This window comes from Engraulis encrasicolus, chromosome 21, assembly GCF_034702125.1.
Source record: "Engraulis encrasicolus isolate BLACKSEA-1 chromosome 21, IST_EnEncr_1.0, whole genome shotgun sequence".
Taxonomy (NCBI): Eukaryota; Metazoa; Chordata; class Actinopteri; order Clupeiformes; family Engraulidae; genus Engraulis; species Engraulis encrasicolus.
This window is the reverse complement of record NC_085877.1, coordinates 4,421,046-4,564,782: the sequence shown is the minus strand read 5'-3', so window position 1 is coordinate 4,564,782 and position 143,737 is coordinate 4,421,046. Positions and strand designations below refer to the sequence as shown.

Genomic DNA, 143,737 nt, shown 5'->3' with positions numbered 1-143,737 from the left:
GCAGAGCCCAAGGACGAGCTCTTCTGGTGGGACATCACCAAATGTGACAAGGCGAGCTTAGGACTTCCATGCCCGGGCAGCTGAAGCCTGGATGTAGATTCCACATCTGCCGTGACAAGTGGTGACACAGACAGTCCCGATGCACTTCCAGGGTCCAGTTTACCGCAGAGGGACTTATCACCTTCGAAGCGCGCTGGGGTAGAGCAACTGAGATTCGGCTGAGAAGATGAAAACACTCGGTCTAAAACCTGTTTCTTCTTCCGTTTAAACATCCACAAACCGGATTCTTTTTTGCTTTCCCCACTGCGTCGGAGTTTTGGACTCAGAAAAGGTTTTGGAAAATGTTTCCATATTTTGCGATGAGAGGACGACGATGCTCCTTCTTGGTCTTTAGCGGTGTCATCCTTAGATTTCCCCTCCATAGTCCCCGAGCAGCAGCCCGCCAGTCTGAGGCGTGCAGAGTAGTGACTGTCGCCGCCGCCGCTGTGGGTTGTGTACCGCACGCGCTCTGATCGATTCCCAAAGCCAGTTTGGGTCGAGACGGAGGCGGGTTAGACCGTGTGATCGTTCTCAATGGACACCGTTTACATTTTACGGCATGCACGTCTCACATGCATTCAGTTTCACTGGTGTGTAGCGGAAGAGGCTGCGGTATTTCGAAAGATTTCCTACTTGCATCAAAAGTGTAGCCTACTGTGAAGAATCATATGATCACGCGTTGCTGGCAATGAAAGTGGCCGGCCGGTTGGAAGTTGAACGCAAGGACAATGTTTCTCCAGTCACCGTCTTTCTGTTATAATAATAATATCCATCCCTGGAGAAAATTGGATCAATGTGTGTTGCGCATATCATTACCAACAGCAGCAGGAGGCTGCCGCTTCACTATCTCACGTGCGTTAACAGCCCTAAAAAGCTCACATTAATATCGTCCCTCCCACCTCTCGGGCATCTAGAACTTTTTGTGAAATCACTGGACGTTCAACTCGTTTTGCATTTTATATCTGCAGTGCCTGTAGGTCTTGTGGTCACGGTCTTCAATGTGCATTTTATCTGCTGTGGTGGCACCAGCTTTTTATAAAACTGTTCCCTAATCTCTGCACTGTGCCACCAGCATCCTCAGAATAATCTTGAATGCCATAATGATAATAATACAACACTAATAATCATAATCTCTCAGCATCTCATCAGTTCTCCCCAGCAACACTAAGTAGTAATAAGTAGTTTCGTAGTTAGTAATAAGTTGTCATAGTTAAGTAAGCTAGTTAATAAGTAGTTAATGTGAACTATAAGTAATAATAGTCCTACTGTTATACAGTAGATACACACTAACCTCCTTTACATGATACATTTAATTCAGAACTACCAGCTAAATTTAATTCTGAATAAAGCTTAATTCCACTTTGAAACATCATGTAAAAAATCAGAATCGGAATCAAATGAAAGGGCAAAGTAAACCCAACGGAACTATTTAATTCTGAACTATTGATTGAGAATTTAAAATATGTAAACATGGCCACTGACTGAGATCAAGGCACACATTTCAGTGTTTTATGTGAACTAATGTATATTTGAGCCCAGGAGCAATCAAAAGTAGACAGGAAGGGGTTTCTGATTATGCCAAAATATGTTAACACACCATCCACTAAATCAGTGGTTCTCAACCTATTTTTAACAAGCCCCCTTGACCTATTCATAAGCCTGCCAACGCCGTCAGTATTAAAAAAGTCAAATAGACTAATTCACACACACACACACACACACACACACACACACACACACACACACACACACACACACACACACACACACACACACACACACACACACACACACACACACACACACACACACACACACACACACACACACACACAGTGGCAATTGAGACCTAGGGCTCCCTTATGCCCCCTGGGGGGCTGTTGAGCCCCTGTTGAGAAACACTACACTAAATGCTCATAGTAGAGTAGAGTAGAGTAGAGTAACTTTATTGATCCCCAGGGGGGAATGTAGGTATCCAGTAGCTTACATAAATACACAAATACACAAAAGCCCACATGGACATTTCAAGACAAAAATAAACACAGGAATAGTCATCAGGGTGGGGAAAATAAAATAAAATAATAGAGATAATAAATGTAGAAAAGGTAATTGTGCAAAAAGACATTCTGTGAGTTGGGATAGACCAATGCAGAAAAACATACTCAGTTAAGGTAGTTAAGGTAGACAACAAGTGTTGATGGATACATCTATGATATAGTATAGTATCTAGAAGTAGGCAGTGTACAGAGTATGATAGGGGTTAAACATTCTTACAATGTCACAGTAAAGTACAGGTAAGTGTATTAGGCAAGCACACACACACACACACACACACACACACACACACACACACACACACACACACACACACACACACACACACACACACACACACACACACACACACACTAGTCAGGACTGGACTGGTAATATGGCATACAGGGCATTTTCCCAGAGGGCTGCCTTTTTTGTTGTTATGTGTTTTTGTTTTTTTTTTCCTTTAAAGATCATCCCAGCCTACCAGAGGCCAATGGACTGTCCCATTGCTCCATCTTTCACATAAATAATGGACTGAGCTAATCATAGTATTGTAGAAAAACAGGGGGGCTATGTGAGGGGCCAGCCTATGCCAATAATGCCCGGGTCAATAGTCTGCCTGAAGCGAAGAGGCAGGAGAGTTGCTACGACTCAGCATCCGACGTGGGCCTCTGCCGGGATACTAAACGCCATGACCGCAAAGAGCCAGGCTCATATGACAGTCAAAGCACATACACAAGCCAAATGATGGTCACTCCATCAGCATCACACTGCCTTTCCCTTAGGGCAGCAGACCCCATGCAGTTCACACACACTGGGGGTGTCCATTACACAATTCCTGTCACACTTCTCCCATCAGTGGTGCTCCATATACCACATCTGCAGTAGGGCCTGAGTGTCAGCCATCACTGGGGTCCCTTGCACTAGGGTCGCCTATCCCCGGGGTACTCATATTGCTCACACAGGGGACACTCCTCTGATGGCTTCACTGTAAGCTGATCCACTTCTGACACCAGTTTTATCAAGTGGGAGTGCAATTCCTCCTGCCCAGCTTGAAACCCGGCCCACCGGGTTCAAAAAGAGTGCTCTGACTGCTACTCTTAAGAGCCAGGCTCGTTGATGTGACACTGAAATCATATCCACGAAGAAAATGAAATCTAGAAAGATCAAATGAAAATGACTGAAAAAACATGCACATCCCTGTTTCTGGAATAAAGTCCCACAACAAAGTCATTTAAAGTCATGCATAGCATATCATCACTGTCAAGCAGACACCTCGTAACTCCACTATATTTTTTTAATCATTCTTTATTCATTGTAAAATATTAATTAGTACTACTGTTCAGTCTTCATGAGTATACTGTGTGTGATACATTATTTAATAACCAACTTTAATGTTGAAATGCTTATTCATTTACAAAAGAGTGAATTTGAATAAACAATTAAAACATGAAAAGTAGAGATACAAGGTCTCTGCTGAACAGCAACAACAGGCAGGTGTTGTGATTACTGGCTGGCAGCAACAAGTCAGAAATACCACCAGACAGATGAAAGACAGTGTGAAATTTTCTTTCTAATTCACACGTCTAATTCAGCAGCACTGTAATTGTGAACAAGAGAAACACTTCTCCATCTGCAGTGAGACCACCCCCCACCCCCTGACGCATTACCCCTTACCCTCCCTCTCCCCCTACCCAGTACCCACCCTGGCCTCCCGCCTCCACTCCTCTCCCCTACCCAACTCAATACACTGACTACACATCAGTGCAACGGGAATTAATCCAATTTCCCAATAGAGACTATTAAAATGCTCACTTGAGACACGGTTAGTTCGACTATGATTTGCACCATTTCTTAACAGGGGCACCTTTTCTTCAGGGAAATTTCATTCTCTCTCTCTCTCTCTCTCTCTTCACACTCGCTCGTGGCTCCACAGGGGAGGCGGGCAGTGACTGTGTCATTGAGATCACTTGTGCAGAGAACGGCATCCGGCCCGTCTGCAATGGAGGCCGACTTGGCATATCTGTGGCAATATACAATCAAGCAATACATTTTAATGAGCTTACCAACATCAGTCATTTCTAATACAACGGATATAAAGTACATACATTCATTTTTGTTTATCATGCTCAGGGCTGATCTAGCACAGAAAACATTTCCAGGCATTTCTGGCATAGACCAGCCCCTTATACATCTCGCTGCTTTTGTACCCTACGATATTATTATTAACCAATTTCACTGACTATGTTAAAGAAGACCTATGGGCTACCCCATCTGAATTGAGGGCCAGTCTCTAAGGGAAAACAGCATCGGCCCCTGAGGACTGTGTGGGCCCACCGGGAAAATGCCCTGTATGCCAGACTACCAGTCCACCCCTGATCATGCTAAATACAGCTAGTATGAACCAAACCATCAAGCCATTTCTGTGTGATGCTTAAGAAGTTATAGAACTGTATAATAGTATAAGTATTGTATGAACACTTATATGATGTATATGGAAGTACAGAGCAGATTTTTATTTGCAGGATTTATTACAGTGTCGCTGAGCAGGGCTGCAAAACAAACATACACAAAGATTAGCTTTGTATTGCATTGTAAAACACTATTTGGAGAGCTGGGCCTATGAGGTACACCTACACTAGTCTGTAATTATAAACAAACGTCTGTTCAGCTGTTCATATTCCATGACAAGCCACATGAAGCTGATGACAGGAGACACTACTTTGTCAATTAAGATGCTTGTATCAGTAAAGGCTTATTAAACCAGGAAGGGAAGTGTGTGCTTATCTGTAGAAGTGAGATACTGTGGGTCTCCACTTCCTTAATCTAGTTGTCAGGTTCACAAAAAGACACAACAAATACTTTGTGGTGTCTAGGTGACCAGAATAAACAAATCGACTGCAGGGTAGCCTACTCATTGGTCTCCAATCCTCAGCATTGAGTAAGTGTTTCTTTAATGATTTATGCAAAACTATATTAGCCTGGGTGGTCTGGACCATTTAACTTTTTAGACATTATGATGGTATGTTTATTGTTTTGCCTTTCATTGGTTTTCTTTTGTGTGCTGTTCTTTTTCCAGACAACTGATTTAAGATTTTGACGGTCTGAAGATTTCAGAGGGATATGTCATCTGACACAGCATTACAGCCATATCATCCAGACAAGTAAGTTCAAACCTACTATTCAAAAGAACAATGGCCTGACACGTCATGTCCACTTCAGTTTGAGCTCCGACCTTTCAATGAATTTATTGGCAGTCACATTACATTGCGGCTGAGAGAAGAAAGCCACAACCAAAGACAAAAATCAATCAGGCCTACCTTTTTGCGGATATCTTTAGGCTGTTCTAAATCACATTTTAATCACACTATAACTAGATTCTTTGAAGGGCAAGGGGATGTTTAAGAAGACTTTAGGAAAAGATTTGCTTGTTAAAGATTCCAGGAGCTTATTCAATTCTGTTTGTTCAAAAGGCAGTGCCTCAAGCAGTGTTCAACTCAGTGCCTCACCCAAATTATTTTGACTATAAGACCAAACTAATCAGTATAAAATGACTGATGTGGATGGAAAACGCTGCTAATAACACTAAATTTGAATTTATCATCCCAAACATCAGATTACCCATCTCTGGTTCTCACTACAAGAAACGACTTTATCAGTCAATGTCAACATTGCAGTTGATTTGAGATCAAAGAAAAAGAAAAATATTTCAAGTACAATGTGCCATAGCCATTGAGTCCTTGGCCATAGACTGAAAGGGAATGTTAGCCATAAATACTACCTAACAGTCTGTATAAGTGACTTATAGCAAAACCAATAATTTGGAAGCGTTTATTCACAAATGTATTTTTCTTTGCCAATAAGAACTTGATCATCAATGTAATCATATAGTAGGCCCTCAACTAGGCTTTATGTTTTAAGCAGAGATGTATAAAGTAGAAGTTATGGATGTTATTACAACTCTAGTAATAGTATAGTTTCTTAGTGTGTACTACTAATGTTGTAATTGCATCAGTAACATTTTGTACTTCTGCTTAAAACATCTCTTACAGTCATTAAGCACTACGTTACTATCAGTTGAACCCTAAAATAAAGTGTTACTTAGATCTGTATTACTCTGATTGGCATATCAGGTCGGACGTGCTGGAGGGTCGGCTGGTCCATCAGGAGCGGACGCTGTCTTCTCTGCTCCAGCAGGCTTTGCAGATCAAGGAGGAGGTGGTGGCCAGCCTGAGGTCCACCCAGGGCTCCCTGCTGGCAGAGTCCTCCTCCAGGAGACTGCTGGAGAGCCACATCCACACCATCACTCACATTGTCAAACAGCTGAGTGCTGACATCCAGGTACAGTGCAATTCACTTAATCAAGCCGTGATCATCAGCATTATAATGTTAGTTGGCCAGCTCGATTGGCTACACTGAAAGACATCCAAGACAATGACACCGCTGAGGATGGATGACAGCACTGATAACATTGGAAAGCCAGTCAGCATTAGTGTCCATCCATATTCATCTTTAAGAGCAAGCACTGTCATATTCATAGTATTCAGGTTGGGGAAAAGAATGGGATGAGGTGAATGTAAAATCAGATGACTACGTCTATAGTCTACCGTATGTAAATATCATGATGTGCATAATACTAATGTTTGAGGACTTTGTGTGGTAAGAAGGGCTGCTCGATTATGAGAAAAATCAATATCATGATTATTTCAGTCAATATTGATATCACAATTTTTTAGACATAATTTCTTTCAAAGACAAAATATTGTGCTAAAACCATTAACAATCTTCCCTCCCTTCAATAGTGTGAGTGGAGGGCCATAGAGAGACACACAGTGGTGTTCTGCATGAGTGTTGGGAAGGAAGTCTGTGCTCAAAATGGTTCAAGTAGAGGGGAATTTATTGCGCTTAGCGTATACTGCCTTTAGGCAGTATAGACTAATGACAAAAATAGTGTTTCAACTCGATATTATGAAATTTGATATTGTTTGACAGCAATATTGATCACGATTTAAATTTGATATATTGTACAGTCCTAGGTAAGATATCTTGTTTTCAGGCAATAGCTGGTTTACAAATGTGATTGTGACAGATGTATTAATATATTAAAAAAAATATTCATACATTTGGGATGACAGGCACACACCATATAGAAGAGAGGAAAGCCAAATGACCCTGATGGAGTCTGTGCTGCTGCTCGTTTGTACTGCTACTTTAAAAGAGTATGGCACTCCCACACACCTGGCTGCAGAATAATGTGCTTCTCAGTAAAACAGCTGTCTTCTGTCTTTTGTTAGGGCACAATGGTTGGAGCTTGAAGTACTTTGGTACAAAACAGGATAAAAATGTCAACACAGTGTCTTCACTGAATCTTTATTTGGACTTTGATGAAGACACACTGTGTCGAAACATTACTGCTGATTTGCATCAGATGGAAATGGCTGTAAGCCACAACCGGTGTCCTCTCGACTAGCCCTTTGTTGCCAGACTTAAAAGGCCTTTTTGCCGTGCCTTCTGTTATAAATCATTTTATGGGCCTTCAGAGAAGTATGCCTACTTTATTTCATATCAAATGAAAAAGACTTGTTTGTTTGTTGCCTTGTAGCCAAACCTACTTCATTACCAAAAGCAGTCAAGCCTGAAAAATGACCCTTGGCAATACTGCTCTTAAATTATTTGAAATGTCTTCCAATTGCAATTCTTGTTAAAGTATCTGTCAACGATATAGTAGCCTATATATGGTTTATGAAAATTGCTTACTGGGAGAATGGGGTATACTGTAAGTATATAGGCCTACAGGTAGAGCAGGATTGTTCTGTGCTCACATGCATAAAAACTCCTTAATGTTATGCAACAAATGGATCCCATGCCAGTGAGTCCATTTAGCCCGAAGGAAACACATTATTCAAGAGTTGGGGGCCGTAGAGTAAATGAAATCATTAAATCAACGCAGAGTCTCATAACGGGAGCAGCATTTTCAGCCTCAGCAGAATGCCGTCATCAGCCAGAGAGATGTCTCAAAGGCAGAGGAGTAGGCCTACGTTCATTAATTCATCAGTTGAAATCCACAAACCATTCACCTATTCCATTTGAAGTGTGCATAACAGTGCGCTGTTGAATGCAATTGGGCTTATTGAGTTTTAATGCCAATGGAAGCTAGAAATGCTAAATCAGCCTTCCATTATTACATAAAGGACCAAGGCTATAATGTAGCATGCATTATAAAGCTTAAATATATATTTTATTATATATTTTGTTCATTTTGTGCTTTATATATTGTGTTCATGAATACACACAGAGTTTTATCTTTGGTCATGTGTGCGTGTGTGTTGATCTATTGTGTTGTGCCAGGTGCTGGAGAGCCAGATCAGCCAGAGGGATGTGGTGACCACAGGCACCTCTCTCACCCTGCAGAGCATGGACCAGAAGAACCTGGCCGGCATTGGAGACCTCAGGGGCAGAGTGGCCAGGTGACGCCAATACTGGAAATAGTTGAATTCTCACAGGAAGGAAGGAAGGAAGGAAGGAAAGAAGGAAGGAAGGAAGGAAGGAAGGAAGGAAGGAAGGAAGGAAGGAAAGAAGGAAGGTTTTCAAAATATATATTTTTTTTTTTTTTGGGGGGGGGGGGTTCCAAGCCCTGTTAAGAGATGGAACTCATTGCAGACTACAGATGGATGGATGTATGGATATATGGATGTATGGATGGATGGAAAGATGGATGGATGATTGTATGGATGTATGGATGAATGGATGAATGGATGAATGGATGTATGTATGGATATAACACAACCATGCCTTCAGCTTGTTTGAATATCGAGATTAGTTCGTTATTGAGATTCTGGAACCCAATTGCAAATAAACATTGCAACAGGGATGTTTGTCTGGAGAACCTAATGAGAAGGACGTGACTGGTCCAAGATTAAGAGGCACTTCCTTTATCAATACAAAGAAATCTATTCTTCAGTAGAAATGGATGAATCACAAGGAAAATCTATACAATGAATCATTGTGGTGGCAGGATGTATTGGGAAGGGGTCCTCCAATCAGACCCGTCAATGACCTTACATTGATCATCAAGCAGCCTCTTTTCCCCATTTCTCCCCCCGCCACTGTCTCTTCATCACCCCCAGAGAATACGTGTGTGTGTGTGTGTGTGTGTGTGTGTGTGTGTGTGTGTGTGTGTGTGTGTGTGTGTGTGTGTGTGTGTGCAGTGAAGGACTGAACCAAGTAAAGACATAGTGCCATATACTTTGATGGTTTATTCATCTGTCATATCCTTTGTATTTTATTAATCATGTTACTGCTTGCACACACATACACAAGCATGCACGCACGTACGCACACACACTATGCACACACACACACACACACACACACACACACACACCTTGTTCCAGTTCTTATTTATGATTCTCATTCTCAGTGAATAAAACATTCAGTCATTTTCAATATCTAGGCAGAGCGTTTGGTCTGAAGTAATGTCCCCACAAATCTAGGTCCATATGATCATAAAATACACAAGCTGTCCATAGGTACTACTCTACATTCCTGAGCAATGTTTGACTTCGCTCCTGGTTGAATATTAATTAATGTGATTTCTAGGAAAGCAAACAAACACTTCAAAGAAATATTTAAACATAGCCTACAGCCTACCATCTAAATGAAAGCAAATACTCAACACTGCAGCCTAATAAGTGGGGAGTTGGTCTTGAGATCAGCGGTAGGCTACGCTGCTTCCATCCCTGTATCATTAAAATGTGGGTGGGGAGAAGTGAATAGCCCAAATCCTCTGTGATCTCGTCCAGCTGTAGAATATTCACTGTAACTCGCTGGATAATATTGACAGTTAAATGTCAGTTAATGCAATGTGAATGTTTGAAAAAATGCACAGTGGTGCTTAGAAGTTTTCTTGGCTTCATTTCATATCAATATAAATTGAGGAATTCATATATCTTGGTAAGGCTACTGACCATATAAAATCAAATACTATAAGTGTCTATAGCATTCACTGTGTCTACTTGCCATTGTTTCCTCAGAAGAACTACCACACACAGCATTCTATTTAATAAATGTGACAGTTTAGCCAATGCTGTGTGCCTGGAGCGTTTCAGTGTCAGTGGTCAGCTCATGGTCATCACGCACAGAGCTACTGCTGCTGCTGCTGCTGCTACTGCAGTGTGTGTCAGAGATTGTGTGTGGTTGGTTACACAACAAGAGCTAATCCCACTGCACTGCTCTGCGCTGTGTGTGTGCGCGCATGTGTGTGTGTGTGTGTACGTGTGTTTGTGCGTGCCGTCATGCCTCAGGTGTGACGCCAGCACCGGCAAGCTCTCGGAGGACGTGAGTGCCGGCTCGAAGGACATCCTGCGGCTGCAGCAGGACATGGCAGGGATGCGCTCTCAACTGGAGCTTGGCCTGAAGGACGTAGAGCTAAAGGTCAGACGAAGCAAACAAGTCCCCTCAGCCCCTCTGGACACTTCAAACATGCAGTGGCTGACTAAGTCACGGCTAAACTAAAAGGCCACCTGCCCTTTTATGCGGCAACAAAGAAATAACACACACAATTTTCTGTGACTAATAGTAGTGCGCCTAAATGAAACAATCTCCTTCCTGTTTCTGTACTACAGTATAATACACTTTCCAAAGAAGTTATCCATCATTGTTCCTCTGCCTGTTGAACTTTGTACATGTAAATCAATGGAACTACAGCAGGTACAATGACCAAAAAAACATTGATGCACACATGCAATATCCACAGATACAACGATTTAGGAATTTGGAATCCATTGCTCAACAGCGGACTGACAGAATCAATTCTCTCTCCCCTTGCGGAATTGTTTCACCCTCACGTTATGCTCAAGTAATTCAGGCCGCTGTCTGTCTGTGCCCTGTCCGGCTGGCAACTGATAAATCACACTGATAAGAATGCATTATGGGAAGTGTAGCAGGGCTTCCATGAAGGTAATTGGAAAGGGAAAGGAAGCTGGGTGGCGTGGGATAGACCAACCACTTAGCCAGACTTATAGGCTGTTAAATGAACATGATCATCATGAACACAGGACGAGGGAACCATAAGACAAATTTGCTTCAACCATTTGCTCACAAGCCCATTCCAATGAGCACAAACTATCATCACGTGCACCATCCAATTACTGAGATCACCTAAAAGTATGTTAGTGCTGAAACAGAAGGGAAGAAGAGGTTTTCATCTCTGAAGCTGAGATCTTCCCACCATCTGCAATCAAAGCACAATCAACATTGAAACGGAGTGGAATGCAATGTTACAATGAAGTCTGGGGTGTGTTTCTCCAAGCATAGTTGTTAGCCAGTTAGCAACTTGGGTAGTTGCCAATGGGAAATTGCATTGCAAAGTAGCAAACATAGTTAGCAGCTATGGCTTTGAGAAATGCACCCCTATATTGTGACATGTTCCTGTTGTTCCATGAGTCTACTATGTAGTGTGCTTTGTTTTGCATTGCAGAGGTTGTCTTGAAATGTGTTGTTTGATATTGCATTACAGTTTTTCCTTTCTGGTCCCCAGTTGTCTCAGGCGATGACGAAACTAGAGAGCATGCAAGCGGAGCAGCAAGTCATGCAGAAGAACACTAGCAGAGACCTCACCATGGAGATCCAGCGCCTGGAAGTGAAGTAGGTCAAACCTTATAAGCCAGTGAGGGTCGTAGCTCTTCCCTCTGGGGCCTACACACAAGCAAGTCTTCAAGGGCCTCCGTTATACCAGTGGCTGCTTCTCGATTCATTCCTCTGGTTGTTTCTGCCAGCATTGTGCCACATCATTGATGAGAAAACATATCATTATTACAAACAGTTTTTTATTCAATACATTGCATCATTCGTATGGGACTATCATTTGCTATCAGAATATTGAACGGGTTAAAGGATCAAAAAACTATACCGAGCTGCTTGACATTTAGCATGGGCCTACACTATGGATTTATCCATGGGAGGAGGGGCAGGAACTGAGGAATGAGGCAGGAGGAAATAACAGGAGGAAGGAATTGAGAAGTAGCCTACAGTATACGTATCTCTCCTGCATCAGGATTGCCAGGACGCCTCTAATACCACGGGGCCTCTGGGTAGTCAGTTCTGCTTTCTACATTCTAATGCCCTTCCATCCAATCATCTCCAATGGAGAGATAAGACCTCTGTCCAGCCACTACTGAGCAGTGAACATTCAGCTGGGGACCATAAAAAGAAATTGGATGTATGTAGGCCTACACTAATTAGTCTTGCAGTCTAACTAAATGCAGCCAAAGATATTACATTCTCCTTTCTTTCGTACATGTGGTATTGTATGGTTCAAAGACAACTCAAGACAATGCACACAGATTTGTGTTCCTCCTTCTGAATGAACATTAGAACTTTTTCCAATGCAGATCTAAAATACACGTGTCCACTTTACTTTTCTCCTCTTCTCTTCTCTTATTACAATTCCTCTTAAACACACAGGGGTAGGAGTGCAGACAGAAAATCAATATGAATTAATGGAGCTTGCAGCACTCATTTCTAAGATTTAAGGTAGTCTTGCACCTGTGGAATAATGTTTGCTTCATGGTTGCTATGTTTTTGTAGCTGTGTGTAACAGCAAACAGGTTTTCTTTCTCTGGGTATTATATGGCTTTGTATTGCACCATGTGCAAGACGATATACCGGTACATGCTATGCAAATCAATACTTACCATATAAATGTAATTTACTGTGTATGACTGAGATAGAAAATGGTGTCTGTGGAGGTGAGGGTGTAGGCTACGTTGAAGAGATACTGGATATATGTAACGAGACCTGTTTGATGGATGGACCTCATTTATGTATGCAAACCTGGCTGGAGCGAGCCATTAAGCCGCCGCTAGATAGGCGGCCTGTCTGGTTGGCATGATCCCTTTCATCTGCAGTCGGAACACGTCTCACTTCCTGAGTTTCCTTGCAGACACACGGGAGGGCAAAGGAGGAAAAGAGGAGGCACGGAGGGAGGGAAAGTGATGGCCCAGGCAAGAAAGGGAACAACAAGGAGGCATAAAGAGAGTGATGAAGTGAGACAGTCGAGAGTCGGCGGTGTCAAAGGAATTGTGATACTCGTGGTGATAGAGCCATGGGGGAGAAACAGCCATGCTGCTGTTTGGGGGCACCTGCTGTCTCATACAGACAAAAAAGACGCGAAGAACAGTAGCAGAAGCAGTTTACCGTCCCAAGCATGTGTGCATCTTGGCAAATTGGCCCAACAAAGACAAATTGGGGGAGCTGATTCATGTGACAGCTGAATTCTCACGGGTCCCAGCACAGAGATGAGGCCCACTGACTCTTGACTCTTTGGAGAGCGGGGAACAGATGGCTTTGCTCCACAGTTAAATGTCACACAGCAGACCTGCCAGTCCGGGCAAGGGGAGCATGACAAAGCAGAAAATAACAGACAAGTGTCTCAGTGTTAAGGCCCCTTTTTGCTGGCTTTGTGACTGCTGACAACAGAGGATCCATCTAGGTGAGGCCAGTGGAGATGTACACCTGGCAGATAAACCGCCGAGAATGCAACCAGTTGTTTTATTATGATATATTTTATTGTGTAGGCTATAACACTGAAAGCTATGGCCTACTCTTAACTCATTACAATAACATTCCACAGATGGCCATCCATCAAGCTACAGTCACAATGCCAAGTCTGCTGGCACTCACTGTTTCTAAGGCAGTGTTCACCTGTAAATGTGAATTAAAAAAAAGAGCACATTTCTTCGGGATTTTGTTAGGTATTGTCAGTTGTCACTTGTCATCTTATCCCTCCTTGTACTTGAAACACTCTGCGATAAGGATTTTAGTTTTTGATACTTGAGTGATGATTAGATGTGGTGTGTGTCTGCACCTGCATTCCTGAAGGCTTGTGCAGAGGGACACTGCTGTTTTGTATTGAGTCCACTGAGATGTAATTCTCCATTCTTGAGTGTTGGAGATCTTGGATTAGATGTGTTTAGATGTGTCCCGGGTATGAGGCCTTTTCCGTGTTTTTCAAATTCAGTGAAGATTTTTTTTTTGAGGGATGACTAGATGTGTTGTGTGTCAATTCTGTGTGTTCAGAGCATCTGAGGATGTGCGGGAGCTGCAGCAGGAGGTTTCCAGAATGAGGAAGTGGGCGGAGCATCAGCTGCAGATTACTACGCAGGCGCACACGCAAGGCAGCGAGCACCTGCGCTCGATCATCACAGACAAACTGGTAAAACCAAAGAAATAACACATACAAGATAATGAGGGTGACTGCAGGGGTGTTGAAAGGTTGAAGCAAGATTGTCCGTTAAAGGGCAATAAAATGATGCATACAGTTTTGCTGTGAAAGAGAAAGAGGGCCCCTAAAATCACCTTATCTTTTTCTACCAGCAGCGTTCCACAATGGATGTCTTTTTTCCATTCCCTTCGCACTTCTGACTTTGGAAACGTACAAAAGAACTACAGCCTTTTGCTAAATAAGGAGTTAAAATTGCAAGTAGAACAAATGCAATCAACTGATTAAAAAGCTGCAATTAATCGAACAGGTCTCTAGCTCTGTCTGTATGCTTAATCAGCAATATCCAGGCATACAGAGTTATAGCATGGTTTGTTATTCTGCTGTCTCATTCAATGGGAAGAATACATTCTTAGGCCACCATTACTTACGCCACACTGCATAATATAACAGTACACACACACACACGCACACACGCACGCGCACACACACACACACACACACAAACACACACACACACACACACACACACACACACACACACACACACACACACACACACACACACACACACACACACACACACACACACACACACACACACACACAGTACATATGCAATACACCATTTATCTAAGAAGGCTGAACAAGTGTGCAGTAAGGTAGCAGAATAGAGTGGAGTGGCTAGCTAGCATTTGTATGAGACCCAACAAACTTCTCCTTTTCTCCAAAGGGACCTCAATCAATAATTTTAGATCCAATGTCAATACGATCTTACTTATTCCTGAGACATAAGATGCGACTATTGCACAAGGTTTTTAATTGTTCCTCTGAGAGTCCTACTTGTTTGTCTTCGACTGATTTATATGTAACAACTGCTCATCGCCTCATTATTGCCAAAGAGCCCCTATTAGGAAGTCTATGATGTTGCTCTGACTGTCACTAATACTGAACATGTCGTCAGGGGGAGGGGGAGGTGAATATCTAATAATGTTTCTCATCCTCTGCCTTATTATTGCTCTGTCACTGATGACTACATCACCATCAGGGAGAGGAGGAGGCAGACAGCCCAACAAGTGTTTCAGCTTCAAAAAGAAATTGATTAATACCATTGAACAGAAATATTTTACACTATAATCCTTTCCTCTAAGAATCCAAGACATTTCCCAGACTCATTGATAGATAATGCTCCCCATATCTGCCTGACTATTGCCAACGTCTTCCTGTTATATAGTCTCTGCTATGATTGTCATTACTCATGAACGTGTAATCAAGGAGAGGTGAAGGGACAGTCCAGAAAGCTTTAACAAAAACTTTGAAAAGGAATATTGTACAATTTAATCATTTAATCTAAGAGTCAACCCCTAGACTGATTGATAACTCACAATGTATCTGGTGGCTTTTGCCAAAGTCACTCGGTCACTCTCAATGCCCTATCGCTAAAGAGCATTTTGTCATCAGGGGGAGGTGGAGGGAAGGTCCACCAAGCATCTCACCCTCCTCTCAGCTCGCCTGGAGGCTGTGGAGACTCATCTGGAGCAGCAGGCCTCTGAGGACCGTGTCGGCCAGTCGGAGACTAAACACAAGACTCGCCTGGCCGCCCTGGAGAGGAGCCTGAGGAAGGAGCTGGACCTCATCAAGACCGAGTACCGCTCAGGTCAGCTCATACACTACCCTCCCTCACTTCACATTCACTTCTCAGACATCTTGATGTTTAAGGTTCTACTGAATTCCGAATCCTACTCTGATAATCGAAAACCAAAACCAAGCCCTTCAACAACACCAATACAAAACAGAATCTTGGAGTCAGTAATTGTGAGCAATAACTTAAATGTTCTGCCGAATACTAAATCCACTGCATAGTATATGGCCGAATCCAACACCGAACCCTGAATCCTACTCCTATCACAGAAACCATAACCGAACCCGGTCAACAAGGGCGAATCCAAATCTTGGATTCGGTATATCTCTACTTATAATAACCGATGCTATTTTAGAGTTGGTAGAATAAAACCATGTCAAAAAGACAGCTATTAGGCACAGAACTTCACAATTGTCACTCACTTCCCAATCACTTTCATAGTACCTGTATACTTCTTAACTTGAGCTATTTTTGGGTGATGCGGTGAAATGAAAGAGGATGTAAAAAGACGAGCAAGAGCAGGTCATGCACTCACTTCCCTTCATATTTCACATCAAACTTCTATCTCTTCACACTCACCTCCACGTATTGTGTGCTGTTTGACTGGTAGGCTACACTCTAAGGACTGTGTCATTTTTTCAGACACGTGTATTGTGTTAAAATGGTTTTAACACATAATGTGTGGAATGTGACACAACATATTTGGTATTATTCAGTTAGAATAGCCTATCTGGCACATTTAGTGTTAAATTGTACATTCATTATTATGCATTTTTATTTTAAATTCACAATGTAGCCAAATATACTGACATTTACTCATCACAAACCAGGGATGTGGCTTGAATATGTCTCATAGACTTTTTTATTTCATTGATTCCTTGTTATTACACCATTTTTACCCCTTGCTTACACACAAAGGCAGATGACGTATCTAACAATGGATACAAAATGTGTTGTCCCGAGCACACATGGTTTGTGTCATTTCTGACACAGTACTTATAGAGTGTATGAAAGAGGGTGTAAAAAACACAGCTATTCGGTATGTGCAGCCGATATGCATACTTCACTAAATATTTAACTCCACAAACTTCCGTCACTTCACAGTCATTCTTCAAACTTCTTCACGTAAGCCATTTTGGGTTTTTGTGGAATGAAAGAGGAAATGACCATTAAGCACATGCAGCTGGATGTTGTCTAGTATGTACAGATGTCACATTGACAAAAACTAATGTCCGGGTGCGAGAGTGAAAGTGCCAGACAGAGACACACTGACAAACGGACAAATAGGCCATCAATGGGATGAGCCATAAAACAATCCTCTCTCCCAAGACAAATACACTTTTTGTACATCCTGAAAATGGCTGTTTGAATGGAATTTTATGAGGGGTTGAAGGGTTGAAAGGGAGGAATGTGATTGTGGGGGGGTGGGGCATAGTGCATTGCATTATTGATGAGTCACGAATTACATGACACTCTTATGGCACAAAACCAATTACCCCAAGTGCAGGAGAGTCTATAATTCAGAGGTTGCGCGCGCGCGCGCGTGTGTGTGTGTGTGTGTGTGTGTGTGTGTGTGTGTGTGTGTGTGTGTGTGTGTGTGTGCAGGCTGTTTGTATGCACATATGTGTGTATATGTCTGCGTGTGTGGAATCATATTAGTGTTTGTGTGTATATCTCGTGTGTGTGCGTGTGTGTGTGTGTTGTGTGTATATCTCGTGTGTGTGTGTGTGTGTGTGTGTGTGTGTGTGTATGTGTGTGTGTGCGCGCGCGTGTGTGTGTGTAATCATATTGGGTGTGTGTGTGTGTGTGTGTGTGTGAGAGTGAGCGTGTGTACTCAAGTGTTTCATATGTGTGTGTTTGTGTGTTGCCTGTGTACCATGTGTGGGTGTTGTGGATGACCAGGCTTCCAATCGATCCACGACTCCATCGACTCCCTCAAGCACATCGGAGACGCCAAGGCCGCGATGGACAAGGAGATGCTGCAGAGAGACATCAAACAAATCCGGAGGAAGATGGTGGGACTGAGTGATGCTTGAGAGAGCTCCACCACCGCATTCCATATCAGACCGTTAGACCCTCCAATCCATAACTGCTCCCTCTCGGCTCTAAAATATTTCTCTGTCAACGGCCATTGTTTCAAATTGTGACCAAAACAGTCACGCAATGCAGCTCCAGTGCACTCTACTGTGTGATAAAATGTATTCTCTGTGGATAAAAGATGAAAGTGATATGACCGTGGCCATAATGCCGTGCAGGAACTGGAGAGGAAGTGTGTGGCTTACTGATTGTGGACTTTGATGTTACTCAACATGGTGACTGAGGAAACCAGATCACATTCCTCTTTCTTTCTACAATATATTGCCGCACTCTAGCTACTGTGCAAGGTGGTATTCTTAAAGGTGCACTGTGTAGGATGGTGGCCAGAGTAGGTATTGCAACTATGCTGCTCAGTGAAACTTTGCAGCCTATTGCCAAATTGTATCTTTTCATGAATATTTACTAAATAATAAACTAATATTTACTAGTATTACTAAAGTACAGTAAGTTTTGTAGCTAGCAATGTCTGGACATTCAAAATGACGCACATGAAGATCCACCTTTTTTCATACATGTAAAGTACAATTTTACCAGTTATAATGAATACTACGAATTGGATGGTGGTGGTAAGTATTCGTGAAAAAGGTAACATTTGTAAATGGGCAGCATGAATTCTGGAAAGAAACTGCTAAAATATTACACAGTGCACCTTAACCTGACGTGATCTAAAAAAGAGGGAATGCAGTATCTCACAATGTCAACCGGAAAAAAACAACACATATTGATATACCATCCAGGGGTCCGTTTCTCGATTCTTGTCGTTGCTAACCGTCTTAAGACAGTCTTAAGGCCGTCTCACCATTTCCTTGGATTTAGTGGTGAGCGTCACTGTCGATAGAGAGTTGAGTCGCTCTTACGAAGGACGTTGCTACCGTCGTTAGCAAAGACGCTTTCGAGATACGGACCCCAGATCCACAGAATAAGTACCTGCTTTGACTTGGCATGCTTCATAGAAAAGCCATAGATGCTTTAAAGAAAATAAAAAAAACTGGGGAGCACCAAATATTGACTTATTACTACATCATTTTATTCTATATCAATGAAATGTATTGCTGCTTTAATTTCTGTTTCCCTTCACACCTGTTTCCTCAGGATAATCAATTTCATAAGATCTCAATGCCCTCCAGGCAGTTATGTAATCTTATGTAATTTCTCTAGCTCTGCTGGCTCTCCAGAAAGATTTTGAACTCAGTTTTAGAAATCATTTTGCATAACATGTCAACCAACCTACCCACCATTCGCCACACAAATAGACTTGCATGCACACATGCACAAACACATTGTACAAAGACATTGTACAATGTTACTGGGCACACTGTACTGCATTCAGAGAGGTTGGCAGCATTCCATATCCTGAGACATGAACGTCTCCCAGTGTGCTGCTGTGCTTGAAGCAACTGGCAGGAGTTACTGGAGCAGCACTGCCGTGCAACAGAATGTTTCAGATATCAAAGAAAAAAAAATGGAATCGAGCTCTGCAGAGAATTTAATTACGGAATGGGCTGGAGCTTTTACAGTTAGGCTAATGTAATCAAAAACCTACAGTAACTCTTGAGTTGGCCATGAAAAAGACACCAAGAAAAATGGTGTGTGTGTGTGTGTGTGTGTGTGTGTGTGTGTGTGTGTGTGTGTGTGTGTGTGTGTGTGTGTGTGTGTGTGTGTGTGTGTGTGTGCGTTTCACAGTGGGATCCAGTACTACTGTAGGAATCACTGAACCTTTAAGTTGCTAGTGATTTTGATTCTAGCAATGTCTCAGCCTGATACAGTTGTTGTGGGAGTATCTGCTCAGTCAGTCTGCACTTCCTTAACCAATCAGAGTATTGCACTTGCTCATTTACTGATTTCCTTATTCCCAGTTCCTAAATTCTACATCCTAGGTCACCAGTTGTGCTGCTACAATAAGAACAAAGCACAGTCCCCATTTACTAAGCTTACTATGCTTCAGCAACGTCTCTGAATCTTTGAGATTCAGTGGAAGAATCAATACTCAAGAAGAGTCTGCATAATCAACAGGGCAAGGGTAGAACTGGAGATGGCAGAGGTCCATGCAAACTGGTAGGGCTGCACTACGGAAAAAAATAACAATCATGATTATTTGAGTCAAAATGTATAAATCATTTATAAATTGTGATTATTCAACAGCAGTACACAACTGAATTTTGTGATGAATATTATTTAAAATCACATAATGAAATACAACCAAGAATGTAAACAATCATGATTAAATCGTCAGGGCCACGAATTTTAATCTGCAAGCCAAAAATTTCAATTTTCGATTAATTTCGATTAATTTGTGCAGCCGTACAAGCTGCTAATTATGAATGCTCAAGCAATGATGGCTGCAGCATGTGCTGCAAGGCCAACAGTACTCCATCCAGGGCCCTGCTGTGGGCAGCACAGGCCACCCACACAAACAACACCAACAATGCTGCAGTGAGCTTTCAATTGCTCATTTCCAAGTCATGTCACTAGCGCCATGTCCTCGTGTCTCTAAACTGACCTTGGGAAGACTGGGCACCATGATTTGAGTCATAGGCAGAATAAGTAGGAGCCACTTATTTTCCATGCACATGTATGGAGATTGCCCGGACCTACTCTATTGATGCATCATGGTGCATTCAAAGGAAATATTGGAAAAGCAGTGTGAAATCTACTGTAGATGGCACATGAAAGTAAAATAAATAAAGAGGTTTGTGGCATATGGTAAAAATCACCAATCAAAAACCCCTGCCAAACTTTTTGGTACATACAGTAATTGGCCTATAGGTTATCGTGCATTCTAATATGCCAATCTCATTTGTTCAGGCTGGCCTGGGCTTACACTTGGCTAATTGGTCGCATGAGACAGTGACATGTTTTTCCCTCAGAGCAAGTCCGCAGCCAGAAGCAAAAATGCATGATTTCCTCATATCAGTATTGCATAACTCATTATTACATACATCAATTTTCTGCTTTTCACCAGACACATGCTTGACTAAATGGAAAACCTACTGATCCCTTTTGACATATCCGCTTAGCCCTCTGTCAGCGCTGCGATGTAGTGTATATTTATCTCCTGGTTGGCCAAGATAATAACAGCCCACTCATCTCTGTTTAAACCTCATCCAGGTTAACCAGCTGCAGGCATGTTTACTTTCCAATAGCCTCCGAGTTGCCCGTAATATGTTTGTTTACAGTAGTTGTGTGTGGGCTTTTGTGTCTTGTGCGCATGCATGGATAAGCATGCGAGGTGCGTGCTTGTATGTCTGCCTGCTATGGCATTAGGTGTTGAAATTACAAACTTTCATAATGTGATTTTGTGCTTAGAAACAACTTTGGCTATTTTCACACAGCTTGCATCAGATATTACTGAAGCCAAAGTTAATTTCAGTAAACATCTGCAACACCTGGGAACAGGGAGGTGGGGATTAATGGGGGTGGTGGGTTGTGCGTGTGGAAGAGGGGGTGGACAGGGAGAGTTGATGAATGCAAATGAGCGGATGGCTGGGCGAAGAAGAGGCGATTTTATCACAAGAGATACCACTACAGATAGATCCAGAAGAAAGGGAAAGATAAGCAGGCGGCGCGTTGTATTGAACATCTTTCTTCTTTGAATGCTTGCCAGCAGAATATAGAGGCACCATTCCCAGAACAAGCCGTGCTAACTGCAACACAAAGTGTGCAGAGTTAATTCTACACTTACTTAATTCTACACGATGAGTGTTAAATTTGACTCTCCAGGTGTTGAATTAACACAGCGACATTCACTGTGCGAGTCGCGAGGGAAGAGCTTAACATGTGCTTGTGATGCAAGGACACAGCGAAGCGTGGCGGCATCATCATTAAGCTCATTTGTCATGTTTACAGATCATTTCTGTTGAGGGACTACCATGGCAGCATGGGTGTGCAAATATACAAGTATACTAGAGCCAGGACATCTTCAGACACACATGCACTGTATCCTTTAGTATAACCACCGCATGCCCATTTTTGATGTCTGACGAGGACTGGCAACTGGGCGTGAAGATCCCAGCATCAGAGAGTAAATACTCTGCCTTGTAAATTCTGTCTGCACTGCACATGTGCAAAACATGGGATTCCACTAGTTGATCTACCACTCTGATGGTTTGCGTGCAAGTAAAACTGTTTATTTACAGTGCACTAAAAAGTGAATAATGTGTTTGTGTTCAGCATATTCTGCCAATTATCTACCAGGTGCATGATCTGGACACAGGTTGAAAACACATAAACACACAAGGCTTACATATGTAGTGAGTGGGTGAGTCCGGTTGCTCCCAGCAGTGGCGGCCAGGTGTCACGTTGGATCAGGTGTCCTGATGTCTTCTGTCCCTCACGTCCAGCTGAAAGCCGGTCGCTGCACTGCAGGGAGAGAGCAGAGTCAGCACAGCCATGATGTGCCAGATCTATAGAGCCGAGCAGAGCCAAGCAGAGCAGAGGGGAGCCCAGTCAGCAACATGGCTGCAGCTCACTTCACACAACATCAAACACCCCTATACACAACAAGCATCCTCCAGCTCTCTGCCATGCAGTCCAAACACATGGGTTGGATTGACAAGTCGCTGCACATCGTATTTAATCCACTGTTATACATACACACATTTATTGACATATACATGCATTCTACTAATGGGCTGGCAGTCAGATACAGTTACAGTGTGTATACTGTATATTCAGTTGGCACACATTACATTAAGCCACATAGTGTACATTATTGCAGGGTGGGTTTGGAAGGCTAAGCTACCACTAATATATAGTGAATGACTCCAAGTCAAAGCGAACAGACAACCTGTAAAAATGTTGCTTATCACAGACATGCTGTGCAACTGTTGACCACACTACTTTCATGCACAGGTTTAGCTGAGTCTTAATACGTTTTTCACACACCAGGCAAGGATAAGCTGATTGATATTTACACGTCACATTTTTATCCCATTGCAATATGCATCTTGCAAAAAGAAAATGGCATCTGCCAGTCAAGAAACCATCTGGAAATAAACACTAATCAAAACACAAAACTCCTCATAGTAATTTTAATCCACCGAGTCCACATTGTCCTCATCATGACTACTTCATTTTCATTGTTCCTTCATCATTCAATCAGAAGGCGGGATCAGTGGTGGGCATGGAGCTGGAGACACTTACCTCAATAACCGAGAGCACAACACTGAGCAGACTAGACTCTATTATGGACAATCAGCATCACCCCCTTAACGCCACCTTCACTAACCAACTGAGTCTGTTCAGCCACAGACTCCGTGCTTTCACCTGCAGGACTGACAGACTAAGGAAGTCTTTTGTCCCATGGGCAATTCAGCTGTTTAACAACACACAGAAGGACACTAAGAAGAACATCATCATAGGGGACTGGACTGCCTGAGATGCCAGAGCCCAGCCCAGCCCAGCCCGGGAAACCTCTTGGTGTGTGTGTGTGTGTGTGTGTGTGTGTGTGTGTGTGTGTGTGTGTGTGTGTGTGTGCTGTCCAATAACTGCACTAAGGAACTTTTGACCCTTGACCACTGGATATACTTGTTTCTCCTGCTTACCACAAGCAAAGACTGTGATCTGTCGGAGCTGGCCCAGTTACTGGGGAACCTCTTTGTGTGTGTGTGTGTGTTTGTGTGTGTGTGGGTGTGGGTGTGTGTGTTTGTGTGTGTGTGTGTGTGTTTGCCTAATACACTTACCTGTACTTTACTGTGACATTGTAAGAATTTTCAACCCCTATCATACTCTGTACACTGCCTACTTCTACATACTATACTATAGCATAGATGTATCCATAAACACTTGTTCCAGGTCATGTTAAGATTGTCTCCCTTAAAGTGTTTATGAAACGAAAACAAACGGTCATTCCCATTAAAGACTTGTTTTTTCTGATAGCATCGATGAGACTTTGAACCCAATCATCCCGGAGGAACTTGTGAAAATGGCAACTCAAAGTGTGAATTCTGTGAAATTTGGTGTGACTAATGAGCTGGGCTGTGACATCAAAGAGGGGAGTCCCTGGTTTGCTAGTATGGTGATCTGAGAAAACACCACACATTTGATGGACCCACATCTTATAAAGGAACCAAAATTCTGATACAAACATCAGTGTGTCGAAAAACCACACATCCAACCTCATGAGAAAAAAAAACAGCAGCACAAATCTATTTCAGAGGCACTGATACATCTGCAGAAAGTGACATGTCTGACAGGCGAAGTGACGATTGTTGACATAGCCTGACAGTTCGTTTTGTTTATGGTTACGGTTGCTAAGGGCGCTTTGTCATGACCCAAAGATGACATGGCGTGTGTGTTTGTTGACAAATGGGGGCATTTTGATTCAATTGCGCGATATAGTGTGATTGAAATGCATGTAGGCTACATGCAAAAATATCATCAACTAGAGAAAAAACGGAGGTATTAGGCTGTTGGAAAAATACCATAGATAGCCTGAGTCCTCAGCATATTTTTAGCGTTTATCATTATTATTATTTTTTGTGCTCAAAGTCACAGGCGTCGCGTGTCCCTCAGCCTGACTCTGAGGACGAGGTGTGTCCAAACGTCAGCCACACGTGCACCACAATACTAAAAAACAAACAATCAAACGCTTCTAAGTAGGCCTACACTATGTGCATCTCTCCGTTTATTTCGCTAAGCAGTAAGCCCAGTCTGTGAGTTGGCTGTCCTCGACCGAGAGCACCACGCTGATGCGCGGATATCCTCCCAAAACCAATTTATTGACCAGTTGAATGGCAATCAACAAAAAAGTGCATATTCCGAGAGCATTCGCATCGGTTTGGCATGTAATGTGCATTACCCTTTCCTGAAAACAACATACAAAGCAGATGGACAAGGTAAAACGAGTAGCCTAAAGCAAAGCAGTGCACTCACCTGAGTGCAGTTACAGGGGCAGTTTCAGTCTGCACGCCAGCGATGTCAAATGTTGGAACTGCTTGAGGCAATAGCATTCCCTTCAGTCCAACCATGCCCACGATCTCCACATTTGTGGTGAAGCTTACTTCAAACCACACATTGGATCCACAGAGCCCTAGCTTGTTTTAGCCTTCTCCTTGTCGGCCACAGTTCCATCATTCTTCACAGAAGGGAACTTGTGCAAAGATATTCCTTCTGTCAAGTAGCCATTTTTGCAGCTGGCACCGTTCGGCCCTCCAGCAACACACTGGTTGACACTGCGCTTTGTTTTGGTACTAGCCGCCATTGATCTGAACAAGGTGGAATGAGGTGAACTCACCCCTTCTATGTCACGCATATCATTTGCATAAAATTTGCATGTCACCAAAAAAAGTAAACATAACACTTTTTGGGAACGTTTTAACATGACTTTTAGGACAAAATAGCACCCAGACAATATCCCATTTTATTCACAAGGCTTAGAACTTTCAGAATCTGTCCTGGAAATGGTCAAATTCCTTTACTTTGTTTTCGTTTCATAAACACTTTAACTGACAGAGTATGTTTTTTTTTCTGCAATGGTCTATCCCAACTCACAGAATGTCTTTTTGCACAATTAAATTTTCTACATTTATTATATCTACTATTTTATCTTATTTCCCCCGCCCTGATGACTATTCCTGTGTTATTTTTGTCTTGAAATGTCCATGTGGGCTTTTGTGTATTTGTGTATTTATGTAAGCTACTGGATACCTGAATTTCCCCCTGGGTATCAATAAAGTTACTCTACTCTACTCTACTCTACTCTACTCTACTCTACTCTACTCATTAACATTAGAAAATCACAGTGAAATATAAATGTTGATAAGTGTAATGTGAAAATGAAAGAGAGTGAGCGAGTGCAAATGTTTAAAATGCAAATTTTCATGCAACTCCCACCAGCAGCAGATAAGGATTGTGTAAAGGAAGACCGTGAGGTGAGGGATTACGGCTCCCCACAAAGAGGGCAAATGAAGGGATATAAAGACAAGTACAACTGGGGAAAACTGACTATAGGCATGTAGACATTGTGAACAGATCCCCCTCCTGAGGAACTGAGACCAGAAATTCACCAAGGCCAAGGACAGACGTTGTAGCTAGCACAAAGCCAGCTTTTATGGACACAGAAACGGAGCGAGATGCATTTGTGGAAAAGGGGAGAAAGGTAGAGCGAAACAGAGAGGAAGAGAGTGAGAGAACTAGAAAAAGGAAAAGTCACAGTGACTAACCTCAAACCAAACAATCTGGTAAAAAAAACCTTTCCTCATTCTTGAATACACCAATTCACTTCAAAAGCCTGTTCATCATTAACAGCAGAAACCATCATGATGCTGAATAGAGAGTTCAAGCTTGTGTCAAGTGTACTGTATGAGACTCTACACGACTCCCCAGCTTGTCTTTTGGAGTTTGTGCTGTATGCCATCAACCTGCTAGTTTCATACAATCCTGAAGAATAGCATCTGTTTATGACTATGGAATACCTACTGCAAAACATTTGGGCAGTCTTCTTTTTTCTTTTAAAGCTACGACACAGTGGAATACACTATCAGGTGAAAAAGAGCTGCCTCTCCAACGACTGAAATGTTAGCTGAAAAACAGTCAAACTGTAACCACTGATTTATGGTGCTGGCGGAATGTTTTTATTTTGAATGTTTTTATGCTGTCTGTGTGTGTGTGTGTGTGTGTGTGTGTGTGGGGGGGGGGGGAATTGGGTTGTAGGGGACACTCATGCGAGTGATTTGTTTATTGTATTTATGTGTAGGCCTATGTTCATGTGTTTTTGATGTTTTATGTCCTGCCAGGGACTGCAGATGTAAATTACCCTGAGGCTAATAAACATATGGTGCCTAATAAACTGAAACTGAAACTGAAACTGAATTGAATTGAATTGAATTGAACTGAACTGAATTGAGACAGACTGCTTACTCTGATAAGATCTAAAAAGATATGAGCCCATAACTGCAAGTAAACACCAGAACTGGACAAAAAGGCTGAACCATAGCCCATTCATTAACTGTGAGGTTGTGATAACAGAAAACATTGCATGTTTTTTTTCCATAACTGACCTCTACCACAATAGAGGTTGCTTGTCTCCTGTGGAATTGAGAAGACTGAAAAAACATCTGATTACTTAATTTACACAACAGCACCCTCTAGTGAGGGTATGCACAATAAAAGGTGAAACTCTTCAAGGACACTTGTTTTTAAAACCTTAATCAAGTTCAAACAAATAATAATCCATACCAGTGAGTTATTCGTTTAAAATTAAATGAATTGAATTAAATGAATGTGACACTGAGTGAAACTTGTTTATAGGCCTAATATCAGCACTCTTTCCCATCCTCCATGAGACATCATGATCATGGTATCTTTCCCCTGCAGAGCATGCTTGAAGCACCTGTGAGGCATAATGCAATTTCCTTGTGTGTACAGTGTGTTGTGTCCCAATGACAAATGGGAGTTTCCCTATGGGCCTTTCACTTTCAATTAGGACTGGGGTGTTTGGTCTCAATAGCTACAATTACAATATCATACACAGCCTAGCCGCAAAAAAAAAAATCACTAAAAGAAGGTCACCCATAATATATTGTTGGACCTATAGCTTTGATTACAGTGCACATTGGTGTTGAATTGTTCCAATAAACTTCTATGCCTGGATGGATGTGGGTAGTTGACGTGACGTGACAATTGGCTGCACGATTATGGAAAAAATCATAATCACGATTATTTTGATCAAAATTGCGATTTCGATTATAATCACGATTACACACACGCCCCCTCCCATTCCAGAGTAGCCTATAAAAAATAAATAAAGCCAAATTTAAAAAAAAATCTGTTTCTTAAAATTTCAGTAAAGTTATGTAGTGAATATGATAAAATATGCCATAGGCCTACAGTGGCAAGATCTTATTGGCTACTCAACAGGCCAACTGAGTGGCATCACACTGTATTTTCCCAAATCACTTGCAAAAACACAAGTAGGGCCTATTTCAGGAAGTGGGGGTAATCACTGTGTTTGATTTGTAATATGACATTGGCAGGGCAGGGTGAGTGAAGACCAGAACATGTGTGTACCTAGGCCACCAAGAAGCTGTGGTCTGCATGATATGTCTACACTCACAAAGCAAGGCAGCATAACCAACTTGATCAGCTTAACGTGTGTGCTGTCTATTGTATGATTCCCAGCTAATTTCAATTCTGGACTGGAGATAGTGCACCTGTGAGTAGGAGAGTTAGAAGGAGGTTTTCTCTGTGTTTTAACTAGGGAAAGAGAGAGTGAGTTGAGAGATCAAAGGGCTGTGCTGAAGAGCTGTCACTTTTGAATTTAATAATATGCATATGCTCTGGTCTGTAAAGTAATACTTCATGACTTAGCATGAAAACATAACCATTTAAATAAAACATAGCTTCATGATGTGTATTATTGCCTAGAGTTCTGTTAGGTTCTGCCAATTTGGACTGCAGTGCATTTGTCAAGCTAGCAAGCTAACACATTTGAGAATGTAGGAAGCAGAAGCAACTATGGCAGCTACAAATTGTGTTGAATTTCACTCATTGTAATTTAACTCACTGCACCAGTGTAACTTTACATTAGTTGTCCACCAAAACAGCTATAATATATACACGCAGGTTGGTGTTAATGAGAAGTGAGTAGGCTATAGCCACTCTAATTGTTGTAGACAACATTACTTACAAACCCCAACTCCGATGAAGTTGGGGCGTTTGGTAAACAGTGAATAAAATCAAAATGCTATCATTTTCAAAACATTCAATCTATTCATTAGATGGAGAATAGTGAAAAGACAACATATTAAGTGTTAAAACCGAGAAAAAATATTGTTTTGGGGGACATATGTATTCATTTCTAATTTGATAAATCCAACACGTCTCAAAAGAGTTGGGACGGGGATCAGTGAAATTTAGTAAACATCCAAATAAGATAAAACAACAAAGAAGAACATTTCAAAATGAATTGTACTGACGGACAATATACGTGTCCAGGTATAAGATCATCACAGAGAGGCTGAGTCACTCAGAATTAAAGATGCAAAGGGAATAATTACCATAGTTATTACATACATTTTTGAATTCCCTTTGATTTACCACGATTGAGTGTATATAAGACATATTTTTGTTAATAAAATCATTGTATAGGTTCATGACATCATGAAATATATATTGGCTGTAGTCTCACTCTAATTCCTGGAGTGCTAGAGCTATTGAAAATTGACCATATTAAGAATGCTTAATGTGTGCAAATGATACAGGGGTGTAACATTCTCCTAAGCACCTGAGCTCACTTGAAATAGACCCAGAAGACATGGGAAACAGTCCTTTGCTTACAGAAGTCAGCAGAAGTTGTAGAAGTCCATTCTTTTTGACAATAATAGAGCATTGCACATCCTGTGCTACAGTGAAAATGGACCATCCAACTTGTGTAAGTGCCAGAGGTGGAAGAAGTACTGAAGTTGTGTACTTAAGTAAAAGTAGAAGTACCCTGCGAAAAAATTACTCAAGTGAAAGTAAAAGTTGTTTACCAAAAACGTACTTAAGTAAAAGTCCTAAGTACTAACTTTTAAATGTACTTTTCAGTACAAAAGTACAAGTAGGCCTACACGCGCACTGGCTGTCTTTCTCCATGTCTACCTACTTGATACAATAGGAAAAATTGTCTGCAACGGTTTTCGGTTCCATTTGAACATGACTATGGAGTCCTGTTAATGTTTTTAAAAGTATATTTTCTATCTGGGTGTCAATTTGGAAGAGGGGCTTGGTCCCACCTCCCTGCCCGCAGCTGAGGCTACTGAAATATCCACGAAACACAACAGGAAAACCTAGGATAAATGTAACTAGTAACAAAGTCTTCTCCTAGAAATGTAAGGAGTAGAAAGTACAAGTAATTGTCAAAAAATGTACTTGAGTAAAAGTAAAAGTCTGCATTTTTATTTTTACTCAAGTAAGTACAAATTCCAGAAAAAACTACTTAAGTACAGTAACGAAGTAAAAATACTTAGTTACGTTCCACCTCTGGTAAGTGCTAGCTTCAAAAGTCAGCATCCATGATGGCATGCGGGTGCAGTAGTGCATTGGTTAAGATGTTCTCACTCCTCTGTACAGTAGGCCTACAGTACAGTGCTGAATGGTATAAATGGGTTTTAAACAGCATGAAAAGCCACTCATGCATTATATTTTGAAGGGAGATCTTCGATTACTGCCACATAGTAAGGTCAAATTGCATTCTCTACTATGTTTTAACAGTTTGGCTCCATCATAAGGACCAGCAGGTGATAAAATGGTGGGTGTTTGGTCAAGACCTGTCACACTGTAAGCACTACAGAAAGGAAAACATTGCAAAACATGACAAGGAATACACCCACCATTTAAGCTGGTGAAATCATGTCCAAGATAGGAATTAACACTGTTTTTTATATAAAATCATCTCATCGGCTAATGTATTTAACTGTTAAATGTTGTCTTTTGTTTTGTTTTTAGTCTTCCTCGACATTTGCTGCCATTTATTGTCCCGTCCCAACTCTTTTGAGACGTGTTGGATTTATCAAATTAGAAATGAGTACATATGTCCCCCAAAACAATATTTGTTCTCGGTTTTAACACTTAATATGTTGTCTTTTCACTATTCTCCATCTAATGAATAGATTGAATGTTTTGAAAATGATAGCATTTTGATTTTATTCACTGTTTGTTTACCAAACGTCCCAACTTCATCGGAGTTGGGGTTTGTAGCTTATTTCGTTTGTGTTAGCATGCTAACTAGCGATTTTTTTAGACCAGAATTAAAGCTATTTCTCTTGGTTTTCCATAATCACAAACAGTTGCTGGTCAAAGCACATAGTTTCAAAACACCTTCAGAGACTCCAGCATCATGCAATGGCTGGTTTAATGTTTGAATTCCTCATATATATCCACCATTAGGATGAAATAACTCCCCTCCACTGCCCAGCAGTGAGTGCACTGACACGGAGATTTCCGTCTCCGACTACCAGCCAGCCTGCCAAAATGCTGCCGCCCGCCCCTCTCAGTACTGTCTGCTTATTGGTTCACAGACTTATCCTCCACCCAGAGACAGTTGTCAACAATATTAGGCCTACTATTGGCTGAAATGTCTTTGTGATGAGAACGTGCGAGCAGTGCACAAGTCTGCAGGTGCGCGCAGCTTAGATGGGACACTGAAATCGCGATTTTCATGTTTTATGATCGTGGCCGCCAAAATCGCGATTTTGATTAAAATTCGATTAATTGTGCAGCCCTATGTCACAGGCTCTTATAAAATTAAGTTAATTAATGTTTTCAAAATTGCTAATGTTTTAAATGGTTAAACCTGTTTCTAAGTTGTGAAAAAGTAATGTGTAATAAATGCAGAGTTTAAAAAAGTATAGGCCTACTAAATTTTGAGTCAAATGTCATATTTGTCCTGTCCATATTTGACTGTCACAAGCCTGCAACCCCATATTGAAACTTTGAAAAAAATAAAATAAGCAAAACTCAGTCATTTGTCTAAACTCTGGCATATTTTTCAAAATCTCTATTGTAGCACGTGGCAATGCTTTTTATCACTGTTTTTCTGAGAGTGTATGGATTTATGAAACTTTTTCACATGCCGTCAATCGGCAATTAAAACGTGATTTTGTGTTGACTCAAGAGTTATCTGTATCTACCATTTCAATTTCCTTGATCTGAGACTGAGATCATTCAGAGTGACAAAGATGCAATAACAGCTAGAAATGAGTAAGGGGGCAAATACTTTTGCACAGCACTAGTTACCCTTTCCTTTGTCCAAGTGAGACAGGGTGGTATGCAGCAGGTTGGTGTCAAACGAGCTGGGCAGGGATGTAGATGTTACTGCACCAGCTCTTCTAAACATTTCATGTAACATTGTAACATAGGCTGCCTTGCACCAGAGTTCCTCCCCTAGAATCTAGAGGATGTGACAAATAATTTAGTGCAAGTTCTTGAATGTCAGGCACAAAAATAAAAATGAATTTTGAGAGTTTTAAGTTTCCCCGAGTCTCTCCGCACCGTGTCATCAGATTTCAAATGTTGAGTAACACTCTAGAAGTGCAACATATATTTCAGTATTTTCGAGCCTTATTAAAATGACAATTATTATTCCCGAAACCATTTTCTTGATACAGAGAGCATGTGTTGGTGTGTATAATTCGAGACTCTCCTCATTGCAAAATTGAGTAGGTTGTGTGTATTTATTCATGTTTTGTTAACATTTTGGACTGTTACCAACAAAATGCTATGGAAAGGTGACTTAACCCTTTCATGTACGAATTATTAAATCATAGAGGTGGATTTTTTTTCGATGTTTTTTCTAATCATCAAACAAAACAATAGGACTCGTATGAGTCCCTGGTTCTTTGAGTGAGATGAACGAGTCATCTCTATGGGAGTCACTCATTGGCTGACAACCTAGACGAAGAACGTAGTAAAATCACTCCAGAAAAGTGAAAGGCAGGGCCCACCCATTGCCTATATTACCCATAGCCGCGGGCACGAATATCATTCTTAATGTCGCACTCTCTTTGGCTGTCTCGAGCAGGGTGTAGTAGAATGATGACTTGTTCATCTCACTCAAAGAACCGGGGACTCATACGAGTCCTATTGTTGTTTTTCATCACTCGTCATCTCTATGGGAGCATGCAATCACTCCCGGAATCGTAACTGACCGACCAATGAGAAGGGCCTCCATAGGAGTCCTCTGAAAGGAAGGTGTCCTCATCACCCCAGGCTAGTGTTGCCCAATACCCTATGTCTCAGAGGCATGTCGGTCACGTCAAGCCTATAGAACCTGACAAAGGTACAGGGGCTGGCCCAGCCAGCAGCCCTACATACCCGCTCAAATGCAGCACCTCTAAAGAGGGCACATGAAGTAGTGACCGCGCGCGTAGAGTGCGCCCCCTGACCTGAGTAGGGGGAGCAAGCCCCTTAGACTCATATGCCAGCAGAATGGCTAGCACCAACCATTTGGAAAGCCTCTGCTTGGACAAAGCGAGACCCTTAGAAGGGTTAGCGAAGCACACAAACAGTTGCTCAGTCTTACAACGCAGTTGAGGAGACTTCCTCTGTGGGGGTGAAGCGGTCTGCCTGCCGATCCGCAGCTTGAGTCTAGGCGCCTGTGGACATATTCCTCTTGGTGTGGACGCCCGACCACAACGACTCATCCATCGCTGCTAGTGCCTGTTCCCCGAACAATCCAGAAAGGGAGAGAGGCATGTCCATGACTGCTGACTTTTCCAACTCCTGAAGGGTGGTGTGGCGGAGCCACAGTCCCCTCGCTCCAGCGACAGCCAGGTCCATGGTTCTCCCAGACACCTGTGCAGCCGCCACGTTGCATTGGAGGATCCAATCCGCTGCGGTGCGAAGCTCCTCCAAGATGTCGCCCGTCGGTTCTTCCTCAGCTAAGCACGCGGCCATGTGCGCGGCTGGCATGACATTAGCTTTCACGGCTCTAGCCATCTGGGAGGCTGAGCGGTAGCGTTTTTCCCACAGGGAGAGAGTCAGCCTGTCTGTCGTCGCTGGAGGGCTCGGCTGAACGAAGGCGGACCGCAGGCGTCCTGACTGGGGTGCGAAGTGTCGGGCGAAGCGTGCTTCCAAAGCAGGCATGCAATCCCTTCCCTGATCCGTGTTGGCGGTGTCCAGCATGGTGAATCCCGGTGTCGGTGCACGTGTCGAGCACGGCTTGTCCCACGACTTAGCCACTTGTTCCTCCACCTCTCTGAAGAGGGGGAGCACCCTCCTAGGTCCGGTGGGGCGTACGCCGCCCGTCGAGCCATCCTTAGACACAAAGTAGCGGTGGTGCGGGCCACAGCACATTCAACCGATGAGCAGCTCTTTCAGCGATGTCAAGGAATCCTCTGTACCGAGGGGGCAGCCCTCGCGGGCGGAAGGCCGTCGACTCATCAAGCGCAGGATCCTCACTGGGTTCCTCCACGGGTGCCTCTACTTCTGATTCCCCGTCGGTGACCTCCACGCCCGGATCGATGGGGGGCTGAGCCTCCTCCTGCGTGGCAGGGTCAGGCGATGATGAAGCGACCGAACTGCCGTCGTCGTCTTCCTCCTTTTCCACCGTAGACTCCTTTTCAGGCTCTGTGTCCTCACGTAAGACGCCATTAGCATGCACTTCAGGGCAGCTGGCGCTTTTCCAGCGTGGCAGAGCACATGCGCTGACACTTCTTACATTTAGTCCCGGATAGCGCCTCCTGGGCGTGCCGGTATCAGAGGCACACAACGCAGAGAAGGTGGGGGCCCCTCGACGAGATAGGGAATCCGCAGCCTGCGATGCAATCGCGTTGTTCCTCCTCTCCCGTCCTCTCGACTCCCGCGTTGGCCATGCTAGCTAAGGCGGAACCGTTAGCTAAATGGCAGGTTAGCACGTTAATCACGCTGGTTGGGTTTAGCCCTAGTGACTCACGTGGCTAACTCTTTCGACGAAATTCCACGGGAGGGTCGGTGAAGAAGTCTCCAAAGTGTCCAAAAAGTACTCGTAGGGCACTTTTGTCAACGTAGAAGCCCTTCATCGTGCTGAGCGTCCAGCGAAGTAGCACCTTCCCGGCACACTCCTATGTAGGACAGTTGAACTCAGCAGGTCGAGCAGTACACAGCCGAAGAGAGTGAAAGAAAGATGCTCGCGCCCGCGGCTATGCGTAATATAGGCAGTAGTCAGGCCCTGCCTTCTGCGCGAAATGTCCACCTTTCAGGAGTGATTTTACTACATTCTTCGTCCAGGTCGTCAGCCAATGAGTGACTCCCATAGTTATGACGAGTGACTCGAATGAAAAAGAACTTAAAGGGAAACTGTGCAGGAAATGGTCAAAAAGATGCTGCAACTATGCTGCTCATTGAAACTGGGTTGGCTATCGCCAAATTTGATATTTACATTAAAGTTTGCTAAGTAATGAACACATATTTTCTAGTATGGTCCAAGTAGAGTCATTTTTGCAGCTAAAAATGGCTATTTTTGGAAATTCAAAGTGTCGGACCATGGAGAAGATCCCCCTTTTCATGTATGAAAAGTGCAATTTTTCCAGTCATAATAAATAGGCTACTTAGAATTTGATGGTGGTGGTAAGTATTCATGAAAAAGATAACATTAGTGAATGGACAGCATGAATTCTGGAAATAAACAACAAAAAATCTCACACAGTGTCCCTTTAAGACATGCAAAAAAATAATTTTCTGAAAATTCCTAATTTTGACAGAGATATGCAAGTGTCCACTGTAGTGTAAACGGTGCACAAAAGGACTGGAAGTGCTCAATGGACTTTTGTATGCTATTTTGCACTGTGGATGCTGTAAGGGGTTAAGTTCTGCCATAAAGATGAGACGGTATCTAGCTCACTTGCATTAACCAACCAATCACTGCCCTAGTTCTCGGGTATACCAGCTTTCTCACATTATCACTTATGTTTGTACCTACAGTCAATGTCTGCACACTCATTCAAAAGCCTTCTGTCCATCTGTGCTCTTCTGCTGACTAGAGTACGCTGGTGTCCACGCCCCCACCTCCTCCCCATCAGCCTCCATTGCCTGTTGATCCCTGCCCCGTGATGAGGTGATGCAATGGGTCTCTGCTTCAGACGCAGTTCAGCATCTTCTCTCCAGCCTGGACACCACAAGTAATGCTGAGATCGTCTGCTCCAGTCATCGAGGTCCTGGGTTGATGGTTCTCTCTGTAGTCTTCTGTGGATGCCAGTTGGTCCCTGTCCTGTGAAGGGGGGTAGGCTCTCGCCCCCTGCCTCATCCATCGACAGGATATGTGCCCTCTACATCAGAATTATTCAAAGCAGGCGGGGGCCTGCACCAAAGAGAATCACTACTGCACTTTGGTGTTGTCAATAATTACCTTATATTTAATGTGGTCAATCGAGTCTTTCAAGGTAGAATTAAATGTTCCTTTTTAACTAAATCATATTTTTTTTCAGTTTTACCACACAATAAATAGTGAAACATCACAACTAGTGAAGATTTCATTGACTTTTTTGTTTTTGTTTAACTCCGGTGAAATTATTAATGGTTTTAAGCACTACCTGTTATAATGCAAGTCAATGATACGGCACTACATATGAACACATGTGTACAAGAAAATTATATTGTCAAATTGAGTAATGTGGTCATGAAGCAGTTGGGAAAATGTCAAAATAATGACTGATAAAAACAGTAGGCCTATTCAGATTTTACCTTATAACACTAGCCTATTTTTCACTCTGCACACGTATTCTATGTGGAAAAGGAAAAGTACATTGGGCCTATAAGGCATACGTATAATTAACAAAAATGTTTTTAGTATTACATAGGACATGTTTCCCTAGTAAAAAATCTATTTGGTCAACTTTTTTCAAAAAAAAGTTGCCATAGTCATTAAAATGCAAATAAGACCTTTGGTGCGTGGTGTCCACCACTGACACAGTATTGGACAGTAGTGGACAGTTACGTTTGAACACACAGAGCAAAATGTACTAAAGCAATCTTGATACAATTTGGCAACAGCATTCCTCTAGACTATATGTGCTTCTTCAGAAGATATTTTCTATATCTGCATATAATTTAACCATGACCAATATTCCAGAGGTGACAGTGTAGGCTACTTTCTATGTCCGCCGTCTTGGATTAAGGATCCTGTATCTCTCTAGGCCTACAGCTGTGGTTGTTGATGTTGAGATTATCACTATTATTCTATCGTGCAGTGGACTTAAACGATGCCCCCACGAGTGATTTGAAGTGCATTTGGAAAATCCCGTTTTTTATTGGAGTTTAATTACTTATTATTATTAAACTGTAGTCGACACTGTGCATGAAAGGGTTAAACAAGCATTAGCCTAACTTCACCTGGGCCTATGGCTAGGCCTATTTGGTTTGTTATTTTGTGCAACTATAGCCTAAATGGGGCAAACGCAACAAAATAAAATGCACACGATCGTTTTGTGTTTCCATATTTAAGGTATAATTATGAATGTTTCTAATAGGCCTAGTTTTATGGATGTTGGACAGTTTATCTGTTGCTCGCAAACGTTTACTGGCCTCAAAAGATTGCCGATGCAAAAAATTACCGACGAGAAGCAAACGATACATTCATGGTGCTCCGGGCGCGAAAAGTCCCATCGATGCCCAGCTAGGTGAATTCCAACATCTCAACTAGTGACCCAGCAGTGCAGCAAAGGGCATGCAAGCTACAAAGATTATTTTAGCAATACATGTATCCAACCACAGGGTGGAGCTAGAGATCCAAATTTTAATAGGCTCACGTTTTCAGTCACCTGCCATCAGAAACCTCTAGGAGCCTAAATTGTTGAGGCAAAATGATATAGGTCTATTCATATGCCTATTTTATATTTCATTTTCCCCACGTTAAAACAAGACGTGATTAACATTGTCTGAACGTTTCAAAGAGGAGATGGTCGATATCACAAATGAATGAGATTTTCCCCATAGGCCGCCTATGTCAGTTTATTCCTTGAGGCGCACCTTGTGACGCACTGGATATATTGTAGTCTAGATCTTTCTTTAATAGGTCATAACGATGGAAGGAGTGGATTTCACGACGTTTGATATTTTATTTTCGGTTAACCTCTAAAATAACCGACCTGATACACTGACTGCGATGTCATGTAATCGCAATTGAACACAGTAATAAGCTCAGCCCACCTCTTTATGAGCGTATGCGAGCGGGCCACGTGCTTTGTGCTCTGCCTCTGCTGTCTGACAAGACAGCTCGCTCGGCCATTCTGTATTCCATAAACAAACGTAGGCTAAATGCGTATGTAGAATCGTTCAAAAGCCGGAAGGGGGAGTCTGGAGACATGTGTTCAGACGTGAGCTTTGAATGCAAAACTTTGCCAGTCACGTACGTCGCACTCATCATGTGCTCAGGCTGTGTGGACACGGATTGAAAATAATCGAATGACCATTTATTCGATTTAGGGCCGCAGATTCACTTAACATTTGGCAATGCCCTCGTAAGGAGTTCTTTTCATTGCTGTCGCAAACACTTGGCGACTGAGCTTGGGGGTAGCTGGCTAGTGAGCTAGCTTTCAAACGTTAGCGGAGTACAACCAGGAATCAGCTCGTTTTTACGGACTTGGGGAAATGTTCTTTCGCGGGTCGAGGTAATAAACCGGAACTATTGACGTACACCGACCAGCTAATTATTTACAGCTCCTGGCAATCGGTGAGATAACGACAGGAGACGCCACCAGTGAGTACTATGTCATCTTTCATAGCGAGCTAGCTTGCTAGCTATGTATTTTGGTTATTTCTCAGGTGCTTTTTGAAGCCAGCTTCCCCTCCAAGGCAACGCCTTTCTGGCGCTGACTAGAAATGTTTTAGACATAACTTGATGACTTTGGATTCTGTGTTGTGTTCTTACGACAACCCGTCTCCCCGTTTTGACCCCTTTTTTAGTATTCCTTCGGCGTAACTATCAAACCACTCCAAGACCTAAATGTCGGATCATAGCTGGAATTCATCTGGTTCAGACGAGGATCAGGACCCTGAATTGGGACAGCCTGTTGAATTCGGTGGCGTCCTCAGCAAGGCAAGTAAACTGCGTGTTTATTATCCATGTCTCCAATCATGGAATACAGATTGGTTTACCACCACAACACTGTATTGTCTGTGTTCCCTTTTTGTTAACATTGACCTGTGAATGGAAGTATTATATACGTAGCTAAATTGTGCACACATTTCGTAAACAAACTCGAGAGGATAATCGAGTCAGGTGACGTGTGTTTTCCACCTCAAACTGGAGCTGCGTTTTCCTCGCGCAGCTCTCCGTTTTTAACCCCGTCATTTACATCGGCTTTTCGGCCTATGTTCGTATGTGAATCTGTACGTTTTGGAAATGACAGCAGCCTGTTAATGTTTCCATATTGAACTGCCATTGTCATGCCTGGCTATGACTTGGCTTGGCTTGGCTTGGCTACTGTTGTGAACACTGCTGGTGCTGCTCTAGTTGGATCCTTCTCAATTGACATCTGCGCATAATGTAATTATAGCCGATAATCTCATTAAAATGTTCTGTAAGGGGATGGTGGCATAAACTAAACACCAGCCTCGTTATGAATTGTTTTGGAGAAATGGCTTTGTTTATAGGGAATATTTTCCAAGCCCTGTCAAGGAACATGTTTATATGGTATTACATTATTGTATTACATGCTTGTTACTGAATGTCCATTTTTATTATAGACATTTCAAGGTAATACGGTCCCCCTGACTTATGAAGCTCTACCTGCACTGTGACTGTGTCCTCGCGTGGCCTTCTCTCAGTAAATAATGTGTTTGTCTGTGTGTTTGCAGTGGACCAACTACATTCATGGCTGGCAGGACCGGTGGGTGGTGCTGCGGAAGAACACCCTGAGCTACTATAAGTCGGAGCATGAGCGCGAGTTTGGCTGCCGCGGCTCCCTCTGCCTCAGCAAGGCAGTCATCACGGTAAGCAAAGTCCCACGGTCGGCGCTGGCTGGCACGCTGCTGCACTGTTGTCCCGTTGTACCGGCTTAAAGCTCCACTGAGTCTATTGGGTCAATTGGCAGCTGATTTGGAGCAGCTGCTGACCCTGTCCTATATCCCGAATCTTTCTGCATCTGTTTTTTTTTTTTGTTGTTGCCTACATCTGTTTGTTGTTCTGTGAAAAATCATTGGCATTATGGTTGAGGATTTGACATTCAGCACAGCCAAAATATGTAGAGTTCATTCACTTTGATCATGCTCACTTAGTTGACGCTACAAAGACGGTGCGATTTGTTGTTCTGCTGTGCACACGCTTGGATTTAATTTACTGTGAACATTAGTGACTGTCGTAGCAAAGAGACACGGCGCTCAGAATAGCACTTTTTTTGTACCACACTGTGAGCAGTAGCCATTTTCCTTGTTTTGTGTCCATCACAAAGGCTTGCTGAATTCAAGCCACAGAGTTAATTCACTTTGATCATGATCACTAGCTGATGCTCCCGACAAAAGGCCAACTTGTTATTCTACTTTGCACACGTGTGGCCATAATAGCAATGCGGAAAATAACTTAGAATACGTTTTGTTTCACCATACAATGAGCAGTGACCCTTTTTTTGTTGCTTTTGAGTCGAATTCAAAGGCTTCCTGGATTCCAGTCAAGGACTTCTTCTTCTGGAAGACTGCTTGCTTGCTGTCTTGGCTGTTGGAAAATCCTGTCTGTTACTCCTTAACCCCCCCACCCCGTGTAAACACTTCAAACAGAAACAACTGATTGCATAAGAACTGTAAATGCAGCACACCCATATAAACAGCCCTGTTGCAAGTTGATGAGTGGCAGAGCTTGTTTATATGCCTTATTGCTTTTCATGGGGGTTAGTGCTATTCAGTGGAGTGCAGTGGAGTCGGGTGGGGTGGACTGAGGGCCTGAGAAACGTCAGATATTTGGGCTGCCTGGGACACTCTTGAGAAGATGTCCACCACCAACCCCTCCAGCTGTTACCTGGGAGAAGTGTCGCAAGACCGTAAAGCCTCTCCTCCAAAGTTAATTGCCGACCTCAGACAAGAATGTGTAGACTTTGCCAGTGGTGTTTTTTTCCTCCTTTTTTCCATGTCCGTCTTCGGTTGGAATCTCTCAGGAATAAAGAGAGTGCTGTGCTTGCGCGACACGCCCATTTCATGTGCTGCCCGTGTGTGTGACTCAAGAGGAGACGAGTGTGGGAGAGAAGAAGGAGAGGGGCTTGGCTTTAGGGAGGGCACCGTTTGAACAAGCACGCAAGAGTGTCCTGTCATACTGAGCCTTCCCCATTTGCAAGGGAGTACAGTATGGTGTTGACTGAGCCAGCCAAACCAGCCACTCTGAACTATTGTTATAGGCATGTGCGCGTGTGTGCGTGAGGATATGGATGCATTGTGTGGCACGTCCAGCCCCCTATCCACAAAGCTTCACTGTAAAGTTCTTTTTTTCCCTCCCCTTCCTCATATTTGCTTTGCTTTTGTGAACACACCCACCCATCTGCACCGGCCGACCAGCCACTGTACAGGCACACATCTAAAGCTTATCAGTGTGCTAGCCAGCATTAAGACTCGACTCCCTCTGTTTGTAATTGTGTCAAAGGTAATTATGTTAAAGGGCCCCGCTGGAAGTCAAAGGACCACTGGGGGTTCAAGTCCACACAGCTGGCTATCTAGCTGGCCTATCCATCCCATCTATCAGCCTCGCTCCAACGTGTTATTATTACCCAAGAGCAAACGGGACAGGCTGACGTGCTCAAGTTGACTTAAGTACACGCTGCCTGTCCGTTGTTGCTGTAGAAGTGTGTGTGTGTGTGTGTGTGTGTGTTGTGTGCTTTTTGTGGGTTTATAGCAGGAGCCCTGACTACTTGGCTCTGACATGTTCAGGCTGACTTGAAGTGTGTTTTTGTGTGTCTGTGTCTGTGCGTTTATAGCAGTAGTCCTCCTGACTACTTACCCCTGACATGCTCAGGCTGACTTTAGTGTGTGTGTGTGTGTGTGTTGCAGTAGTTCTCCTGACTGCTTACCCCCAGCCATTTGCACTGTTGTGCGATGTGAATTAGTAATGGACCTAATCCTAAGACGCACACCAGTCACCACCAGCGTGGTGTTGTACGTCAGCCTTTAGTAACCTTCAGCTAAGCTAACTGTTTACCCTCAGCACATGCCAGATTAGCTGTATCTCTTGCGGTTCTTTATCTTGCGCCATAGCCGCGGAGGATGGTGCAAGCCGGCTGATGCAGTTCGCCCAGGCTCTCAAGTCCAAACAGGACATTCGAGAAAGAGACCATGTCTTCTCTCATTCCGTAGATAAGACCAGAAAAAAGGCTACATGTTGGCAGTGGCTTCCAACACGCACACACACCGGCACCAGGCTGCAATAGTGTTAATGGTTAGCTCAGTGACAGGATCCTGACATCCAGGTGCGAAGCTGTCGCATGGTGCACAAACCTGGTGCTCCAGCCAAAGAATCCATATATGACTGACTATCGTCAGTCGGCATACAAACGAGGCATTGTTACTCTGGCACCGACATTGTTCCTCTCCTGCCATTCTGTTTGTCTACAATGAAATCAGTGCTTCCTTAATCACTGACATGTCTGCATGGTTGTCGGATCACTTGTCATTGATTTCTTGCGTACGAACCCTTTTAACTGATGTTTCTGTACGCAGGCGAGCGGGAGTCCTTTAACAGACATGAAAGCACTTTAACTGCAGCCGTGTTAATTGTTAGCTCAGGTTAGTTCCAGCCCGCAGCTTTAACCTGCGTCTGCTGCTATGCGGAGGGTTTTACTGTGCTGCTCAGGTGAGGCGGTGCACCAGGCAGCGGCACTCACAGTGGAGTACTACTACTCAGCACAACACAGCAGCGAGAGGAGCAGTAAAAAATGAGGCTTTATCGAGCGTGTCCGAGGGAGATTGTGTGGCAGGCAGCGAGCGGCAGAGTGGTGCTGGGGCATCAGACACTAATGGGGTACTGCAGATCATCACGGCGTCCTTGGTGCTTTCCCAGAAAGCTGCTGCTCCATTCCTTTTACTCTCCGCAGAGGCAGAGGAAAGGACGTGTGTGTTGTGCCGAACCTCTCTCGCTCTCTCACTCTCTCGCTCTCTCGCTCTCTCCCTCTCCCCCTCTCTCCCTATTTTGTTGTTGAATCCACAAAGACCAACCCGGCCACTCCTTTTCCAGCTCCAAAGCACATTGTTGTAACCCCCATGATTCCAAAATAATAACCTTTTGTCTCTTCGCACAACCCCTCCTCGCCAAGATGACTCTTTGTGTAGATCAATAAACATTGAATTTATACTGACCAATGACCTTTTTTTGGCTATCAAATGCTATATAAGTGCGCCTAAGGGGAGGGAGATGTAATGTTGTAAGGAGACACCCGAATCAGCAGATGAATAATAAAGCCTGCGAGCAAGTTGGCACAACAAATAGGCAAATAATCGTTACATAAACGCTTTGCATTGAATAAGCACCCCAATGCAGGGTGTACTTCTTGTCTTGTATGATGTTACCCTGGTGGTTGTGGTATGAGTGGTTATGGGGTTTTTTTGTTGCTTGCTGCGTTAGCGGTTGCTCCTTTGTGTGATCTAAAATGATACTGTATAGATGATTGTGGCTGAAGTCCTGAATCTCAGTCTTGAATAGGGGTCGACCGATACAGGTTTTTTAATGGCCGATGCGATACCGATATTTTTTCCATCACCCTTGGCCGATACCCGATTTCCGATACCCGATACGGCCGATGCCGATATTGTTAAAAAGTGTTAAAAATGACAAAAATCAGTACTGTATCATTTTTGAGAAAATCCTATCCCATCACCTTTTCATCACACCATAACATGAATAACAGGAAAATAACTGTCATGTACAAAGCACACTGAGCAACTAGTTTTTCAAGCATCTGTAGCCTATACTGTATTATAGCCACCTAAAAAGGTATACATAAGGCATTAAAAATTCAAAGGACTGTGGGTTTAAATATTTATGCCTATTTTTTTCACTATATATGTACTTGATTTACTAGGGCCTTTCACAAAATAAATCAAATCAACTAAATAACAAACAAAAGTCCAAAATAACAAACCAAAGAAATGCAAACAAAACACATAGACAAGTAAAACCATTTTCTTTTTTTCATATTATAAGATACATTGAAAAGAATCCCACCAGTGAAAACACCCCTCTATTTTACTCAGATTGAAACATTCACTTGTTGATGAACGAGGAAGTGACAGCATGCCGGTGACCTGGTCTGTTAAATGTTACAGAACTGTTTTACACAGTATTTCTAACCAAATAAACTTCTATGAATTGAAATAGCCAGTTTGCAAGTGATGTTTGTTACTCATTAGAGATCGCTAAACAGATGGAAGTTGATAAATGAATGACGCTACGAAATGCGTGTTTTGAAACGCGGTGGAAATTTACACTGAAACATGCTGGAAGGCACTCGTTACAACGCAATTGCAAATGGGGGTGATAAATGACCGAACAATGAACCAGGGAAATAAAAACAGTAGTTTACCCTCGTTGGAAGAGCTGGTTGGTTGCTCAACGAGATGGCTGCATTATGCAGTCTGCATGCTGGTGAGTTATATGCTACAGACATGTTTTACAATATTTTAATTTAGCCAGTTTGCAAGTGATGTTTGCTACCTATTATGTCGCTAAAACAGATTGAAGTTGATAAATTAATGACGGTATGAAATGCGCGTTTTGAAAGGCGGTGAAAATTAGACGCTGAAACATATGCCGGTAGACACAGTTACAACGGTAGGTAAAGTATGGCAAATGGTGGTGATTATTGACTGAACAATGAACCAGGGAATTAAAATCAGTAGGCCTACAGAAAATGGATGGAGCTGAAACATTCTCCCTTTAGGCCTACACATGCCATGTCATTCAGTGTCCACATTAAAATAGGATGCATCTGAAAGTCTAAAACTTTGTGGCAGCCTGCAAGGCTGTTTACTTTACTCCATGAGTGGGGGAGGGGTGACGCAGCTGCGTGCATTGTGGCGGGTCTGCCAGCAACACAGAGCTGCCCGTCTGTAGTCAAAATCTCGGGGTGGGCGTATCGGCCGATGCCGATACACTTAATAAACGCAAATATCGGCCCGATATATCGGCCGGTCGATATATCGGTCGACCCTTAGTCTTGAACATGCAAAGCTTTTGGGCTGTTCTTGCAGAGTCTGGTGGAGCAGAATATTTTTCTTTTTGCACAAAGAGTCTGGAGACTCTCTGTAACGTTTTCTTTCTTGCTGGGTAGGACCTCTTTGAACTTCAAAAGCTATTACACCTGTCTTCAAACGATCATTCAACTGCTGAAACACAGAATAGAAGTCAACATCAAACTCGAAAGAATGGCTCAGTGAGGTATTGTATGTTATTGTCTTGCAGTACAGACAGATTCTATTTTGCGTTTTGTCCAAAACAAACTATCAGTCACAGCCTCATATTCAGGCTGATGAGAGAAAGAGTGTTCACTTTGGCCGAATGCCAACCCCTTTTGGCACCAATGATTGAACTGTAGTTGATTACCCAAACATGACAGTCAGGTATTGTTCAAAAACTTGAACTGGCCATTTCAAAGTCTTCCAAGATGTACATAGTGGAACATCACCATGTTTTTCCAATAATGGCAGATCTGAGGTCATATACAACATCTATTTCAATAAGGCCAAAGAAGAGCAGTTTTCCACTTCCATGAGCCCTGAGTGATGGCCTAGTGTTTGCTTCACGCTTAGATCAATTTGGTCAGTGAATAAAATGCTGCATCAGAATACATTTATACTGTAAGTGTGTGGATGTAACACTCTGTTAAGATTCTCTCATTCATCCCAGTGCATCTTAAGTCAAAAGGGTTTTGTCATGGACAACTGGACCTCTCAGCTGTTTAAATGTCAAGCTCTTTGCCATGGGCGTAGAGGGATGCTCTGTGTAAATTCATGTCACCATCACTGTAGTTTTAGCTCCTGTGTGTTGTGACTGAGTGGTATTGTGACATTGTGTAAGTCGCTCGCTCTCCCTCTCCCTCTCCCTCTCGCTCTCCCTCTCTCTCTCTCTCTCTCTCTCTCTCTCTCTCTCTCTCTCTCTCTCTCTCTCTCTCTCTCTCTCTCTCTCTCTCTCTCTCAAGGCTTTCAAAGGGCGCTGTGTTCTCCCGTTTTCTCATCCTGCTAATCCCAATCTTCTGTGTCTGGGGCCAAGTCAGTCATGTGAATGCTGCAAATCACCTGAGTTACAGGACGTTGAGTCAGCCCTGGAGTGGAAGGGAAGGGAAAGGAGTCACTCCCCTCGCCTGCCATGTGCAAAATCCCAGCGAGTGTTGCTAGGATTAGGTCAAGATGTGTAGCCCAGGGCCCCCCTGGGGTTCGCGAGGCAAAAGGCCAGGCCAGCCGAGGAATATAGAGACAGAGGCCGCCTTATGGAAAAACTCACGCTGCACAACTCATGTGACCCTCCACCGCATGTGTCTAATGAGACCCATTCGGCAGAACCAGAGGGGGCGTCAAGTCTTAAAACCCATTTCCTCAGAAAACGCTTGTAAGCGTTTCCTCAGATTGTGATGCGATATCCTGTATAGCCTTTATCCTTCCAGTGAATGAAGACGTCACTGGTCCTCGAAAGCAAAGTTCTTTTATTCACTGGTACGCAACTATTGAATGCATAATTTGACTTCATATTTCATGTATGTTATATGGGTATAGTCTTACTAATACTGAACTTGTGTACTTTCTTAAGCGGAAGCATGCGATTCAGTCACAAGAGGAAAGAGGGGTTACAAAGTCAATTTTCAGGGCTAATCTGGATTAAATGTGTACAGTATTTGCTGTAGGCTTTGTGTGGCCATTCAGATAGTCAACACGTTTTTAGACATCAGATTTGCATATTTTGCAGTCTTCTCTTAATTCTCTTGTTTTACATAACCACTGGAGAATAAAGTGGTTATCTTAATGTTTAAAATGGTCTGTGATCTGCTCTAATGTTACCTAAATACTGTTAGAACTTTGCCAAAGGCTCTTGATTGCAAATGGCGACATTAAGCAAGGTATTTGTGGCTTGTCGTCACAACAGAAAGCTTTACTCTTAAGAGAACAGCAGAGAGTCCCTGTTGGGTAAAAAATGTATGCAACATGGTTGATGGACTATCTAGGTTGCTTTTCAAGTCTGTTTGTATAACATTGTCCCAATATATATACAACTGCAGCACAGCGCAGCCCAAGGAAAATTGAGTGGATGTTTATGGGGGAAAGTATTGACTCTAAATAGTTTTTTTGGGCTCTGGAGGGACGGTGACAGGACCTTACCACTCAAAGTTGGAGACTGCAAACATGCACTTATAAGGAATATACGAACGCCAACTGCATGCAGAGCAGACTATCTCTTTTCCACGGAGATGAGTTTTCCCTGGAGATGTCCATGAAGTGTCCCTGAGATGGGGCATCTGTATGACGGATGGATTGGCCAACTGCAGTGCTTAACTGCCGCATACCCCCTGAGACACAGTGTCCTACACATTCACCTCTATCTCATAGGCTGTGTTTATGAGGGATCCTTCCTAATTATTGGCACAGAAATGAAGTATGAGCACGTATTAAAAGGCGTGTTATGCCTTGGTGGTGGTGATTGGGTTGCCTTGGAGATAGCTGTGACACCAGATTATTTTCAGGACTCTTGGTTAGTTTTTGGGCGCAACAAGTTTGGAGCATGTGTTGGTTACTAGATGTGAGGGCTGTGTCCTGCAGACTGCACCATGCTTCTTGTTGTGTGTATGTATGTTTGTGTAATTATTTCCACTGGAACAGCATTTGACCACATTCAATAAAGGATGTCCAATGTGTAGAATGGCAATTTGTTTTGCATTAGAGATGGTTTTATGACATATCTTTTCAGGACTCTGGTTTAGACATAGTTTCTGTTTACTCATCACATCTGGAAAGTGCATTGGGTCCTAGATATGCAAGGGCCTGTGTTTGTTTGAATGGCGTTGCAATTTTCAGAGTACTTCCTCATACTGTAGATCAGAGGTATTCAGTTAAATGTCAATGAGGTCCAGTTCTTCAAATTCCTCCCAGTAAAGGGGCAGAACTATACGTATGTATTATGGTTGCCGACTGTCAATGAAAAAAATGCGGGACACTTCATTTGAGCTGGGGTGTTCTCGGGGTCCTCCCCTAGAAAGTTTTGCATTTCTTAAATGTAATTTCCTGCCCCGTCCCGTGACCCGTTTCAGCTCGATACAGAACCCGTACTTTTATCTAAATTACGAAAAACGATTACGTATTTCAAGGGGCTTGTGGGGGGGACCAGAACCTTGCCGTCCGAGGGCCGCATCTGGCCATTTGAATAGCCTTGCTGTAGCTTATACCATGCCTTACACCTGGCCTTTTATTCGCTGTTTCTCTGCTTCACAACAGTTGTAGAAGCTTATTAAATGTTACTTACTAGTTGCTAATTTGATCTCTCTACTTGTTCTGAGGTCAGATGCAGAGTTGTTTTTCCAACCTGTCCTCCTTTGTTTTTAAATGCTCCAGTTGATGTCACAGTTGTGTGCTCTCGTCATTCCCCAGTGGACACATGTTTAATCACCTACCAGCTCTCTGTTAATATTTCTCAGTTTGCCCACCAAAGTTATTCTGCAGTGCCACTGTGTCTGTGAGGGGCAAGAAAGAACCCATGAAGGGTCGAGACATGCAGCCTTCACAGCAGCGCTCCACATGCAGAGTTAATGTTTTGTCACCACTGGACAAACGGGCGTGTGGCTCCTGGAATTGGAAATGAGATTTGGAATCACAAGGGGACTAACCTGGCTGAATGAGGAACAAAACAAGCCACAAAGGAGGCTTTTCACCAACAGACAAACAGACAGCGGTGATTAGTGAGGTGTTTATGATGTGTTGTTGATGTTGCCAGGCAGTTGAGGTTTGAGTGGGTTTTTGTTGTGTTTTTTTTAGCTGTCATCGTGCAATATATGAAAAAAATTACAACTTTTCATCATGGAAAGGATCTTGTGAAACACTCTGACGAAGTGTTCTGAAAAGGAGAACCAAGATCCTGTGACAGTTTACTGTTACGTATTTCGGTTCTTTTTCTTTGCCGTAGGAACTTACTTTTAAAGCAGGTGACAGCCCAGCTTTTGTGTAATAAAAATCAAAATCAGAAGTAAAGCTGTCCGTGGCCTGTTGATTTTCTGAAGAATGTACGACAGGAAATTAGTTTTTTTTTTTCCAACAACAAAAAAAACACGCTAGTGGTCTCTTGCCACAGACGTGGCATTGTTACAATAGTTTTGGATCGCTCTCTGCTGAAAAACTCGAGGCATCTTGGGTATGTAATGACTGGTCTTCGGCCCCCGCCCCACTTCCATTCCTGTGAAATTTCACACTGTAGTAGTAAGTAGGGGCAGACTCAATTTGTGCAAGATGGTGACCAGGGGGTTATTCAAAGAACACAATTAAGTGATAAACCCGGCTAAGTTTTGTCAGACAAGGCAACGGAATTGTGTGCGGAACAACAACACTGCATAGGTTTGAAGATTTGTTGTAATAAAGTGCTTGGCACTGTCCCCCCACAAATTAGGCCCCCATCCACTCAATTCAAGTGCTGTTTATCATAGAATATGCATTACCGCTAATTACATAAAGTGTTAAATCGGCTAATAAATAGCATGCAGGCATAATTGTAGTGGAGAAAATGCGACTGCAGGCTCTATTGTCAACTGATTTACCAATACCTCCAGATTAACTAAAGCTGTTTGTTATTCAACCACCCAGACATCTAAGAATATTGCAAGACCTCCCAAACTCTGGCTGTGCTTTGGCCAGTGCTGAGATCCTTTACTGTTGGATGAGTTTATGTGGGTACAGGCGTTACGGTTCCTCTTCACAGTCTGTTGGGCTTTCTCGGGCATAGTGACCTTGCCTGTGTTGGTGCGCAGTAAACTGCAACGCTTGTACTAGCATGACCTGACTTGCCATCAGTACACACACACACACACCCACACACCCACACACACACACCCTCACTCAGCAGCACCCTCCCAATCCCACATCCCCCATTCAAGTTCCAGATTTGTCTGCCAAACTGACTTGTGTTTTTTTCCCCCTTTTTGTTGGTTTTCTGTTTCAGCCTCATGAGTTTGACGAGTGCCGCTTTGACATCAGCGTGAACGACAGTTTGTGGTACCTGAGGGCCGAGGACCCCGAGCACAGGCAGCAGTGGATCGAGAGCATCGAGCTACACAAGGTAAAAAAAACAAAAAACAAAAAAACAACCCCGCCCTGCCCCAGAAGCACCCTGCTGGTGACCGGATGCACACTGAGGGAGACTGCACACTTCTTCCGATGCCAGTGATTTGTTGTTGCACTTGTTCAAACGTACAAAAAAGGCCCTCAGGCCAAAGCATTGTGAAAATGAATAACTGGCATCATAATAAGACTGAGGCCTCACTCGCGCCGCTCCTCAACTGCCACAAATTGGCCTAGGAGCTGTCTTGATGTGTGACTGTGGTGTAGGGCCAGGTGATTTATATTACATGATGTTCATGGAGTCTGTGTTTCCAAAGAGATGGGGGATTTAGACTACAAATTGGCCTGGGTGCTTGATGGCTGACCCCTAAGGAGCAGGACGTGCTTGAAATGCATGATGTGCTTGATGAGTCTCGGTTCAAAGACATGCTTGGTGTTTTTCCAACAGATGTGGACCATGTTTTTATTTATTGTGGCATTTGTGCTGGTGCTTTGCTGTTGTGTGGTGTGGCGTTACGGTCCTAGTTCTACCATCCCAGAATTGATGTGTCTTCAGCCTGCTCGGTCTCTCCTTGGCATTGCCAATTTAGTCATCCATTTATGGTGCAGCAGTGTCTGAGAAGGGAGAAGAAAGGAACTTGTGAAAGGTCAGGAGATGAAAGGTCTGACACAACTGTCCATCCGCATGCAGCGTGAGTCAGGCGTTGCCCTATCCTCCCTTTCTGAAGCTCCCCTTTGAACACGTGCTGTGTCTTGCTGTCTGACTTGTGACGTGGGTCCGTTTTTAAACCACGGTTGGGAGGTCGTGCGAGATTGCGTCAGTGTCTTGTGTTGTGCGTGTTGGCCTGTGGGGCAAAGTGTTGGAAAAGGTTTCTCAAGTCGGGAGGCTGAAACGTAACAAGATGCGTTTACGTTGAAGTCCAGTTTGTCTTAATGTTCTTCTCGCTGGCTAACGGTGCGTTGTAAGCTTTTTCGAGAAATTGACTGGCCCCGTTTCTGACCCCTGCCTGATGTCTTGTGACCGGCGTTAAAGAGGCTTCATTCTTTCCTCGTGTCCTTAGGCAGCACGGAAGAGCCTTGTGCCAGATGACTGAACTGAAGCCGTCTGCTCTGCTCCCCACCCCCCCCCACCCCCGCTCCGTGCCCCTGTCATCTAGCCTCGGCTGCTTGGTTGTGGGTTTTGTTGTGCAAAGGCCACAGAACACACATTATGTAACTTTTTTTTTCCCTCCCCCCCTCTTTTTCTCTCTGAAGCGTTCCAAATCTGAGAGGGTCACAAGAGTGTGTGAGAGGCAGCTGTGGCCTAATGGCTAGGAAGTTGATCTTTTGGATAAAAGTGTCAGCCAATTGTATATTATATTGTACTTTTAAAAACCCAGAAATGATGAGCTCTGATGCAGTTGATGTTTATCAGCCAGGTGTGATTTGTCAAAAATCCAGAAGAACTTTTTTTTTAAATTATTATTATAAGCAACATCTGTGTGGTTGCATTGAGACGGTGGGGTGGACATTCGCACCCTGGTTAGTACTCTGACGGCTAGCTTGCATTTCTAAACCAGCTGATCTTAACTAGCACGAATATGCTAATTAGTAACAGCAGTAACTTCCGTGGCCTTGAAAAGGGCATCACACCTTCACCTTCTGCATGGTGTTGGTAGTGGATGCAGGTTTGTTGCTGCATCTGTAGTAGATGGTGGTAATGTGTGTAGTGTAGTAGACATAATCTATTACCAATGACTCCTTCATAATCTATTACCAATGACTCCACCACTCCTTCATTCTACCCTCCAAATTACCCTGGTTACCAGTGCTCAACCCCGATGGGAGGTAGTTGGCTAGCTTACATTTTCTGAACCGGTTGATCTTAATTAGCACAAATCTGTCAGATACCATACATCTTCTGATTATTGACAACAGTATGTCACAATTTGTTGTACACCCTTGAAAAGGGCATCACCTCTTCACCTCTGATCTGATGGAAGTGGTCAGTGCAGGGCGGTGGTATCGGATGTGGGTTTGTTGCTGCATCTGATATAGTAAATGTAAGTGTGTAGTGTAGTAGTAGTGAGTGCAGTGTTGAAAGGTTGTGGGCGCTTGCTCCAGACCTCAGTACTGCAGTAGCTTGCGCTCTCTCGCTCTCTCGCTCTCTCGCTCTCTCTCCCTACTCCCCTGGTCCCTGGGAGATAAGGTTCTCAAGGGCAGCTTTATTAGCTGCCTGCCTGCACCACAAATCTGCGGCCCCATGGCCACACTAATCTGAGAAATGCAGGCCATTGTCGAGGCCATTGTACTTTATTTTTTTTTACTAGCTGTGTCCCACCATCAATTTCACTTTGACAACTTTTTAGTGTTCTGTGTGCTGTTTTTATTTTTTCAGCATTAAGCTTTTGACTGTCAATTTTTCATCGTGAAAATTGTGAAGCGTTCTACTGGCAGAACCGTGAAAATTGAGGCTACATGACTTTACACGCAGATTACTTGTCAACATGGCCGAGCTCCATGAGCGACTCTAGGTTGTAGTTTATCGTATGTCGGTACGTCGGTTTACACTGTGTACTCCTGAGCCGTTCTGCCTTGTTGCTACCAGCCGAGGGGTCCCTTGGCAGGAAAAATACAGAAGGCCTGAGCTAGAGGGGAAGATCAGTATGAAAAGCATGCTTGACACAACTTCCATTATGTAGTAAGCGTTGTGGTCCATGGAAGGACTGACTCACCTTGTATTCTTGCTCAGCGTATTGTCTTTGGTGTACCCCTTTTCTGACTCACATACTTGATACTGATTGGGTAGGCTGGCTTGACTTGACTCAGCTCTGGACACACACACACACACACACACGCGCGCGCAGATGTACACACAGCAGTATAGTACTAGTGTATAGGAAGATGTGTCACGTTTCCCTGTGTGTCAAGAGAGATGGAAGTACATTCAGGGTGTTGTCGAGCGGTGCTGTGCTGTTCTGTGGCACGCTGTGCTGACCTCACTTCCCGTTGATGGATGTGGCCTCTGGAATGTTCAGTTCACTCCCATCTCCCCCTGTTATGACGAATGGGTACAGTCAGAGATCTTCAACCTGGAGCTCCATGATTCTTTGGAGGGTCCACAGGTGTTCTCGTCCCCACCAGAATTCCTCCTCAACCCCAAAGTCCCTGTTATAAGCAAGTTGTTGCCAGAATGGCAATGACCAAGTCATAAAGTTTTTAGATGCGTCCCACGCATCTCTATAAGAGGCTTTGGTGTCCGTCCGTCCGTCCGTCCCTCCGTCCGTCCGTCCGCCCTCCCGTGATGTGTTTCCCTCCCGTGATGCGTTTCTGAATTGTGATTCCCTCCTGTGATTCCCTCTTGTGTCCACAAGGTGGCAGTCGCTCAGTTTTGGCCTGGAGCTCATGCGTGCAAACCAACCGTGCTCTTTGCCAGTGAGAAAAACATGGCGGCACTTCCTGTTGATTTTCACATGAAAGTTTTGCTTAATTTAAAGTCCCTAAGCGACTATAAATGTTGTGGCTTCCATATATTGATGTAAAAGTGCCCCACGAAGTAATGAAGCACAACAAAGTTACTCCACATTACCATTTGACCACTCGTTTTTCTATGCTAACAGGGTAGCTAATGTAGCATTGTAAATGATCCAGGGAGAAAGGGGGAAATGTTGTGATTTCAGTCCGCCTGAGGCAACGATTTTCGTGGGGAAGATGACCTGCATCTCGGTGGCATTGAACCACGCCCCCGTGCCTTATTTGGCTCGCTCAGCACGTGCGTCCTCAGTCCAATCGCAATGCTTTATGTTCCCCAGACGTTTAATCGCATTTAAGTGAAAGTGCCATGTATACACATCGCAAAATAACTCTTAATCCGATCTATTTAAATCGCATTTATTAAATCGGACTTAAAAACATCATGTACACGTAGCCAATGTCTCATTGATTAGTTTATGGAACTTACGGTTTGTCTGTTACGGTCCACGAAGACAATATCCACGTGAAAACGCAAACGCCTGCAAACCACTGTTTTGACAGAAATACAGTTCACCTGTCGCCTACTCTGTTTTCTTCCCAAAGCGGCATTTAAAAGTATTCCATGAAATCCAACATCAACGTCACTTCAAATAGGTGACAGCATCATGCTCACACATGAAATAACACTTCAGTGAGGGGGGGACATCACTGCTCTCATATTAAAGTGAAAAGAGAATTTCACATTTTAGTTTATTTAATGTAGGCCTATGCAAAATTGCAAATAGCCTATTCATTGAAATCTGTCCAGAAAGGGTTGTAATGTTTGCCTGTTTTTTATGTTTGTAATTAAAAAAAAAAAAAAAAAAAAAAAAAAAATTTGATTTAAAAAAAAAAATAGCCTAACAAAAATAGAGATTTTATGTTAAAAAAAAATGTGATATGGGATGGACCGATGGCCCCCCTAAGCTAAATTCGCCTTAGGTCCCCACATTGCTAAATGTAGTGTAAGGGATTATTTTGAAAAGACAGTAACATGTAATCAGCAATGCATTACAGTTTTTCAGTAAATTGCCCAACACTGTTGAAATCCTATGGTACTTTCAAATCCAGGCTTATACAGTACATGGTAGGCTTATTGATAAATTGCCTTGACAGGTTATGAGGAGGCCAAGGGGGCGTTTGGGCAAAAAAGGTTCAGAACGGGCATAGACGGACGCATCTGTTGTCCGCCTGTCGGACTTGTTTTGTAAACGAATTGTGAAGCATTCTACTGGCAGAACAGTGCAAATTGAGGCTACATGACACTGTGCGCAGATTACTTGTCAGCATGGCCGAGCTCCATGAGCAACTCTAGGTTGTAGTTTATCGTATGTCAGTTGGTTTACACTGTGTACTCCTCTGAGTCGTTCTGCCATGTTGCTACCAGCCGAGGGGTCCCTTGGCAGGAAAAATGCAGAAGGCCTGAGCTAGAGGGGAAGATCAGTATGAAAAGTATGCCTGACATTTCCCCGCCTGTTGGTGGATGAAACACAGGGTGTTGTCTGTCTGCTGGCGTGTGTTTGTGCTGTGCTGTGCTGCCTTGTCCTGCGTTGAGTAGCTTCCCGTTGATGGATCCCCCCTGTGGTATTTCCAGCTCACTCCCCCCACTACTGAGAGAGAAAGAGAGAGAGGGAGAGAGAGAGGTGAGGTAGAGAATGAAAGGGTGTGGCCTTAGGAATGTGGTGGGGTCGTGATCCCTCCAGTCGTCACGGGAATGCGGGGAATCACCGGAATGGAAAGGAGATGGATCATTAGCCTTCAGCCGATGAGTGTGCCTTCAATTAGAGGCTGTTCTTAGGCTATGAGGGAGTGTGTCTGCGTGCAAGTGTGTTTATGTAAGCTTGTGTGTGTGTGCATGTGTGTGAGGGAGAGTGAGAGAGAGTAAAGTTGTGTATGGGTGCTATTACCAATGACTGTATTTACCAAAGTTATATTCAGCGAGTCATTTGTTTAGTCAGATTTAGCATTACCATTCACATGTTTGTTAGTTTTTATGCCCAGCTAGAAGGGGGTGTGGACAAATTCCAATTTATAATCCTGTAAAAACTTCACCAGTACGCCGCCACACACAACCCTGTATGGTGCGAGGGAAAGAAAATACCCTGCTATTTACACAGGAGCTCTAATCTGCTCCCATTGCCCATTCAGATGCAGGATTTCCCTCCCCCAAAAAATAGGCCATTGTGAGTGTGCCAGGCCAGGGCTGCTGTGTGGGCGACTTACAGTAAAGCTCTGGCGGGCTGGTACAGGACGGTGTCTGGCTGGGTTACGTGGCATTGGTCAAAGGGGGCGAGGGGAACGGGCAGGTGGGAGAGAGATGTTAGGCTAGTGCTAGTGTTGCCAGATTGGGCGGTTTAGGGTGGCTCTCTGCGGGTATAAAAAAGAGCATTGGGTGGGATTTTCTGCAGATTTTTTGGGCCATAGAAATCGGTAGAATTTGGTTGAAATTGGGCAGGAATTAGTTCCTTCAGGTGTTTTTTTTTTTTTTTTTAACCCTTTTTGGGCTGGAAATCATGTCACATCTGGCGCTCTGGTGCTCCTCTCCTCAACGACATTAGTGTCCAGATGTCGTAGAGATAGCCGCTGCTGCTACTCAGGGAAAACTCCTTCACCAAGAGTCCTGAAAAAATCTGAACATCGTTTAGTGATCTACCTCCTGGCTAAGTTACCTACAGAATCTGCAGAAAGTGGTGAACCTGCTAGTGACATTCTGGTCGGCCCCTGAAAACAGCATTGGCATTAACGCCCATTCCCACACTAGTTACGAAATAAACTGAATGTAAGTTCTGAACTAAATGCTTACTTGCGAACTAGCCGCCTTCATACCGGGCTCTGAACCTTTCTGTATGTGACCATGTGCTACCCAGATGAACCTGCTGACGTCCATGCTGTCGTCACGGTTCGCAGAGAAGAAACGAGTATTTTTCGGTTTGCATCACAAAGCAACTTTCCATTTCCTGCTAATAAATAACCAACAGGCACCATTTGGATAAGGAGTATGGGCTATAGAACGCCACTAACTCCAGGTCTGTTACTGGTTCTTGGAATGCAAAACTGATGTCAAGCTATCTGCATGCAACCCAATCACCACAACATTATGCATCTGACAACTTTATTTTATATGTGTTCATGGGCCAATAATGTTTTTGAAATGGCAGACCACAGCTAAAGCCTTGCGTTAATTAGCCATTAATGTACAAGCAATGAACGTGCTTCTTAAATAATCCAGTAAAAACAATAGTGGCATTAACTTTGGTTGCTCTCCCCTAACATCTGCTTCTACAAATAATGTCATTGAACCTCTGATCCTTTGATCTAGTGTCTCTATAATTGAGCAGAAACACTCAAACATAGCAGGTAGCCAATGGTGCAGGGGGTGCACACAACAACACACTGCTCGATTCAGCTCACTTTGTCCCCCCTCCCCCCTCCTCCTCCTCCTCCTGCTGCTGCTGCTGCTGCCGGGGTTACTCTTGGTCTTTGACCAGCCGTGTCCCTCTCTGCTGCCAAGCTGCACTCTCGTGTGAAGGAGCCTCGGCACCACCTGCTGGCCGATGACTGAATTGGCCCCCTGAGTGTGCACACGTCTCGCCAGCTGTCACGGTGGTTGTGCAATGGCTGGGCTAAGGTAGCTGAGATTATACGCCTGCGACTTATACCCGCTAAGCTCCCTGTTGCTGACACACACACACACACACACACACACACACACACACACACACACACACACACACACACACACACACACACACACACACACACACACACACACACACACACACACACACACACACACACACACACCTACACACACACACACACACACCTACACACACACACACACACACGGGCTGGCCCGCCCTTAGGTGATACCCTTGAGTAACAGGCTAGTCACCGCAGCGTTCTAAATTAGACGTCGTTCGGAGCCGTAATGGCTTCAAGGCGAGTCATGGATTGCCAACGGGGGTTTTGATGAGTCAGCCGTTGGAAGTTGGATGTCATAACCAACCGAAAGCAAAGCGCCCCATGCGACTTGTTTGCTGGGAATGAGCCCTGGCGTGGGAAGCGTCTGAGCTCGAGCTCTTGCGTAACACACACCACACACACACACACACACACACACACACACACACACACACACACACACACACAGGTGCCCTTCACTGGCTGCCACTGCTCCAGGTAACGGCAGTAAACCCCTCCCCCTCCCCCACCCCCACCTGCACCTGTCCTCTCCTCCGCTGTGGTTGTACTTGAACTCAGCAGGGTTCACTCATGGGAGCATTTGACAGCATGGTTTTTCGACTAAAGTTCAACCTATAAAAGCCGTAATGACAAACTACTGGTGCGTGCGTGTGTGTGTGTAAGTGTGTGTAAGTGTGCACGTGCATCTGAGATGAGTAGGTCTGTATGTGTGTGTTTGTGTGTGTGCATGCATGAACATGCATCTAATGTGGAAAGATGAGAAGTGTGTGTGTGTGTGTTTTTTTCCCCAGACATGTTGTTTTGATGGGGAGTGTCAGTGTTATGTGTGCTACTGGCATGGAGGGAGGAGGAGAGGAGAGGAGAGGCGGCCCTCTCACTCTTGTGCGTTTCTATTTGTGTCTCTCGTCTCCGGCCATGTTGCGTTGTGGCCACTCAGCAGAGTGCTATTGATCCAGAGCCCTGCTGTGCTGAGCAGGTGGAATGGCCCCGCTCTGCTCTGCTCTGCTCTGCTGTGCTGTGCACGGCCGGCCCAGACCACACCAGCAACGGCACGGCTACAGCTACCGTCCACCCGGTGATGAATCACACAGGCAGGCCTGCTAGCTGCCCAACCCCAACCCCAACCCCAACCCCCCTCACCCCCACCCGGCACTAAAACAGAAGGCAAGGAGGGAATGGCTGTTTCCATGTCAACACACACGCACACACATCAATGTCTGTTTTCTCATTCACACTAAAGCTCTTGTGATCATTATTCCTATCAAAGTCTCTCTGGTGCGCTCTCTCTCTCCCTCTATCTACCTCGCTCCCTTTCTCACTCTCACTCATCATTTACTGTTATCAGCATCTCTGAATATTCAGCGCCTCTTACATCAAGTGTTGTTGTGAAATGTGTTATTGTGCTCATCTCCTTCAAAATAAAGTAGAAAAATAAACATGTGTGTGTGCGTGCTGCCGATGTTGGGCGCCGGTGAGTTCAGTGTTGTGAGTCGTGTGGTCAGGCCTCTCAGTGGGCTAATGGACACCAGCCTGTGTGGGCGTTGGCACCGGGGAGTGACTAGACGCGTCTCTTCTGTCTCTCTTGTTCGTTCCATCTCGTTCTCTCGCTCTCTCTCTCTCTCTTGTTCGTTCCATCTCGTTCTCTCGCTCTCTCTCTCTCTCTCTCGCGCGCGCGCTCTCTCGCTCTCATGCTTCCTTGCTCGTCAACTCTTGCATGGTCGGTCTCTCTCTCTCTCTCTCTCTCTCTCTCTCTCTCTCTCTCTCTCTCTCTCTCTCTCTCTCTCTCTCTCTCTCTCTCGTGCCCCTCCCAATCCCCTCTCCGTCACTCTCTGCTTTTCTCACACGAGATGGATACTGTCATCTGCACAGAAGTCGATAAATTATGCATGTATTGTCTCATGGTGCATACACACAGCTTTTACTTAGACACACACACACGCACACGCACACACACACAGTCACACTGCAGTGCAGCGGCTCTGAAAAGCTCTCTCCTACCACCAGCAGGGCTGTGCGGATATCAGGAATCAGAAAGGGGAGGTTGGGGGAACAGGCAGATGGGAGATCAGGGCGCACCTCACAGCTCTTTACTCAGCTGGAGAAAATCCCCCCCTCTCCCACGCACCTTTAGTGGCACAGCCCAGCAGACGCACCCACTAACCCAGTTATGGACGGGCTTCCTCAAGAGGGAGAAATGGGGGAGAGGGGTGGAAATGCTCTCGATATACCCCATGTTATGAGGTTGGGCTGCGCTGAACGATGCTTTATGGGAATATCAATCAATGTAATTCAATTAGTTTATTGCAGGCATGGCAGAAACACACTGGGCATACCGGATGCGTTTTGAGTCCGTTTTAGCACAAGTGCTAAATTAGCAAAACCAGTCTGCATGCTTTGCTGCTACTCACAGGACGACACGTTACACACCCTCGCGCTGGAGCCGTACAGTGGTCTGCATCTGTTGACCGTCTGAGATGCAAACGCAGACGGTCCACTCTCGCTCTCTCTGTCGTGCACTCTCTCCCCCTCTTTCCCTCCCATCCCTTCTCTCCTTTCCGTCCTCCACACTCACTCTCTGTCGCTCTTTCCCCCTCTCCCCTCCTTCCTCCTACACATGCTCTTTTCTTCCGCTCTCCCACTCCTCACTCTTTCCTCTTCCTCCTTCTTCTTCCCATCCTCTTCTTTCTTTCCCCTTGTCCTTCTCTTTCTCTCTCTCTCCCACTCCGTTGCCATGCCAGACCACAGCTGAGATGGATTCTGTTCGGTGTCTGCAGCGGCAGTGGGAGGCTTCTGAGGGCTGTAATAATGTCAGTGGTGGTCTGTGTGTGTGTGTCTGTGTGCGCGTGTGTGTGTGTGTGTGTGCGCGCATGCGTGTGTGTGTGTGGCATGGAGGGGGTGGAAGCATTCAGAGCAGCATTCTCGCGCCTCTCTGCCTGAGCTGAGCATGTTCACTGAGTCCCCTCTGTCACTAGGCATGCTTTACCTCTCTCCTCCCTCCCTCAGCTGCGCTCGCTCTTCCTTTCTTTCTTCTGTCTCTTCAAGTCTCTCCCTCCCTCCCTCTCTCTCTCCTCACATCCCTCATGTCATGCTGAACCACCAAAGAACGCGCTCCTCCAGCCTCAACGCTGCTTGTCAAATCCATGCGCACAGCAACTCCACTCCTTGCAACTCTGTGCTCTTCCCTTTTTTTGCCTTCTTTTCCTTTTCCATCCTTGCCTTTCCTTTGCTTCCTTTCTTTGCGCTCACCTTTTAAGGGGCAGAAGAGAACGATGCTTTTTCTGCATGTTTGAGTGGTTTTTCCAGAGGGGAAGCCACCAGCACTAGCAACAGCACTTGGGGCGGGGTCTGCACCACACACACACACACGCGCGCGCTCTCACACGCTCGCTTCCAGACACGCTGGGAGCAGTGGGCTGTGGAGACTGGGAGCCTGGCGGTGCGGCGCTGGCGTCCGGCAGGAGGTGGGCAGCAGGAGCGTCCACTACCATGGTCCAGCCGGCTGGGCGCGACTGCGGCGGCGCCTCCTTCTTCTGCTTTGGCTGCTGGAATGGCCGAATGGTGGGGGGCTTCGTTTTGCTGCACGCTTTTAGCTTGAACAACCTAGCACTCTGCGCTCGGGGGAGAAAACGAACGGTGCTTTGCATGTGCACTTCTTTTTTTACCAGCTCGCTTGTTCACTGGTTTTACTTGCTTGCTTTCTTTCTTGTACACACTTGCACTCATTCTCTCTCTCTCTCTCTCTCTCTCTCTCTCGCTCTCTCGCTCTCTCTCTCTCGCTCTCTTTTTCTGTCTTACACATGTTTGTTCGCTCCGAGCCTTGCACATCTGCCCCTGGCTGTTGCAGAGATAAAAAAAAAAAACATTTTTTTTGCTGTTGGCAGGTAGCTGTGTGTGTGATAATTTTTCCTCCATCCCTCCCTCTCTCTCAACCCCCCCCCCCACCCCCTTCTCTCTTTCTCTTTCTCATTTCACATCTCTTTCCCTGCCGCTCCATAAATCACTGATTGCTGCAGCCGTTAACGGTGACTGACTGTACTGGTGGGAGGTGACTCAAGCTAGCTGTCGTTGTCTTAGGTTGGGTCTGTGTGCACACGCATGACAGCCACAAACTCATGACCCATTGGTCTCATAGCAACTGATCCGTAAGCTCTGCTGTACTGTACTGAGCTGGTCGTCTACTTTTGTGAAGTTGGTGCGTCCGTAAAGGAGGAGAGGTGGTCGAGCTCGTTGTCGTTCACCTCCCCCCAACCTCCACCTGGTTGTAAATCTGGCCTCTTCAGTTGTGTGTGTGACTGTGTGCCCGCGCGCAGTAGCAGCCGATAATTGAATCCTTCCTGTCACACAGCTGCGTGGAACTGGACTCCTGTTGTAGAAGTCTCCTGCTCCTCGGGTTACATGGGGGCCTGCTCGGCTTGACTTGCTTGGCCTCCAAGGGGTTGTGGTGGTTCGCTTCTGGGCAAGGTGTTTAGTTACAGCTGCACAGACAGCCCTGCCTGCTCAAGGGAAACCTACAAGGAAGCTATGTTAATCCTGCTACCTGTGTTTTTAAAGGTGTCACTCTTGTGTGTATTTGATCAACAGAGTTGTGTGCTAGGCCCAGGGGAGGGGAGCCGAGGCTGTTCAGGCTCTGTGACTGTGTCTTCTGTGACTGTCTTTTCGGTTCGTTTGTTGTCCTGATGCCAGTGCAAATGTTTGCAATGTTGGGGTGGAACATTGGAATTACCCTGCTCCTTTTCCTGTTAGTCTTAATTAAACAAAATTTAGATTTAATATGAAAAGTGACTGAAATAGATTTTGTCGTTCTGCTGTAAACTGGTGTGCAAAGCTGGTTTGGGAATTACTTTTATTCTGCAGGTCATCGATGTGGCCTGCTTGGATCATGGGGGGAAAAATTCACTCATCTTATTCTTGCATTAATATCAATTCAACTGTAGTCTGCATAAATTCACAGTGCCAGCGCGGCTACCATTTCAGATGGTTTGGCCCACAGCTCGTCTTTTAAATAACATTGGCGCGAAGCAGCGTGCGTCAGTGTTGGAGGGCAGAAAGATGCCAGGTAAAGCCGAGAGGGTAATCATTTTTAAAAAGAATTGAGTTGGCATCCAAATGTGCTAAATTAACACAGCTATTAAGACAAGCTGGTAGTTGAGAGATATGGGTAATATGCCTGGTTGTGAATCTCATCACATAAGCTTAGTCTATTCAAATAGGCTATAACTGGGCAAAAATGTGCATCAGTTAACTGTCAGCTTTTGGTGCTGTAAAGTGTTGTATACACATTTTCCATATTTACAATCCAGTTAACCATTTTTGATGAACAGTTGCCAAAGGCTTCATCACGCTTTATCTCCTCATCAACTGTATCCTGAATTTCCACAGGCGTGCATATATTTTGTCAACGCAATATTAAATGGGGGCTGTCACATTTGTTGTTGTTAAATACATGTCAAACAATTTAAATGAGTAGGGAAGTGCTGTAATATTGCACATGGACGCAGGGACGGGGGCAGCGGTAGCACGTTGGGGTGTTTTAGTTGTCCTTTTTACAGTCTGCATATGCGTTCTATCCGTGGGAATCAACATCATGTTCTAACCGTCCTAGGCCATTCGTTATAATTTGAGCATGCACATGCCCGCATGGGAAATAGACTTGAGTTCTGTTTTCAAGTTGCAATGAGCACTTGTCTGGGCTCCCACTGGTGGACCCGTTCAGGCGCTGCGCTGCGCACTTTGCTGTGAAAGGAACAATCTAGGTTTTTTTGGTTTTCTAACCACTTCGAACTGAGCACAAATGCGTACATGCAGGCACGCTTGCCTACATCCCGTGCTTGCAGTGTGTAAACTAAAGAACAATTTTGACGAACACTTCCAAATGTGCTGTCACGCTTTATTTCCTCTGCAACTGTAGCATATTCCGTCTCGCTGTCATACCGTGCAATTCCATAGAGGTGATCTGCACTGGTAATAACCCAAGTTGTTATCAACGCAATGTTGAATATATTTGTATTGTTATGGACTGTTTTCTAGTATTGGAGCAGCAGACCACTTCCAGTGCTACTGATGATCCCGAGGAGGTCAAGACTACTGAAGGGCCAGGTAGAGGAAGAGAGTTAGGCAAGATGTTTGTGATGTCATATAGGTAGTAGACTAAATCATGCAAAAAATGACCACAACCACAATTAAATAAATAAATAAATCAATGAATGAAAGGATAAATACGTGTATGTTAATCGGCAACATGGAAAACTCTTAATAAAATGTTTCTGTAGCTTCAGAGGATCAAGATGCAATCTGAAGGAGAATGCAGTAGGCATGGAGAGGCCAGGACCACAGAGGAAACGGCTAGCGAGATTTACTTGGGAGGGAACCAATAGACAAAATCATGCAAATACACAAATCACAGTTAAAACGAACATATCATGGTTTATTCAGTGTCATCGACGAATTAATGAAATGTATCTATTCTGTAGCATCAGAGGCCAGCATTACAGAGGAAAATAGTAGCGAGAGTTAAAATGAAGTAATTGCTGAAAGGGTCAGATGCTGAGAAGGCTCGAAATTCCTCCTCCATATCAAACTGGACTGAATTGAACTAAATTCCCGGACTAAACACAGGGCCCACTCCTGTGTGTGCGTGTGTGCGCGTGTGCGCGTGCGTGCGTGTGTTGTATTTGTTTTCTTGATGGCCTTGCAAATATTTGCAATGTTGGGTTACACATCTGGATTGCCAAGCTCTTCTTCTATTACTTACTAAAAAAATTGTGTGAAAAGTGATTGAAATATATTTTGTCTTGGTGCCATTTATGTTCTGCCTTTTGATGATGGATGTTTGTTTTTCTTTCTGTGCGTGTGTCTGTGTGTTTGTGTGTCTGTCTTTCCTCCTGAGCAGGCAGAGTCTGGCTACGGGTCCGAGTCCAGCCTGCGTCGCCATGGCTCCACCCTGTCCCTCACCTCTGCAGCCAGTGGCTTCTCCGCCACCTCCACCTCCTCATTCAGGGTGAGTAGAAAAGAGAGGCCCACCTACACAGACCCTCTTTTGTCTTTATGTCTCCTTTTGTTGTTTTGTCTCAGAGAATTGGGTCGGTTTACCTCGGTCAGTGGCACCTGTCCACTTAGCATTTGAATTAGATTCTCCCCTCCGCTCCACCACACTTTTGTTTTATCATTATTTGAGCTTTGGCTCAACATCAGACAGTGTTGATGAATGATTGTTTGAATTGTTGTCATAATTATCGTAATTATTTATATTTTGTGTCACAACCTGCTTGTGAAGGGAGGTGTTACAATTGGCAGTTCCACATACATTTTATTTCCCCAAAAGTGTACAAGTCATTTCAGTATCATATCAAAATTGGTGTACATTTCTAAGGAGGTAAAATGTTTCTCTTTTGTATGTGGAAACGATCCCTATCTGATCGTAACTTCTCCATTTCGATAAGCCGCTGGGACTATTGTTTGAAACATCCTCCTGCTCTCACATCTTTTTGTCTTGTAACATTGGGATATCTAAACCTATCAGTTGTTTGGATGATATTCGTTAAAGAAAAGGAGAACTACTAGTATTGTGTGAAACCATTGTGTCTTTATTAAACTCTTCTGTTTTCTTATTGATACAAAAACGATGTGTATAGTTCTATTTATTGCCATGTATTATTCTTGTCTTGGCAAGCAGATTACCCATTTGTATTTGTGAAGTGCTTTTTGATCTCTCTAGTGATCTGAACTCTGAAGTGAATCTGAAGCAAGTGGAAAATGGAAAAAGGCGCCATATTTACCAAATTAAAAAGTTTGTTTCCATTACACCTCAAAAACACAATGAGAGGCTAAATGTTTTTGACCTGGTTTTGCCCTCTGTGTGTGTGCGTGTGTGAGCAGAAGGGCCACAGTTTGCGGGAGAAGCTGGCGGAGATGGAAACCTTCCGGGACATTCTGTGCCGACAGGTGGACACGCTGCAGAGATACTTTGACAACTGCGCCGACGAGGTGTCCAGAGACGTTTTCCAGAGAGACAAAGGTACAGTACAGTATCGACACTCCCCTACCGCAGAACAAACACAAAAATCACAAAGGGGAGTCTTTCAACTGCGTGTAGTGTTATATTACGAAACCCCTCTTTGGAAAATGTTCAAACAGCACGTACCTTCAAATAGTTTTCTTTGTACTTTTTGTTCTTTCTTTTATGTAGTAAAAGCCCAGATGGCTGCGTGAGAATCTAGTTTTTTTGGGACAAGTATACTTGCACACACAGAAGGAAATGGCTCACGGCAGATTTTAACAGTCTATTGCAGTGATTTTCAAAGTGGGGACCCCTGGGGGGGGGCGTGAGGTAGTGCTTGGGGGGCCGTGGCAGATTGGCAGGAAAAGTACAGCAAAGCAAAATAAATAATTCAAGTTTGGGAAACCCTGGTCCATTGTGCATAAGATCGATGAACTATAGACAAGGAGTAGTAATATACACTGAAGACGCCCATATAGACAGATGATGATGATGATGATGTCTAAAAGCATCTTATCCAGTTCAAAATACAGGGTGCAATAGATCAAGTTAAAAACTGCACAACTATGGTTGAGGGCGTGGATGTGAACATGTGTGGTTGTAATGTGGTGTGTGGTTGTAATGTGGTGTAATGTGTGGTTGTAATGTGGTGTGTGGTTGTAATGTGGTGTGTGGTTGTAATGTGGTGTAATGTGTGGTTGTAATGTGGTGTAATGTGTGGTTGTAATGTGGTGTGTGGTTGTAATGTGGTGTAATGTGTGGTTGTAATGTGGTGTGTGGTTGTAATGTGAACATGTGTGGTTGTAATGTGGTGTGTGGTTCTTTGTGTCCCCTTAGTGGTAGAGGATGATGAGGATGACTTCCCCAGCACCAAGACACCAGACGGAGAATACCTGCTCAACAACAGCAGCAAGGAGAAATGTAAGTGAATGAAATGAGCAGTATGATAAAACGCATGCGGACATACTTTGTTGTGTATTGTATATAATTAGTAAGCGTTTCAGGTCTGTAGTTTCACAGCGTAAACAAATAGGCTTGACCTCGCGTGACTTTCATCAGCAGATGTGTCACGGTGAGATCTAGACACTGAAATCTACCATTTTGCTATTTCTTAGAATTGTGCTGAATGCGTCTTGAATGCATGTGAAGATTGTGTGTCTCTTTGTTGATGTCTGCTGTCAAGTTATCCGATAGCTGAGGTTAAGCTCGGTCAGTGCAAAGTTCTCTATTGTGGCGCTCATCGTTTTTTGTTTGACTGTCAAGTCGTGGCCCCAATCTCCCCTTTGTCTCTCATTGTCAAGCTCTAAATGCACTGATCACAGTAGATGGAATGTGATAACTGATTGACGTTTTGGGCCTATTTTCTTCTCTTCTTCTTTCTTGCTGCAGTGTGTTCACAGGGGACCCTTAAGGAGGCAAACGGCATTGATTTCAAGGGCGAGGCCATCACCTTCAAAGCCACCACGGCGGGGATCCTCTCCACGCTGTCCCACTGCATCGAGCTGATGGTCAAACGGGAGGAGAGCTGGCAGAGGAGGTTGGATAAGGTGAGGCCAGACTGGGGTTGTGGAGCCTTGCGTCACGTCACACAGATACAGGGGTGTCGAGAGTAGAAATGCCAACCCTGTCACAGTTCCTTTCCAACATGGGTGACTTCACTGAATAACTACAGTTAGTGTAGTCCAGTCTTACCATCAGTTTATAGAGCGGGGTGACCTCTCGTCATCACTATTTCAGTGGTCTCTACCTCATTGGGTATGGTAGAACAACTTCATAATATAATTTAGTAGTGCTGCACTTGCATTATGAATTGTCCTCTACTTGTGACATTTGAGTGCAGGGCCTGAATCAGCTGGCCTGCCTGGCTTACTTGACCTTTGAGCCCTTTGCTCCTCTTGGGTGCAGGCTGAATAACCTGGCCACACAAACAAACTGGACTTTGGACTCTCTGTGCCCTTTCCTGCACCTAATTGCGAACCGGCCGGCGTGTTCACGCTGCAGATCTTAGTGTTTGCGAACTGGAACGTTGGTTCACAATGCGAACCGAAAAATACTTGGTTTTTTTCTCCGCAAACTGTGACGACGACGTGGACGTCAGCAGGTTCATCCGGGTAATACAGTCACGTGCGGGAAAAAGTTCAGAGCTCAGTTAGAACGTGGGTGGTGCGCAGGTAAGCACTTCAGTGCCGAACATAACTGGTGGAGGCACTGGCACCGGCACCGTTCTAGTCGGCCTTAAAACAGTGACTGTGTCTTTGATCATGACTGGTTACCAATGACAACAAAGGTTATTTTGAGCTCGGCTGCTGGGCATGGTGTATGAGGAAGGAAAGGAGTAACGTATGTCCCTCCCGAAGTGAAACCAAGTGCAGAACAAATAATGCTGTACATGAAAAGAGAGCATTGTCACGGTGTCCAGTAATATCCGGCAATAGGAAAGTGTGTAAAACGGCTCCCCAAAGGTTTATCATAGCAGAGCTGCAGTATCTGTGCCCCACTATCAGGCAAATAATGAGTCATGACGAGGAAGGTTATGTAAGGGTTAACGTTCGGCGAGAAGGTCGCTACCGTGGAATAGCAGCACGACAGAGAGAATCTTTAGACCCCGACGCGGAGCGGAGGGGTCTTGTTCTCTCTGAAGTGCTGCTATTCCACAAAGCGACCGACTCGCCGAAAGTTAACCCGCTTATTATATGGATATACTTAAATGATTCACACATGGCGGGGACATTTCTTTAGGCCTATTTAATGTTAAGATTGTTGCTGCGCAAAACAAAGTGCCGTTGTGAAACACCGCTAGGCAACAGCTAGGTAGCCAGGACAACAGGTGTTGTCTATCACAGCAGCTGATTAGAGTCTTGTTGAAAAGTCGCTTTAGCAGTGAAAAGTCTTGTTGCCATTGACAGCGGTCTGTTATAGACCAACCCGTCCGTTATCGAAAAATAACAGACGTGCGAACGTTGGGGAGCCCCGTTGAAATGAATGGAGCATTCGACCGATGACGTCACAACCATATAATAATTAATGTATTATTATATGGTTGTGACGTCATCTGTCGAATGCTCCATTCATTTCAACGGGGCTCCCCAACGTTCGCACGTCTGTTATTTTTCGATAACGGACGGGTTGGTCTATAACAGACCGCTGTCAATGGCAACAAGACTTTTCACTGCTAAAGCGACTTTTCAACAAGACTCTAATCAGCTGCTGTGATAGACAACACCTGTTGTCCTACCTAGCTGTTGCCTAGCGTTCCACAACGGCACTGTTTTGTTTTGCGCAGCAACAATCTTAACATTAAATAGGCCTAAAGAAATGCCCCCGCCATGTGTGAATCATTTAAGTATATCCATATAATAAGCGGGTTAACTTTCGGCGAGTCGGTCGCTTTGTGGAATAGCAGCACTTCAGAGAGAACAAGACCCCTCCGCTCCGCGTCGGGGTCTAAAGATTCTCTCTGTCGTGCTGCTATTCCACGGTAGCGACCTTCTCGCCGAACGTTAACCCTTACTTAAATCTATCAGCAGAACAACTTCTGCAGTAATAGAAACGTGTGTAATGGCTCCCCAAAGGTTCATCAAACATAATGGCAATCTCCTGTCAACTGGTCAGCCTATTCAATGGCCTCATGGCAGTACCATGAAGTCATTAAGACACTCATGGTAGATTGTGAGATGTTTCAATGGGAAGTGGACAATACATGATTGCAATAGGTAAGGCAAGGCTGAGGCGTCACAGACCAACAGTTCTCATATCAGCTGAGCCAACACATCAACTGGACTATGGACTTGCTCTCCTTCCCAGGGCTGAGAGGGAGTATTTAGCTATGACTCAGTGTGCCTTTGATCATGGTTGCAAATGAACATTTGCAGTTCAGTTGAATTGTAATGGGATTGATGGAGCAGACACAAGAGGGAGGTCAAATTAGCTGGCCGATTTTGTTAAGGCCAAGTGAACAGGTCACCCGGCTTAAAAGGGAATGGATTGGCTTTGGTCAGTGACCGTGTTAACACGGCTGTCTGTCGGATCAGATGAGTCAGCGTCCCGGCTGCGCTGCTCTCTGATGGCCCGTCTCCTACCTGCGTTGCATAATCTCCTTTCAAATGCAGCCTCGTAACCTCAAGGCACAACATCTACTCACATCAGACATTGACAACGTAGGACCAAGACATTTGTGGAATGGCAGCAAAGAAATGCCAGTGAATTCCAGTTGTCTTTTGTCTTCATAAGTTACCAATGCTGTTTTTCTGTACATTGTAACTCTTGAATATCCACCAAGTGTAATATTTCATGGGGACATAATGTTTCAAATTTTCAGTATGGATACAGACTTCAGTGTTTTGGATTTGAAAAGATATCGTGTGAGACATTTTGACTTTTTTTATGTGTGACTGCCCTAGAACAGGCAGAGAATGGAATGGTCTGACTATTGGCCTTGAAATTTAATCCAAATTCCTCCAGGCAGCTCTGCTCCTACGCTTCGAGGCCTGAGGTGACAAAACACAGTCAGAGTTGAATTTCAACCTCCAATCTCCTCCTGCCCCTGCTCCTACTCCTATAGTACACAGCCACACCCCATCCGTCCTGTAGCACGCGCGTGGTGACCTAGAGCTCAGAAATGTGCTCAAAGTGGCCTTTGGGTAGGTTGAGAATCCCTGACAGATTCTAAAGGTTTGAGGTCACAAACTTGGCACGGTGCAACACCTCTGCGCCATTTTTTCCAGGCGAGTGAGGGACACACCCCCAACAGAGAGCTTGTGGGTGTAAAACCATTCCGTCTCTAAGTAACCCTTTTATATTGTCTAAACTCTGTGAAATTGGCACTGGTGCGTAGTCCTGTTTGGAGTGTATTTTCCTGTTAAGGCAGGTAGATTACCCTAGCTCTAGCTATTTCTGGAGATGGCACACCCCAGCATGGCCAGCCCATTATGCAGTTAATGCTCTCTATGACCGAAGTTTATTCAGGCTTCTCTGACTGGGCCGCTGAGTATTAAGAAGCGCTGTCGTAGGTCCTCAGCAGTTAAGTTAATGGGCCGACCATATTGGACGTTGAATAATTAATGCTTGTTTACGTTGTTGCATGAGTCCTGAAGCTCTTAAAGAATATCGACGGCCAGCTGTTTTAGCATCCCTCAGCTGCTGCTCCCTCATGCCCTCAGCTAGCACTCGCAGGAGACCTCTTGGTGACTTGCACAAACTGTCACCTCGTATGAGTAAATAACCCTCCAACTCCGAACCCAGATGCAGACCTCTGATTGCTCCGGGTGTCTGCTCCTGAAAAAAAAAAGAAAAGCTTGCAGGGAATGTGTAGGGAAGACGCATTCCTTTTAGCGCAGGTCTAGCGCTGCCAGCTAGCCACATAACAAAAGTCTGCTGGTATTTTTGCCTCGAACACCATCACCGTGGCGGCAGTTTGTCACTCGCACAGCGCGTCATGAGTGGCCCTTTTGTGGAGCCCAGCCTCCATGTGACACTTGTCGCCAAACCAGTTTTCCTTGCCGGCGAGGCCAGTCCTGAAAAGAGCTCTGTGCTTAGGAAGCCACAGCACCGCATAGCACAGCGAGCCGTCGACACCCCCTCAAGTGCCGTCACACTGGAGCTTTTGTAGGGTGAGGCTCAGCAGCAGTGTCGAACGGTGTCTTGTTTACGGACAAGTTGGATGAGCGAGCGAGCCGGGCTCTTCTTGTTGGTGGTAGACCACGCTGGATATCGAAAGAGCTTCACCAGAAGAACCGGTGTGTCAGTAGTAGTGTGTGAGGGTGGGTGTGTGAGGGCGCGTACTGTACAGGACATCCGTGTGTGTGTGTGTGTGTGTGTGTGTGTGTGTGTGTGTGTGTGTGTGTGTCTGTGGGTGAGGACATGTCGGCGTCGTGCCGGCTCATCGTGCGGAGCCTGAAGCACCAGTGGGCGGCCGAGCCTCGGGGCTCCAGCAGCGACAATCAGAAATGGATTCCCCTGTGCTCTCACAGCTCTTTTTACACTGTAGGTGATAAGTTGCCGGCTTCTCTCCTCTCTCTCGCTCGTCTCTGGCTGTCTGCTCGGCCCCTGAGCCGGACATTCACCGGCCTCTGCTGCTGCTACTGCTGCTGCTCATCGCTGGCGATCGTGGAGACTCTTCAACGTTACTGCTGTTTGCGCCACTCTTCTCAATCACTGCATGTTTTCTTTCAATCTTGTTTTTCTTGGATTGATTGACTTATTTCAGCACCAAAATACTTGAGTTGGTGTTTAAATAAGGTTTTCTAGTGCTGTGATGCAGACCTATTCCTCTGTGTGGTGTGGGCCTTCTTCTATCACTCTGCTGTTTTTGCTTCTGTATGCCATTGTTACTGCATGGCGATTTACAATCAATTTCTTATTCAGTTGATTTGTTTGTTGGCTGATTGAAGTGTGTTGCTTCTCTTCATGGTGAGTTTTTCAGATGAGATTTTATGGTTACTGTCAGACCTACACGCCCTTGACTTGGTGTGAAATTAGACTCTGACTTGAGCAGACAGGCAGGAGATGATGTTGATTTCCAAGAAGGGAGATCGCATCTCCTCGTTCCTGGATAGTGTGTTCTTAGAAATCCCTCTACACATGAAGCCTCCCCATTAGATGGGACGTAGCCATTATATAGCCCAGCTAACAGAAGAGGAGAGGCTGAGTGCTTTTTCTTTATTTGCTTTGCTGAGCAATACCTACAGTTTAACCCGCATGCCAGTATTGTTAAAGTTTACCTTTCTCTGTCTGGGTGTGTGTGTGGAGGTGTACCCTCCTCTCTGTGGGGAAAAGGATCAACCTGTTTGCCTAGGCACTGTGAGGGAAGAAGCTGTTCTGACAACTGTAACTCTGACTCATATCCTTCACCCTCTTCCCCTTTCATTTTTGAAATACTTGTCTTTCTTTTCCCCTAGTTTCCCCTAAGTCAGGTGTGTGGTTTGTAACTGACCCGTCATGTTTGTGTCATTTCAGGAAATGGAGAGGAGGAGACGGACAGAGGATGCCTACAAGGCCGCGCTGTCCGAGCTCAAGAAGAAACCTCACTATGGTGGACCAGACTATGAGGTTCGGACCGCCCTCTTTATGGCATTGTTCACCATTGTTCTCTCAAACTGAGGGAGATTGTGGATTGAATACTTTGACATAAGTGAACAATGTTGCAGTTAGAGTCCTGTGACATGCATGGTCATAGGACTCATATTGGATGTCATCTACTTTTTTGTTAACAAAACCATTTTGTGTTGAAGTTAACTCTGCCCAGTTAAACAGATGTTTCCCATTGTTTCTCTCAAACTGAGGGCAATTATCGACTTATGTCACCATATTCTCTTCTCAATGTTGCAATTTAGTCCCATGCCACATCATTGTTGTAAACTTATTTTTTCGTCAGCATTTCTTTTGTCGTTGACTCCTAATTTCCCTCTTTGTTTTCACAGGAAGGACCAAACAGTCTCATCAATGAAGAGGAGTTCTTTGATGCTGTGGAGGCAGCGCTGGACAAACAGGACAAGATCGAGGAGCAGGTGAGGATGCCCTGCCACTGTCGCCTCCTAACGTCTTGTATGAGGGAAGAACTAGTTCACACTGCAGCCTGCTACCTAAAGCAATGCCACACCATTTCTGAAAATAAGATCATTTTGCACCTCCCCTTTTTATATATTTCTCCTGTACTTCTAGCCATTCTCTTAGTCTGGTGATGTCACTTCTAGTTCCAACTCCAGCTAGCATCATTATTGAACCCTATGATACCATATGGTACCAACTACAATTTCATACCATTCCATTTTGAAATGTTCATCTTATTTTGACCAATCAGTAACATTTGATCTTGAAATTGAAAACTGATTACTGGCGGTAGGGGTGAACTCTGAAGTTGGAAATGCAGAGCACCAAGCCCAGTCGTAGCATGGAAATATATATATTTTTTTAATGTACAGTATAGTAAGGTTTGACTATATTTCAGCCCTTTACAGCAAGGCAGTTTCTGTTTTCCTTTTCATTGGTTTGTAGATGAGTAACCAACTGTGGTTTTCCATTTCTAGTCCCAGTCGGAGGCAAAGAGCCGCACTTTGTTGTCTATTCCGATGACGCCCGGAGACACCCACTCCACACTAAGCACCCACAGATACTCCACCAAGGTATCACCGCTCTTTGTTTTTATTTAAGCCTTTTTTCCTCATTCTCAACATCACTACGATGTTCTTCCTTTTTCACAGTAAAGTGAAAAGTGAAAGCCCCATTGGGAAACTCCAACTCCCATTGAATATGCTGTAGGCTTAGTCTTTAGGTTGTTAAGAATGTAATTCAATTCAGTTTACATACTCTCTGTCGTGAGCAAGGTGCACTATCTGCCGTTTAACATGTTATGACCTGAGCACTCTGTGCTTGTCATTTCATAACTACGCAGCTGCACTTTATAATGATCTTATCACATTCAAAAGTCAATATGATCATTCAAATCAGACCTAAACCTCACGTTGATAAATCCGCCTACCTTGTTTTTGACAATTATTGTGTAAATCTGTACCATAATGTTGAGGGATTAATTAATGGATTGATTGAGTAAAATCAACAAAAAACTTGTAGTAATCACTCCCCAAGTAAATTCAAACTCTTCCAGTTTGCTGGCTTATGTGTGCCGTGTTAAGCAGTGTGTTTTTGTGCTGGAAAAAAATCTCTTTGGGTGACGTCTTTCCCTGAACCTTTCTAATCCTTGGGTGTTTGGTGGTGTTGTTTTTGTTTCCTTCTCTGCTCTGCTCTCCCCTCCTCTCTTCTTCTCTTCTGGGTCGTCTCTCTGTGGCATGCTATAGCCTCATAGTCATGCTTCCTCCCTGTCCTCCATGGAGCTGGTCAGTGCCTCCGAGGATGTGCACAGGTTCAGCGCACAGGTACGGTTCCCCAAGCTCTTTGCCTTTTTTTGCTCCTGCCTCTCATCACCTCTATCTGGGTTGTGTTTTTTTCTCTTTTTTTTCACTTCCCGATGTGTTTAAAGGCTCAAGTTAAAGGTAAAGTGGTTAAATGTGCACTTTGTAATATTTTTAGTAGTTTATTTCCTGAATTCATGCTGCCCATTCACAAATAAAATGTACCATTTTCATGAATACTAACCACCACCATTAAATTTAAAGTATTCATTATAACTGGGAAAATTGCACTTTTCATTCATGAGAAAGTGGATCTTCTCCATGTCTGCCGTTTTGAGTTTCCAGAAATAACACACTTTTAGCTTTAAAACATACTATAATTTGTTCATAAAAGTAAATATTAAATGTATTACTTCATAAATATTCATGAAAAGATCTAATTTATCAATCGCAATGGTTTCAATGAACAGCATAGTTGCAATTCCTGCTCTGCTCAACATCCTACACAGTGCACCTTTCTCAATGGTTATGATTTTAGACCTACACTGACGCTTGCACACACTAAAATATCGGTTTTAAGTGAAAACGAACTTACAAATGTTATGGAGATAAGACAACAGCCCCAAGCAAACTGCAGCATTAGCAGCATTATCCTCGTCAAGAAAACCATTTACAAGTGTAAACATTGACACTGTGGTCTCTTGCAGGCCACAAACAAATTGCAATCCTAACAAACATGCCGAGTGGCATCACATTACACAGAATTAGAAGTGGAGCAGTAGTTGGAAAGGAAGTATTGTGGGGGGAGCCAGATCAGTTTTCATGATTTTGAGAAACAAAACGTCTTTGCAGCGTGCAAATCCTGGAAGTAATTTGAGGCACAAAAAAGCCTGGGGAAATGCCGTGGTATTTAGGGTGTACTCTTTCTCTCTAACGTAGCAGCAGCGGAACTGGATTTTCTTTTTTGCCCTCCATCCCTCCCCCATCTCCATCTCGGTCTCCATCTTTTTAAATCTTGGCTCCCAGTACTCTTCTGTCTCACCCCGCCCCGCAACGGTCTCTGTGCCCTGCATGATGAGGCATGACTTGACACAGCAAGTCTGCCAGGTCTGCAACTCTGAAGCAATATCCCATCCCCTCTCTCTACTCTCTCTAAAAGTAATAACACATTTAATCTCTCTCTTTCCCTCTCTCTCTCTTTCATTCTTTCTCTCTTTTTATTTGTTCTCTTTTTCTCCCTCTTATGTCTTTCTTTTACTTCCTTCTTTCTTCTCTCTCTCTCTCTCTCTCTCTCTCTCTCTCTCTCTCTCTCTCTCTCTCTCTCTCTCCCTCTCTCTCTCTCTCCATCAGGTGGAGGAGATGGTTCAGAACCACATGGCGTACTCGCTGCAGGATGTGGGTGGTGATGCCAACTGGCAGCTGGTGATTGAGGAGGGGGAGATGAAGGTGAGTGACTGGGAGCCTCCTCAAACACCAGATTTACAACAATCACAATGTGTGTGTATGCATATACGTGTATATGCACCTGCTTCAAAACTAGCATGTCATTTATTATATGCCATCTCATAGGGGTCATGTTGCCCAATCCTCCAACAGCACTGCCTCTCTCCCCATCAGTGATGGGCAAAATGGATCCACATATTCCAAATGACCTTGTTTTACCTTTCCAATTCAGCCAGGTGATCATTCCTGTCTGAATAGGACAAGTATATATACGAACTTTATTACAGGCTCTGGGCCCAATAGTCAGACACACAACATAACCAAGAGCCACACAAGAACCAAGTCATTTGGATTATGTGGCACAGAATTGTAACTAGTGAATTCATTTTGCCCATCACTTCTCCTTTACTAGGCTCGGATAGTCTAATATTTTTTTAAAAACATTTTTATTTAGAAATTACCCTCCATAATCACATTTTCCAAACTACCTGGTTTTGCCCGTGTATGTAAACACAGAGGAGTTCACTCGTTATCACACCTAAACGGTTGTATTGCCCAAATGATCGTCTGATTACTTGTCGTATGCGTGTACTGTAGCAAGGGTTTGTTTATGAAGATACTCCTTCATCCAGATTATGTTATCTTCTTATTCATCCTGCTTGTGTTATCTTAACAGTTAAGCTGTCAGCAGCTGCACATCCTCTTTGAGCTTGAACGTCTTTGTATAGCAAATACGTGTTGCTGAATTGAACACATTTCTCATGACCCTGACAGTGTAAGCAGTGTAAGGATATAGCGAGGGAATTCTGCCTGCTGTCAAGAGGAGGAGGGGGAGGGGGAGGAGGGAGGGTGGACTGCAAGACAAGAATCAGTATTCACAGCTGTAACAACATGGCTCTTTCACCGAGGCCCATACGACTAACGTCTTTTGTGCTCTTGGTGGGCCAGTGTACGAGTCATGACGGCACACACTCATTCAAGCGTGCTGACTGCTGGACGTCAGACTTCCTGACTATCCACAGCAGGCTGAGGGAATAATTTCACTAGTCAACACAGCCATGTTTCATAATATGGCAGGAAAATGTGAAAGCATTAAGCTTGCAGCTTTCCAGCTGTTAAGAAAGTCTTATGAGTTGCAGTAAGCAGGATTGTCTAAACCGTGAGAAAATCTAAGCGATCTCAGTGCTATGGACTGCTCATGGAGGCACAGTGTAGATTTGTTTTGGCATGCACCTGTAAAGGCAGATCAATCACACAAAAATTGCTAGACCAATAAGTCTTTTTTTAAGGTTTTATTGTTCTCTTGCTACAACTGGGCGAAGGTAGCCATTCAGGCGGATAAACGTGTATTTCTTAATGTGGCCCGGATTACATTACATGGCAGTACACAAAGGGACTATGAGTGTTTGTTTGTTTTGCTTTTTTTAAGAACAGGGTATTGGTTACCATCCCTGAAGCAGTGTGGTGTTAGTGCCTTACTCAAGGGTACCTCATCCATGCAGTGAGCTAGGGATTGGTAAGGGTGGGATTTGAATCGTCAACCCTCTGATCTGAAGTCCATCTCCTTAACCATGAGGCCACCTAGATGAAGATGTGTCCTTCATGGTTTACTACTAAAGGCAGTGCACTGTTGAAAACCTCCTGTTTACGTGTCTGTCCTCAGGTGTACCGGAGAGAGGTGGAGGAGAATGGGATTGTCCTCGACCCCCTGAAAGCCACCCACTCCGTCAAAGGCGTCACCGGCCACGAGGTCTGCCACTACTTCTGGGACACTACCTTCCGCTACGACTGGGAGAGTAAGTCCATCTCTCATCTCCCCCCAGAGGAGTGCCACCATGTTTTATCCACCAAAGACATGTCTTTATGTTAAATCTGATACATAACGCCACACTCAATGCACTTCACATTAATCAAGTGACACAGGCAAATAAAAAAGAAATGCATTGTGCATGGAGTAGAGTAATGTTTCCGTTTGTGGGATTATGAATGATCATATAACAAAATCTGACCGCCCCTCTGTCTGTCTGTTTCTCCAACAGCCACTGTTGAAAACTTTAATGTAGTCGAGAGATTGTCAGACAACGCTGTCATCGTCTACCAGATACACAAGGTAAGCCCAGATAACCAAATAACACGTTGTGTCAGTGTTTACCTTTTAACAGTGATGCAGTGCAGTCAGACATCATGTATTGGTCACAAGTTTGCATGCAGCACTAGCTGAACTAAAGCGGTTTTCTAGATTTAGTTCTGATGATGTTGATGAGCTGAGTTAGTTGCAGTGGTCTTGAGCAGAATAGAAACACACTGGATATGGACTTTCCTACCTGCCCAGTTGGGAATAAAATACTAAATTGTATCAATTAAACATACTTTATTACCTTCCATTGCCTTCAGAATGAAAAGGTGGATTTTTTTTTAAAGACAAATACTGCAAGGGGGTAGCTTTCAATTGTTACAATTGTTCAAGTGTCATAAACTAAACAAACTAACGTGTGAGCGTTTGTGTGTTGCAGAGGGTATGGCCGGCCTCCCAGAGGGACGTCCTCTACCTGTCCGTCATGCACAAAGTCCCGTCCACTAATGAGAACGACCCCGACACATGGCTCGTCGCCAACTTCTCCGTTGATCACGACAGCTCTCCGGTGAGCGATGAGCATCTTGCTATGTTCAAGACTTGGACAGATTTCTATATGCTGTTACACAAGTACCAGGGGCTGAGGAACCTTTTTTCATTCGAAGCACCCCTGCACTTTAGGCCTATATTGAATGCGGGCAACTTTACAACAGACCGCACCTTCACTATGTCCCCTGAAAATATAACTTAATTGTATTGCAAATGTAATGTCTAAGATTGCTTTGCAAAGCATGCCATATTTCATGTGAAACTGCATAACATTAAAATTATATTGGGCGCTGGATAAGAGGGCCTCACAGGCCGCAAACCCCCCCCCCCTTGCAATAGGAGTATCAATTTGTGTTTGCCATAATACTTTGAGAGTATAGTTTATTACGTTTCTGTTGATTTTTGATGTTCAGATTACAGAAGTCATGAAATTGAGTGAACACTGAGATTGCACACGTCATTATTACATTGCATTACATAACATTTGGTATAATGCCTATTGTTCTGGGACAGCGCTTTCTCCCGCTTTTTTGACTAGACTCTCCTTTTTTTCTTCCTAGCCCACAAACAAGTGTATCCGTGCCAAAATCAATGTGGCCATGATCTGTCAAACCCTCGTCAGCCCACCAGAGGGCGACAAGGAGATCAGCCGGGACAACATCATGTGTAAAATCACATATGTAGCCAATGGTGAGTGGCTAAACAGGAATAACCCCTGCATAAATGACATGTCATTTTACAAAGCATCTACAAGTACTCTTATTGTGCACAAATGTCTTTAAATCGTTCATTGTTTATCTTTTAAATGGATGATTTTTGTTCTTTCACCTCCAGTGAACCCAGGAGGCTGGGCCCCTGCCTCTGTCCTCCGGGCGGTGGCCAAGAGAGAGTATCCCAAATTCCTGAAGCGTTTCACCTCCTACGTCCAGGAGAAGACCAGCGGGAAGCCCATCATGTTCTAATACAACGCGGTAAGACAAACCGATAAAGTGAATATGTTGCAATGTCCACATCAAACCATTTCAACTATTTGAACTAGTGCTATGTGAAATGGTACATAGTATGTGCTTGAAAGAATGGAACAGCGCAACACTGCTACAGATAGGGACAAGCCATCTATTGTGCCGTTTCCATATATGTAGCGGTGTTGCGCTGCTCCGTTCTTTCAAGTGTTTTCGTATGAATTGGCCAACTGTGCTTTGATGCCAGGTGCTGATGACAGCAGGCTCACAGTTCATACAGAAGACGAGAGAATCACTACACACCGTTAATCAATTGTTATTGCTGAGCAGGGAAGCGTATTGCGAAATGCATTGCTCAGCAGTAAAAAAAAAAAAGATGAATGGTATGCAGTGATTCTCCTCTTCTTTTGTATGATTTCATATGCACATATCCTCAGTTATTCTGAAGTGCTCTACAGTGACCACATATCCTCAGTTATTCTGAAGTGCTCTACAGTGACTACATAGCCTCAGTTATTCCAAAGTGGTCTGCAGTGACTACACTGCAAAAATCAAATCTTCTTTCGATTAAGCTAGCTTGTTTTTCAAGTTTGTAGTAAAAAAAAAAATCTAGTCTATCTTAGTTTAAGACAAAACTCCCCTAATAATTAGTACTTTAAAGGACCAGTTCAGTCAATTTCAATATGCTGTTGTATTGCTCACGCTACCCTTGACTTGTCAGTACCCGGTGATGCCACATTTTTTGGCTAAGCCCTTTCCGAGATATGAGCTATTCTAATGTGGGCAGCGTTTGTTTACATTTTTTTAAAAATCAACAGAGGCCTACTTCAAATATTTTCCCAAAAGGTATCGCTGTTTGCTAGATGTCTGCTGATGTTGTATAACCTTTCGGATGTTTTTGGGAATAAATAAAAAATGTTTTTTTTTTTTAATGTAAACAAAGCGTTGCCTCCATTACAATGACCAAGATCTCGGAAAAGGCTGAAGAAGAAAGAAAAAAAATACCTCAGGAACTAACAAGTCCAGGGTAGTGTGAGCATTGCAACTGCATATTGAAATTGACTGAACTGATCCTTAAACTTGACATTTTAGACATGTTTTAAGGACGGAACATTTTTTTTTTTTTTTTACAATTTTCACTTGTTACAGGCATAGTTGTATTTGCTTGAAACAAGTAAAAGACCGGAATGTGTGAAAAGGGAGTGAATGAATGTGTTTTTCGTTGTCCTCCTCCTTCTCTCAGGTCAGGGTTTGGGCATGCACATCGCTCCCGGATGTCTGCAGGAACCCGACGAGGTCTGGAGTGGAGTGGAGCGCTCCCCCCTGGACCCAGCTGCCCAGCATCAAAACCAAGCTGCTTTCCTCATCTCATTCGCCAGCATGAACCCCACCCCACCCCACCACCTGCCAGGTTGTTGCATCCAACGGCCGGGGCAGGACAGGGCAGGGCAGGGGGGGTATTGTGCGCCTACTACGAAAAATAACCGTGTAATGCATAGCAAAGTATTTGTGTAGAGTGCCACGCCGTGCAAGTTTGCAGCCATGGGGGGGAGGGGGGAAGCATTTGAGAACGGAGGAGTTTTATTGAGCCTTGTTTACTACTTGAACTGTTTACAGTAACATCGCTAACTTAAAAAGCCTTACTCGTGCATCCTAAGTTTTAGTCGCTCCCAACTTATCAGCGTGGTACAGCATTAACCAATGGACGGTCGGTCGGTCGGTCAGGCGTCAGCCACCCAACAACCTATTGCTTACCATTGTGACTGAAGGCTTGTATAAAACAACGCTTTAAAACGAAAACCTGTTGCTCCTTTTGGATGCGGAGCTGTTGTCGCTTTGTTTTATATGTAAAAGCTGTAAGTATTCTAAAATAACAAATTTGTGGGCGTCTGCTTTGATCAATCCTTGTACTATGGATTTGTTTTGTATTCAATGTCCAGATTTTAAGACGGAGAGCGGGAAAACTACAACCCAATTTCAAGAATGAGCTCTAGCTGAATGGCCTGTATAGAAGTGACGTCAGTCATGCAGCCGTGCTTACAGTACCTTCAAACCCAATATCTAGTTTGTGTTGCTCTCTGATCATCATATGATGTTCCCTAGGTAGAGAGGAGAAACATATTTTATTGCACACAGCTCTGTGGAATGGCCATGCAAACTCTGTTGAAATTGCGTCATGGGATTTCAAAGAGCAAGACACAATGGTTTGTTTCTCTATCAGTGTACTTGGTGAACTACAAAGAAAATGTAACGTTTGTTTTTTTTTCTGTTGTTTCTTTGTTTCCCCCCCAAAAAAATGTTAAAGTTAAACCATGTATTTTGCAGTCAATGATTCCTGGGAGTAATTTTGTCATCTTTTTGTTTCCAATAATGTTTGTACTATACAGACAACTTTCCAAAACAGTGATTGAAACATGCCTTTGTAAAATTTTTGAAGGGATGCAATCAGCAATCAAATGTGTTTGTGGAACAATCATTTCACATGGACGGGCTTGCGGTTGGGACTGATGACATATCTGCCTTAGTGTCAAGGAGGGGACAAGAAATCCCCGTTAATCCCTGTCCCAAGATTTATATTTTGTACATGCACATCAAACGATCATATACATCACCTTTTTGTATATGGAGACTACATCCGATCACCAAAATGGAGAAAATTTGTCAACATTTCATATGATTTTCTTGTTATTATATTTTTGTAAATTACTGTGTTTGTCTCGTGCACCCTACTATAACGGCTCACAAAAAAACACACATACTGAGAACACATACTGCTATGAGACCATCTGAACTACGTTTGTAATGTTAGTGGGGTTTATTGTTTTGTTTTTGTTTTTTTGCAATTGAGGGTTTTTGGATTCCTGTGAGTATACCATTTGCACTAAATGCTATGCTTTGGCATATTTACCATGTAAATTCAAACTAAGTGTTTGACATTTCATGGGCTCTTCAGAAACAGCAACAGCTTTTGGGCAAGTCCTTTGCGTGTTTTTGCCCGTGTAATTTATCTCGTGCCCTGGCCATATGTCTATTTATGGGCACTTTGTAGATCTGGTACATGGCTGCACACATAGAGCCTGGCCAAACACAGATGAGCGATATTTCAGCGGGTGGCGAGTCAGTGGTTGATTGACTTTGGTCACAGAATACCTTCTTCAATCAGTTGGCTTAAGGAACTGGGTGAGAAGGAGCAATGGAGATGGCTAGACATGACATTAACCATTGACCAAGCACTTGCTGAAGACATACGTTTCAAATCTTTTTATAGACGTAATGATTTTCATTTGTACAAATAAATAAACTCTAAATTAGAAAAGTGACCTTTGTTTCCTTGTGTTTTGATTATCTGATTCTAATGCCCATTTAAGGAGGCAAGCGTTAATATGGCAATAAGCAAATTAATTCCCTACCAAAGGCATAGGCTAGCCTCGCGAGCCATCCTACGTACTTCCGCCAAAGGATTGGCTCCACTACTGTATGAATACGAAATGAAATGGTAGTATTATGGGATGGTCAGGACCAGGCTAGGCATAGGCTACTGAGTAAAGTGTTTTTTTGTTTTTTTTTGTCAATCACTTAGAGTCGCGCTGGTAGCTCATTACCACAGGGTGGCGACAGACCCTCACCACGCATTTGTTAAATTGTAACTATTAGTGTAATTGTTACACACATGAATCCCTCCACGAGACATGAAAATAGATTAACACCTGGCGAATATTTATTTTAAGCAAGAGAGTGAAATGCCAGCCAAAGGGAGCATTATTCTGTAGGTTCAGGCCTACTTTATCTGCCTTGGGGTTATTCATCTAGGCATAGTCTTTGCATCATGTAGGCTATATGTTATTCTTTATCCTCTTTGTAAAGCACATTGAAGTGCATATTGATGTGAAATGGTATTGCTATTGCTGTTAGCCTACAATATTGACCACAGAGATTTGACCATCTAAAATGTTCCTGACTACAAATTGTCGTCATGGAACGCATTACAAGTGTATTTCCAAAGTCCTGCTACGTTCTTTGTCTGACGCAGCGCTTGTAGCCTTGCTCCCATTTACAATTCGCTGTTTGATGTAAAAATGACGAGCAACCAAATTGTATTGGGTTACATCATTGTAAGCGGTGGTATTGTCTTACTTTTGTAAATACTTTACTGATGCTCCGCGATATACTACGGAAGTTGTCACGACTTCATGATGCAGGTGGTCTCTGCCTTCTCGCGTCTGGGCTGCTGGAGATCATTACAGAGAGCCTTCAGTCCTAAGATGGCACACAAGGTAGTGCACATATTTCACTTTAGATTCAGGCTGGATCGAAGGGTATCCATGTCATTATATATTTTTTTATGATGATTATTATTAATTTACTTTTTTCATGCTCCAAAAAGGATGAAGATTTAGACGAGACCACCTGGCTGTAAGTTATTATTCCTATCAGGCCTAAACTTATTCTTTATTGTTATCAACCCATTGACAACACCATGTCGTTATACATCCCTACACATTATAATAACCTAGTCATAACTTGTGATTTGTACAGTCAATTGATTGAGCGGAGTGAACGAACAACTGTCCTCTTCAACTCCCTATTGGATGAGCTTGAAGATCTCCTTGAAGAGCTGGAGGCAGAGGAAGATGACCTCTGTGGGTGTGGCTGTGATGACTCTTCTATCACACAGAGCAGCCGTGTGTGTATCTTGCCCAGTGAAGAATTCACCGTAGAGTCTGGCAATCCCTCTGAAGTTTTGGTACCCAACAGCAGAGCCCAGAAGCTTTGGAGACGGGTCTTCTTAGTCATTCGCATCATCCGGATACTGCTGTCACTCTCAAAGTCAACACGGAAACCACCTACTCCTACTGAAGAGGATACAACTGCCAGGCCCCACATGTTGCCCTGTCCTCTGCAATGCTCTGAGGCCAGAGAGGAGCCGCCTACTGAAGAGTCTGTAAATCCCTCCAAATCTTTGGCAGGCATACTGACCAGCAGAGCCCAGAAGCGTTGGAGACAGATGTTCCTAGTGATACGAATTGTGAGGGCACTGCTGTCACCCTCAAAGTTGAAACAAAATCCGTCCACGCCTACTAAGGAGAAAGCCCCTGCCAGGCCTCCCGTTCTGCTTTCTCCTCCACAATGCACCAAGGCCAAACAGAAGTGGTCCGGGCGTGCTGAGGTGAACCCCCCGACCAAGCTCTCCCTACTGCCTTGCCCTCCACAGTGCATCAAGGTCGAACCAGAGGCGAGAGAGGTCAAGTCAACGTCCATCATGTTGTTCTCCCAAGGGCCCCAAATCCACATGATTTCACAGGAGCTGAGAGAGAGACTGGAGGCCCATGTCCGACGTAAACAAACGTACCGTCTGTTCGGCTCTCCACCAAAGATTGCCAGGGTCTTGGCGTACACGGCGGCATCCATTGTAGTGCCAAAGGCTCCGCATAAGCGATGGGAGGCAGACGCCTCACAATTTAGAGAAAAATGTCCACAGAGATGTTGTTAAGCCTAAGGGGCAACCATTCCACCTTGTTGGCTTTGAATAATAGGCCTATGCTGCTGAGAATATGCCTTTAGTCTTTCTATAAAAGTTTTCAGGTCAAAGATTTCAGGTTTCTTAACCTTACTTTTTCAGATAACTTTTCTAAAAATATATATGTATATAAATGCATAATAAAAGAAGAGCATGGCACAAAAAAATAAAGTGTTGTCTTGTAGATGTGTTTTGGAAGAACTTGGCTGATTTAGCCAGTGAATATTTGATACGAACACCAGGGGGCGCAAGAACTCTGCAGCAGATACATCGGGGCCTCTGCACCGAAGAGTACTACATGCCATGACACACATCGAGTGACGGCTGTTGAGTGATGCACACCATCAGGCTATTTTATACATCTACCACAAATAAAACAAATCAAGGAAATTATTTCCCGGCTTTAGTGTCTATTGTGTTCAAGGCTTTTTACAGTTTCCTTCCCTTGAGTTGGGCTGAGCCCACTGGGTTAGGCCCCAGTTCTTGGTCAACTTGCAAGCAAGCCTTTTCGTAATCTCTGAAACGATTTCTGTAGCAATGCTTTATCACAAACCCACATTTTGCTTTTGTGTATTCCTAAAATTACAGTAGCATAATGATAATACACAATGATATATCCATAGCTTGCTTTGTGTGCTATCAGGTGTGTGTCCCAGATAAAATTCTCTTTGTGCCGAACTAGGCCTTGGTGTTCCTGTGTCCCTTTCTCACTTTGAACCCAAAGTCACGGTTTTATCTCTCTTAATCTCTCAGGTTTTTTTTTTGCTTTACCTTTTTTAAATATAAAAAAACAAATATCTCCGTCACTATCATCCAGTTAGACAAATAGTGGCCTGCCGTCAAGATTACAAAGAGCTCTTTGTGTGGTTCCTGAAATCACATACACCTTTTTTGTATATGGAAGCAAATTTGCCTCCAGGGGTGACGCCCTGACCTGGTTAAGAGCAGGGGAGAACGGAGAAGGAGGAGGAGGAGGGAGATGTATTGGGGGGGAGGGGGCCACTCTCTCACTGGTGGTGACTGGGCGAGTGAGTGAGTGAGCTGAGTGAGCCAGTGTGGGATTATCCCCTCCTGTCTGCCCTGCCGCCTGTGCTCCTCATCTCATCCCCTACAGGTCTGTCTGGGCCACACAGGCTGTCAGCCTATCTACTCTGCCCTGCCCTGGTGAGATGTGATGCTCTCGCCCCTGATTGGTCCAGGGCCTCTCTGGTGAGGCTCGGCTGACGCTGGGGCGGCGGAATGCCTCAAACATGTACCGTACCATCCATCGGGTGACGGGGAGGCCTATTGACATATTCATGTACTGTACCACTGACTAACTTGTTCATCTGTATGCGATTTTGCAGTTATTTTAATTGCACTGTGAACCACAAAGTTTGAGTCAATGGTGACATTTCTTCCATGAACCCAATTGTCCTAGTTTTTCATTTGCAACCCAAATTAAATTCAAGTTTGGTTAGAGTTAACATTCTCAAATCACAATTCCTATGTGGTTGTCTAAAATAGATTTTAATGCAACCAGTGTGGATGTGGTGTCTTTAAAGTTGTTTAAGAAAAACAGAAACCTATGTAGAGAAGATCCGGGATTTGTCCTTAAGGCGCTTTATAGGATCAGCTTCTTTCACCTGGCTCTATTAAGTTTGTCAGAGAAAGACATGAGTGATCCCTTCCTTTCCCTTGAGGAGTCCCTTTCCATCATGGAAAGGGCATTTGTTTCAATGGCTTCATACTGAATGGCAGAAAGTCTGCGCTTTTCCTGTGTTCAATCAATGACAACGTCACCACAAGTCAATAATCAAAATTCCCTTTATTTTTTTTATTACAAAAATATACAAAAAAGGAAAACATTCTGTTCACTTTTGTTGTTCTAGTAGTAATTTCAGAGAAATATAGCTTTGGTGGGGAAAGTTATGCTTTCTCCACAGTCTTCTCACACAATCTCACCCACCCAACCACACACGCACACGCACACACACGCGCAGGCACACACACACACACACACACACACACACTTGCATACACTCGGCACACAAAGAAGACAAGGTGCAACATTCACACACGGCATATCAGCTGAAGTCTACCTTTCGTCATGCGTCTCTCAAAAGACACATTGTAAAAGGTGCTGTGCTTATTGTGCAGTCAGTTTGATTACAATACCAGCCAGAGGACCAGCTGAATCACCTCATTCCTGCAGGAGGTAGGGCTTTCATTCTTTCGTTCAACTTTGCCACAGGTGCTGATCGGAGGACAGGAGGGTGGGAGGAATCCCACTCCCTCCTTGGCCTTCACAAACACACACCTTGCTATAGCACCGTTGTGAAAAATTATTTGTGCACTTGTACTACGAATAATTCATTCCTCTTCGCAAGAAAAACAGAATGTACCCTCCCCACCCCCCAAAAATATACAGAACCAGATCTGCTATCCTTCAACCTGTTTCTCCAGAAACAGGTTCTGTGAGAACATACTGTACGTACGTCAGAACATTCTGCAAGACTACATCCCAAAGGCTGTATTTGGCAAATTCAAGTGTAGTGAATATTGTGCTCCCATGTTTTTCTTGACAGTAGCATCTCTTCAGAGCGGTACTAGAAGAGCACTGTACCATGTGAATCATTGCTATTTATTTGTTTGTGTTTTTAAACTCCTCTCAATGGTACTACTTAGCTTCTGACGTCAAGTATTAAGTGCACGGCACAGAAATTTGAGCGCAACCCCACCCATTTTTTTAAAACACATTTCTCTTTTTTAGCATTAAAAAATAAATTAATTTTGTCATGGAAAGACAGGAACACAATTAAAAACATGATTGTTTTGCCGTCCGCCGTCTTCTTTTATGAAGAGCATCTGTGAGATGATCACAGTCCAGTCAAACGTTGCAATAATAAATATGATATCCTCTTGCGGTCCTCAATACTGTCACGCAGGACTTAGAGTTGAAATGCTGTTTGTGTGTGTGTGTGTGTGTGTGTGTGTTTTGTCCTTCCTCAGAAGGAGTCTTGAGGGCCAGGTGGAGGACAGCAGAGGTCATTGCAACCTCCTGCCCTCTCCTCCCCTCTTGCCGTCTTCTCAGGATGTTGCCCTCTCCTCTTGCTGTCTTTTCAGGATGCCTTCTTGGTGCATGTTCCTGTAGCGTCCTGCAGGTTGACCTTTGACCTGAAGAGGGGATCACATTGATCGCGTTAGTGGGGGAGATCCACTTTGCAGTGTGTGTATACACAATACATCATGGACTTAAGTTTCCTCAAAGTGGGACAAATGAGTGGAGAATGGCCACTTGGTGCACTTCTCTTCTACAACTACCCACAACGTAGGCTTATACCACATGCTCGCAAAAGGCTTACAAACACCCAAAAGGATTATGGATGGCGATCACTAGAGCAAAACTTCTTTGAACCCTTTTCACTTTGTCTTTCATAAATAAATAAGGCCTTTTGTTACGCCACTCACTCTGCAAAGGGCATTACAGAAAATATTTAGAACTTAAGGCAAATGCAGTGTGCAATGCAGGTGCACATGTACCGGTATAAACAATTTGATATCACACAAACAAACAGTCGAGACAATACCAACACAAGACCTATAATCCGTTTTGAGGTGTTAAAGATAGGTGTTAAAGATAGAATAGAATAACACATGTATAATGTGTATATTTATTTTATTGCTGCAGTGCATACCCATCATTCCCGGTCAAGGTTTAATTTTATTACCACGCCTCTGCCTGCCCGGGGAAATTTATGTGACCATCGCCAGCGATTATGTAACATCCACCCAGTGGCCAAAAAAAGAACACCAGAGAGGAAAACCATCAGACCACTGCCAACAATATGTCAAACGCCTACCTAGACAAATGTCCACATGCAAACAACACATCTAGTCTAGCCAGTGTATCCCGCAGAATATTTGTTAGTCAAGTTGGGGGGTTGGGGGCTGGGTTACCAGGTACCAGACACACGTGACTATCACCATGAGTGGAAAAGCTGTTTTGTTCAGTTTCATATGAAACACGATAGGACACCCATAAACATAGACACCTTATACTGGGTACAGTCCAATATCCTAACTCCCGTCCTAGACCTGCGCTTGTGGCCTCGCACTCAACTGATGCCCCACCTCTGTGGAGAAAACCATTAAGTTCCCCCGCTCAGTTCCCCAAGCCACAACAACTTTTGGGGGACTTTTCCCCATTCAACATCCCGAGTGCAAATGGGAAAATGACCTCTGAATTGCGCTTTTGCAAGATATTGAATTTTAACACCTGTCGTCTTGTGAAGTCATCACAAGGCCTCAAGCACAGGGGAGGACGGGAGTTAGGATCATGGAAAGAGGAGCCCATAATCTCGACATGTTTAAAGACACACATCTAGCAACACCACCACCAGTGCCATAACCCCGTATGTTCTCTCACCTGTTGTGGGTCATGTGACTCTTGACGAGGTGCCCCGCGGCCAGGGCGGCCATTAGCGACAGCTCCCCGGCCAGCACGGTGGCACACACCACTTGTGCCAGGTGACGGGCGTTGGCCCCCGGGATGTCCTGGTTGGCACCCTGCACGCCAAGCATCTGTGAAAAACACACACAAACAACACAGCCCTTTGTTACGAGGTGCCTGCCGCTCTCGGACACTGACGCGAGTTGTCTCAGCGCTGGCATTGTGCCAACGGAATTCTTCAGTACAGCTGGAGCAAAAACATGCTGGTGTTGTACATGCGGTACAGCCCATGCCGGAAAACAGGAAGTGATTCCATGCCTGAAATCACCACAACATTCCAATGCTATGCTGAGGAGGCCTTGGCAAATATTAAATGTAGCCTAGCCTATTTGGCACTGTGTCCGAGAGGTTCATCTTTCAGCCCTGAACTCTTGAGCCAATAAGGATTTTCCAAGTGATTGTGAGGGTTTCTGCAAATTACCAGGAAGGAATTTTAATATTGGGATTTTCAGAACATTTTCTGTCCTATAGTGTAGGTCCAGACCATGGATATACAAACAGTGTTCCTGAAAGAGATCAGTGGTCCAGAAATGTCAGCTTGAAACTGTCTCTCTCACTGTAGTTACCTTTAAAGGAAGAAAAGTTGACTTGAACCAGGCTTTCTTGCTTCTGCTTTTTCTTATTTTAAAACACAGTGACGTTTCCTCCCGCATGCTACTTTGGTCCTGCTAAAAGGACAAACACTAGGATGTGCTTAACCAGTTTTAATTCCCTATGAACAGAACTGCTGTTTCCAGTCCTAAGTGACATTTAATGACAAATTTAGTGTCAAACGTCGCTGCATGTAATGCGTTCATACTACATATGTCCAAGACTAACTTCCTTCGGGACCATTAAAAAGAATCTTGAATCTTGAATCTTGAATACTGAAGCAGTGAATCTTGGACTACACCTTGAGGCTGTGATATTTAGTATGCGGTCGGTGTGTCTGATGTAATCTGAGGGTTAAATTGAGTCAAGTGCCATTACTTTGGAAAGTGGTCGGCTGTAAGCTGTGGCTTACCTTGAGGCAGGCCTGCTGTGGTGCCAGGTTGGTGCCCCCGCCCACGGTGCCCAGCTCCAGAGAGGGCATGGTGCAGCTGATGTAGAGGTCCTCCCCTAGGGGGCCCGACGCCTCCATCAGGGTGATGCAGTTGCAGCTGCCCACTGTCTGGGCAGGGTCCTTGGTGGAGAGAGAAGCACAAATTTGCATATTGATTTGAAACAAAACCGCTTAGTCATCATAATCAGTTGCTTATTTAAACTAGGGGTATTTTTTATATATTTAATACTATTATATATAATATTATTTAATAATAATAATGATTATATGTTTGATCCTAGCAATCTGATCCGTTTTAGTCGTTTGATCTAAGCAGCTGACTCAAATCAACATGAATTAGATGGGAGTTAACACCCTAGCTAGTGCATATTTGATCCGACTAAGCCCAATGAACAAGCTCAAGTGGAGGGAGGGTGCCAGTGACTTACCTGGCCACAGGCGATGTAGATAGCAGCGACGATGTTGGCGGCGTGGGCGTTGTAACCCCCGATGCTGCCGGCCATGGCAGAGCCCACCAGGTTCTTATTGATGTTCACGTCCACCAAAGCAGCCGTGCTGGTCTTTAAAACCTGACAGGCAAGAGCAGAAAACAGGACATGAGCTACACTGATTTAGATACAGATACAGACACCAGTGTGAGGGAGGGAGGGTGGTGAGTGAGGGCAAAGGTGTTGTGTACCCACAAGAACTCTTGGCTATGGACCATCACTTTCATCAGTGGAGTTTTCTTTAGTCTAAATCATGTCTCATTAACTTCCCAATTGTAGAGTACAGTACAGTCGAGTACTTTTATTAATCCCCATGGGAAATTACAGGTAAGTGGCTACCACTCAAGGTGGTTCAATATTACAATATTACAAATATATTCAACATTTGTGTCTGCATACCCCTGCGAGCAATGTGTGGGATTAGTCCTTACCTCTCTAACTACTTTGGCAGAGATGGTGGCTTCGCACACCACAGACTTCCCCCTGCCCTCGATCCAGTTGATGGCAGCTGGTTTCTTGTCGGTGCAGTAGTTGCCGCTGACCGCCAGGACCTGCAGCTCGGGGAACTGCTCCTGCAGCCTGGACAGGGCCTGCTCTGTGCCCTAAAATTAGAGCAGAGACACAAATACATTTAAAAGCTGCACTGTGTAGGGTGGTGGCCAGAGAAGGTATTGCAACCATTTTGATGTTGTGCTTTGATTCTCGTCTATGAAGGAGGCACAACACGGCACATGTAGTATTGCATAATGCAAACTGTATTTGACTGGCAGATCCAGTGTTGGCCACAGCCTTACAAGTCACGGCTGCATGACATATCTTAACGGCGGGCATTTGGTAACGTTGCTCGGTCGCGTCCTGGACTGACCTTTGAGATCATGTTCATGCCCATGGCGTCCCCCGTCCGAGACTGGAAGCGAATGTAGAGGTTCCGCCCGGCCAGTCCGATCAGCAGCTTCTCCAGACGGGCAAATCTGCAGAAAATTAACGTCACCCAGACAGACAGTCAGTCAGACAGACAGACAAAGGCAGGCTTTTTTTTTGTTTTGCTCCACACGACAAACTGAATACATTATCTTCTGTGTCAGACAGACAGCAGGGCTGCTGCCCCTATTGTTAAGGATTATAATCAGATGGCCGGGTCAGGTCAAATTTGGGTCATAGAGGCTGCGAAGAGTGGAACACAATGTTCTTCGAAACATTCTACAAAATCCTTCTTGTTTATAGTCACATGGTTATGAAAGGGCTTCGTGCATTAGCGTTGTTTCTAGACAACTCATCTGTTGGCAATAAGAGGTGCCAACATGCTACGTTAGTCACAGAGTTTCTATTACCATTTACAACATGGAAGCCAAAAAATGAAGGGTGTGGTGCCACTTTCAGCTCCTCGAAGTTAACCGAGTACAGCTGCACAAACACAGTTTCTGATAGCAGATGTTCCAAACAAAAGCCCAATCTTCGGCAGAACTACCAGAAATCAGAACCTCCAGCTCAGATTTTGAAAACACAGCACCTACACCAAACTGATAATAATCAGATATGAAGCGTGTGCTTTTGAGTGTGTGTGTGTGTGTGTGTGTGTGTGCGTGTGCGTGTGCATGTGCGTGCATGCGCGTGCGTGTATTTCCCAGTCATGGTGCGGTTGGGTTTCCTCACCTGCTGGTGTTGTCAAAGGCCTCCTTGATGTACTTGAAGCCCTCGCTGCTCTCCAGCCAGGCTTTGACCTCGGCGGCCATGCAGGCGGAGGGCAGCCGCACCACAGGGCCCCGAGTCATCGCGTCACCTAGCACCTGGCTCTGGGCACCGTAACTCAGCTGCAAGGGGGGGGGGGGGGGCAATGGGGTGAAGAGAATTCAAATGTCAAGTCATCAAAATGTCACAAGGTATATAAATAACCCAAGTTTTATCTTTAGTTCTCTCTTTTCCAACACCCTTCGCTCATATTGCTTGGACAACAGTCATTTGTAACTTTTGGGGGACTTTGTTGTTGCACCAGTAACTGGCTTTCCATTGAACTTGTTAGAATGCATTATGGTTATTAGAATACAAATATTCCCATGGAAACCACTGAGATGTGCATTGCATCAGTATGCAAAGTAAGTTCAATGAAAACTCAAGTACACACAGAGCCAGTAAAGTCCGAGTCATTATTGGAATAGTGGTGGCATGTCTGTGTCTGAGGTGCAGGGACTTACAGCGATGGCTCTGCAGCCGCGGTTGGTGCTGGCCACCAGACAGCCCTCCGTCGTCGCCATGGGGACGTGGAGCTGCTTTCCGTTCAATAGAAGAGGACCTGCCACTCCCACAGGCACAGGCATGTAGCCAATCACGTTCTCGCAACACGTTCCCATAACCTGCAAAAACATTTGGAAGACTTTTTCAAAATTGCATATCATTACACTGCTGCACACATGTTGAATGACCCATTTCATCCTGGTGTACTAGGGACATGTATTCAAATTCAGCATTGTGCCTTTCATTTGCATCTGTGGCATAATAACTAAGAGCACTTTGGATTGCACATCGCTCATCGTTATATGAGTAAACGCAATCTTAAAATATGTTTCATCGTACTGACTGAGCAAAAACAATTCAAATGTGACATTAGTTTGTCTAAAGTACGTTCTAAATGTGGATGGGCGGAGAGAGCGCCTTGGTGTGGTTCAGAAGACTGACCATAGAGTAGTCGTAGTCCTTGTAGGGGAGGCAGGTGAGGGCGGAGGGGTTGGCCAGGTGCGGGGAGAGCATCTTCCTGCGGATAGCCACGCCTCGCTCCGGGGTCTCCATCATGCTGTCCAGCTTGTAGCTGGGGATGTGCTTGGAGCTCACCAGGACCATCACCTCCTCGTCACTCAGGAACCGCGCACCCATCTGGACAATAAAGACAAAAATATTATTATTTTAATTCTCTAATTATTTTAATTCTATTGTTTGGAAGTTACGCATTATGTACCTCACAAAATTGAAGTGTAGACAACATGAGAAAGTGGTCAGAGGAAAATGCCGGCAGAGGATTGAAACATTGCCAATGTGAAATCACAAAATATTCCTGAAGCTACTGTGCAGACAAGTCACATTTTTTATTAAATTTTCCAGCCTTTTGTCTTCATATTGACAGCCTAGTAGAGAGAGTGAGAGTGAGGGAGAGACTGACTCAGGGATGGAGAGTCAAGAATCAACCTGGAGTCCAACAACTCTAACCTAGTTCCAAGGCTTAGCCAACTGCCCCGCGACCTTCCCCCACCCCAACTCACCAGACCACACCGCTCATAGTGAGTTTCATAATGTATACAGAGCCCTGAGAGAGGTAAACCCTGCCCTAATCTAGGGGGAAAGCAAGTTCAAAGGGTAGACGGTGTCAGCCGTGGGATTCCTTCTGCTCGTCCGACGTCAGCGGCTAATGGCTTTAAGAGCGGTGAGGAAGGTGAAGCGCGCAAAGCTCATTAGCTCGCGATCACACCACGCGGGAAATAGCCAGCCAGGGGAAAGCACTTAGGGCAGCACAACCACACATAAAGGACATACGGGCAGCAGCAAGCAAGCACCACCGGTGGGCAAATAAGGAGAGGGTAGCACAAAATGTTCCAGCTATGGAACTAATGAGGATGTAATGGTGGAGGTGCATCACTCCAAGTCGGCAAGGGTCACTGACACTGATACTGATGGGTACTGATGCTGTAAATATATCAGTATATTACTATGCATTTCTCTGCAGGGAATATGACAGTATCAGTGTATTAAAATGTATTTACTGATACTGAGATTAATATGCTTGCTAAGATACACGGACAGGAATATGTAGAGCTTCAAATTACACTGATGAAATACCAACACACCACTTTGTGGTGCATTGTTGATGCCATTGAACTCAATTATCCATAAATGAACAAAGGTTCATCTTTTAAGGTTTCAGGTTTAGGTTTACCTCAGGGCTCCTCAGGATGGTCAGACACTCTTCTATGGGCCTGGGCTCTGCAGGGAGGCTGGGTTGGGACTCTGCTGGTGTTGTAGCAGGCTCTTTAGGATCCTCCACTTCGCTCACCTCCCCCACTGCAAACAGGCTCTTGGGTTCCTGGGTGGTGGTGGTGGTGGGGGTCGGGGTTGGGGTCGGTGTGGGAGTGGGCCGGGGACGGATCACCTCAGCTATTCACACACAAAGACAGCAGAGATCTCTGGTTAGCCTGCGGAAGTTGTGACTTTCATATCCCCATGCACTTCCTTTTAGAACTTGGCAAGAGCATTGTGCAAACTGACTCATGTAACCAAAAGGTGGGTTTCCCATTTGGGGGATTTCTGATAGTATTGCATTACAGTTCAGGAACATCAGTGGCAGGAAAGGAGAGTTCAAGTTGTAATGCAAAACAATTTCAGTAACTTTTTCATTTCTCCCTGAATGTCCAGACTTGGATACTTCCTGCTCATACAGAGTTTACAGACTAACGGGACTCCTGGTGTAACTAATACACAGGGAAGTATATTTATTACAGAGCACATGAAATCTGGGGGGAAAAAAGAAAATGAAGAGCTTTGTTGCAAAATGATGTACGTATATCCAATTTGGAACATTTAAGGAAATTGATTGCAAAAAAACATTTTATATAGGTTTAACCAGTATGTTCTCAAAATATTTGAATGGCAAGAATTCACAGATAGATAATGAAATGCTGGAACAATGATAAAATGTCCAAAAAAAGTTTTTTAAAAATGGGCGCTTAGATCATTTTGCAACCATTCTTTTGCAATTATTCTCTGCCTTTACCTCTCTCCTCCTTGGTGATGGGTACGGGTGCGGGTGCGGTGGGGGTCTTCTGCTGGGGTTTAGGCTGGGGAGGAAGCGGCTCCTTGCGGCAGCACTCGTCGGGGTTCCACTTGGGACTCCGCAGGGAGGCGGAGATGGGCCCCTTCAGAGAGAGGGTGGACTCAGCCTCCACCTGCTCGAAGAAGATGTACTTCACCGCCAGCAGCAGAGCCAGACTCAGGGTGACCAACTGCTCGATGTCCATACTGATCATTCTATAAAAACAGGAATTTAGAAAACATAAAAATGTTAATGTAAAAGCTAATTTAAAAAAGGTACACACTGTATAATATTCTTTTGCAGTTCATTTCCAGAATTCATTGCACTTTTCATACAGTGATTGCTATGCGGTAAAAAAAAATTACCTTGAGAGATAAAACTGCCAGAGGGGCCGTTCTGGGTCTATGCGTGTGGGTCTGGGGTCTGAGAGGCTGATGCCTGCAGGGGCGATCTCCATGGTGCTGTTGCCAGCACTGGGCTCGGCTATCCAGCGGCTGTGGGCGTGAACCATGACCAGGCCAAGAGACTGGACGGGGGAAAAGACAGACAGAAACCAACCAGACACACGTTAATACACTTATCAGAAGCAAAAACATCTTTCACTTCACAGTTATCAGCTCAGGGGCACGCTCCAGCCACAATTTCACTCGTCCTTTTAGAGCGCTGAGCAAAGTACACAAAAGTACACTGACAAACAGGAAAAAAACCTATTCATTAATAAATAAAAAGGGATTTTATGCACAGCGCAGCCTTTTTCCTGTTTTCAGTTCACAGCTCTTGTAATGAGAAGCGGTAGCCACTGGACCAGTCAAGGTGACGTTGTGGACCATTAGAAAGGCAGACAGAAACTAGAACTTTTTCCGCAAACACCTTTCACGTCACAGTTATTGTAATGACTACCCGTGGACATTGGATCAGACAAAGCATAGGGTGTGGACCATGAGCTGGAGACGGCATGGGTGTGTGTGAGTGTGAGTTACTCACCATGATCATCTTGACCCGCTGTGTGACTGGGTTTGGCTTGTTGTCCTCCTCTTCCTCTAGGACACGGGCAAAGTGACTCAGCTGCCAGATGGGGTGTCCCTCCCGGCTCTCCCTGGACAACTGCAGAGAGAGAGAGAGAGAGAGAGGAGACATCAGCGAGTGATTCGGGTATGTGATACAGTGACTGTTAAGCTGAAGAAATGCTGTGTCAAGGAGACAAAGAAGTAGTCTAATCCTCTACAAAAGCAAAACGTCACAGTCTTAAAATAAAATAACAAAAGAGGGAGCAAGAAACCCTGCTTGAAGAAGGCTATTTTCCCTTAATACTGTACGTCAATGCTACATTTCTCTTGCTCACAGGGCTATAACTAGGATGTGTGACCCAGTCCCAGGGACACGAGTGAATCCAGGACCACAGACCCCAAGAGGAGACAGACACTGAGCTTACTACAGCGATATTCAGCAGAGCTCAAACTCACCTCCAGCACCAGCGAGACGCAGGCCGGGAAGAAGGTCATGAATACAAAGTAGTTGGCCAGGACCGACATGCAGCCGAAACAACACATGATCTCCAGCTGCCGCACTCCTGAACACACAAAAGACATCGGATGAACCAATGTAAGGCCTGTGGCCAGCCACACAAACATCTTCCATTTTCAACATGGCTTTGTCGAAAGCAAATGCGGAAAATTGTAGACATTGCTATCCTTTTTATAACAATGTAAGGCGTGTCCAGTCACAAACATCTTCCATTTTAAACATGGCTTTGTCAAATTTAAAAGCAAATGCGGAAAATGATAAGATAAATCCTTAGAAAAATGTAAGGCTTCTGTCCAGTCAAACAAACATCTTGCATTTTAAACATGGGCATGTCTAAGGAAAATGTGGAAACTTGTAAGGTGTGTAGGCAGTCACACAAACATCTTCATTTTAAACATAGCATGTCGAAAGCAAATGTGGAAAATTATACACATTGCTAGATAGATCCTTTTTATAAAAAAAATAAGCCTTGTTGACAGTCACATTAACAGTTTTCATTTTAACAGGAGTACGTCTGTGTGTGCAGGCTTGTGGGCAGTCACACAAACATCTTCATTTTAAAACAGGGGCATGTCACTCTGCCTGTGTAGTGGCATCTATTATGGACTCACCTGACATGGTGCCAACGCCGATCACAAGGCACTCCACAACAGCGTCAAGGGTGAAAGTGGGTCCCAGCACAGCCATCCCATGGGCGATGTTCTCCCTCACTTCATCCTGCCAACACAACACAAAACAACGGGTCAGTCCCTGTAGCAGTTGTATAGTGGGGTAGAGATACTTGCTTTGACCCTGAAGGAAATTATGTGAAGTAGAATATGACATGCACAGATCAAACATCCTGCACATATGGGCAGTGCATACATACTAAAAGCATTCACATAGCAAGAGAGGGGAAAAAACGACTTAGCAAATGTGTACTGTAGGGCAACTTGGTGGACCATATGGACAAGGGGGGATAGCACAAATATACCTGAGAGTTTGAGCTCAATGCAAACTTGGCAAGGGCGCTTGCTTTCGAGAGGTCAATCAACAGTAGAAAGAATGGCAATGCCTCACTGCAAACAAAGGAGTATGTGGTTTAATATAACAGTATTAACACAAGTTACCATCCATGTTATAAGTATTCTGAGAAAGGTAAAGGAATATGGTATACTCACTTTAGCCCAGTGAGCTCTTTGTCTAGAAAGTGAATAACCACAGTGCTGAACACAAAACTGGAAAATATTGTGAAAAGCCCAGCAATACCTGCAACCAGATGTCGAAACAAAAAAATCAATGATTAGGACTAGAACACGGCATGTGAAGAGCACATTCATGAAACCCAAACTAAAATCAGCAGCAGTAATTGCATGATAATGACATTTGAGATTACCTAACATATACTTTGATCCAAGCTGCCGCAGATTCTGGAACTGAAAGTAAATGTAGACGATGGCGATGCAACGAGTGATTGTCAGGATGATAATGTCACTGCTGAGGACAGGCTGTAACATAGAACAAAAAAAAAAACATTTCATCCTTAGTTATCAGGTCATCTGAGTCCCCAGAATGATTTTATGTCTAGACCAGGTCAGTAGAACCCTGGAAAATTAGGAATCAACCTAGTTCCATGTCAAAATCCCTGCCAGCAACAGTAAGGATTTAAAATAGTACTTGTTGTACAATTGTTTTACACTGTAATTATCACTACTAGTTGTAACTACTGCAATTGCGTTTGTTACATAACTGACAATGTCAACAACATTGGTTTCTGCCAGAGGCATTCATAGCAACATTCCTCAACATTAAAAAAAAAGATTCTCAGTTCAGATGAACAGACAGAGGTTTCTGGCATGACAGGTATGTTCTTGTCCCTTCGGAAGCAGGTCAAAATGGCATCATGTACAGACAGTATCAGGGCTGTGTCCATACCTCTTCGGTTTTTTGACAGACGTAGTTCCAGCCGCAGATCTGATCGTTGCCCGTGAACATGTTCATGGACATCATGCAGATGGTGAGCGTGACGGTCCCCACGATGACTTCCCACGGGTGGGAGGCCACAAAGAGGCCGTGCATGCGAAAGAGTCCAGTGAGCATGGTTTCAGAGTTTTCTGCAGAGAGAAGAGAGAGAGAGAGAGAGAGAGAGAGAGAGAGAGAGAGAGAGAGAGAGAGAGAGGCAAAACTAAGCGAGTGGCAACTGGCAATCTGTTAATACCAGTAACCAACTGGTTCTCGTAGTAGATCTTGTCCCATATATGACTACAAATTGACCAGTCGTGATGCGTGCTCTCACTCCCTTTTGGTAGGCGCCTGGGATGCTGCAGGTGGCGTGAAACCCAGCCTCACCTGGTGTATTACTTTGATAAAGAGAATGAATCACACTTCCAGCAGCCGTAGCACAATCTACCTGTGTTGGACCTGATCATATTTTGCATGATGCAATGTGTCGGAAACCCTGGACCTTCACTCCAACTCCCCATACGCCCACTGCCATAAACAGCCATTTCTTGGTTCGACAAACCACCAACTTGCATTGGGTCTGATCGTGTTTTGCATGATTAAATTAGTCCGAAAGCACGACTGAGCCAGAAAGCAAACTGTGGATCATCACTACTTCCCATGGAAACCCCTGCACTACGCCCACTGCCATGAACTGTCACTTCTTATGACAGCATAGACACGCGAGCATCAAAACAACTACCGGTACTCCGAATCTTAGCAGCCGCTTATGAAGTTATTCAGTGCGCTGTGGCTGAAAGGATGATACTTAGCCTACATCTGATTGTTGGCATTGCAAAAGTGCACTGCTATTATAGTGCTAGTGTAGAGCCAGTGTGGCTATACTGGTTACTACAACATCGACGCGTGCTGTTACGAGAGCTTCCTCTCCAACACCCTCCTTGCCCTGGGTCGCTCTTAACAATCCCTACCCCAAATCGCAACAATATTCGTGAATATCTCATATTATGAGACACAACCATCAACAACAACACTCAATATATTCCGAAAGTTAGAATTGTATAAGTGGAATTGTCTAAAATCCGAAATAAAGGCCACAAAACAAAAAGAGCTAGTTAGCTTACCAATGTCAGGGAGGGTCAACAAAATTCAGACGTTCCCTTGTTCGAGATACGTCCTTACTGGCAAGACGGCAGGCAATGAATAGTCCAGTAACACTCCATGTAGTTTCTTAAAAGATGTTCAGATGTTCAAACATGCTATGACCTGACGATTAATGAATACAAAGGAGAATAATCCATCGCTCCTCGCTTGAGAAGGTACTCTCAGGCGAAGACCTATAAGCTACCGACATCCGGGTGTAATGCGTGTGGAGCGATGGCATGTGACTGCGTCAGCTCATAGTCAAGCCAATCATATTTCAAGACCATATCTGTAAGCACAGAGGACACGCCCAGTCGCCAAGGCGACGGCCTCGGAGGTGTTGCTCAGCAGAGGACGCGTGATCTCACCATCAGCTCTTGAGCCAATTTGAGAGTCACCAACAGTACGGAGCATCATCATTGGCTCGATTCCGCCGGTTTCAACTGACTTGCCTGTACGTTTTCAATATGAAATTTCGGATGCACAAGTGTCCTATTTAATTTTGCCTTATGCATATTGGGCAAATGCAATATTTGCACTGGGGTGTGAAGCACTCATAGGCCTATTGCACTATGCAGATTATAGGGTTTTCTTGTGTGGAAAATAAAATTAAAAAAAGACAAAAAATGAAAAGAGAAAATGAAATGATGACAGAAGGGGAGATAGTTATTTTGCATATGTATGCATTTGTCTCTGATTTTGCCTAGGCATAGGCATACAGCTCTATCTACGCAAGAGGTCAGATATTATCTATTCTTCTTTTTTGCAGGTATGGTGGCACAACATGTGGTGCGAAGGAGCCAGTGGATTAATAATCAAGAAGACAAGTGTTGGCGGAGACCGCATGCTCTGGAATAGTGCATTTTACTTTGGGATGGGGGCCTGTTAATACATTTAGGATAGGCCTATGTGTTTGGCCAATTCATGCAGAGGCACAAATGTCAAACCATTCCCCTTGTCATCAAATGGGTTTGTAAGCATGTGCTGGCAAGATTATTTAGAAATTTGTCCATACCTCTTTTTTTCTCACTCTAAAGAGCATGCATGCGTGCCTGGTAGGCTACCTTGGATATAGGCTACAGTAGTTGTGAAGTGATGATTGATTGTAACATGTGATAGACCTTGAACCAATGCCTTGAACATGAGCTGAGCTGTTTTTCAAATGTTTTCAAATGGCAATGGACAAACAATAGCCTAGTAAAGAAAAGTTAATTCAATGTAGCCTCTTCGAAAAGTGTATTGCTCTCTGGAAATATGGTTTAATTTTTCTCAGAAACCGGGCATTCGGCTACAGCTTTGGTAGCCTATTCGAACATTGCAGTTATTTTACAGAGGGGTGTATGTATGTGATAAATTTGGTGTCTGTCATCTCTGGTCACCCTCTGCCCTGTTTGAATGAAGGCATAATGGGCCAAAAAATGCTTTTAAAAAATCAGAGCGAGGAATAGACATGCATATAATGAGGCCTACTTCAACAATGCATGCATTCTGCACAGATCCATGACATGACCAAACCATGTTTCACATGCAATGCATTTCAACTAGTCTGTATACCCCAATGTGAAATAAAGGGTTTTTAATATAGCTACAACCTTGACTCGGAGGCGAGTGCTTTGGATTAAGACAGTCATTCTAAGAAGCATTTCAACTATTGTTGGGAGTAACTCACTACAAAAGTAATTCATTACTGTACTGCATTACTTTTTGCTGTAACTATGTAAGGTTTTGCTGGGGGAAGCTTTAAAATAGCCTACCGTTACAATGCCAGTAACTGAAGTTTTTTTTTCTTTTTTTTTACTGTAACCTGGATTTTAATGGTGTGTGGTGTGGTGTGGTGTGGTGCAGAAAGTTATTCCTGAACCGGTTACTTTCTAGTATGCATGCTGCCAAAACACTGTCTGGATGGAAAGTGAGGGAGTCATGAATCATGGACTTAAATTAATTGCCAGATCCACATTTAGTTATTTAGGCAAGAGTATAACTAATGTAATGCAAAAATAGTGTAATACCTTACATTCTAAATATAGTAATATTTAAGGGATTACTTTGAAAAGACAGTAGCAGTCAATAATGCATAGGCCTAGAGTTTTTCTATAACTTGCCCAACACTCATTCTAACATCGATCTGTGTCTGTCTAATATCTGATCTGTAGATTTTTTTTTGTGGAAAATAAAATAAAATAAAGACAAAAAGACAGAGGGGAGAGAGTTATTTTGCATAAAGTATGCATTGTCTCTGGTTTTGCCTAGGCCTACAGCTCTTTCTATGCAAGAGGTCAGATATTGTCAATTATTCTTCTTTTTGCAGGTATGGCTATTATGCCATCATAACATGTGCACAATATGTGGTGTGAAGAAGCCAGTGGATTATTAATCAAGAACATGAGTGTTGGCGAAGACTGCATGCTCTGGACAAGTGCATTTTACTTTGGGAAGGGGGCCTGTTAATTCATTTTAGGATATTTGTTTGGCCAATTCATGCAGAGGTGCAAGTGTCAAACCATTTCCCTTGTCATCAAATGGGTTTGTACACATGTGCTGGCAAGATTATTTAGAAAGTTGTCCATGCTTCTTTTTTTCTCACTCTAAAGCTAGAGCATGCATGTGTGCCTGGTACCTTGGACATACAGTAGGCTACACGTGCAGTGATGATTGTAAAATGTGATAGACTTTGAACATATATGAGCTGAGCTGTTTTTCAAATGTTTGCAAATGGCGATGGCCAAACAATAGTTAAAAAAGTTAATTCCATGTAGCCTCTTCGAAAAGTGTAATGCCCTGTGGTTTTCAAACATTTCAGTAAAATGTATGTGAGATAAAATGTATGTGAGATAAATCATGTGACCGTCATCTCTGGTCACCTCTGTCCCATCTGTATAAAGGCATCATGGGTCAAAAATGCTTTAAAAAAATAGACACGCATATGAGGCCTACTTCAACAAGGTGCATGCTGCACAGGTCTATGACATGACCAATGTTTCACATGCAATGCATTTCAACTAGTGTTGGGAGTAAGTCTTTACAAAAGTAATTAATTACTGTAATACATTATTTATTTATTTATTTATTTTATTATATAATAACTGAGTAATGTAAAGGCCTATTACAGGGGGAAAGCTGTAATAGCCTATAGTTACAATACTTTTTACTGTAACCTGGATTTTAATGGTGTGGTGAGGTGTCCTGAACCTGCTACTTTTTAGTCTGCATGCTGCCAAAACACCTTCTGGATGGGAAGTGAAGATGTCATGAATCATGGGCTTCATTGACACTGTAAATCGCCAGATCTACATTAGTCATTCAAGCAAGAGTAACTAAAGTAATACAAAAAATAGTGTAATACCTTACATTTTGAATATAGTAATATGTAGAGTTACTTTTGTAGTGCATTGTTGCCCAACACTGCATTACAAAAGTAATTAATTACTGTAATGCATTAGTTTTTGTTTTAATGCAGTAACGCATTACAGGGGAAAAATCTTTAATATTTATTCAGTTGCAATGCTAAATACAATGCATTACAATGACCTGGATTTTAGTGGTATTCAGTGTGGTGAGTCAGAAAGAAGATATTCCTGAACCTGGCAGTTTTTACTCTGCATGCTGCCAAACACACCTCCTGGATTGGAGGTGAAAAAGTCATGATTCATGAGCTTGATTTACACTGTCATAAATTGCCAAATGCCCATTTAGGCCTACAGTTCTTTTGGCAAAAGTAAGTAAGTAATGCAAAGGTAGCCTAGTTATGCCTTACATTTGAATACAGTAGTGTATGGATTATTTTGAAAAGACAGTAACATGTAATCAGTAATGCATTACAGTTTTTGAGTAACTTGCCCAACACTGAGTGTAAGGGATTACTTTGAAAAGACAGTAACCGTCAGTAATGCATTACAGTTTTTCTATAACTTACCCAACACTGATTCTAACACGTTGATCTGTGTTTCAAGAATACATCTATTTTTCCTCCCAGAATATGTCATTTTTTCCCAAATGTGATTTAAATATCACCAAGTCTCGTGGTTATGAACATGCAAATAACTTTTCCAGGTCAAACTGTGCAATAGGTTGTGGAATAGATAACTCAGAAGCAAAATATTGGCATATTGCTGTTCTTTCTTTCACAAGGGCTTCAGGGCCTTCTATTTCTTTTTCTGACATCGGGGCGCTGTGGCTCAGTGGGCTAAGGTAATAAATGGGCACCCGGTTATACATCCGGTAAGTTATTAGGCTACATGATTTGCACTTGACTTCCATATCACACCTATATTCCATGCCTAATAATAAATTGGAACAATTTACATACGCACACACACACACACACACACACACACACACACACACACACACACACACACACACACACACACACACACACAAGAGATTACAGGAAAGAACTTTGCACACATTGTAGTGACGTCAGAATATTTATCCTTCTCTGATTGGTTCAATTTCTACTTTGCTTTGTGTAAAACAAGAGTGTAAAATTAGGCAGTATTCCGCACATATTTTATTGTTGGGCGATTCCATCAACTTGAATTTGAAATCTCTATTATTTTTTACCTATAATATACTGGTCCTTGGACCGTTCAAAATGATGGAACGCTAGCAGCCTTGCGTTTTCCAGCCTTGAGTTTCGCAAGTGTTCGCGAGCGAACTTGCTATAGTCAGACGCTGTGGTAAAATTGAAGGCAAATAAGGCAACACAATAATGAGTGAGTTTGACTACGTTAGCGATTCTGAATGTGAAGACGTGGACGAAGATCTCTACCGAAAGAGGTGTGTTATTATTTATATGAATTACACAGAGACTATTTGGTAGGCAGCTGATAGCTAAATGACTGCTAATGACGAGCACCTGCACTGTTGATGTGTGAAATTGAATTCAGAACAGCAGTTGGCTCATCATTTTCCCCCTAATAATTTTCTCATGCCCTTTCTGTCTTCCCTTCACAGATTAACGCTAGGAGAGAGTTCACCTTTCTGGGGTTCCAGTTTAAATGCCAAGATTGATGGTAGGCTGTTACTTCACACACCCATGCTTTGTTGATGTCAGGACAGGACTGGGTTTTTAGCCTAGTACCTGTTCAGTAGTAAGCTAGCTTGTCTGAAGTAAATTAAAGGTGCACTGTGTAATATTTTAGTAGTTATTATTTCCAGAATTCACGCTGCCCATTCACAAATGTTACAATTTTCATGAACTTACCACCACCATCACATTCTAACTATTCATTATGACTGGGAAAATTGCACTTTTCATACATGAGAAGGGGGATCTTCTCCATTATCTGCCATTTTGAATGTCCAGAAATAGACATTGTCAGCTTCAAAACTTACTGTGTACTTTGATCATACTTTTAAATATTAGTTTATTACGCAGTATTATTCATGAAAAGATCAAATTATGCAGTAGACAGCACATGTTTAATGAGCAGCATAGTTGCAATACCTACTCTGGCCACCATCTATCACCTGTAATGACATGTCATATCGTCTGAGTTGCCTGTCTCTCAATTAACTCTTGAATCCCTGTCAATTTCAGTAGTACTATATCCTTTGCATTTTCTTTGATAGAACCGTCTCCCTTGATTGGACTGATGGGCCTTCGCAGACTGAACGTTTCCGATGAACCCTCTTCATTACAAGTAAAGTGTATTCTGAGCTCTTACAAAACCTGAGTTTGTTATGCTCGTATCTATCATTACATGCACTTAAGCACTATGTCTCTCTCTCTCTCTCTCTCTCTCTCTCTCTCTCTCTCTCTCTCTCTCTCTCTCTCTCTCTCTCTCTCGTGCTATAGCCTAATACATGGGTTCTAAATTTTAGTTTTCCCCTGAGTGCACGAAACTAGCTGTGCACAACTCAACCTCTGATTGTTGGAAACCGCTGTCGGTCAAAAAATTAGCTCACATGATTGGCTACCAGTGTCTTGCCCCTCCTCATAACATCGTGTTTACAAACACTGCGAACCCATGTATAGCAGCTTTCCACTCCTTCGAACACTCAAAGCGTCACATTCACCCATTCACACACCGGTGACCGTGGCTGCCAAGCAGGGTACTACCAAGAGCAATTTGGGGTTAAGTATCTTGCTCAAGGACACATCGATGGGGTCACATACGATCTCTGGGTCAGGTAGAGTGCCGCTCGTGCCTGCAACCTTCAGGTTGCCAAACAGGCTCCTCTACCTGACCTGAGCCACCACCGCCGTCTGTCTCTCATACTTTTTTCTGTCAATTTATCTCATTCTGTTTCAATTTGCGTTCTAGTTGAAATTAGTTTGTGTCATTGCTCTGCTCTCTGAAATGTTCCGGTGTACAACAAGTAAGCAACTTGATGTTGGATACAAGTATTTGTGGAAGGAATTTATAGACAATACTATTATAATAAAAGCTATTTACAGAATACAATACACAATACAACCTGTATTTATATAGCACAATATCATAACTAAAGTTGTCTCAAAGCGCATTCAAAATACACATATGCAATAGAATAGACCAAAATGTATTCTTAACTTTTGACTAATCAAAGGTTAGGGACCCTAGGCCTAGGCATTAATAATAGCTAGTTGCGATTCCACAATAACTCCCTAGGTAAGATGTTGTCCAGAATTCCCACCCCCCACCCCAAAATGAGCCCTATGAATACAAAAGCTGACGTCTGCTCCTGTCGAACCATACATTGCTGGAATATGGCAGAGGCAATCGATCATAAATTCATAACTGGTCCCATCACCGTTCATTCTGATGGGAACGGAAGAATTTCATGAAGCTACTTTGACTTAAATTTGTAGCCAAGGTGGCAATGCAAGAAATATCATAAACCTACTATTGCAAAGAGCAACAACCAAGCTTTGGAAAGAGTAGAAGTAGCTCCGCTTTGAAGGTGTAATCAGGTCATACAACATTTCGACCCAACAGGCTCTTCATCAGGCATCACCACATGTTGGGTCAAAATGTGATGCCTGATGAAGACCCTATTGGGTCAAAACGTCAAATGTCTTGAATAAACCTTCAAAGTGGAGCTGCAGTGTGTGGACTTCTACTCTTTCCACTGTTAGATACACCTTTGTCCTGCACCTGACCTCAGCGAGGTGGGATATGCATGCTCTTACTCTTATGTATAAACCAAACCTTCCAATGGCCCCATGCATTCTCCTATAAACCGATGAAATGTCTATAGAAAAATCATTCAAATCACATATTCCTATGTGATACATATGTGAAACCTCTTCTGTCCAGTTCAACCAATTTTTTCACCTCTGGCTCCTCAGTACTTGCCTTGTCTACTACCAGAATTGCAACAAAAAAAAACTGGAAGCATGAGGGTGAGCCCAACCTTTTGACCAGTAGTGTATGGTAGTGCAGAAAGGTGTCGTGCTAATTTAATAAAGATGTAATGTGTGCAGCCTGTTGGGATTGGGTATGCATTACTGATTCATTACTTTGTTTCTGTAGGTTAAACAGATGACATCACATTTGTGCAGGTTTGAATGCTTTAATCCACCATTAACATTAAGCTTTTTCTTTAAATATTTAAACTATTTGACCAGTGTTTTGTATGCAAAAAAATACTTTTTCACCCTCTGCCAACACATAGGAATTCAGATACTTCAGCTGACCGTGATAAACTGAGCAATCATATGGGCGAGGATATTGGTAAGGACTTGTGTCATAGTAAGCAACAATGTTTGGTGTATAACTGATTGCAGACCTGGCTAAATGTCTGATAACATGTGGTTTATACTACACTGTGGTCTAGGTCAGGGAGTGTGTGTGTTGTGCGCTTGCCCTTTTCTTGAACCTGGGAGTAAAACAAAGCAACATTCCAATGTTTCACACCTTTATTTACTATTGCTATCTGAATAGTTAAATCACCACAAAATGTGATTAGGCTCGCAAGATTGTGTTCATACAAAATACATAAATTCCTTTTAAGTGTAACATCTGCAATAAAGCCTCCCAGCTTGTTACAGGCATTTGGTGTGGCAGAGGTTGTGAGGATCTGCAGAAGTGCAATACTTTTGAAGTGACTGCCACCTAGTGGTTATTTTTTAGAAGTACAATATTTTCACCATTGTTTTCAAGTGAATTTCGCATGTTTTCTAAGTTGTGGTATAATTGAATATGAAACAATAACATTGATGAAACCATGTGTTTTGTGTTAATAATATAAATATATCTAGATCTACCATACAGTAAAATTATTGTAAATGCCTTTGAAAAAATAGTTACCGGTATTATTAATAACGATTACATTTTTGGTGTGTGTGTGAGGGAGAGAGAGAGAGAGAGAGAGAGAGAGAGAGAGAGAGAGAGAGAGCTGCCTTGGCTAAATGTATGTAAGAGTGAGCTATATATGGTAATTTATGTGTAAGTATGTGTGTAATTCCCCTGGGATCAATAAATTATACTCTACTTTACTCTACTCTACTATAGTACTGTAGGAAAAAATAGCAAGTAACAATACATGTTGCATTAAGTGTCTATATTTATAATCTGAATATTAAGTCACAGATGGAGAGAGTAAAGCTTTGGAGTATCCACAACCTCTGATGACCAGAGCGGGAACGAAGAGGATGAACACCACCGTTTACACTAGCTCCTCTGATTCCATACTATCACATTCACGCACCAGACGCTCTGTGAATGTTGTACCACCAGAGCCTAATGTCCTAGCCCGCAAAGAGAGCAGTCAAAAAAGGTTCATAGTTAAGCCTTTCTACCTATTGCTTTTCAAGATTATGAATGTTTCACTATTTTTGTGTAGTCTAATACATTATGCACATTGCACATGTGTGGAGAATGATGTACGTTAGTACAACCAAATCTTGGTTGAAAATAGTGGCAAGTTGAGGGGCGGGGGAATCGCTGAGGGAGTGCAGAAGACTGTTCTTGAAAGCTAATAAAAATAAATGACAAAGAAAGAAAATTGTGCATGTACTGTATATAGGATATACACAGTAAGACAAACAGTAAGACAAACAAACTGAATGCTGCATTGTGCGAAGTGTATTTTCTTTTTTTTTGTGTGTACTGTTGTTCAGTGAAAGTGTTGGTTATGCAAAGTGATTCCTAGCACACTTTGCTACTTCCTACCTACTAAGATATTTTTTCCAACCCAATTTTCTGCTCTTCTAGGGTGTTAGCAGATAGACCATCATCGAATAGAAAATCATCTACGTCAGATGCCTGTCAAGCACCAGTCCATTATTTGATCCAGGTCACCAAAGGTAAAGGTTAGTCCACTCCAGACAACCTCAATTTATAATTCAAGGGCCATCTCTACTGCTTGGCACATATTGTCGTGTACTTTACATAAGCAGCCTCTGTGACAACATCTGTATCTATTCTGTCAATCATTGGACTCTCTCTAAATTGAAGTTATTCCCATTATACCCCCAGCTTTGCAGATATATTATATTATATTATATTATATTATATTATATTATATTATATTATATTATATATTATATTATTAGTTTTGAAGGTTTAAACTAGCAAAGTGTGATCATTTTGATTTCAATAATATGTGAGGTGAATGTAGTGACTATAGTCAAAGCAGCCATGAAAAAAACTAGAAGCAAGTGAAGGCTCTTCTCTTCCATGAGTATTTACTACACTGATGGTTGAGCTGTGTGTGCGTGTGCGTGTGCGTGTTTGTGTGTGTGTGTGTGTGTGTGTGTGTGTGTGTGTGTGTGTGTGCGTGTGCGTGTGCGTGTTTGTGTGTGTGTGTGTGTGTGTGTGTGTGTGTGTGTTTAACCCTGTGCTAATGCACTTAAAATCATACAAAAACCGAACCCTACTTGGCATATGCACTTACTGTTCTGTATATTCCCTATGTACTTTGCATCTGCAAGTGTTGCATGCACTGTATGCTGTCTGTGATTATGTCCTCAATTGTAAGTGGCTTTGGACAAAAGCGTAATGCAATGTAAAAACTGATGTGTGTGCTGTCTTGAACAGCAGAGGGTGCTGTTCTCCTGGCCATAGCGGAGCCATGCACCTCTCTGGGTCATAGGGCACTCACCAAGGATTCTTCCCTGACAAAGTTATGGATTAGTCGTTCCCAAACTGCAGAGTTAGTATTCCCAGATGGGGCGTGGCAGGATGCTGAGAGAAGGGACTGTTAATGTTTGCATTAAAATATATGCTTTCAATATAATAATAATAATAATAATAATAATAATAATAATAATAATATATCCATTCCATATATCGTTTTGAAACTACATTATCTTGTACAGTTAACACATTTATTTACTGTCCACATTAAAATTTAGTAACATTAAAGGAATTTTGGAATATGGGATTGTGAGGAATCGCAAAAAATATTGTCAGTCTCAATGGGGGCTCCTTTCAGAAAACATTTGGGAACAACAGAGTTAAATAACTGTAAATGGTCTTTGTTGAGCGTTGATTTTGAACAAATGACGGTACTCAGGGAGGGATGTGTGCTATCAGTCATGTTCGCCGTGGCCACTTCCTCAGTTTGCGGGCTAGCAGCTGGTCAGACCTGATTGTGCATGGTCATGCAAATGTGGAATTTCATGCCATTGCCATCATGTCAACAAGAATGCCATCCCGTCCAACCGTCCCGCTCTGCAACAGTACATGCTCTTACAGTAGCTGAGATGTCTACTCGAGTAGTAGATATGTAATGGGCATACGCAAGCGTGGGCAGACACAGATGAATTCTGTGTGTTAATATATAGTCAAGTTGAAACAGTACTCCGTTTGTGGACCAAGCCTTGGCCAGTCTAGTAGCCTTGGGTCCTTTACTCAGCAGGACAATCCCCCATACACCACCGTGTCAGTCTCTGGTTCTGTAAATCTTCTTCAGAAAAAGAAAAGCCAGACATGTTTACACAAGCAGGACTTTGTCTGAAGGCGAGTGTGTGTCATCAAGTTACAAATTGTTCATTGTTCGGCGTAATAACATGAGGTGTTGTTTTTCTGTGTGATTCCAATTCCAACAGGGAGAGGGTTGATGACGACGATTCAGAAGAACAACAAGGGATTAAGAAACTTCACTCAAAGGTGCCTAAAGGAGGTTGTAGCAGTTAGAATACAACGATAGCATGCAACAGCGACAACTGTGTAATAACACACAAATAAACAGAACTTCAATGCTAATTTTCTGATGAATTTCTAACATTTGTGTGTGTGTGTGTGTGTGTGTGTGTGTGTGTGTGTGTGTGTGTGTGTGTGTGTGTGTGTGTGTGTGTGTGTGTGTGTGTGTGTGTGTGTGTGTGTGTGTGTGTGTGTGTGTGTGTTTTCTCCTCAGTGAGGAGTTCACTAATGCACAGCGAGCCAACAAGGCTGAGACCAATGACAGTGGCAAGGAGGTGCCAGCCCGGGTGACGCGTCATACAGCTTCTAAAAGTAAGGTCAATAGGGTGTGTCTTAAAACCTTTCACCGGCTCCAACTGACTCCCAACTCCCAATGACATCAGCGTTTTCACTTCAGTGGGTGTCTGTCGAAAGCAGTGGCTTAAAGGAGTCCTGATTCCTGGAAATGCCTCCATCACATTTAGATATTATGTATAGTACTGTATAACCAAACTAAGTGATGAATATAGACATGTCCTCTTAATGGTAGCAAATTAATATGTCATATTCAAGCATCATAGTATTTCAAGTTTGCCCTATTTTTGATTGTGTTATTGCCCATGTCGCACCAGAGACTACATTAAGCCATATCTTCATAAATTGTTAAGTTCAGTGATATTGGTTCTTTGCATCCTGACGTTTTTTTTTTACCATTAAATCATGAAGTTAGGTCCACTGTAAAATATTCATTTTATTGAATTTAAACAATAAACTGCAGTAGTCCAAAGTCTGTGCTCAGGGGATGCCAGTGAAGGACTGGGACTCACAGAAACTGCTCAATAGACAGTGACATGCAGTACAATATCCACAAGTTGTGTATATCCCTTAAGTTGTGTAAGCTTACACTCTTACAATTTCAATAAAACAAGATCTCGGATCGGAATCGAACCCAGGTCGCTGGTATAGCAGTGCAGTGCCCAGCCGATTGAGACACGGCTGGGCCATATCCATGTTTTTATTTTTACATTTAAGGGTGTACTCACTTTTGGAGGCAAAGTACAAAGAAAGAAAAACTGTTTGCAGTCGGTATGGCCCCTTTTTAATTGTCTGTTCACTGACATTCATAGGAGCGCCAAACGACCAAAATGAATCTGACGCCAGCCAGACCTCGAAGAAGCAAAAGACTGCCAGCAAACTGATTGACAAGAGGAACCAATATGGGGAAACCCAGCTCCACAGGGCCGTGAAGAGGGGGAACGAGGAAGAGGTGGTGCGCCTCATACAGCAGGGAGCCTCTATCAACACCTGCGATCACGCAGGTAAGGAAAGGGGGGGGGGCACACTTTTCCTGTCCCAAGTCACAGTGGTACTCAATGGTCTCCTCAGATGGAATCGATTTTCGAGAGATTCTTGAAGTCACATGGCCTGTCCCGTGAATTACTTTCAACAGAACGGAAACAGAAAGAGTATTCACAGAGTGATTTCTTAAGAACGTGGCCTGTGTGTGCCTGGTCACGTTTTGGTGACTCAGCTTTCCTGCCTTGGCTCCTACTTTAGAGAGTCGTACTAACAGGCAAAGATGATACTCTTTAAAGGTGCCACGTGTATAAATCAAGAGAAAATATATAATTATAGGTCATTGTAATTCCAATAACAAATCTGTAATCAGAGTATTGATACTCCTTTTAAACAAATGATTATCCATAACCTAACAGCACGCAAATGGTGTTCATGTTTTGAAGCTGTATTTTGTGTTTTCATGGGATAGTTTGCACTCACGACGTTCCCTATTAGAGGGGGAACAATACAACGCTTGGTTAATTCTGCTTCACAATGATAGTAAAGCATTGAAGGTTCAAAAAGTGACGCCGCAATGAAGGCTCGACCGTCACAAGCCAGTTATTTCTGAACTGGCTGGCTGGCTGTAGTACACATAGACCACAACCCAGTGTAACACCATTTATAGCATAATGGCTGGTGTGTGTGTGTGTGTGTGTGTGTGTGTGTGTGTGTGTGTGTGTGTGTGTGTGTGTGTGTGTGTGTGTGTGTGTGTGTGTGTGTGTGCATGTGTTTCAGGCTGGACTCCTCTGCATGAGTGTGTGCAGACAAGAAATCCAGGCATCTTGGAGCGCTTACTGAGAGGGGGAGCCATGGTGAACAGTGCGGCCCACGATGGGGACACGGCTCTCCACGAGGCTGTATGGCTCGGAGACTATGAGGTGAATCTATGTTACATTACATTACATTATACTTAGCTGACGCTTTTATCCCAAGCACCTTACAGATATTTCAGGGTATTGGTTACAGTTCCTGGAGCAGTGTGTGGTTAGGCGACCTAATATAAATATACTTTATTGTGCATAAATGGCAGATGAAAGAATCCGCAATACTTTATTAATCTAGACAAATATGTATTATATTACATAATTTATTTATCAGCCACATTTCTGCGGCACCCCAGGGTGCCCCTGGTTGTGAAACACTGAGATAGACTACTCAAAATATGCCAAAATTATAGTATGATGAAGGATTTGAGCACAATATACTGTAGTAGTATCTATTGCTCGTTTTCCTCTACTTTGGGAAGTATGCTGCACAGTCTTAACTTTCAATTCTCTGTTACGTTCCTTTAAGAGGAAGTGAGATTAAAACTGAATTGCTGACTACAGCAGCTTCTTATTTTGGTCCACAGATGACTGCTTTACTTTTGAAGTATGGCGCTGATCCTCTTCAAAAAGGTGCTATGGGAAGACCAGCCTCAGACATGGTCTCAAATGTTGCCATTGAACAACTAATGGCCAGTTTTCTTCCCCAAAGTCGAAAAACAGGTGAGAGAGATTTATCAGCCTGTGAATCCAATTCATTTATTAGGTGCAAGTCAGTCTGCTTCCTCCTGTCCTTAACTATGGTCTCCGGCCTCGTCTTTTGAGGCTCAACGTCATCAATGATTACGTTTTTATTCAATGTCTTGTGAAAAAGAACACAATTCCAATTTCTTTCTCCCATTTGGAATTTGAATGTTGAATGGTGGAAAGCCTGCCCAAAAGTCTCTGCGTTGGTTAACGGTAATTTTTTAATAAAAATCCACGGAGGCAGAGCAACACAGAGCCTAATGCAAAAAAATGGTAGAAAGCAGGTTGACTTGCACCCAAAGTTGTCAGTCCACTGAAGTAACAGCTCAAGTGCACAGCACTGTATGTCACACTCATCCAGGAACCACTCAAAACAACTGAAGCACAAACACATGGTTTGGATTTTGTGTAAATGATGTACATTTTGTTTTCTGGGCATCACATTGTGTGATTTCATGGGTGGATTGCAGTCGTTTGTGTGTATTTTGTTTGTAATCTTTTTGTGCCAGCCTGCATTTGCTGCAGGTGTTTTGAATTTATCTCTGACTCTCCGGCATGTCAACTATTTTCTTTTTCTTCTCCAGGGCATCTAGACATGAAAGTCTCTCCACAAAAAGATTTGGTAAGACTGAACATAAAATTGCAAAAACATTTCTCCCAGCCAGCATGTGTATTATATACATAGTCCCCTTCATGTGAATCAAGTTGTGAAGTGGCCTGCACATTTTTGCACCAGATGACATGGCCTGTTTTGCTTTTTTCCCCTGTCTTTTGTTTTGTTTTGTTTGTGCGTGCTTGTTTTGTGTTTTGTGTCCTACCCAGAAGTCCCCTGTCCGCTGCCCTGCTGGGACCTCGTACGCCGAGAGGAATGAGAGCACCGCATTCCAAGGCCACAGAGCCGCCGAGGAGGCGGAGGAGGAATCCTGCCAAACTGAGCAGACGGTGCGCTCGGCTTGTGGCGAACCTGCTGGAGTAAGGACAGGGGAAGAAGAAATGTCTGTGCACAACAGCGGAAAGCAGCCGAACGACGCTTTGAACCTTCCTCCCAGCGATAGCATCCGCTCTGATAAGGCCCAGGAAGTGCCACTGAGCTTTATCGAAAGCCCTTCTGCCGACTCCTCGCCAGTCACAGATGAAAAAACAGCGTCGCTCTTCTTCACAGATGGAAATGGAGGGAGAGACACATCAGTTAGTGTGGATGTGAGTGTGACGGCCCTTGGCCGCTCACCCGAGGGCTTGGTCGAGGTACCTCCAGCCATCGATAGTGAGCTTACTAATATCAGTGGGATAGGGCCTCATAGCTCAACGATTGAGGGACTAAAAGAGGTCTGCAAGGATGTGAGTTTGAACATTGGCACCAATGACTTGAACACTAGTGTAAGTCCTATTGGTGAGGGACCCGAGGTTGTGAGTTCGGACACCAACAGCAGTTCTTTAAGCGCTAGTGTTGGTCTGTTGTTCCCCCGGAGCTCCACACCTCAGCAACAAGTCGAAGTGGCCAAGGATGTGAGTTCAGACTTCGCCACCAGTTCGTTTAGCTCTTGTGTTAGTTTACTGTCCCCCAATACTTCCACAGCTGAGGGCCGAAAACAAGTGGCCAAGGATGTGAGTTCGGACATCAACACCAGTGAATTCAGCACTTGTGTTAGCCTACTGTCCACCTGTAGCCTCATACATGAGGGACAAGTACATGTGGCCAATGATGTCAGTTCGGACATGGGCAGCAGTGAGTTCAGCCATAGTGTAAGTCTACTGTTACCCCATAACCCCATGGGAGGTGAGGGCCAACGGGAAGTGGGCAAGTACGTGAGCTCTGACATTCGCCCCACCACTGAGACTGCTGCCTGTGAGAATTCAGCAGAGAAGGACTTTCAAGTTGTGCCCACTCTAGAACAAGAGAAAGGGAACCCCGAGCGGAGCTTCAGCCAGACAGAAGAGGAGGGAACTTTAATGGAGGCAGGAGTGGGAACGTGTTCTACTATCATAAAGAGAGATGAACAGAACGCCAACCATGATGAGGAAGATGGCTGCTCAGTTTCCACATTCTGCGCCACCCTCGAGGGTTTTACCGGCGTTGCAAAACTGACCGAGACTGCTAGTGTGACAAGTCATCTGAAAACCACCACTACTGGTGAATTCTGTGTCAGCCGCAGTGCGGTGGAGGTGACAGATGAGTGTCTGTTGGATGACACACAGCAGGAGTGCAGCGTGTCCCTATTGGCCGGGCACACGGACATAATCACAACCGTGAAAGCAAGTGCCCTCGGAGAGAGGGGAACACATAAGCCAGTCACCAAGCATAATGAACCAGCAGTGGCCCCCGTCAACGAGTTACCTGTTGCCGTGCAGGAGTCGTCTAATACCGGTGACAACCACTCGGCGTCTCTCCTCAGACAAGGAGGAGGAGGGGGCACTGGAAGGTTTTCCGAGGAGCACTCGTTGACAGCCTGGAAAGACGTCAGATCTGAAGCAGCGAGCGGCGAGTCATCAGAAATGACACCTAGTGTTGAGATATCACACGCCACCGGCCCTCTGCCACACCTGGATGAAGAAGTCTGCATGGGAGACGAAACCTTGGCAAACACTCACGCCACTGCCAGCCTGACACACTGCCTTCCTGGGCCTGAGCTACAAAAATCCACCGCACCTATGGCCTCGAATGATCTTAGTGACCCGTGTGTAATGAGGAGCAATTTGACCTGCGATGAACTGATAGACCAGACAAATGAATGTATTGCGGAACAAGCTTTTGCAGTAAATGAGAGGAATGAGGAAGACAAGAGGCCTGTTCTGCAGTCTGGCAGTGGGGATGCCCCTTTTACGCTGGCTAGCGGCGGCAGTCCGTCGTTGTTGCACTCCTGTGATGAAACCATGCTTAGCAGGTTTGCAGCCACCATGAACCCTGACAGCACAGACGTGACCACAACAGGCTTTGCTGTGAGCGGCACATGCACGGTGGAACAAAGCACCGCTGACCACCGGGCAACAGACGTCGTCAGCGTCACCGAAAATCTGTCAGGTGCCACATTCGTGTCATCGCCTTGTGCTCACGTCCCCATGCAAGCTCAAACGGAAACCACAGCCCGTGAATTTGACGAGTGCTCCGTTGACTCAGACTGCACCATGATATCAGAGGATGAGAGCATGCAGCAGGCCCCCACTTGTCTCCCAGACGAGAGTGAAAATGAGTCTGGTGTGAACTCCCTGCCCTGTGCGGGGTCTTGCAGCGCGAGTGAGGTGGGGGATGAGAGTCAGTCGGCCTCGTGTGGCAGTGACGTGGCCGATACCTTCCATACCAACATCCACTCCACCACCACCGGAGCCAGCCCTAACCCAACCCACTGTCCCACCGCTTGCTCTGCTAGTCAGGGCTTGCAGAAGCAGAAGGCCAAGCCAAAAAAACAAAAGAATAGATGGAGCATGGCGGGCAAATCGCAGAGCAACTGGAAACCATGGCAGCCGGACAAAACAGTCAAACGCCCGACTGACTCCTCGACTGATAAAGGTATTTTGTTTGTCACTGGACCTTGCAAATTGACCTGGACTTTATACTGTCTCTGCCAATCAATTGCATGTGCAAGTGTCTTGGGTTTATTACAGGCTTTACGTACACAAACATGTGCCTATTTACTGTCTAAATGTCTAATTAGACATGTGTTCAGCCAAGTCAAAGGGTCTTTTTGGCCAAGAACAATACATTTGTGAATATACACCCAACAGGTATGAGGCATGACTTATAAATCACGTATTCTGACAGTTAGGTATAGTGACTAACATGTGAACCCTTAAATAAAGTCGTACCATGTCTTGTGATTTTATTGCCACCTCCTCCCTCCTTTGATATTGGGTGTCATCTTTTAGTCAACACAGAGAGTGCAAAGATCCACTTGAAGACCATCCATAAGAGAAACGCCCAGGGAGAGACTCAGCTCCACCGAGCAGCCAAGAAAGGGGACCTGGCCCTGGTCAGAGCTCTCATCGAGGCCGGGATCGATGTAAACCAGGCCGATTACGCAGGTCAGTGGCTGTGGGTATTGCAGGAGATGTTTCAATTATAGGCACACTAAAACTCAGAGATGGTTGTTGCTTCATTTGGTCTTTTCTTTGTAGAGTAGAGTAGAGTAGAGTAGAGTAACTTTATTGATCCCCAGGGGGAAATTCAGGTATCCAGTAGCTTACATAAATACACAAATGCCCACATGGACATTTCAAGACACAAATAACACAGGAATAGTCAGGGAGGGGGAAAAAAATAGTAGAGATAATAAATGTAAAAAAGGTAATTGTGCAAAAGACATTCTGTGAGTTGGAATAGACCAATGCAGAAAACATACTCTGTCAGTTAAGGTAGACAATCTTAACATGACCTGGAACAAGTTTTGATGGATACATCTGTGATATAGTATAGTATATAGAAGTAGGCAATGTACAGAGTATGATAGGGGTTGGAAATTCTCACAATGTCACAGTAAAGTACAGGTAAGTGTATTAGGCAAACACACACACACACACACACACACACACACACACACACACACACACACACACACACACACACCACACACACACCACACACACACCACACACACACCACACACACACACACACACACAAAGAGGTTCCCCAATAACTGGGCCAGCTCTGACAGATCACAGTCTTTGCTTGTGGTGAGCAGGAAAAACAAGTATGTCCAGTGGTCAAGAGTCAAAAGTTCCTCAGTGCAGTGATTGGACAGCGCACACACACACACACACACACACACACACACACACACACACACACACACACACACACACACACACACACACACACACACACACACACACACACACACACCAAGAGGTTTCCCGGTCTGGGCCAGCTCTGGCATCTCAGGCAGTCCAGTCCCCTATGATGATGTTCTTCTTAGTGTCCTTCTGTGTGTTGTTAAACAGCTGAATTGCCCATAGGACAAAGGACTTCCTTAGTCTGACAGTCCTGCAGGTGAAAGCACGGAGTCTGTGGCTGAACAGACTCAGTTGGTTAGTGAAGGTGGCGTTAAGGGGTGATGCTGATTGTCCATAATAGAGTCTAGTCTGCTCAGTGTTCTGCTCTCGGTTATTGAGGTAAGTGTCTCCAGCTCCATGCCCACCACTGATCCCGCCTTCCTCACCAGTCTGTCAAGGCGTCCAGCATCTCTCTTCCTGATGCTTCCTCCCCAGCATGTCGCAGCAAAGAAGAGCACGGTGGCCATGACAGACTGCTAGAACATAAGCAGAAGTCGGCTGCAGACATTGAAGGACCTCAGCCTTCTGAGGAAATAGAGCCTGCTTTGGTCTTTCCTGTAGAGTGCTCTAGTTTGTGGACCAGTCCAGTTTATTGTCGAGGTGCGCCTAGGTTGACCATCTGTCCATTTTTAGGACCTGTTTATGATGTCCGTGTGTCCGTCTGTTTGTCTTGCCTCCCGTCCTCACCTTGTGCTTGTGGCCTCGAGATGTGAGGCAACAGGTCGTTGACTGTAGAAGTTGTATTCAATATCTCACAAAAGCACATTTCAAAGGTCATTTTCTCCTATTCAATCGGGATGGTGAATGGAGTCCTCCAAAAGCTGTTTTGGCTAGGCTGACAGCGGGGAAACTTAGGGTAAATGTTATCTCTACGGAGGCGGGTGTCAGCGGGGCACGGCGCAAGGATGGGAGTTTGGATAGCAAAGGTGCGGGTTTGTTCGGACATATGGCCAACCTATGCATGTCCAATCAGGCCATCTTCAGGCCGAAACACGTGTGTAGCCTGGATATGGTGCATTAAACTTTAAACTGCATTAAACTAGTAAATAATACACAAGAGAGTATGGTCTTTTCAAGCAAGAGAGTGTGGCCTTTTCAACATTGTGTTGCAGTGGTAGTAATGCTGACTCAGTCCATGCTGTTTCTCACCTTAATTAAGTTCTCCTCTAATACATGCTAAAATTAGACTCCGGGGTTTAAAATTAGGTAATGAAATTACAGGAATACGTATGGAAAAACACAGTTTGTCCACTTCCTTCCATCATTTTAGACTTGGGTCCATCAGACCTTTGTAGCCAGATCTGTAGCCTTGCCTCCCCAGACGGACAGCCACCTTATTTACTGTCAAAACAGTAAATACGAAACACTGTTGTCCTTCTTCCAAGCCAAACTATTTCAGCTTTTTCTCCCTCAAATTCAAACATTAGAGCTTTAAGTTGGTTTGTGTGTTGGCAGGTCAGCTGTTACACATTAGCATTGATTGTTGCTGTTTTTGCCATGTGTTGTGTGCCCTGTGTGTTGCTGTGCAGGGTTGCCAGATTGGGTGGTTTCCCGCCCATTGGGAATGTTTAGGGTTATCTAAAAATGCACACACTTTGGGTTGGTTTTTCTGTCGATGTATGCCAATCGGAATTCATAGAATTCATTTCAAATTAGGCAGGATTTGGTGCCTCCATATTTCTTTTTTTGAGCATTTATTGGGCTGGAAGTCATCAATCCCATCTGGCAACCCTTCTTGCCGATTGTGTTTGTGTGGCAGGGTGGACTGCACTGCATGAGGCCTGTGCCTCAGGCTTCTCGGCGGTAGTGGAGGAGTTGCTGTGTGCCGGGGCCAACATCAACTGCCGGGGCCCCCAGGGAATCACGCCCTTACACGATGCCATGGTGTCAGGCTGGTACGAGGTACGCATGACAAAAGTATGAAAAATACAGTATACTATTTACACCATACAAGTGATTCTACGATTCGCCTGCGCTTTTGCCAAAAGCAAAATGTCAATTATCAGTATTTTTTTTCAACTAAATGACCTAGATGTTTACATAATGTATATTTCCAAACAAATAAATTGCCAAGCTTAATCTGAAATCATTTGATAAATACTCTAATGAAAGCGAACATTAGCTTGATTATTTTGTCAACAGTGTTATGGACAAATAGCTTACTATGTCATTTCAAACATATATAAAAATACTACAGAGTTGAAACAACATACGTTTGAAAGTGCTTATGTCCCTTAGCAATAATGATATCATTAATCTGTGCAACTGATATAGAAAATGTGATTGTTGAGCTTCATAAGTAGGATTTTATGTTTCACTGTGATACACACTGACACATTTTTCATTATAAATCCCTTTAACGTCTGATTTGAATTTAGTCACCCTCCTTACACAAGACTTCCTTCTCCAGAGATAATCCCTAGTGTCTGTTCATAGGATTTTTCCAACACATAAGGGATCAACAGCACAAAAACACTTTCAAAACAGTCAACCATGTTACTCAACTGTGTTACGGTCAACAGTGCAGGGGAACAAATCGGCACTTTTTTAGGAGAAAAAACAGAGCAGACAAACCTAGAACACAAATTATTTTGTTTGTTTGTCTGTCAATATGTAGATAAATTGGCAAAAACATACTCCTCCTCAACTGTCATAGCTAATTGTAACACCATTGACGGTAACAAGGCTTGACATTTCAGCCATTTTTATGGTGTTAATGTGCTAACTGAGGACCTCAGAAGTTCCACCACAACACCTTCATCAAATGTATGTATTTGTATGCTTTATCTGTGTTTTACATGTGATTTCTAATTCAGATTATTATGAATATGTTGATAACACAGTTGACAGGCAATTTTCCCGCTGTGAGAACATGAAAAAGAATGGATTAAATTATGGAAGGATGGAGCTCAAAACTTACCAAAAAGTCTTCCCATATCCTGCCAAAGAGGTTATGACATCACGTGATGTTATTCGTATGGCCTAAGACCAAACCATTACTGATTTATGGAGGGGGTTTCAGACCGTGACACGGTTAACACAGTTTTCGTGGACACACACAAAATGGCAAATTTCATGTATAATGGAAAGGACAGTGGTCTTTCTGACAGTTTTGTCATATTGTGATGATTACTGTGAATCAACATTTGCAATCGTCTTGGTCTTGGGCAAAACAAGTTTCTTTACATGCTAATATGAAGACTGAATCTGGTATTTGGAAAACAGGACGGCATGAAAACGCCCAAAACCAGTATTAAATATTGATTCTTGCTGATTGAAATAATGCCATGTCTACACTTTCTGTATTATATGAAAGATAAATGTGTGCTAATGTCCAAACCATCATTGGATGCAGTTAATAGTGGAATTGGCAAATAAAATCCATGGACTTAAAAGGGCAGTCGAATCGTAGAATCACTCATACATGAAATGTACAAAATTGCTCATTGTCGGGCTGATACAAGGTACTGTCACTGCCCATATAAGAAAGAAATACATGGAACTTGTAAAATGATTCATATACGTGTATATTGATGGATGGTACAAGGTACTGTCACTGCCCATATAAAATATAAATACAAAAATACTAAAAATATGTATATTCGTATATCATACTGTTGAGCTGCTGAAACTGCCTATGAAAAAGAAACTTACAAGGTGATTAATAGTACGAGGAACTGCCACTGTTTCCACTGTCCCTGTTTCACCTGCACCAGTGCCCCACCCACACTATCAATAACTGGCCAACTAAGTACATCTGATAAACGGCAACCCAACCGGAACCCGCTCAACAGATGCTGAACTGCAAATAGGTGTTGCCCTGTGTCTTTGGAACTGACTTGGATTGATGGTGTCTTCATGTCCAAACTGTGATGAAACAATTGAATGGCTACTTTCCCTAAGGCATGTTATTACATTCTTACATGCTTAGTCATTCACTTTTGCTGTTTACATGTTCATAGGCAGAATGGCTTGGAGAACGCTCACAGAACAGCGTTCACAGAAGTAAAGAGTCTAGTTTCATGACATTACAGCACAGGATTTTAATGTAAAAAGAGTATTTCTATTAGTACTAAAAGTAAACAAAAGAGTACAAAGAGTAATTTCTCTGTGCACTAGAATAATCTTTTCCCTTGAATTGTGTGTGTGTGTGTGCGTGCGTGCGTACGTGTGCGTGTGTGTTTGTGCATGTGTGTGTGCATGTACGTACATGTGGGGAAAGCATAATATTCAAACGTAATAAAATGTCTGCAGAAAAAGGTGCCTTACAGTATGCGCTTAGGAACTGATAACATGGTAGAACATGAAGTTGCTTACAATCTAACTCCTTTGGATAACAGAGTGCATAGCCCCTTACACCTTGGGCTGGTCCCGGGACAAAGTCCTCTGAAATCCCCCCAACCCAATACATACAATCTAATGTCAACCCAGGCCACACACACACACACACACACACACACACACACACACACACACACACACACACACACACACACACACACACACACACACACACACACTCACACACACACACACACACAGTTAAAAGTCTACTGTTAAAAGTTGTTTCATAAGTCTCATCTTTTATCTTTATGAAGAGATGTGTTTAGGTTCTGTGTGTGACTGGTGAGTGTGTGTGTGTGTGTCGGTTTTGCAACTATGAGATGTGTGAGATTTCACGCTTCAACTCTCTTTCCAGGGTACTGTAAATAAAACTGTATCTTAACCAGAATAACCAGTTTACTAGAACGTCCAAATAACTCCTACATTGCAGAGATGTCTTGCTCTTCGCCATCCAGAAATGATTATACACGACTGTCTGACAGGGATGTGGTGATGCCAAATCTGACCCACTGAGTCTTTTTTTTTTTTTTTAAATTTTGCCCACGACTTCGTTCCAGCTTTTGATTTTGGCCCTCAGTCAATATGAGTTGTTACCGTTATTAGTCAGTGGTTGTTACCTCCCCTTTGGCTTGTTTGGCTGGTCTGTTTGTGTGTCCACCCGCAGTGTTTTTCGGTTTGTCTGCAGAGGACAATACACACACACACACACACACACACACACACACACACACACACACACACACACACACACACACACACACACACACACACCACATGTATCTAATGCTGACCAGATTGCTATCTCTGATTGCTCTTGTTTGTATGTATGTACTGTAACAGGTCATCGAGCTTCTACTCCTGAATGGAGCCAACCCAAATGACAGAAACGCCGAGGGGAACAACGCATGGGACATGGCGTGGCACGAAGATGTCAAAGCACTGCTGTCGACCTGCAAGCCAAAGCCAACTGTGGCACCAGTGCTGAAGCCTCGCCAGCCTGCTCAAGGTGATTGTAGTAGAGAGACTGGTTTGAGTCATCGCTTAAGTACGGAAGCTCATCACTTTGGTTTGATTCTTCAGTTACACTTGCACAGAACAGCACCACAACACCCATTTGTTCGATTAAGAGACCCTAGATCATAAATCTCGAGGGCCAAGCTTTAAGTGTATTTGTCACATTCTTAGCTATACAAGTGTAGCCAGTAGTGAATTGCATCATTCCACTTTATAAAACATGAATCATTAAGCACAAACACTTGCAAAACTAAGCACTGGCCTTCCCTTTGAATTACAATAAGGCTTCAACAAAACTAAGGTCATAGGAGTGTTATCTGCTGGGAACCAGAACTATGAAGCAGCATGCAGTCAGTCATTCCAGCATACACCAGTATAAAATACTGTCCGACCCCAAAAACATGTAAGAGTTCTTGCTCTTCCTGTAACACACACAGGCCTCTGTCTGAGCCCTCTGTAGAGAGATGGTAGAATGCCTGGTCTTTATCATCATTCCATCATCTCCACTACCCTACTTTACATAGGGGACAGGGATGTTTACCCTGAGTGGATTAGTATCTGCACATCAAGAGGAAGTTGCAAGTGGTTAGACATGCTGCTCTACCACATAAGTGTACTGGTAGTGTTGTGGTGATGGCCTACATTTTTAGCCACAGGTCTTAGATCCTTGGTTTATTTGTGGTTTGTTGTTTATTTGTAGCCTTTTGAGGTGGAGTTTGTACTTTCTCGATAGTTACTTTCCAGAATTCATGCTTCCAATTCACAAATGTTTTTGATGAATATTTACCACCATCATCGCTGGTGATAAATAGTATTCATTATGACTTGTAAATGTACACTTTTCATACATGAAGTAGGTGGATCTGCCAAACTTACTGTACTTTGGATAGACCCATACACATATATGTTCATACTTATACACATATAAGGTATTATTAAATATTTATGAAAGAAAAAATTGTGAATGGTCAGCATACATTTAGAAAATTAACAACTGAAATGACATGCACTCCACCGTAAAATGAATAAGATTCGTCCATGTTTTAGAGGCCATCAAGCAGATGAAACCAAGCCTGTCTGTGTCCAAGAGCCCTGAGAAGCGGCCAGCGATTGACCAAAGGGACTGGAAAGACCCCAGGGGCTGCGAGCCAGGCACAGCCAACACAATGGGAAGTAAAGTGAGTGCAGTGCAGCGGAGCTCCCGTCCCGTGTACACAATGCAGAACTACTCCGAACCGTATAACCAAGCTTATCTCTGCTACAGCTGCAGTTCTGTGAGTGCAATTTAGGATGCATTTACGGGAAAGCTGTCCATTTAGAAGGTCCCAGAGACAGTGGAGGGATATTTAGGGAACTGATTTTCATTTGTGTGTTGTTCATTTGTGTAATTGTGCAGGTTGGCCCCAGCAAGACTCCTAATGCTCACTCGGACATCATGTCAGTGCTGGAGGACATTGAAAGAAAGCAGAAGGATCTGTCGGCCTGGGAGTTACATAACTCACAACACAAAGGTGGATAAGCACATGCATAAAGAGGGCTATAATTGGGTCAAAGGGATGCTAACACTTTACCTCACAAGTATAGCTCTGGCGCTTCATATGTGTAATTTCAACTGGGAAACATTTACAAAACACAAAATAGGGAAGGAGGGACTATTGCCAAACTTCCAAGTTGACATGCAAATGGAAAGCATTGTGACACAGATTTTGTCGGCTGACAGATCGGTACACACTGTGCCTTGGCCTGAGGAGCCAAGCACATTTGAAAGGAAAAAGAATTGTGCTCATTTTTTTGTCTTTTTCACAAACTCTCATGGGGAAAAACTCACATTCGTTCAGCCTTTTTGTCTGCCATATTGTTGTTAGGCATACAGAAAGAACATCTTTATTCGTAAAGTACAATTCATACAAGCATGCATCTCACTGTGCAACAGAGGTTTTCCAGAGTGGTTGTTGGATTCTCAATGGCAGGGTTGGTCATCCATGCATTCAGGCACAGGCACAGTAGACCACATCTAGCAGTTCGACCACATATTGCAGTAACTGAGAGCATTGAATTAATTGAGTGAAATGAGGTGTGGCTTCCTTCCGTGAAGAACGCAAACTAGACGAGACACAGGCGAGCCCTTTAAAGTATAGGATTGCTAACCTCAATAATAGATGACTTAATATCCAACCAGGTTTGTTTCTATCTTTTTTTGTTTGTTTGCAGAGAAATACCGGGACGAATTGTTTGAAATGCAGAGCAGGCTGACTGAAGTGCTTACTAAGCAACAGGCAGCTAAAGATGACCTCACAAAGAAGTACAGGTATAGGTATAGCGCACTAGACACACGTAGGGTGGAGCATGCTTTGAATTCATTATTAAGTAACAGCACTATACGGCATGGAACATGGAAGAATACAAAACACTCATTCTACATCTTTACACCACCTCCTCATGGCGTTATGACATGACGTGTAAATTGCATGCCAGTTTGAACCACTTGAAACATGTTACACACATGTTTTGACATTTTAAGCCATGTGACGGGTTAGGGTTAGGGATGGGTTTGTGTGATAGGGTTGGGGTGTGCTTTTCTCGGTTATTTTATTGTTAATGACAAAATCATGAGTGTAAAACAATAGGTTAGGGGATTGTTGCTACTCCTCTGCTGTATGGCTGCTTGGGTTTACACAAGTTGAGTTTTGAATGGGTTTTCAGTTCATCAGTGTATTTTGATCTCATAGCCGTGACATTTTCTCTCTGTTCTCTTGTTCGATAAACTACCCTAAAGTTTGTATGCTGTGTGCCTTTGCACATCAGCGTCTTCCACATAAACTCTAACGTATAAGATATTTTAGCGTTTGTTTTTCATACTTTTATTTGTCGTGCTTATTTAGCTGGAGAGACCACTGACAAGCACCAAATCCCTTGTTTGTACTGCTGCCGACAGTAACCCTGATTCTCCTTTTGATGCAGGTTGGCTCCTGACTCTTTTCAACAGGGCAAGCTGAGAGAAAGCCTCACATCTTTGGCCTCCCGTCAGAAACTCCTGCTGGGCCTTCTGCAAAAGCAGAGCGAGCTCAAACTCAGAATTCACACCCAAAAGAGCCAAGCACTGTCAGCATCCAAACATTCGAAAACTCCCGTCAGCAGTCACAAGAGGGCCGACGCCGTTGCTGTCGAGCGTGCCACAGCGTGGCCAGAAAGCCGCTCTGCCCCGTCTGCTGTTCACAGGCAAGCCACAAAGGAGCCTTCCACACACAAAGGTGTCACCAGTCACACGGCATTGACATTCACAGAACAAGGCAAAATGGACACGTGCCAAACCACCAACGTTGTGGCCGCAACTGCTCTTTCAGGCTCATGTACAGAGTCCACCACGACACCCGCTCAAGTGCTCACCCTGCCGTTGCCCACTGCTCTGCAACAGGGCCAGTCTGGCATTATTCTGGTCAGCCACGGTGGACAGAGCTTTGCCTTCATTGATCTCTCCAAACTGCGGGCACCTGAGATCACCAACCAACCACCGCCTGCTCCCGGCCCTAAACCTTCCCCATCTCCCAGCTCTGCTCCCGGCCCTAATCCTTCCCCATCTCCCAGCTCCCCGTGTGGCTCTCCAATGAGTCTTCCTGACCTGGAGCCCCCCGTCAACCCACTAGCTGCAGCACTGGGCCAGACGGGCGCTTCATCCCATCATCACCATCACCATGCAACTGCTGCGCCCAGAGCCAGAGCTGCTGTTGGTGTTGCTGCTCCTTCACAACTCAAACTGGTGACATCAAATGTTAAGAAGAGCCATGTGAAGTCCACCAGCTCTAACCCAAAACAAGACGCTGGAGGTGTCATGGGCAGGTTTTTGACCACTGTCAAGCCCAGTCATGATTCTGAAGACATGAGCGCTGAAGTCCAGATGGATGTCGCCTCAGACACACAAACTCATAAGGAGAACAACCAACTACCTGCTCTCATGACACAAGTAAGTCAAATGTATTTGTATTGTGCTTTTCACCGACAATACAGTCAGAAAGTGCCTTACAGTTTAGTATGTAATAATAAGTATGTAATAACAAAAAGCACACACATAGAAAGTGTATAAACATGGCAACAAAATAAAATAGAATAAAAACCAATACAATAAAAGTGTAGGAAATAAGTATACTAAGTATTAAAAGGAGATAAAAGAAAGAGGATAAATAAAAACTTCTAAAACACAGGGCAGATTAATAAAATGAAACAAAACCTGGTCTTTAAAAGGCGTTTTAAGCTTTCCAGGGCCAGACAACAAGAAAGGCCCCACTCAAGGCCCCCATACAATGAGTATAGCTCACTGTACAAAGGATTCAGTGTTGTAGGGCAGATTTTAGACAACCTATGATGTTGGGGGGTTGTCAAAAGTGTTGCTCAAATGTTAACGCAGTATGACAAAGGAAATATAGAGGTTTGGTCTTCAGGGCCTCCCTGGCTCTAGGGCCCCTGTGCAGGTAATCCATCCTTGGCCCTGCTCACATATATACCTTTTCTAGGAATTTTTGGCATGAGGGAGCATCATGGCAGGTTGCGGCCCCCGTGACTGAGAAATTTACTTGGGGCGCTCAAAAAAGTAATTTATATAAGCTTATACAAAAAAAGAAGTATGAGGGTGCACCCGCGGAGGTATGAGGGTGGAGCGCCCCTATTTCCCTGTTCAGAAAAAGCCCTGTATACTGTTCAAACTGGTGTGGTCCATGGCTGCCCGGTAGACTGAACTGGTGCCTGTCAACATTGAGGAGGTGGTGTGAACTTTGGGCCACCCAGGCCTAATGGGTTAGACGTTGGCCTTGAAATTGCACGGTTGCCGGTTCGAATCCCATTCCATCCGTGGCATTTAAGTGTCCTTGACCAAGGCACCTCACTCCACATTACCCCTGTAGAACATTACCCTAGTGTACCCTGTACCAAAACTGGTACTGTAACTCACTTTGGATAAAAGTGTCATGATAAATGTATTCTGATCTAATGTGCAAAATGGGTGTGCCATCTAGGAGTGGTTTGACGGTTCTTGTGGCCTCTCCCCTCCAGGATTCCAGCCACCGGGCGTCTCTCCTGTATGACGGCTCCATCAGAGACGGCCTGGGCCAAGGAGCCATCAGCCCTGAGCAGGGGCTTCAGCCCGCCCCGGCCAACACCGCTGCTGCTGCCGCGTCCTCAGCATATGCACGGGAAAAGGTTACCTTATTTTTAAGTGCACACAGTATATACCGTCTCTGTCTGTGCAGATCATATTTTTGTCAGATAAGACTGATCCAGCTGTGTTGTAGCTGTCCATGTGGACAGGGCTGCTATTTTAAGGTTGGGAAAAATCAAAAGTTGGCATTTTCACAGTTGAATGAGTCATTGAAAAGGGCATGCGGAAGTGAAAAGGCCATTGTGGTTGAAACACTACGTAGAGTGTGCTTTGATGTACCAGTTCTTCAACTTCAGCTGATGCTGTCAGTGTTGGAGAGGGCGCACGGTGCAAAGGAGCGCTTTTTAGGAATTAATTATTTAGAGATAGTCACGCAAACAGCTCAACCCCTCCCGTCACCCCAGACTTACCAAACTGATCACGTCAAAGCCAAATGCAGGATGCGTGCCAAGTTTTAAATTGACACTCATCAATTATTTGGCATTGAAGATCTGTCCGCATACCCACCTCACGGATGCCACCTTTCCTGGGATTAGAAAATAGACCATTACTAGTAGTAACATTAAGACAATCATTAATGATTAATATCATTCATTATTAATCAGTAACATCATAAAATCATTAAAAGCATTAATGAAGTGTAATTAATGAAAATGTGATTAATTACATTATACTAATCAACTTTTCACAATTAATGGCATTACTTTTTGTGTTTTTGGGGGTGATTAGATAGCCTACAGGTCTAGGCCCGTCGGTGCTTATCTCCAGAGTGCAGATGACACAGGAACTGCCAGAAGTGCAACTTCAGCTGACCTCCCACATACAGAAACAGAAACAAACGGTGCGTCACTCTAATATCTTACTCCATCAGCTTCCCTTGTCACACTTACTGAAATGACTGGTATTTCTGTTTGAATTCAGTATGCAAATACACTGCTTAGAGAATAACTTTTCACCTTGTTCCACTCTGACCACAGATATCAAGAGAAGCACAAAGACTGGTTTCATGGAGCTGAAATCTATCCAACTTATTGGCAACGATGAGTTTGCGCCAACACACATCATTGAGCATCTCTGGGAGAGTATAACCCAGAGTGACGACTGGAGTGGAGGTTTTCAGGTAGCATTAGTTTAGCTGTGCTTATTGGTTAATGTATAGGCCTACTTCATCCTCACCTTTGGACTTTACATCAGCATTCTGGGGTTGATTTTACTTCCGAAAAGAAAGGTTCTCACATCAATATTGACATGAGTGCAACATCCTGTGTGATACACCGTGATCTTTAAAATAAACCTTTTTTGTAATTACAAACCCTTGCTTGTGATTTGATTATTTAAACATTTACTCACGCTGCTCCAACATAGTAGCCTACTTAAGCTTCCATGATAAGAAAATGTTTTGTTACATCTCGTGTTTAAATAAAGAGAGAGAGAAAAAAATGATCGCATATTTAAATGGAGAAGAAATTGGTTGGAAGGGGCAGCTTCTTTCATCGTATTAGAAGAATAGCGCTCTTCAGAAACTCAACTAGCGCACTTGACTTGTGTAGTAAACGTGAGAGAGTGGGAGGAGGACGCCGTTCGTCAGACTGAGATACTGCCACTCCTACCTCTGCGAAGTCACTACCTAGTTCTACCACCTCCAGCCCATAGTTTGTCAACTTGCTGCCACTGGGAGTGGGTCAAGTCATGGGTTCGGACATGCCGTGCGTAAGTAACTTATTTTTTTCCCTCACCATGTTTCCTTTTATCTCTTTCCATAAGCGTTGTTGTCGTTCTTGTGTCTTGTTGCTTTTTCGGGTGGTGATAATTTGTAGTCTGAAACATTGTTACCACTGTACTGTACAACTTTCCGATACGATGGCGCTGGCTTTGCGGCATCTTTATGAAATGAACTGAATGCCTTACACTCAGGCATAGTGTGTATTCTACCGTTTCTTTACGCGGTGCGCCATGCGCCGATGATATTTTTGAGCGGTTCATTTTCGTTGCGTGTAATGTGAATTTGGATGTTCACGTTTTGATGTGTATGCGTTGTATTTCCAAATGCACTCGCAAAGCGTTAAAATGTAAAAAAAAAACGCTTTGTAAAACTGCAAATGATCTCAAGCCATTGTGAAAATAAATGCCTATCTGAAATCTGTTTGTATCCTCAGGTTGTCTGACGGCGAGATACACCTTTTTAATGGCATGTGAAAAACTTTCAGACAGTGTAACGGTGCAAGGTAAGCATCTGATTGTTTGGAGTTTCTGGTGTTAATTATCTAGTAGGCATATAAAACCCTCTGTAAAGTCGTTGCTCACCTATTTGACGTTTGCATTGCAAATTGTGCTAGGGCTGTAAAGTAGCCTACTTTGATTATGAATTTGGATTTATGGTGAATAAAGCCTCTTTATATGCACATCATTATATAGTTTCTAATCAGGTTTTTGTAGTAACCGGTTTATTGAAGTGCTCATAAACTGAATTAACAGTTTATAATAGGCGAATAGGTATATTGCGATAAATCAGTTTATGAGAAATCCAATTCGTAAGCAACTGGAATTCTTTTTGAGCTTGGAAGACATTTCACCTTTCATCACTCACACTCTAAAAGGAAGTTCAGTTGCATATTACTTGACTACCATAGCCTGCATGGTTGACAGAGAACAGATTCTCAGAGATAACTGCACATTCATCAGTTATTTGCACTATACAGTTTTTAAAAATGCACTGTTGAATTAACTCTGCAAAGTCATAAATGCTCCAAAACTGTGTTAAATTCACCTCTAGAGTTGAGTTTAAAGAGTTGGATTGGGACCATACAGTATATTCTCAGAGTTGAATGAACTGCCTTTGCTACAGCGTACAGTATTTTAGAAGGATGTTCTTGCAACATTGTCCTGTTCTAACCTACAAGTCCAAATACTAATGTGTGTACCATTGTCTTTCCGCAGAATGGTAAGAAGATGTCCTCTCCTAAAGAAGTTGAAAAATAAGTGCCTGTTTTTATGCTTCACCATACTGATTGTGTGCGTGCTGAAGCTCGTCCACATCAAGGTGGTGGAGAAAAACACCTTTTACGTGGAGCCCTATGGAATTACCTCCGTCCCCTTCAATGCCCACGCAGACAAGCCGGACATCGACTGCACGGCCATCTACAACCTCGACCCGGTTGAAATCGGCAAGTCTTTGGAAATCAGGCGGAAAGCCATAGTGGACTTGGAAGATGACAGCATTGCCAAGTTGACGGCCGACTGCCAGAGGTACCTTGAGGTCAGGGGGTACAATGAAGTCATCCCCACCCAGGAGGAGAGGGACTTCCCTCTGGCCTACTCCCTGGTGGTGCACAAGAACATACCTATGGTGGAGAGAATCCTGCGGGCCATCTACGCTCCCCACAACGTCTACTGCATCCACTATGACCAGAAGGCCTCCAAGTCCTTCATTGCTGCTGTGAACGGCCTGGTGAAGTGCTTTCCCAACGTCTTCGTGGCCAGCAAATTGGAGTCGGTGCAGTACGCCCATGTGACCCGCTTAAAGGCCGACCTGAACTGCCTGTCGGACCTGTTGAGATCTGACGTGCGGTGGAGGTATGCCATCAATCTGTGCGGACAAGACTTCCCATTGAAGTCTAATTACGAGCTCGTGGCGGAGCTGAAGAAGCTGGACGGGGCGCATATGCTGGAGACCAGCCGGCCCAGCGAGCTGAAAAAGAAGCGCTTTCAGTTCCAGCACGAGCTCAAGGACATGCCTTACGAGTACCAGAAGATCCCCGTCAAGACGTCGCGGCCCAAAGAGCCTCCTCCCCACGGCATCGAGATGTTCATCGGCAGCGCCTACTTTGTGCTGTCCCGGGAGTTCGTCAGCTACGCCATGAGCAGCCAGCTGGCCCTGGACTTCCTGGCCTGGTCAGCTGACACCTACTCCCCAGACGAGCACTTCTGGGCCTCACTGGTGCGCGTGCCCGGAGCGCCCGGGGCCATCCTCCGGTCGCAGCCCGATGTGACAGACCTGATGAGCAAGACACGCCTGGTCAAGTGGAGCTACCTGGAGGGCAACCTCTACCCCTCCTGCAGCGGCACTCACATGCGCAGTGTGTGCATCTACGGCGCCGCTGAGCTGCGCTGGCTCCTCAACTATGGACACTGGTTCGCCAATAAGTTCGACCCCAAGGTGGATCCTATCCTCATCAAGTGTCTGGAAGAGAAGCTCGAGGAGAAGAGAAAGCAACTTACAAAAAGTGCTGTCTTAAAACAAGACTGAAATGAGAACATGTTCTTGTTGGGGGTATGTGCTTTTTTATATATATCCAAGTTTTCTTTTTGGAGAATTTGAGACTGATGTACTGTTAATAGTGACACCACTTAACTGCAATATTATTCACTAGCCATATCTAATACTGGAAGTGTCATTCTGCTGTTACCGTCTGAAATGGCTGCTTGATCCTGTTTTGACAGCTAACACAACATTGTCAGCAGTTACTGAGAGGAAACGCACCATGTGCCTTGTAAGTTAGATACAAATTTTAAATACGCTAAAACAGCTAACAACACGTGGCAATAACACACCGACAATAGACAATTCTTCTACCTCTTTTTTTTCTTCAAAGTGAGGAAGCTTGGCTTGGTGAATATACTGTGCCTTTATGCAGGAAGTGAAAGACACATGCTATGAACAGCAGATGCAGATAGTTACAATATGATTGTATTGCGGTCTCTCTGAAAGTGATGATTAACTGGAGAGCCTAGATTTTGGTACACTTGAACATTCTTGAGACAATCAGTCTTCTGTAATACTCTCTGCAGCAGCTGAATTTTGCTGTTGTGAAAGTGTGCTATATTTATTTTGGTATTTATGTATGTCTTAATAAAGCATTTCGACATTGTGACCAAGTGAAATGTATGATTATGTCATTGCTGCTCTCAGTGACTAAGTGGGAAAAGAGGCACTGCCCACATGCCTGTTGTGTACATTCTTATAAAAATGGGACACACACTCTCTCCAGTGGTGATTGACAGTTGAGTGCAAATCCCAGTGACCTTGTTGCATATACAGTAGTGATAGTCTTTCTCATTGAAAGCTTTCTAGTGATTTTAAACCATCTGTGGTACAAAAATGCTTTAAAATGTCAAACAACATGAAAAGTAATCATAAGTACATTAAGATTTATAACAAGTAGTCATAAACAGAAGTGTGGATAAACAGACATGTACTGCACATATAATGTGCTCACTTTTGCTTTGCTTTAAGCAAATTAAAGTTAGCTGCCGAGGATCTAGATCAGTATGTCAGCAAGAGTGGAGTTAACCTAAGTAGTGGCTTCTCTTCTCCACACGTGTGACTGCATTGTCATACCAACCCACCGGGAAGTCTGCCTCGTGGTAGGCCTCTTGTGCTGCATGACTGATATTAAACTAACAATAGTGTGTTAACAACAAGACATTGTCAAGGCTTTGGTTAACTGTTAATGCTGTTGTGGACCAAGGACCAAAGGTTCATTTCAAATTGCTTTTGTACTCAGTTGTAGTTGGTCATTCTGTGTTACTGAAGTGGGTTACCTAAGAGTTTGAAAGGTGCACCATTTTTGTTGCTAGGAGACATTCTTACTGTACTGTCATTCTTGGAAAATATGCGTCATATGTTTCTGAAATATCCCCATGTTGTGGATCACAGTGTATGGGTGTATGTCATAGGCCACTGTGTATGGTTGTGTGCAGTACATATACAGTCATGGAACCACAGACGTCGACATATGGATGCGTGTGAACTTTCTCTGTTGGTGGCCTTATTTTGAGAGCTGACCGCATGGACTATTATGTAGATGCCAAACATTTCACAGAGCGGGGCAGCCTCTTCCCTGCCCATCCCCCACTTATAATTACCGTATCAGCACAAGAAATGTATAAACTGTAGCCAGCTGAGCCGGGGTGTTTGGCCGCTCTGTGGCTGACATTGCCTGTGAGGGGTATCATGGCTGTATTTATAACTAACTGATGGTCTGTCGTTAGCCAAACAGGTCCAGGAAACACATTGTGCGTTGTTTTTGTGCACAATTGAAGGAACTTACAGAGGAAGTTGACAATAATTTCAATCCAAACTCAAAGAAAGTCACACCTCACCATGGGTTTATCAGGAAGTCCTTTATCATTGACACTACACAACTGCCCTGCAAATCGGCATTGAAACATTCACTCTCAGTTTCCAGGTGAATCAGAGATTGTGGATAAGAGACGGTTTACCAAGGTTGAAGTAGTATTGTTTGCTCTTGACTTTTGTTCAGGCCAAGTGTTTGTATACCCAGACTGTTTGGGCATGTCACCCTGCCTGTCATCACAATTGTGAAGCAAAACACCCAGCCCTAGTACTTACAACGTACAAAACTCATTTCACGTCAGCATGTCTCACTAGAAAAGCAGTAAGCAAAAGGTGTTATGTCCTGTTATGTGTTCTGTGAAGTTATGTCCTGTTTTTGTGTGTGCGTTGTCTATGAAAAGTGTTTATTAGTTCTTTTTTGTCTGCTCCGTAATGGACCAATCAGAGTGGCATGTGTGTCCATCTAAGCCAGACCTGCAGTCAGGGAAAGTAAGAGCTGTGAGCTATTTGGCATGAGGGTCCCATCTCTTTTTGCACTCAAATGAATAAGTGCACTGTTTGTATGAATTAAGTCATTCAGCCTCCTGTGTTTTTCCAGTCATAGTTTCAAATGCTTCAGTTTACATAATTTTAACAGCCGCACAAGACCTGTTCTCCCAGTTTGCCAGTGTGTGTGTGTGTGTGTGTGTGTGTGTGTGTGTGTGTGTGTGTGTGTGTGTGTGTGTGTGTGTGTGTGTGTGTGTGTGTGTGTGTGTGTGTGTGTGTGTGTGTGTGTGTGTGACATCACAGAACTTTGTGGCAGTCAGTAATTTAGTCCCGCCAACAGAGGTTGACAGTGAAACATAAGAGCTGTCTGTTACTGTATTCCAAACATTTAAATACACTAATAACCATTACAGTCCCTACAAGAGTGTGTTAAAAGATTTCAGACTAACCAGCTCCTTAAACAAGTCCACAGTGAGTGAGTGGACTAGAAGGAGCCAGAGGCCAGCACGTTTTCCGTCCGTGCCGCTTACGTCATGCAGTGACGTCATGTGCCCTGGGGGGGCCTGTTCTCTGTGAGGAGACTAACGTGCTGTACTGCGGTCGATTGGCCTGCTCTGGCCAGCACACACGGGGGGCCACTGCAGCAGCAGTCTGGGGACTCTTGGAAGGGTCTGTGTGAAGGGAGTCTGTTGTATCGCACTCTACGCCGTGTTGGTTTTAGACTCCTGCATGCCTTGTCCCGGATGTGGGTTTCATGGTCGCCCGTCAATGTCAACTCCAAACACAAGTAACAGTTTGTCTCTGGGTGTGTTGCAGTCTTCATTTTTTGCTGCTCACAGACAGCAGTGAGCACAAGGCGCACCTGGTGAAGCAGAAAGTGAGAAAAGCGCATGCAACTCCCACACACAACAGTTTGGAAAAATGATGTGTCATGTAGTGTAAGCTGATGAACATAACCTGTCCTGGGGAAAATATGCTGTGTGTTTACACTGTATTTTAAGGGTCTGATGTACATGTAGTTTTGTGGCCAAAATTGGTACTGCAACAAAGATTAAATCCTGTGAAGTGTTGATTCACCCCCTATAGGCAGTAGATAAAATCGTACATTTCTAATAAAACTGTTGTAAATCAGAAAAGTTTTAAAATGCAAATATGCACGTACTGTGTCTACTATTAGGCCTATTGGTGGTGAAATGACCATCCCAGTTGTAATGTTTTGTTCTATTCCTTTACTAAAGAAATACTATGTATGGTTCTTTAAATGCAAGGAAGTGAATTATATCTATACAATACTTTAACTAAAAACAGACCACAGTGGTTCGTTAAAATTAATGTGTTCACTCTAACAAGTTTTTTGCACCACTTTTCTGTCAACACTTAAACAAAAGCATTTTGATTAGCATGTGTGTGTATCTCTCACTTGGATGCACCCAGTCAGATGGAACACCATTGCTTTAAAATAATCATGGGCCCCACACAGATGATGGTCTGGCCATCGGAGCCTACTACAGTTGTCACTGCGTCCCCTATTGTGGCCTGGGACTGAGGCTTTGTGGGCCTCGGGAGGAAGGAAACCGTGCCAGAGGACCGGCGAGTCGCGCTGAGAGACAAACCACATCACTCAGCGTCCGTGCAGTGCCCAAACCTGCCCGGGCACATGGACCTCGCTCCAACAAAGAGCCTTTCTTCTCCCCTCCCGGCCCCAGCAGCCTCCGTCTCGATCATCTGCCCAGGGATATCTGCCAAAGGTCGGCCAAACAAGGGGGCCAAGGCCAGGGGACCGAGACAACGAGCACACAGGCTCCCCTGGAATAAATCCTCATTGTCTTCATGTTCACATTGTGGGGTTAAGGATTGATTTTGAGATACCATTTTATGTTATACGAAGCAACATGAAGGCAGCCTGTAGGCCTATGTTATATGGCTGGTGTGGTTGACAAACGTTGGATGACATTCCATAGGATGCTGACTTTGCATGAAATATTTTCAAACATCTTTGTTGATTTTAGTTTGGACTTCATACATATTCTGAAATTATGGAACTAAAACTGCAGTATGTCACCTCAGAATCAATTTTTAACATCTGTGATAGGTCATTCATGTTAGGGCTGGGCAAAGTGACCTGTAATGAGATCAATATAGTCACACAGTCATCACATATCAATGGCCACTTTATTGAGTACAACTCCTCATAAAGTATCCTCACTTTCAACATAACCTTTTGGTACTCAAATAACTGCACAACCAGACTTCATGACACATTCATTTTCCTCTAAGTGGGTTTTACCCTCAGTGTAATCTCTCCTATTGTTTTCAGATGTCTTCAAGTTTATAACGCCACATATACCCAAGACTTTCCAGACCGTGAAAAACAATGTTGTCAGTGACACTCGACACCTCAGTTCTCCGGCTTTTGGTGAGACACAAGAGTACTGATGATTTACTTGCAATATCCAGTAAAACTCTTCCCGTTTTATGAATTGTCTGTTACCAGAATGGGAAGGACCAAGTCGTAACATATCACTAAAGGCATGTACTGTCATACTAGTGTAGTACTATGATAGTACAATCTTCCACTGGTGAGACGGTGTGCATTATTGGCCTACGCCTAATCACTCTCACATTATAATGCTGAAGTTCATGGAGGGGCCGGCCATGGCTGGGATGCTAATTTGGACAGCAGAGTGGTGCCAGAGTTGACAGAGGTGTTAGAACAGTTATTCTCGAGCCTGTCGCCTCCGTCTAGAATGTGGCCCCTGCATATCAAAATTCACATCCCACAATCTCTTCAATGGTATAGAATGAACTGAATATAAACATGGAAATGGTCATCGTAATTAATCGATTCGGAAAGGTCAGCTACAGTATTATCATTAAAAAAAGAGGTAAATGTAATGTAAAGTAATAGAAAAACACAGAATAGAATAGAACAGAATGTCGTTGTTATCATTATACACAGTATAGAGATGTAAACGTAATGTACCAGTATGTTATAGTGGCCCTCTATTGTGGCCAGCTGAACCTCCTGCAGCATAATCAGAATTCAAGGATTCAAGGATATTTATTTGTCATGTACATAGAGACACTTTCGTGTCACTTGTAATGAAATGCATGGCCGATGCAAAACAAGTGTGCAGAGGAAGGGTCAAGAAGAAATAAAATAAAATAAAAATAAAAGCTGTGTGTGTGTGTGTATTCAATCAAAGTAATTAGGAATTCAGTAAGCAAATGGCATGAGGAAAACAACTCTTTCTCAGTCTCTCAGTTCTAGATCTCAGTTTTTTAAATAGTCCATATCCTGGGTGTGACTGGTCTTTGAGAATGTTATGGGAATGGTGATGTAGAACCTGTTAGGTGGTTGTGTAGCCTATCATTTGGACCAGAGCGGTGTATGGTGCATGTCTCTGATCTGGACAAAGGAAAAATACTCGTCCAAAGGTTTGGGCAGACTCAACATTTCTAGGTTACAATAATTTGCATATAGTTTGTGTGTTTTGTGCAGCATTTGTCCAAAGATCATCATTCACAATCCCCCTCCCAATTATCGCAATGATCAAGTAGTAGATCATTTTAGATCCAAAATTATACATTTGATTCAAGACTCTATCGTATGGTAGCCTATGACTTCAACTGAACAGAGTATCCTTTGTACGTTTGTACTGTATTTACATTATCTACCCCCCAGCTTGCAATACAATGCAAATCTCATGGAAAACAGATGGGACTGATCCGGAACAGAGTGTTCCACCACCAGACACACAAAGGGCATTTTTATGACTATGTTCCACACTGGCATAACCTGGCACGCTGTGTTTTTAGCATGAGAGACATAGTCCAGAGAGCTTCCTCAAAAAAGCACACAGTCCTCATGGTCTGCTGCTATGTCTAGTAGGCTACCATGACTACTCACACTCATCTCTGTGTACGTCTCTTGATCATCTTCTCCTCTCCTCTCTCTGTTCTCCTCTTCTGCTGGGTGTAGAGATGGGTTTTTGTCTCTTTGATGGGATCCGGATCATATTGGCTCGTTCATTTCAAAGAGTCGTTCAAAAAAACTAATTTGAACTTTGGCTCTTTTGAACGTTCAGTGTTAAGAAAATAGCATTTTTGACTCCACCTCTAGGTCTTTTTTTTTTTTTTCAAACAACAACTGATTGCCGTGTACTCCTACTGTATCTGCCACTCTCTGAGACAGGCACTTGTGTGTTTTTCCCCAAATTAAAGTATTCATGTGATGGTCACATGCACAAATGAAAAATGAACAGGAAAAAAACGTCAGAGTGGTTCCCCAAGCTGTGATTCGGTTCCCATTGATCACTTCTAGGAGCCATTCAAAAGAATCGATTCACTCAGAAACGTCACAACACCAGCTGGGTGTGACCAGTGTGATACAGAGAGGCAATGTTTAGGAAGTGCTCCATAGATACACCCAGTTGCCATGACACAGGAAATATCAGAATATGAAATGCTTTTGGGTGGGTTATGTTATGCCATAAAAGGAAGGGATAACTGATTTATGATGGAAACATGTCACACACACACAAAATGTACATAAATTCTTACTCTTCACAAAAGCATGGTGTCAGTGAGCAAAAGTAGTCACTTTTTTTCTTTAGATACACTACAGTATATGTCACACACAAGTTGTGATAGAGACATGATTCCACTCTGGTGAGACATATACCCTGATTTTATCCAAGGAAAAAATGAAAAGAAGAGAAAGAAAAACATTTGGTTTGTAGCCTTTTGCCTTTTTAAAGTATTTTTCATTGAAGGTGCTGCTGCATTCCTCAAATTCATCTGCGGGATGCTTGTGCTTCACAATAGAGTCCTTTCAGGGTGTGTGAGCTGAGGAATGGCCACGGCCATGCTGATATAGCGAGTCTTCAAAGCCCCTGGCCTATTATATCAGCGTGCAGCCAACGGAGGTAATGGAACACTAGACCCACCTTGTAGCTGCACACTGTGGCAATTGTTGATGGCCCATATCACGTTGCCCCCCCCATTTTATTACGCGTCCGTCTATATCCTGTGCCCCTGTGGTATGTGGAGGTCTGCTGGTGGCTGGGTAAATAGAGACTGTTGCTGGGTGGGGGTTCATTAATTAATTAACCATCATGGGGCAGGGTTTCAAGTTAATTATTCATATTTCGTCTTGGGTGTCATTTATTCTCAAACCTCCCACCTTTGCCTCCCACCTGTTGTCCGTCAGCGGCCCCTCAGGAGGTGTAACGCTGATCGCAGGTCAGACACACAGACAGCAGAGGCTCAGATCAGCTCAGCTGCTGCCAGAGTCCCCAGGGACGGATTACTGCACGGGCCTACTGGGCTCAGGCCCAGGGCCCCAAGAATCATAGGGGGCCCTGAAGACCAAGCCTCTGTATGTCCATCCTCATGGTGTGTCAAAATCACACTTCTTACAACTGTATTTTCCAATTTTCTCAGAAGACAAACTCCTGAACCCCCAACAACATAAGGTCTCCAGCATCTGGTCTAAAACCCCACATATTTGTAAACTAGCAACACCTATGGAGGGGGGCCTTACTTAATGTCTGGCCCAGGGGCCCTTGGGGTCATAATTCATCCCTGAGTGTGCCAACCCCCCCCCCCCCCCACACACACACATGCAAATTGAGCCTCCAAGTGATCTGGTAGAGCCCTGACACAACCAGTTATTGCTCATCTCACCTTGTAGTATTCAATAAAAGTAATGCAAATCGACCCCCCTCCCCAAATAATGTCAGTTGATGGTCCACTATCCACTGGCAGTGGAAAGGTGGACTTGTGAAGCATTCATAAGAGAAATGGCAAGGGAGACACTCTGCACTGTTCTGGGCTGCTCCAGGCTGTTACTGAGGCTAGAAACAGGACAGATGAAGAACAGGCAGATTATGCTCGCCAGTGTGTTGCAAACAATGCCAAACTTGGTCCGCTGCTTCAAATTGGATAATGAAATTATAGGCTTGATTGACAATAGACACTTAATTGAGTGCATTCCATTCATTCCTTACCAACCTATAATGTTCTCCGATTTCTCAATCCCAACCTGACCCCTGTTCAAATTCCTCCTCAACAAATACAAACACAGGTTGCAGTATACTAGTAGGCCTCTTCCCAGGAAAAAAAAAACGTTTTTGTGAGATAAAGAGAAAATGAGCAGCGTGTCCAAATAGTGGTATTTCCACGTAGCTGAGGTGTTTGGTTAAGTAAACAACCACCCAGACTATATTGTGATGTGGCCAGGGAAAAAAAGACATTCCATTCACAGGCCAGAGGGGCTTTTCACTCTAACAGCTGGAGGCAAAGACAAGAGTCACAGCAGTTTTGAAGGTTTTTTTTAAATGTTTAATTAATTCACCTCTCTTCACCCAAATATGAATGGGCAGCTCAGTGCTAAGGATCCAGAGGGAAACTGCTCAACCAGTCACCATACAGCTTACTTACAAAAGGAAGTGAAAAAACTTCAGTGTTGTAACAAGCCACATGGTGCACTTATCAACCATGTACAGTAGACACAAAGATTGTCAACATACTGATACATTCCATTAATGGCAGCCAACTAAACTATTAGGTGAAACCCAATAGGGGCCCTACTGCATGTTTGAAACGGATCTGGGACACTACAACAGTAAGGTGGGTCAACTGGTCAATTACGTCTAAATGATACCACGAAGCTGTTCTTAGCTTTAAAAAAAGAACAGGCTGGTTTGTGTTCCAAGAAGTCTCCCATGCTGCTTCAGTGAATTAGCCCAGTAATGCAGTGAATTGAATTTGAAGTGAAGAGAGGCTTTGAGAAGAGGAGCTATTGAGGCAGAGTATCACAAGCTACTTATGGTCTATTTAGACATGGGGTACAGTGCAGAGAGAGAGAGAGAGAGAGAGAGAGAGAGAGAGAGAGAGAGAGAGAGAGAGAGAGAGAGAGAGAGAGAGAGAGAGAGAGAGAGAGAGAGAGAGAGATGACATTGCGGATATGGTGGAGCATGAAAGGGTTCCACTTTGTTTTTACAGCCACTTCCTTCTCCTTTACCAGCATTTCCCGTATGGAGGCAAAAAAAGACAGCTATGCAGCCTAAGAAAGCTGCACTTTTTTCTGCAGAAATTTAAGTAAAAAAAAAATACAAATATCCAAAATATTGCATATTAGGTTTTGCTATGAGCATAAAAGCTTATGTTTTGTCCAAAATGTGGCATTTGGAACAGTAATGCAACACACTGGTAACAGCAGTAGAATGCAGGTTTTTTCTATAAAGGTTGGGCACTGAGAGACCAAGGTCCTCACTCTAGTTAGCACTACATCACGCATATAACCTATAAACAAACACCATGTTTAACAAATTAATTTTAATTAATAGTTAACGTGTCATCTATGTTGTTGGCTGTAATGCAATGACCCACTGCCAACCAAGTAGGTTGGCAATTAAATGACGAATTAAATGAAGCGGTCAAGATTCTATCCTCTTGACTTCAGACTGATCTAACATAAAGGGACTTGCTGACGTATACTTACAATTGAAACAACTTTGATAGAAACATGGCACCATCTGGTGGTTGTTGGTAACTACTACAACCTCAATAATGAACATCTCTCTGGCAAACATTAATTGATTTCAGTTTACACTTTAAATCTGTCCAAGTGCTTAAATTTAGTTTGTTTATATAATGGGCAATGACAAAGCACATAGACTGAGGCATCAATCAGTCTGTGATAGCCGAATACTGCCCATGCTTCAAACAGGGTGTGTGTGATGAGAAGAATGAGATTGAAACATTCCACATTCCAGGGAAAAACTTTATTAATAATAACACACATATGCTCAGCACAGAAAAAAGGAAATTAACATCAGTAGTGCCACTGCTAGTTTTCAGTGGTACAGTCACAGTATGGCTAATCTTTCATCCTTTTAAAATGGCACTTAAGAGATGGGTATTTAGTGGGGGTGGGGGTTCATAAACAGGCTCACAATTCCCTTGTGTGTGAGTGAAGTGTACTTTTAGAGTGCAATCTGGGAGTGAATACACTAGTGATTGAAAACTGTGAAAGAGATCACAGAACCAACTTAAAAAACTTGCAACATGCTACATGGATGGCCTTGTGTTTGTTGTTCTGAAATTGTTTTTGAACTGTCATCATGATGTTATTTTATTTTAGATAACCATTTACAAACATCGGTGCATCAATTCAGCATGTTGCTTTCTTTTAAATTGCCTATATATCTGTCTAACGGATTTATCAATTTTACTGAAAACCTTTCTAGGGGAAAAGAGGTAGGCAAAGTG

General features: G+C 43.7%; 8 protein-coding genes across 15 annotated transcripts in view; 5 read left to right on the top strand and 3 right to left on the bottom strand.

Annotated features, from left to right (window-relative positions):
- Window positions 1–885, bottom strand: part of LOC134437752 (multiple C2 and transmembrane domain-containing protein 1-like) — a 232,122-nt gene extending 231,237 nt beyond the window's left edge. For all 5 annotated transcript variants that reach the window (XM_063187276.1, XM_063187278.1, XM_063187277.1 and 2 more), the window contains exon 1: window positions 1–885. This exon is cut by the window's left edge and continues 73 nt beyond it. In XM_063187276.1, the coding sequence (XP_063043346.1) occupies window positions 1–422 (422 nt within the window). In that variant the 5' untranslated portion in view covers window positions 423–885.
- Window positions 886–4,698: 3,813 nt separating this feature from the next.
- fam81b (family with sequence similarity 81 member B) lies at window positions 4,699–18,004 on the top strand. Its single transcript, XM_063187626.1, has 8 exons — window positions 4,699–4,703; window positions 6,210–6,417; window positions 8,425–8,543; window positions 10,380–10,509; window positions 11,615–11,721; window positions 14,155–14,290; window positions 15,758–15,953; window positions 17,841–18,004. The coding sequence occupies exons 1-8, from the start codon at window positions 4,699–4,701 to the stop codon at window positions 17,972–17,974; spliced, it is 1,035 nt and encodes a 344-aa protein (XP_063043696.1). The 3' UTR covers window positions 17,975–18,004.
- Window positions 18,005–37,727: 19,723 nt separating this feature from the next.
- cert1a (ceramide transporter 1a) lies at window positions 37,728–80,109 on the top strand. Of its 2 annotated transcripts, XM_063187267.1 has the most exons (19): window positions 37,728–38,187; window positions 38,394–38,526; window positions 39,288–39,422; window positions 49,591–49,707; window positions 63,796–63,903; window positions 64,782–64,920; window positions 65,740–65,823; window positions 66,292–66,449; window positions 71,857–71,949; window positions 72,321–72,407; window positions 72,927–73,022; window positions 73,695–73,772; window positions 75,099–75,194; window positions 76,855–76,987; window positions 77,231–77,301; window positions 77,705–77,833; window positions 78,375–78,504; window positions 78,649–78,785; window positions 80,020–80,109. In XM_063187267.1, the coding sequence occupies exons 2-18, from the start codon at window positions 38,434–38,436 to the stop codon at window positions 78,774–78,776; spliced, it is 1,875 nt and encodes a 624-aa protein (XP_063043337.1). In that variant the 5' UTR covers window positions 37,728–38,187; window positions 38,394–38,433; the 3' UTR covers window positions 78,777–78,785; window positions 80,020–80,109. The 2 variants fall into 2 exon arrangements, with proteins under 2 accessions (XP_063043337.1, XP_063043339.1); XM_063187269.1 differs by lacking the exon at window positions 73,695–73,772.
- Window positions 80,110–82,775: 2,666 nt separating this feature from the next.
- On the top strand, window positions 82,776–84,465 carry LOC134437478 (uncharacterized). Its single transcript, XM_063186966.1, has 3 exons — window positions 82,776–83,050; window positions 83,161–83,189; window positions 83,313–84,465. Exons 1-3 carry the CDS (start codon window positions 82,967–82,969, stop codon window positions 84,265–84,267), a joined length of 1,068 nt encoding a protein of 355 aa, XP_063043036.1. The 5' UTR covers window positions 82,776–82,966; the 3' UTR covers window positions 84,268–84,465.
- Window positions 84,466–86,082: 1,617 nt separating this feature from the next.
- On the bottom strand, window positions 86,083–99,951 carry hmgcra (3-hydroxy-3-methylglutaryl-CoA reductase a). Its single transcript, XM_063187266.1, has 20 exons — window positions 99,701–99,951; window positions 98,550–98,728; window positions 98,011–98,122; window positions 97,796–97,883; window positions 97,609–97,693; window positions 97,247–97,352; window positions 96,575–96,681; window positions 96,096–96,215; window positions 95,477–95,637; window positions 95,073–95,326; window positions 94,239–94,456; window positions 92,990–93,184; window positions 92,509–92,667; window positions 91,970–92,127; window positions 91,182–91,287; window positions 90,748–90,918; window positions 90,257–90,397; window positions 89,790–89,948; window positions 88,703–88,857; window positions 86,083–87,450 (listed from the first exon to the last, which is right to left on the bottom strand). The coding sequence occupies exons 2-20, from the start codon at window positions 98,712–98,714 to the stop codon at window positions 87,396–87,398; spliced, it is 2,715 nt and encodes a 904-aa protein (XP_063043336.1). The 5' UTR covers window positions 98,715–98,728; window positions 99,701–99,951; the 3' UTR covers window positions 86,083–87,395.
- Window positions 99,952–104,398: 4,447 nt separating this feature from the next.
- LOC134438037 (uncharacterized) lies at window positions 104,399–130,193 on the top strand. Its single transcript, XM_063187624.1, has 23 exons — window positions 104,399–104,498; window positions 104,676–104,734; window positions 105,294–105,364; window positions 107,180–107,208; window positions 107,322–107,380; window positions 108,239–108,415; window positions 110,701–110,761; window positions 111,009–111,106; window positions 111,901–112,092; window positions 112,850–112,992; window positions 113,466–113,601; window positions 114,210–114,247; window positions 114,448–117,130; window positions 117,487–117,642; window positions 120,151–120,293; window positions 123,576–123,741; window positions 124,797–124,927; window positions 125,146–125,260; window positions 125,961–126,057; window positions 126,711–127,710; window positions 128,793–128,939; window positions 129,628–129,739; window positions 129,876–130,193. Exons 1-23 carry the CDS (start codon window positions 104,431–104,433, stop codon window positions 130,031–130,033), a joined length of 6,039 nt encoding a protein of 2,012 aa, XP_063043694.1. The 5' UTR covers window positions 104,399–104,430; the 3' UTR covers window positions 130,034–130,193.
- Window positions 130,194–130,554: 361 nt separating this feature from the next.
- gcnt4a (glucosaminyl (N-acetyl) transferase 4a) lies at window positions 130,555–134,187 on the top strand. Its single transcript, XM_063186965.1, has 3 exons — window positions 130,555–130,608; window positions 131,055–131,123; window positions 131,836–134,187. The coding sequence occupies exon 3, from the start codon at window positions 131,837–131,839 to the stop codon at window positions 133,142–133,144; it is 1,308 nt and encodes a 435-aa protein (XP_063043035.1). The 5' UTR covers window positions 130,555–130,608; window positions 131,055–131,123; window position 131,836; the 3' UTR covers window positions 133,145–134,187.
- Window positions 134,188–143,231: 9,044 nt separating this feature from the next.
- LOC134437740 (titin-like) overlaps window positions 143,232–143,737 on the bottom strand; it is a 21,042-nt gene continuing 20,536 nt past the window's right edge. For all 3 annotated transcript variants that reach the window (XM_063187264.1, XM_063187262.1, XM_063187263.1), the window contains one exon: window positions 143,232–143,737. This exon is cut by the window's right edge. The gene's annotated coding sequence lies outside the window, so the exon portion shown is untranslated.

What these genes read in the sequence shown, in the direction of transcription:
- cert1a (XM_063187267.1), top strand. Translation starts at nt 38,434, where the DNA reads ATGTCGGATCATAGCTGGAATTCATCTGGTTCAGACGAGGATCAGGAC. An exon ending in TCAGCAAGGCAGTCATCACG is followed by an intron (nt 39,423 to 49,590) that starts GTAAGCAAAGTC and finishes TTTCTGTTTCAG; the next exon opens with CCTCATGAGTTTGACGAGTG. An exon ending in ATGGTGGACCAGACTATGAG is followed by an intron (nt 71,950 to 72,320) that starts GTTCGGACCGCC and finishes TTGTTTTCACAG; the next exon opens with GAAGGACCAAACAGTCTCAT.
- LOC134437478 (XM_063186966.1), top strand. Translation starts at nt 82,967, where the DNA reads ATGATGCAGGTGGTCTCTGCCTTCTCGCGTCTGGGCTGCTGGAGATCA. An exon ending in GTCCTAAGATGGCACACAAG is followed by an intron (nt 83,051 to 83,160) that starts GTAGTGCACATA and finishes TGCTCCAAAAAG; the next exon opens with GATGAAGATTTAGACGAGAC. An exon ending in TTAGACGAGACCACCTGGCT is followed by an intron (nt 83,190 to 83,312) that starts GTAAGTTATTAT and finishes TGATTTGTACAG; the next exon opens with TCAATTGATTGAGCGGAGTG.
- LOC134438037 (XM_063187624.1), top strand. Translation starts at nt 104,431, where the DNA reads ATGAGTGAGTTTGACTACGTTAGCGATTCTGAATGTGAAGACGTGGAC. An exon ending in CAACACCTGCGATCACGCAG is followed by an intron (nt 112,093 to 112,849) that starts GTAAGGAAAGGG and finishes CATGTGTTTCAG; the next exon opens with GCTGGACTCCTCTGCATGAG. An exon ending in TACCTGCTCTCATGACACAA is followed by an intron (nt 127,711 to 128,792) that starts GTAAGTCAAATG and finishes TCTCCCCTCCAG; the next exon opens with GATTCCAGCCACCGGGCGTC.
- gcnt4a (XM_063186965.1), top strand. Translation starts at nt 131,837, where the DNA reads ATGGTAAGAAGATGTCCTCTCCTAAAGAAGTTGAAAAATAAGTGCCTG.
- fam81b (XM_063187626.1), top strand. An exon ending in AGCTGAGTGCTGACATCCAG is followed by an intron (nt 6,418 to 8,424) that starts GTACAGTGCAAT and finishes GTGTTGTGCCAG; the next exon opens with GTGCTGGAGAGCCAGATCAG. An exon ending in CGATCATCACAGACAAACTG is followed by an intron (nt 14,291 to 15,757) that starts GTAAAACCAAAG and finishes TTTTGTCATCAG; the next exon opens with GGGGAGGTGGAGGGAAGGTC.
- hmgcra (XM_063187266.1), bottom strand. Translation starts at nt 98,714, where the DNA reads ATGCTCACTGGACTCTTTCGCATGCACGGCCTCTTTGTGGCCTCCCAC. An exon ending in CGGCGTTGGCACCATGTCAG is followed by an intron (nt 96,682 to 97,246) that starts GTGAGTCCATAA and finishes TTGTGTGTTCAG; the next exon opens with GAGTGCGGCAGCTGGAGATC. An exon ending in AGTCACATGACCCACAACAG is followed by an intron (nt 87,451 to 88,702) that starts GTGAGAGAACAT and finishes TCCCCTCTTCAG; the next exon opens with GTCAAAGGTCAACCTGCAGG.